Genomic DNA, 144,179 nt, shown 5'->3' on the forward strand with positions numbered 1-144,179 from the left:
AGGATGAGCACATGTAAACCCTGGAACAAGTTTTCCAGAGGGGTGGCAGGTGCCCCATCCCTGGAAGTATTCAAGTTCAGATTGGATAGAACTCTGAGCAACCTGATCTAGTTGAAGATGACTGTGATCACTATGGGCAAGTAGGACTAGATGGCATTTAAAGATCCCTTCCAACTCAAACTATTCTATGATTCTATAACATCCTCATAAAGATCCATTACACATTTTGAAAGATAACACAAAGCCAAGTTCTGTTATGATCCTCATCTGTTTAATTTAAATTCTAAAACATGTTATTTCTACAACAAATTCATTCTTCTGCATAATTAAATAGAACTCCTGGGGAAAAATAGCCTGAACACTGGGAGAAATTTAAAAAGTCCATTTTCTTATTCCTGGGACCTGTCTTCCCTCTCATTTTATAAGATGGACAAAAAGACCTTATCAAATTTTTCAAAACTGCCTTTAAAGATTACAGGAATTAAGAAAACTTCAGTGAGTCATAGACATTTTTAAGGGTCTCCCAGAACAGTATTTCTTAAAAAAATAAATAGAAAATTAATTGACTCTTTAAAATAACAGAGGAAAGTGAACTTCAGTATTCACAACCTAATTTACATTCTCTCTTCTTTCTGGCAACTCTTGTAGTTAACAGATGGTGCAAAGGCAAATATACCTTTTGATTATAGGGAAAAAATGAAAAAAATAGGTGATTCAGGAAATGTGTTATGTTAAGTGTACTGTATGTAAGTATCAGGACTGGTTCATGTGTTCTGCTTATACTTTTATTCATGATATATTGTAACACAACATAAGCAAACTAGAGGACATTGAGTGCCTAATTGTCTTACAGGATTCTAAAAATGCATCCCATTAGCCCTAGTTCAGGAAGCAGCTTGATTCCTAAAATAATGCTGGATTCTAAATATGGACATCAGTGTTATTGACTTCGTTGCTTAACTCCAACCTCTCTATAAAATTCAAGTCAGGCAGGTACCAGTGACATTATATAATTCATCAGCATCAAATAGACATTTAGATGTCCACCTCCTTCACTTCCTGAGCTCTGAGTCAGATACCATAAATATGAGAGGCTGTCAGACATTTCAGTGCTCACCAGAGCACCCACAGTAACAGCTCTCCACAACTCCTTTCACAAGAAAAGACCAGCAAAGTCAGCATCAAAAAAAGGATAATCCTTATAGTCAGACCATTCACTAAATGACCTTTCTGTTTGTTCTGATGGTGCCCTGCATTTCATTGGAGCCCAGATGGTTTTGCTGTTGTTGAGCAGCAGAATGCCAATTAGCTGTGACAGCACCAATTATTAACTCTTATGATACAGCTTCTTCTGCATGAATATCTCATTTATTGCCCCTTTCATACTGAGACCTTTATATTCCATGGCAGATAAGCCTAGCATCTTTTTCAAAATAATAATTGCCATAGTTAGCATGCAAACTTTGCTTTTTAATTTTTTTCTCTCCTTGTTTACATTTTAATATTTATGGAGCCCTGTGGACAATTCATATAAACTATTGAGAAGGTAGGCTCCCTTTTCTGGTCTTCAACTAAGGAAAACTGCAGTGAATGTAAATATAGATTTCATCTATGAAGGCAAGTTATTGCTTAGTTTTCAAGTTTTGGTTTTGTTACAAGCCCCTGAGTAAGAGTTCATCAGACAAAAAGAGGGTTTCATTCCATGTGAAAGCTAAAACGTGAACTTTTCTCAGAGATAAAGTAAGATACCCAAAATTGTGAACTGACCATCAAACTTCACCAGACTTCCTTTCTTGCACTTTTTTTAAAAACACAGCTCTTCCGTGTTTCACTTTGAAGCAGGGAGTATTTCTCATCACAATGTTGTAGAGAGATGTGTGTATTGTGAAGCTTCTCTCTTGTGCAGAAGTCAAAAGAAATATAATAAAAGAACGAATTGCTTCATAATCAGCTAGTACTAGAAAATAAAATTACCTTCCATATGTATTCCTGTTTCCAAGCACTTTTTGCATACATGAAGTATAATGTGGCTGGAATCTCTTGTTCTCTTGTAGCCCATGTTACCAGAAGGCTGCAGCTGAAGCTTTCAGTGCTTGTTTTCTGCCATTTGTCATAGGGGTTGGGTCTTTCAAAATTTTATTTATAACTCAGGTCACTCTGTTAATTGGGTTGTTTTATTTTGATGCTCAGGAACAGTATTATCCAGGCAGTTTCTCTCTCTCTAAACTATTATTTTGGTTTACTGTAAATTTGACTTCAAAACAGATTTCGTCATATCACTATTCATGACCCTGAAACAATCCATGTTCCTGTGCTCATCGCATGCTTTGATTGAGTGTGGGGAGACAAATAAAACTCTCTGTGTTCTTAAAAAATTAGCTGTTCTAGCTTGATAATTCCAGCTGGGAAATGCTTCTTTAGTTTTCACCTGTTTTTCAGGAGAGCATCATGATACTAACCAGTTTTGATGTACCTTTTTTTTTATTTTTTTTCCTCAATTGCTGCAGAAAATTTCTGTTGTGGGAAAAAAAAAAAAAATTCCACTTCAGGAGGCTAAAAATTCATCCTTTTCATGTTTAGAACATCATAAGGAGTTTGTGGGATTTTACCCTTGGCATAGGATGTTTCTGTAGATCAGTGGTAGTAAGATTTCTGGACTTATATCAAAAGTCTCTATTCATATGATTAAACTCTTGGTCTCTGGTTTTTTGCCACTATACCAGGATGTGATATTTATGAAAAATCCTGTGGAACAGTTTTCTCCTCGTGGTGTGTTCTTGTTTTGTTTTTTTAAAAATAGGTATGCACAGGAGAATACAGTGTTATTTGTTGCTCCAAAATTAAGGAACGGACACTTGGAATGAATATCATATGCTTTATGTGGTACTTGTAAAATTCTATATAAAAGTACTGCTTTATTCTGTTGTATATAACTCTTTTGTATCTCTTGTTACCGTAACAACAAATTGAAAAGCAAGACTAAGTTAATATCATAATACAATTTTTGAATGTTTATTCCTTCATCTAAAGATTTTCTTCTTCACTCTGAAGAGGTATACATTATAGTTCATCTGCTGAACTATTATTATAGTAATTATGCAGAGTTTAATATGAGAGATGAAAAGAGCAGGCAGACAGGATTCAGGATTTTAAATGAAAACAGATGATTTCTCCTTGTGGAACAGTATTTGTCCCACAGACAAAAACAATCCAGCAGTCTCAATTCTCTCTATTGTACGTCAGCTCGTGTTTCAATCGCTTGCTGGCTGTGCATCTGTTATGGTGGTTGTGCATTAGCCTAAGGATCAGCATCTTTACTTTTCCTCCTGGTCCGTAAGAGTACAGAGGGATGGTAAATGGTGTGATTATTCCACCACTAAACACGACCAGTAAAAATCCCAAAATGGAAATAATTTGCCATTCAAAATAGAAGTTGATAGAAAATTGTTACTTCTTAGGCTGATTTTCTAATGGACCTAGAAATGGTCTAATACTAGTGAATTTACAATTCTCACAGAAGTTTCTTTCACTTGAATAAGAATCATCTATAAAATGATTGAAGAACATATTTGAAAGATTCCACAAAGTACTTGAGGTCTGTAAAGAAACACAGTGCCCATGTCTTTGCATTATACCACATGCAAAGCAGTCTTTATATTCCCTATGTGCTCTCAGGGGTGAAGACAACAACAGAGGCCAATGCACTGCCACCTTCTCTGTTCTTTCCCTGCTGAGCAAACAGCAGCACTGAGCTTGTTAATCACTGATCAGGGTCACAACAAAGCACTGTAATATCTCTATATTCTAAATTCCTACCACTGTATTTAATTTTGTTGATATTCTACTTCAGGAGAACATTCTTTTCCCTCCTGTCTACAGTATAGGCTACTGAGAGTATGCTAAGTCATTAATAGGTTACAGAGGGTAACATTCCTATGAAATCCTAAGTCATTTCAAGCCAACTTGCAGAATTCAGAAAGCTCAGGTTGAGCAAAGTAGTTCATGATGAAAACTGAAGTTTAATTTGTAGACATTAAACTACACTTTGTTCTACAGTAATAGTTAAAGTAAAAAAAAAAAAAAAAAAAAAAAGTTAGTATTTTCCCTTTCTTGATACTTACTAATTGTCATTTAGCTGTATAATAAATTATTTTTAGGCAATAAATCAAAAAAAGTAGTAAAAAGAAAATTGCGCAGCAACTTTGATCCTGTGTTACTTAAACTCTACACAGTGTTTTAGCTATCAGTGTATTATTTCTTTCTCTTCCCTGTCTTCTTTTCACATCTTTTTGCCCTGAGCACTCTAACTTCTCTGTATTGTCATTTGGGTTCTATTTTTGTTCATTGAATTGCAGATTATCTGAGGGCGTTAAAGTGTTATGATTCATTTACTAGAGAGAAATACAATTTGAGCCACTTTGCAATAATTTGTTTTGCTGTAGTATAATTGCCATATCATGACATTTTTTTTGTAAAGACATCAATGCATTCTGTAATCTGTGCAGTTACCACGTATCATCTCACTCAGTATAATTTATAAAATGTTGAAGTAACCAATCCAAATTTATTCTGTGTTAACTGGGAAGACTGCTGTGCCCAGTGCTTCAGGAAAGAAGCAGGGCACACAGACGGGTGCTCACAGTCGGGCTCATCGCTGTCACGCACTTCTGCAATAACCGCAGTGCCTCAGGGTGGCACGAAACAGTCACTACATGTTGGACAGGCAACAGGAGCAGCTGTGTCCTCCCCATCTTCTGCACCTTGGTCGTTTCTGTAAGGGTGAAGGTCCTTTTCCTGGTTCTTTTTCAGAAGTCATGAGCCATGACTGTGCCTTTCTTGGAGTATCTGCTGATCACAATGTTTTCATCCTCATTTATAAAAGGGAGCATGGAGGGGACTGAATGGCAGTTCATACCCTAGGTAATAACTTATTTTAAAAAACAAAAAAAAAATTGTATAGTGAACCTTTATAGGTTTTGCTTCTTATTTTTCTAATTTTCTAAATAATAATTTAAGATATTATTATTGTTATTATTGTTATTATTGTTATTATTGTTATTATTGTTATTATTATTACTACTGCTGCTGCTGTACGACAGCAACTCGAGTATATCAGAAGGAGTATGGAACCGACACTGGAGGAAGAGTAGTGAGGTTTTATGTGGAACTAAAAGTGAGCAAGTTGGAGAAAGGACAGCTTAGCTTTACCATTGGATAGGCCATCCAGAGCTTCTCTAAGAGCTGGACTTCTACATGGTCCCCCTCCAAATTCTGTAGAAAAATATAAAAATATATCTCAAAAGGAAAACATGAGATTCTTGTTTGAAGAAGCAAGATGATATAGGATACAATGAAATAGTCAGAGTGCCAGAAGATCATGAGCAATGAAAACAGATTGTTAAAGCACAGTGGGAACTTCAAAGTACTCACAGATCCAAATATGTTTATAAAAATAGAGAAGTGAAAAAGGTTGCAAGAGAAAACAGCACAAACATTTTAATCATCAATTGCTTCTTAGATTTCTTTTGTTGTGCAAATGAGATACTCAGGAGGAGATTGTTCTGAACACCAGTTCAGAGGGGTTTTGTACTCTGATTTTACATTTTTACATTTCCCACAGGTTTGGTGCTTGTGGAGAAGCACACAGATCTCACTATCAGAGCTACCCAGCATCACCATTCGCATCTTAGTCACACTTTTGGCAGCCACAGCCGATTTGCCTGCAGCCCTACTGAACATCACAAATCCAGCAGTGTTACTGGATGAACCTAGACCTCCCATTCCTGCTTGTTAGAAGCTGCTGCTTCATCACTGCTGTGTGATTAATGAGCAATTTATTTTTTGCACAGAAAGATCCGTGACTCTTTCTCTGTTTGCAAAATGTGTTCTGGGAATTGAATGTGGGGGGATGAAGTTAGACTTCAAAAATCTCATTTAGCATTGAACTCTGCAAATGCTTTTGTCAGAAATGAGGAGATTTCAAAATGTCAAAACATTTTACTCAGAAAACATGCAAGTAAAATATTTTTGGCATTTTCAAAATTAAGTGCTTCATTAAACAAATGGTGAAATGAAATGTTTTGAGAAACAAACCCTTCTGACTTTGTATTTAGCACTCCCCATACTCCATGCTTAAAAGCTGTCTTTATTAGAACATTAAGGTCAGAAGAAGATTAAATAATTCAGAACTGAAAAAAATGCTTTTTAGTTTGATGTAAGCTGCTGCTTTAATGTTTTTGATCTACTTCATTGAAAACCTTAAAAAAATTTCCCTAGCACCCTTTTTGTTTGCCAGGTTTCTGCGTGTTTTCCCAGACAACCACTGATGTGAAATGCATTACAGATCTACTTTCAAGCTTTCACTTTTCTACTGGTCTTTCTTAGTCTGCTGGTCTTTCTTAGCCCTCTCTGTTCCCCCAGAATAAATGTTTCTTATTTAAAAACTGCTGAAATTTCTCTTTAGCTGAATACTCCCTAGTCACTGTACTTGCCCATTTGCTTACAGTCTTGACAGACAGATGAGGCTTTGGATGTGGACTGCAGTTCACACCAGGACAGTAGTTAAAGAAGCAGGAAGGGCTTTCAGACTTTGATAGTATCTGCATTTCTAGTAGGCTGCAGGGGGGCATCTTATTTTTTTTCTTTTTTTTTCTTTTATTCAAATCTATGCAGAGTATTTAAAAAAAAAAAAAACCAAAAAACAAACAAACAAGCTAATTTCTGGTATTTCTTCATCTTTCATTAGCCAGCCTGTCCAGCTGCAGACTAGTCATGATCCAAGATCCTGATCCACGAATACAGAGCTTATGTTTCCCAGTTTTTCAGACAATAAGAAGTAAATTTCTTTCTGCCTAGGAAAACGCCCATTAAGAATTCTTTATTTTTTGCTATCCTAATGAAAGGTCAGCAGGAATATAAACCACTTTTAATGACTTTTTAAATCAACTGGCAGCATACTTCCTGTGGCACTTGGTACCCTTTAGTCCCCTTAGTCATTGAAGAAAAAAATTTCAATGCCTAGAACTACATTACATGATTCAGAAGGAAGCACCATGGCAGGGCACCAAGGCCACTTTCATTCCAGACTTTCTGTACATATGAACAAGATGACACTACCTTCCACACATGTCAGACAAACACTAGCTGTCACCAGCCACAAACTCACTGTGGAAGACTCACATGAAGAAACAAAACAGACACAAAATACTGAGCTTAAAACACAAAACAAAACAAAACAAAAAATACAATGGAAATGAATTGTTTTAAAAAAGTTTTGAACAAAAATACTTTTGTTAACACATTTTTCACAGAACAACATAGCTTCTATCTACTATGTTCTTTCAGCAACCAATGATGTAACTTCATTTTGTTTTTCTGAAGATGCTGAAAAGCCATTTCTGGGAAAATATTTTGAAAGATAGATAAAATTCTGTGGTCACCAGGAAGTTAAGGGCAGGGACTTTCTAGTTCATATTTTTTCTCAATTCATTTTGGACAGGTACAGTTAATTTGAGCGGTGATCGTAATTTTAACTTATTGGTATCTCACTGTGTCATGGTGCTTGAAGCTGAAGTTTCATTCTCTAAATTTTTTAAATGTACTTTAAATTCTAAATGTGGAAGTTTGCATTGCAGATGCTTTGTTGATTGGGTGAAGTGAAGAGTTTTTAGTTCTGTGAATTTCTGGAAGGCTTAAGGAGCAACTTTTGGGCATGATTTCCAGAAATGTCCCAAAAAAAGTTATTTTTTTAATCTCTGCACACAAATTTTCACACCAATTTAGGCATACATAATGGTTGTCTTTCACCTCCCTCCATTCCAAAGCTGGAAATCTGCCCTTGTGTGTGAGGTAAAAGGTGAAGCCAGCAGAACTGAGCCACAGCTGGCAATTTTAACCTGACCTAACAGATACGCTGCACATGCCTGACCACTCACTACAGTGCAGTTTGCAGGGTAATTAAGCTAAGTCAGAAATGTTAATGAGGCAAGAACACATGAAAGTGTCTGGATTGCAGAATACACCTAGTGTGCACCCTTGGAGGTTACAGACAGCTGTACACACAGCCCTTGCACTCTGGCTGCTGCAGGAGGACGGCTGGACAAAGTGACCTGGCATACCAACAGATGACACCAGCATGCACTCTCCTTCTTCCACCCCTTGCACAGGCCTGGATGTAGATGTGCTTTGCCTGGGAGTTACCCACTCCAGGCATAACAACTGCAAGCTGTCCCAGAGTAACAACCTGAGCAAGGTGGAAATGGCAGATGCCAGCTGAAGCAAACACTGCTGTGAGTTTGTGTCACAAGACTGACAGACCACTGAAATCTATCACAAGGAATGGATTTTTCCAGGGAAGAATCTATCATTGGCAAAGGACATGAATCTATTACAAGTGATGATGTTTACAGAATGGAAATTTTTACAATATCCCAAATCTCAGGCTATCAAGAACAGAAAGACAGCTAAAGAACTGAAGTAGCTCCACATTTTTTCCACTCAGGTAATTATTCATCAATAGCAAACACATTTTCTCCTTACCAACAGTTAATAGCAGCTTGCAATGATTTTACAGGTAGTGTAATCCTAATTCGGATGTGATAGTTCAACAATATTTATTTGTTTATTTATTGACTCCACATTCAAATGAGGAAAATCTTTTGAATCACAACTTTCTGTTCTAAAAGAATGACAGCATTTTAGCCATTTCTTTGCAATTAAATATTTTTCTAAATATTAAGTTTAAAATCACCCATCACAAACTTATTGCCAGACAATTCTGCAAAAAGTGAACAGAAAAATTGTTTTGTACCAGACTCTTAATCAATAGAAGAGAAAACTATTTACCCTACTGATATGTACATTATAGGCTATGCACTACCCCCATTTACCTGTAATGATGCCTTTTAGACAACAAAGGCTTCTTTTAATATGAATTTAAATTTAAATTTCAGCAGTCATTGGTGCTCCTCAAATATAATTCTCCCCATACATGAGGATTATATCCTCATTTTTAACAGGTATTTTCCCTGTATTTTTATTTGTTTCTCTAGAGAATCTGAGTGAGGAGTAAAATGAACAAGAAGAAATCAATAGTCCAACATATGTCAGTGAAAAACAAAATATCAGTCTGAGTAGGTCATAGATACTGGCATGAATTCCTGAAGTCAAAGAGTCACTTTCAAAAGTACAGTTTAAAGACTGCTTCCAAACATAAATCAACTCAATTACGGAGAAGCTGTAAAATACATAAGAGTTCAATATTTTTAGGTGACTTAAGCTCTTAAAAGCCTACGTGTCATTGAAAGTCAGTGGTCTCTAAACACCTAAATCATTTCTATATTTGAAATTTGTGCTAAAAAATCACACAGAAAATTCAAAGAATTTCACTCATTGCCACTTCAGCATCTCCAGAACAATATCTCTTTTGCAGAGTTGGGTCCATAACCACAGGTTTCAAGAGTTTTGTGAGACCTGTGGATTTGTTTGGGGGCTTTTTTTGTAGTTTTGGGGGATATTTTGGTAATTGTTAGCAATTTTCTGAAATCTTTGACATTTATGTCTGAATTCAGAACAATTAGAAGAGAATTAATGCTGCCTTCTCCATCCTGCCCTCTACTTGCACAATAGTTGCAGAAGACACGACCATTGGAGAGAATCTAAATGTTTATCTTTACTTCTGTGTCACCTGTGTCTACAGTTAGAAAATGGAAATATTCTATAACATTGTTTCCACTGTTATTTCATGAGGCTTTTTAAGCAGAATAAAACCACAATAAAAGCCACATACACAGACATATCAGGGGTTGGATAACACGGATTTTTTACTTTACCTTTTATTTCAAATTGTTAGGCTCTGTTCAGTTTCTAATCTTCTTTAAGCTCATGAACTTCTTCAAACCTTTTATTATTGAAGGCCAAGCACACCATGGATAGAATTGGCACAAAAAATGCTCAGAACCATCTAGTATTCTGCATCTGGCCTTCACTGACAAGATACCATAAGGGAAAAGGAGAAAGGGAGAAAACACTTCATGAATTCCACATATTTAGATTTTTACAAGTTTTATCAATCAAAAGTAGTAATTGCAGGCTTCAATTACTCACATGGGCTAGAATACCTCACAGATGCAATAATGACAATAACAATAATTAATAATAGTAATAATGATGGAAATACAAAATATACCTGGAGCAGAAAATTGTTACCTACTTCTTTGTGCTGTAGGGCTGTAGGCAGCTATCTTCCTGACAACACTGCTGAATGAGGATTAGCTGAAGTTTTCTTCTGGTTTTGAAAAACAAACATCATATAAATAGATGCAAGTTCCTCTTTCTTGATGTCCCGATATTTCATGTGACCACAGTGAAAAAGCTTTATGTAGAAGTTCTCAGTTATCAGGGATACAATAGTACCTCTACAGAAAACAGTGCCTCAGGCATGTATGTGTTGGAATATTTGCAAAGCAGTATGTACGGACACAGGAATGGCTAATGTGGGCTACTACCACCAAAAACATTCTGGTGCATTTTTTCTGACCACAAGATGACTTTAAACATTATGCAGTTCTCATAAATTGAGCAGAAATAAAAGAAATAACTTAAACTGACTTTTAACTGTGTAGCCTACAGGTATGCAGAGAATCAAGTATTACAAAGAGTCATAGAGAACACAAATTTATACTTGGGAAAAAAATCATTCAGCCTAAGTAAAAAAGGTTTCTATTACTTGCATCAAACATGTATTATCTCTTTTCATGAAATTAAAGACAAAATGATGAGGAAAAAGAGTCAAAAGGAAAGGGAAGAAGCAAAGAATAAGATGGGGAGTGTTTATTGCAAGAACTTTTTCACATAGTAGTAGTCCAAATTAATTCATTTTAAAAGAGAGAAAGTTTAGGACTGAAAAAAGAAATCAAACCTAAAGAAAATGTATTGAAGAATGATATTCTTGAAATTATGTAAACAAAAGGCTTTGTTCCACATTTCTTCCTGTTCATTTCTGCCATATTCAAAGACTTCTTTGGCACCAATCTCCTGCACCAAGAGAAAATTTTCTGCAGGAAAGTTGCTTTTCTGCAACAAAAGACTGGTGCTTCAGTTAACCGGCAAAGACAAATGACTTTTAGGCACTGATCCATATTTTTGCATTGTTATTTTCAGTTTTAGGTGCAAACTTCCTCTTCTTCTTAAACGGGATTAAATCCAGGTCCCAAGGAATGAGGTATTACATTTTTTTGCAAAACTAAGTGTCTAGTGATCTGGTGATACCTGGTATGAGCTAAGAAAGATTCCCTGCAGAGTTCTGTTCTCTTTATACTGATTCATCCTTGTACAGATACCCGACCTGGGAGCAAATGTCATAATTTTGTTTTGCTTTGTTTTCAGGCAATATCAGGCAATGGGCAGGAGGGAAAACCTCTGGAGGAGCAGTCACTGGGTGGGCATGACCCCTCTCTCTGCGCTTCACACAGCAAATTTACGGGTTGATGTAGGTTGAGTGGAACATGAGTTACAATCATTAGGTGTGACAGCACTCTCTGCTGTATCAGAAACTACACTGGCACCAACAACCCAGAGCTGGAGGAAGCAGCCATGCTTTCATCCCTGAAAAAACAGGTTAGGATTTTAAATGGTTAAATAATTACTTAAGATTTTACAAAGTCTCTTTCAAAAATATAAATTAGTGAATTTCTTTAAAAGTTTATTACAGTCTGACTTAAAATGAAGGATTCATGGTTTATTTACCAGAGAGTAACCTAAAGTTTGAAAAGACTACCATGTTCTTAATAGTTTCCTGTGTCTAAGTGACAGTCCATTACCCCAGTGAAATCTGCCTGACCTCCTCCCCACCAGGAGATTACATCCTCCTAACCACAAAAAAAAAGTTAATAATCTGTGGTCATATTGCTGCAAGCAGTTGACCTAGTGGAGAGGAGAAAGAGGACTGGCATGATGCACGTGTCATCCACTTGCCCATGTTGTCTACATCCCCTCTGCATGCTGTGCTGGGATGTGCTGGATGTGATGCTTCTCCTTGGAATGACTCCTCTGAATGGTTCTCCTTTTGTTCAAATAAGGCACAGGAGGGAGGGATGTTCTTCCCATCTTCCCCTATCTTTTAAACAGATCTCATCATCTGAAGTTTCACAATAGGACCTAAATTAGTGAACACGAATATTGGTGAACATTAGTAACAGTAAAACTGGGGGAGAACCTTGAAGACTTAATAAAGAACAGCAAAGTTTAAAAAAAAATCTTTGAACTTAGTTGCTAGCTTTATTGCTATTCTGGGAAATAAGTCAGAATAATTAACAATTACTTAGTTAAAATATGTTTAAGAAGATTTGCACTTCTTTTGTGCTTTCACAGTTGATGGATAAAGTGTTGTAGCATATCTATTTTCTCTGCGGCATTACGAGATATCAGATTGGGCATGTGAACAACTGAGGCTGATTTATCAAATCTATATATTCTTATGCTGTAAAAATTTGTTTATTTGGAAAAGATGTTTTCTTTTGAGTCAATCCTATAAAATAAAATAAAATAAAATAAAATAAAATAAAATAAAATAAAATAAAATAAAATAAAATAAAATAAAATAAAATAAAATAAAATAAAATAAAATAAAATAAAATAAAATAATAAAATAAAATAAAATAAAATAAAATAAAATAATAAAATAAAATAAAATAAAATAAAATAAAATAAAATAAAATAAAATAAAATAAAATAAAATAAAATAAAATAAAATAAAATAAAATAAAATAAAATAAAACAAAATAAAATAGTAGAATATTATTCAAAATATTTAAAAATCAGTAAAGAGTATCATTATATATGAAGACTGATAAAAAAGAAATATTCAATTTGTTAAAGTAGGTCTATGGGTCTGCTGAAATTCCCCAAGTGCCTCAAATTGCTACTGTAGACAAATTTGTGAGAAATGAAAACAATATATCTGATATTAAATGTTTAATGTTGTGATATAGACAGTGCAAGCTGATGCTTTTCCAGACTGAAAGATTTATTTGTATGACATTGAAGACTAGCAACAGGAAATGCTATCTGATTAAGTTCCCATGACTACAGCTCAGTCTTTATGTGGATGCATGCATTTGGGGCATCATTTAATGATGCGACCTCTGAAACAAGCAGATGGGGACTATGAGACAAAAAGTTCACAGCTGTCGAGCTAGGAGCTGTGAGCAACTGTTCCCTCTGCAGAACAGACACCTCATGGCTATTATGCTCCCTTTCCAAACAAAGAAGCAGTGCCGGCTGAATAATGAAAAACTCACAAGACCCAAGAAACTCTTTATTTGCTGCAAGGAGCCTTGAACAAAGCAGCTGACTTGTGAAGACGGATTAGACTATTAGGACAGCTATTAGGCCTTAACATGAGCTCAGGGAGGTTACAAATCAGACAAACTTGTTCAGAAAAGTGATTATAGAGGAGTTGCTGCAGGGAGTTAGAAATACAATGGATTTAGCATAAGGCACTAAGCTTAGCACATTCTTGTTTATCTCACTTAGATTTTTTGTTTGGCCTAGAGACAGTTAAAATTATATGCTATGAGTTTTCAAAGAGAGATACATAAATATTTGAGCAAAGATAGATCATTCTAATTCTATAGTATTCTTAGAGGGTACATATGATTTTGGTATTACAGTTTTTATTCTGAGGTTTTAATTTAAATCCTTCCATAAAAATCTGGTGTTGGCTAGAACATGATTTTTATCTTAGACTTTTGATACAAAGTAGCACCAATCATTTTCTGATGAGGTGAAGAAAATGGTAGAGAGACACAGGTGATGAAGGCTATGAAAGCCTCTCACCCCTAAGCCTCTTAAACTTTTGAAGCCTATGATTATTGCAGTTGTGTGTGTAGGCATAAGACCATCTTGTAATCATTAGAAACAAACAAACAATCAAACTGCAATAAAAGCAAAGGCAAACCCCTAAGAGGTCTTTTTTTTAAGTGGCTTTAAAGATGACTAGAAGCCAAGGTGACAGTGAATGATGTTGTTTCCTGGAATCATCTGAGACCTCTTGACATTTAGAAAGAGGCATTTAGGAGTCAAGAGGAAAAGACTAGGACATTTATTATGAGTCATAGTGAAGGTAGAAAGGAATTTGGCAATGAGACAGTAATAAATAGAATTCTAGAAGGACCTAAGTCCCTGTTTTATTTTCTTACTACTGATTTTTACAAGTTTTGATGAGATTGTTTTGGTTTGCATCCATTCAAGCATCAATAGAATCAGATGTGTAGAGCACTGATGGAGAAAAGAGCCTTAGGTGTGCAATACTGACCTAGTTTCTGACCAAAGGGTAGTATTACACTAAAATAAGCTTTCTCTGCTAAGATTCTTTTGTTTAAGTACTTTGAAATTGATGCCGTATAAATCTCTCTTTGTTAAAAATTTATTAACTTCATGTGATTACTTCTTTCCAGAAACACCTATTTCTACAAATTAGAATATCCAGTTGTGATACATTTTGATAGAAACAAAAAGCTATAAAAATTGCCTTAGTGTTATGTTAACTCTAGTATCACTTCTCTAATTCCTATCTTTTATAAGCTTAATAAGTGAGTTAATTTTGGAAGTTGGCATAGGATTTGAGTTTTTAGAGCTTTACTCTGGGTGGCTGTTACCTCTATGTTTATTGATGAAATAAATTATTTGATTGAAAATATAACTGTTAGTACAAAATTTCTTTGTGTGAAGAGCTGTGGTATTCACTGAATCAGGTTTATGATACTGCATGAACAGCACACATAATGGTTTAGCAAGATTATAGGCAGCTCTTTTCATCATCATCACCAAGTCAACATTCTGATTCCAATTTTGTCTTAACAATAGCAAAAGTAAACCAGGGAGTTTGTTGGACTAGTTCTACAGAGTCCTCTGAATTTTGAAGATGTAGTCATGTTATCATGATTTCTACATGATGTTTTGCATGCTTTGTGCAATATCTAGCTTCAGTGGCAGCTCTAGCAATTTTTGATTTTGGGGTAATCCTGGAAGCTTGAAGTGGCGTTAGAGATGTTTCCTGTTCTGATGCATTGCGGTGCTGCCCTGAGTGCTGAGCAAGGTTCGACTCAAAACCCCAAACCAATCCTGAATGAAGACTTGGCCTATATAGCCTAAGCAAGGTTTACCACTGGAATAATTTGTTTAGACTTTATGTCTATTTATAAAGTTTCAGTAAAAAGAGTTTGCATGACTTTTCTCCAGGTTAGGGTCAAAGAGGACTTTTTGTGAACAAGCATGTTCGAAAATGAGAAATTCTACCAACTGAATAAATAAAGATCAGCATTCCAAACTAGACTGAAACTTGTGGATATATGAATCTTAATGATTTTATTCTCTAAAAGTTCAACTAAATGTGCTCCTTCAAATGCTTTCCTGAAGAAGATGATGGATGAAAGTCAAGAACTTCTTAGCATCTGTCATAAACTGCAGTTCTTAATGAAATACTGTGCTATTGCAGTCTCCAAAAGCAACACAAGGTCACAAGGAATATTGGATGAAGTACAGGAAGCTAAGGCAGAAGATGTAACACAGCCTAAGCATACTTGAGAGACTTTCTGAAGGACACTGATTTTTTGATGAGTCTGGGAAAATCTCTATCTTCTCTATACTATACACTTTTCAGTAATTGAGTCACTTCTCCTCTACTTCATACTCAGGGTCCATATGTTTATCCTTGCCCATTTTGTATGTCTAAAATGAAGGCCATTATAATTGTATTACTCTAATTTATTTTGAATGAAATATATTATTTATATATCACTTCTACCTGACACAGATAAAAAAAAAATATTAAGTCAACAGGCCTGCTGTCCATGATAGTACTTTTCAATAATTTTTTCTATTTGAAATCCTGTCTCGGGGACTTTTATATTTAATATCAGTATAACATGACTATAATAGAAATAAAAAACAGACTGTCCAAATTCAGGAGTATTTTTTGAAACCTCTGACAGAATCTGTGGGGGAAAGTGGGATTTTAAATGGATAAAAATATTAATGGTGTAACTGAAAATGCTTTAATATGTGTATATATATATATATATATATATATATATATATATACTTTACATGACATAAATGGATGAAATAAAGTTATTTTCATACAATTTTCTTGGAAAGGAAAATCTGACAGTGACAAACTAATTCCTAATACAGCACACAGATCAAGTGTTCAATGAATAAGGGCAAGGTATCAATAAGGTGAATGCAGAACTTTACCCAAATGCCAAATGTCAGATTTCTGAAAAAAGTGTTTTGACATGATATGAAAATCTTGAAATTGTCTCATGTGGACAGCTCAAAAGATACAAATATTGACTAAGGTACAGCCCAAACACCTGGATATTCAATGTCAAATGGGAGCATGGTGCTTGAGACCAGAGAAGTTTAATTGATGTATGATGGAGATCTCATTGCACTTGAAATAATTCATATCAAAGAAGCCAGGGAAAACTTAAGAAAACATAATATTAAGAATCAGCTTGACATATTCCTTCCCAAATTTGGATTAAAAAGGGTTTTCTTTGCATAAGCTGAATTTTGTACACAATAGATAAAGCATTCTGGTATTGCCACCGTAAAACACAAATTTTGGTTCACCAAAGTAGATACAAAACCACTCTCACTAATCATAGTCTAGAAAATGTTTAACATCAGGAGCAGCAACAGGATGGAATATTTTTCTATACACTAGATAAAACGTGAACATAGACATACAGAGAGAATCAAAATGAATTTTACTCCATACTACATTATTTCATTATACAGATTTTGATTGGGTAGTTAGTTGGTTGGTTGGTTGGTTGGTTGGTTTTATTGGGCTTTGGTTTTTGGAGTTTTTTTTAATTTGGTCTGGTTTGGTTTGGGTTTGGTTTTTTTTTGGTTTCTTTGGGTTTTTTTCTTGTTTGTTTTTTAATTTGTTATCAAATTAAAATTTGTGTTTCAAATAAAAATTTTACTGGAGAAAATCAGGGCCTGAACAGCACAGACAAAGTGTTCATTCACAGTAATTTATTATTCAGTAAGATGGGCATGATGCTGTCCTGAGATTTACTAAGAGCAAGTTCAAGGTGCTGTACCTAATTCAGGATAAACCTCAGCATCAACACAGACTGGGGATGAACAGATGGAGAGCAGCCCTGTGAGCAGGACTGGGGGGTGCTGGGGGTGAGAGGCTGGACATGACCCAGCCATGGGCACTCCCAGCCCAGAGAGCCAAACGTGTCCTGGGCTGCATCCAGAGCAGCGTGGGCAGCAGGGGAGGGAGGGGATTCTGCCCCTCTGCTCTGCTCTGCTGAGAGCCCACCTGGAACCTGCATCCAGCTCTGGGGGCCCAGCACAGGAAGGAGATGGAACTGCTGGAGTGAGTCCAGAGGAGGGCTACAAAAGTGATGAGAGGTCTGGGGCACCTCTCCTGTGAGGAAAGACTGAGAGAGTTGGGATTGTCCAGCCTGGTGATAATTAGGCTCCAAAGAGACTTTATTACAACTTCCTGTACCTAAAGGAGGCTTTTAAGAAAAATTAAGTGGGCAGACTTTTTAACAGGGCATGCAACAATAGGAGAATTGCTTATAGTTTTAAACTGAATTCGTCTAGATTCAGGCTGGATATAAGAAAAGTTTTTATGATTATATTGGTGAAATCATGCAATAGGCTTTTCAGAGAATTGGTAGATGCCCCATCCCTGGAAACATTTGAGATCAAGTTGGATGTGGCTCCAAGCAACTTGATCTAGTTGAAGATGTCCCTGCTTATGACAGGGAATTTGGACTAAATGCCCTTTAAAGGTCCCTTCCAACCCCAGCCATCCTGTAAGACTATGCTTCTATGCTTATTGTGAAGTTAGTTTGCTCTGAGCATCATTTTTTCTCCCTTACATACTTACTAAAGACTTAAATCCTTGAGCCAGTACTACTGATGACAACAATTAAGATGTTAAAAGGTTGTTTTACTAGCTAGTTTTGCTATTTGTGTTATACACCAGAAAAGGCCAGTGACAAGACTGATTTCCACTCCAGGAGACTACAAGGTTCTAGAAAGGCAAGGGATTCTTGTATGACAGAAGAATTTTTGAATATTTTAATTTATTGGACCAATATATCTGCCTCCATGTTTTTGTGGTTTGACAAAATAGCATAACTGTTGTTTAAAGTGGTTTAAAACACCATGAGCTCATGTTTCTAAAATTATAGCTGAATAAAAGAAAAGGATCTGAAAATTCTGCAAACCATTTTCTCCCATCCCTGTAAAAAGCCAGCACTTAAATCCAGTGTCTGTGGTAAAATTCTAAAACTGCTGCTGTTCTTTTCAAGAGGTACTGAAAGAACCACAGCTATCAAACTCTTCTCAGAAGTATCTGTAACAAAACAGCTATGTGCCACACTTAACTAGGAACCTTTTCTGGCCATGACAACATGAATTGTTTGTGGAGGACAAGAATAAAGGAAGAATGTTCTCCCTCAGGTGATGGTGACCAGTACAAACTGTAGCTTTGAACAAATGCATCAGTTAATATAAATCCCCAGTACTAGGACTTTCTACATGCATTAAATTTCTTCCTTTTATTGAAGGAATGGCATACACATCCTGCTATTTCTATATATTCCTTTGCTTTCATAAGGGATTCACCTGTTCAAGGACACCAGATATTGGCTTTCTGTGGCTGTCAGATAGCTTATCTTGCCTGAAACACTATCTTGGCTACATATATTCTCTTGTTGTAGCATTGTCAAATAAAACAAAAAGAACAACCTACAGTTACTTAAAACAGAGTAGGTCAGAAGAACAAAAAAAACCAACCTAATACTTTATAGCTTCTTGTAAGTATGGCCTATTTCTCCCTTGTGGCTTCATACATGTTTAGTCAACTGATAATTTCCAAACTCTGTTCTCAGACATAACTGAAAAATGGAGTGTAGTTCTCATATCAGAACATAAAGAAAAGAATTAAATTGTATCACGGTGGTGCTCGCTTTCTTTGATGGCTAACTTTTTGAACTGTCTTACACTACAAATAGATAATCTGTGCTCCCTTACATTATGCAAAAATAGGGCAGAAGGAGCTCTTCAGTCAGTCTATTCCAAATATTCAGCTGCTCTGGTTTCTGTCTCCACTGGCCCTGAATAACTATCTAGTAGCAAAGTAAAAGATTAGGTGGAATAGGCATTTGTAGTTATTCTCATTACTTGTAAGGTGACTCTGTAGAGCCCCTTGGCCTTGGAATTAACAGATGCACAACTTAAAATGTGGTTTTAAACTAAGGCATTGAGAGGCTTGTGCCAACAGTGCTTACTGATGATCAAGACAGGCAAGTGTTGCTGAGATTTCCAGATCATTTCCCATGATCACCGGTGGCTTAGCTGTGGTTAGTCTAGTCTCCCTGTGGCTGATTCCTCGTCACCCAACTTTGTAAAAATCAAAGAAAACTAACTAGGTAAGGTTTTTATTATTTAATTATGTCTATTTGTGACTGAAAGAGGTACATATCTGAACCACAAATAGTTTAATTGTAAACTTCCCCTGTAATGCTCCCTAGTGACTGCAAAAGCCATTAACAGCTGACACCATTGCAAGTCATAGTAAACAACTATGGGCTTGTAATGTGGCATTTGTCTCATATAGTGCTTCCCCAGTTGAAGTAACAAGAGGAACTTAAATGAGCAGAAAAGATACAAAGCAGGTTCATTTTGTCTTTGTTAGACAGTGGCTTCTAGTTAGTATTGTCAGAACGCAAAATATCCACCTGATTTGCTTACTTGAAAGCTAGATGAAAGCTTGATTCAGAAATATTAAAAAAAAAAAAAAAAAGGTGGAAAAAGAGAGAGAAAAAGGCTGCAGGAGATTTCACTAGGACTAAACAACAAAAATATTGAGGGAATATAGAATATTTGTTCCAACCACTACATAAAAAACATCTTTTATGCCTTTAAAATGTCAGCCTGCATTTTTAAGCTAAATTTGAATGTAACTTTTTAAGATTATGAAACGTTTTGTTGCCCCATCTTTTGGTTTTAGTAACTAGGATCACAACCTCAAATAGGAAAATAGAGAAGTTACAGAATATATGACAGAACAATTTTTAAGTCTGACAAACATTCAGATTTTAAATTATCTTTAAATTTCAGGATTGTGCTTTTTTAAAAGAAAACATATGCTTAAACTCTTACCTCAGGCTTTGGAATCAATGACTACTCAGGTTTCAGAGTTATTTATCAACAGCTCACACTTAATTTAATTATCTTAGTGTATGACATAGGTGTGATTCATATGTCTCATCCATTTCCTCACTGAGTAGGAGGTACATATTGCAGGCAGAATTTATGGTTATTTTGGGTTTTGGCTAGTGCTTCCCTCAGATTAAAAGGAATTCATAGCCCAGCTATGTAACTGTAATTTTTTTCTAAAAAAATAAAAATGGGGGAAAAGATAAAACTGAAAATAGCATAGTGCAACAGCAAGGTTGGGATGTAGTACTCTATCAGCATTTTCCAAACACACCCTTCCAACCAGCACCTTACAACCTGACTTCAGCAGTCTTTTCCATTTTGTCTGCAGACCCTGGGTGTGGTAGTTTCTTCTCTCTGCTGCTTTACAACAACTCCATGTTCCAGCTGTTCCAGCGAAAATGCAGGCAGCACATTTCTATGCCATTATAGACAGCATATTTTATAAGCTGTTACTACGGTAAGTCTGAATATTGCATTTTAAACTATTTAGTTTATAGACTGATAAATTATGCATGTATTAACTCAGTTAACTCTATTAACATCTTAACACAAAACTAATGAAACAATTGAATTATTGATAAACCACTTTGACATAATGAAATTATAGCTACGAGCGATGCAACTTTGGGATGCAAATTTATAGTTCTAAATCTTGATTTTCAGTCTACAATAATGTCTCTGCATATGAAAGGGTCCTTAAACATGTGCTTAGCTCTGAGAGAATCTTAAGCACATGCTCAGGTAACTTCCAAAGCTGACAAAATCGTGGTCAGTGCAACAAGGGACAAAAAAGGTTCCTGTGGGAATAGCATTGGTGATTCAGTAGGTGGCACTCTTGTTGACTGAATGACTCAGTTTAGTGCAAAGTATTGAAGGGGTCATTTTTCAGCTGAGATATAAACTAGGGGTTCCAATGACTCCTGTTGTTTACAACTCTCATTACAGTTTGAGGGTATTTCTACTGGGGAAATCATGTATTAGCTGGACTTCCAAGCTGTGCTTTTTGGCTAATATTGTTCCAGTCAGTGGGAGTTCCACAGTGTAGCAGGAACAGTTGTATGGCCCTGAAGAAGTTTCAGCTGTGGATGAAGCAGGTCTCAAGCACAGGCTGTGATTTATTACGGTCCAGAGAGCAGTCCCAGGAAAAACTCTGCATGAAAATATTTTGATCTGGAGAGAAAGCTGCCTGGAGATCGAGTGTGGTCCAGAGGACAAGCCTTCACACTGTTCCATCTGCTGGCTGAGACATAGCTCACCACGACAGGAGTTTTGTAACACAGCTGAATTCAGCACCATGCTCCACACCATGGCTCAGTGCAGGACATTTCAGAGAACAGCTGCAAGCAGCCTCTCCAGAGAAATATAAGAGCAGCTGCTCTGAGAACTGCATTATATCTCACAAGAATATCCCATATATGTCAGGAAAAGATTATTAAACTTGCATTCTACAGATGCCAATTCATCATTCGATTAAATTAATTCGAGGTCTCTGTACAATTGGTGCAATCTCTGTTTAAATTAATTTATGGTATTTCATACCAGGTACAATTACACACTATTTTTCCTGCAAGATGCAAGTTATGTCCTTGCATGAAGGATCCTTCACCTTTCTCTAAGTACCAGCCCAAAATCCAAATTATTTTCTGGTTAATGTGTTTCTTCTTAGAGACCTCCTACCATATAAGTTCAGAATACTGCTGCATTTACATTCTCCATACAGAAACAGATGTTTTCAAGGACATTTTCCTCGTATTTCTATTGAATCAGTGCTAATGCTGTAGCCTTTTTGCTGAATCTCATTATAAAAGGTTGTCTGCAGGACAAGATCTTTTTTCCATCATGAGCCCTTAGAAAAGTTATTGAGTTTGGTTCTTTAAATGTTCTGAATAATTTTAGCAGTTGACAGTGCATGCAGCTATGGGGAGGAGGGGAACAGGAAAGTGAAAAAAACATGCAGATAGTGAATCCTGAAGCAAAAAATCAGATTCTCTTCTGCTCTCTGCTTTACACAGTCATTTTACTGGTGCTGGCCAATACAGACTCAGAAGCTGGTAGTATCTTATGATCACTTTGCAAACCCTGCTCAGAAGAAGTGACCTTGAATAAAGTCAGTATAAGTCACTGAGGATGCAGTTTTACAGCTGTGTTAGGCAGTTGCTAGAGAACCATTAAAAACATGGTACTCCCCTTTTGCTAGAGATGTTGTCTGGATCATGGAGCTGGGCTGCACTAGTGTTCTTCCAGCTTCATGCTGCCTAGTGGCCTTGGCTTTCTAAAAACCGGGAAGCAGCAGAGCAGAGTGAAGATGGAAAGAGAAGTATGACAGTCATGCAGGTGCCAGAATTAAATGGACTTGAAGGTACTATAAAATTACATGTGAACCTACTCTGATGGGGTTATTTCCCTGTCAATACTCTGAAAATACCACTTGTCATTACACCTAATTTGTGTACTGAAAGTTACACATTTGATCTGATGGCAGAGGTCAAGAGCTCATATCCCTGAATGCTAGGAGCACATGTTTGGTGTCATTTCAGGCTGGAGAAGAGGGAAAGTCCTTGTATCTTTGCTTACAGAAAGCCACAGTCCTCCCTGCCTCTGTTGCTAGAGCTGCTAGATTGTCTTCTTCCCTACCTCAGTCTCTCATTTCAACCTTTCAGTCCTTTGCTTCCCTTTCCCCTCCTGGAATAGGTACACTCTTTAAAAAAAAAAAAAGTGTGTCTTCACTCACTTTTACATGTGGTGACAAAGTCCTCAGTCTGAAACACACTAATATTACCACAGGCTGAATTTTTTTCTAACTAAATGTGATACAAAGTTTCCTGTCTAGGAATGTCTTCTGCTCATATTTCCTTTGCCAACATTTTTAATATCTCAGGTGCTGATTGGCAGTGGAAATTCAGCCTTACTGTGACATACTGTTCTCAAATTAATGTTGTTTTTATTAATAAAAAGTAGCAACTGTGACTAATGTTGACACAACAAGAGCAGGATGCGACAAAGTCTTTGCAAGACAAAAGGAGAGCCAGGTAAAATGAAGACAGAAAACAGAACTCCTCATGTACTTCATGCTGAGCTCTTGAGTGTCTCACTGTACAGCAGCTTGTTGCACAAGTGATTGCAATGAGAAATACTATCTCCAGTCCAGTGCACAAAACATGACAGTGTGGGCTGAGAAGTGAATCAAGAGAGCTACAGTCAGCACTCCTTGGTTTTGGGCAGGATGAGGGAAATATTACAAACCTTTCTTGCAACATGACGGTCATGATATAGAAAAGAAACTAATTATAATGCCCATGGTAACCTTAGAAATATTTTTCAATATGAACATTGCACCTCTTTATTGTGCATTTACATTTGTCTCTTTCAGAATCCAATGAAACTTACTTGTGCCTCTGAACATACAATTTCCAAATACAATTTGATTCTGAAAGAGCTTAAGAGGAAAGAGATTTTAGTGCAACCCAGTCAAATGAGCACTGAACTAAAAGGAAGCATATCCAGTACCATTGATTTCCAAGGAAAATAACTAGGAATATAAATGTGATATATATCAAAATATATACTGACACCAGAGAAATATTAATGCCTGGGAAAAGATTACATATTTCACTGTCATTTACCAAAAAATGTATATATCATTCATCTTCATGAATTAACCTACAGTAAATTAACGATGATTCCCAAACTTGATAACCATGACATAAAAGGACATTTTTAAGAAGTATTCTGTATTAGAATTAAGAGAACTTGCAGCAGTGAAATATGAATTATGTCAAACATGCACTGAAGAATGGTGAATGAGGTTACAGGAAAGTCAGATGCAAGGTGATGTTTCTGAAAAGACTGAGTTTTAGACTGAATACTTAAAGTACTCATGTTAACAAGAAGTTTTATTTTCTTTGTACTGACAGGAAATATGCTCTCTAAGGATGAGATTTTCAGAGAAGTTCAGCACTGAGGAGTTCCTGAAGAAATCATTTTGACAACATTCACTGTTAAAGTGAATTGTTAGGCACTGGATATTTAAAGTTACATCTGTTCTCTTCCCTATCAACTCCTTCTTAGAATGAAATAAAACTTACCTTCCTCAGCAAAAAATGAACAAACAAGCAAACAAACAAAACATAAAACAAAAAACCGTACAGAAATCCCTGATGAATTTGCTTTTGCAGAAAGACAGTTGTCAAAAATACTTTGTATAGCTTTTTTTGCTATTTCAAGTCTGTTTTAGTAAGTCACCACTCAGTTCAGTAAGACATAAGGTCAAGTTATTCAGAGTTCAGAAATAAAAGTTCTTTGAATCTGATATACTGTGTTTTCTTGGCACTGAAGGCTCTTGAGGAAGAATACCTACTGTACAGACTCTTCAAAGGCAAGTGTATAACTCTGACCTTATACTAAAGGGTTCTCTTTGACCAGCAGTCACTTCTGCAGCAGTTAACCATTTTTATAAATCCAGTGCCAAGGGTTTTTTTGATCATAAGAATTTATTTTTTAATTGACTAAATTGTTTTTGTACTATTTTCTTCCCTATTAACTTGCATCAAGAAGAAAATTATTTGCATTTCTACTCAAAAAATACAAAGACATTAACAATATCTACCCAAGAACACCGTTTTTGCTTCAGAATTAGGCTGGCGGCACATGAGGATGAGGCCATCTGTATATTCATGAAACAGTTCTCTTAAGTGCCAGGCCCACCAGGAAATGTTGGACAGAAGAGCAAAAGAACAGGAGTCACTTAATAGGTGTAAATACTTGTAAATATACAACTGGCATGATTCACTTTTTTTTTTCTTTTTTCTCAGGATGCAGAGTATTTAAGGCTTCCAAGACACTTTCCAACAGTCTAGATTCTGTACTCAGAATTATAATTGCAGTAATTTAGATACATAATTCCCTCCATTTGTCTGCTGTCTTTGAGGAATTTTTCTCACAGAGAAATAGCAAGACCTCACCTTGTTAGGAAAATGCATAAAAACCTAAACATTTCATTGGGAAATCCCAAATGTAAGAATTTTGTGAAGTTCCAGTAACATTTCTAACAAAAACATGTTACATGTTTTTTTACTAGCAAAAAAGAATATTTCAAGTGCTCTAACTATTCAATTGATAGTGAGCAGCAAGACATTTTGAGAGATTTAGATGCAGAACAACACCATTGCCTGGTGCACAGTGGAGGACCTATAGATCTAGCAAAAGACAACAGAAAGGGAACATCTGTTAAGATAGACTCTGACCTGAAAAAGAGAAGCAAACTTTTCACAACAGCCAGTAAGGAAGAATAAATCTGGAGCTCTTCAAAACATTTGCAGAGATTAACTCTTCTGATCATAAGAGCCCTCTTTAAGAGCAGGAGTCCAACTCTCTGATCTATGACTTCTCTTGCTTTTACTGATGCTTTTCTGAAAAAGCATCAGCTTTTTCAAAAATGATGAAAAGCTCATCTTTGCCATGAGCTATTCCTTCACAATATGGAAATTGCAAAGTTATAACAGAGTTTGATGGAACAATTTGTCTGTTACTGATGCCATTTGGTTTTTGCATTTTTTTTTTCTACATTCTCTGTATTTTTTACACATATATTTGTAGCTCTGTAGCCTATTGCATTAGTAGCTAGTTTTCCCTGTACTTTTCCATGTCATTTCCCTAGGTAGAAAGACAAAACAAGTTCCATAGGTCCAAGCCCCAGGGGGTACAAGGCCCCGGTGCTGCCTTGGTTCCTCCTTGCTACCAAGGTTGAGGAACAGCTCTTCAAAGCACATTTTCAATACAAAGTACAGCCAGTGCCAAGGCGGGGGGGTACTCCAGAGGAGGAGCTTGACTCAGGAGGGAGGTAGAATTACACCACCACTTGTCTTTCTAACTGATGCTTTTTATCAATTATGCTAATTTCCTAAAACTTAAAAAAATGTACTTATCTTTGGGAAGGTGGGCTTTTGTGTACACCTTTCCATAACTTCTCCTGAATGCCTTCAAATAAAAATCAACTTTTATATTACCTCCTTACTAAAATAATGTTGAATTTCATTTCCAGGTTAAGAAAAAGACAACATTGCAAGGTCACTGAAATTTGCTGCTTTATTCTTTATCTTTATTTCTTTTTTAGTAGTATAACAGAATTTAGTAAATATTTTGGCTGATATTTTGAAAGGCATTAAGTGAAATAATATTCTTCTTTTGCTCCTCCTTTTAGGTCAAAGTGAGTATTCTGGATCCGGTAGCAGCTCTTTTCCCTCAAAGGAAAAATATTTTCTTGGATGGGTAACTTTCAAAGAAATAAAAAAAGATATTTCTAACATTTTCCATTTTTTTATAAAATACTGGCATTTCTATGAACATGCTTTGACAACAAGCACAGTTTAACTCCTTGTCTGTACAGCAATATCTTATTGGAAATAACTTTAAATCATATGAGATGTAAATTTACACCTATTCAGCTGTCACAGCAAAGGATTTAATTTACATTTCTCCTTCTCGTAATCCTCAATTATTATGTGCAGCTCAACACACACTTCTGTCACTTAATATTTGGCCCCTAAGAGCACATGGGTGCACCTGGAAATGTTTTCTGACTGCAGCAGTGGTTGTGACATTGGGTTCTGACTTCTTCTCATCTTGCTGCAGATGTTTCCACCTGGGAGAGGAAAGAGTACTTGCTTTCCCAAATGAAAAGAAGCCTGCAAACTCACTGCTGAGCTCCTAGCACTGCAGCTGAACTCACCCCAGAGCTGCAGGGTGGTCCAGCTCCTCCATCTGTGAAGTAAACACAGCCAAGGAGCATTTTTTTCTGCATTTTCCTGAAAAAGTCATTCACATCTTAAAGGGTAGATGTCTTTTTTCTTGTCTGCAGGCCAGATGCCTGATTTTTGATAGAAAACCCTGGAGAACCATTACCGTGACCTGAATCTAAAGTGTGGTATGAGAAACAACTTTATAATCTGAACTCTGAGAATGTACTCCTGCTGCATCTTTTTCACTTGATTAGATTAGAGCCAATAACAAGTCCCATTCTTTTGTAAAATGCCTAAAGAGTTTTGGCAGCTATAGAAGAGGTACAAAAGGTATACATAACATTTTCTTCTGACCCAGGTCCTCTGAAACTGCTGCTTCTAGCACTTACCTAGTATCACCTAGATATGCTTTCACCCCCAAGGCAGTTTTTTCAAGCTCCAGAAATGATGTACAAATTCTGTCTCCTTCTTGTGTTGTTCTGAAACACAAGGCAGTGAGTACAAAAAGATAACGCAGTCCTTGAAAAATGTCGAGCATTCATGTTTTATGAAAAAATGGGGCTTACATGTACTGTCCAAATAAAAATTAAAAAAAAAAAAAAAGTTTATTTTGCTTTTGGCTGGGTTTTGATGGAGCTTGGGAGGTTTGTTGGTTTTTTTTTGCTGGACCTGCGTTTGCTATTTTACAAGCAGCATTTTTGAGCAATGCCAGTATAAGTCTCAAAAGAAGTTAAACAGGGAAATAATAACAAAAATCTCATAACATATTAATAAAGCTGAATAAATGCATGATGATAGATAATCCTAGCTGTTATCACTGTGAGATACTGAGATTCACACCCTGACAAAGCTTGACACTAAATAAACTAAGACATTAAACAAACATTGCCAGATAGCAGAGGAAAGAAGTGTTGTATGAAATTAAATTTCTGAAAAGAGGGGGCAAGACCATTCTTCTTTTATTCTTTCTTTCCAGAGGCCAAAATTTGGATAGAAAACTTGGGAAATTGTTGAGAATTAAGGAAAATTAATGCTGCTATATGTGCTGTCATGACCACCTTTAACTCTCCCTGCTAGGAGAGGGAGCTCTCTAAACATTTCTTCCACAAACTCTTGACAGATCAAATAATGCATAATGCAGAAGTTTCTCTTCTTGGGGGAGTAATGCACAATATGGAAATGAAAATATATTAAGACAATCTAGAAAGTGATGGCATAAAGTAAAATCTTATCCTTATTGGGAAAATAAAATCTTGTGTTTATTTTCCGTTTGTCCTCTTTTTGGTTAGGCTAGAGTTAGTTTTCTTTCTAGTAGCAGGTAGAGTCCTGTGTTTTGGTTTCAGTATGAAAATAATGTTAACATACTGATATTTTAGTTGTTGACAAGCAGTGCTTACTCCAAATGAAGAATTGTTTAATACCCCATGCCCTGCCAACAAGCAGGCACAAGAAGCTGGGGAGCAGGTGACCTGAACTGGTCAAAGCGAGATTCCACATCATGCCCTGGACATAGACTGGGGGGAATTGGCAGGAGCTGTGGATTGTTGCTTGGAGACCAGCTGGCCCAGTGAATGAAGAGTTATGGTATTGCATCACCCATCTATCTTTGGTTTATTCTTTTCTCTCATTTTCTTATGATGATGATGATTAAGCTTTATTTCCGTTCAGTTAGTAAATATTATCTCAACACATGGCTTTTATCTTTTATTTTGATCCTTCTCTCCATCCCACCAGAAGCAAAGAGAATGAGTAAGCAGCTTCATGGGATCTCTAATCTAAACCCCACCCGTGAGCCAGGTGCTCAGCCATCACATGATGCATTTATCCAGCAGTGTGCTGGACACCTTGTCCAGGACATCCTGTGAGACAAAGTATCAAAAGCTTTACTGAAATCCAAAAGATTGCCTGTTAACAGAGAGGGTCTCATGAGTGAAATCCTTGATCAGCTGAGTGGGTTATCTTTTCATAAAAGGAAATTTGATTTGACAAACAGGACTCTCCCCTCTTGAAGCCATGTTGGGTGTGACCAATGCCTTCATTGTCTTTCAATATCTTGTTTGGTTTTTTTCTTTTTCATTGATTTTCAATATCTTCTAGAATAATCTTCACCATAACTTTACCAAGCACTGAAGTGAGACTGACAGGTCTGTAGTTCTTGCCTTTTTTGAAAATCCAGACAACATTAGCCACCTATCAGTCATCTGGGATTTCTCTGGACTCCCAAGAATACTCATAAATCATTAAGTCTTTGGGATGACATTATCCAGCTCATTCAGTGCTCTTGGATAAATACCATCAGGCCCTATAGATTTGTAGGGATCCAGATGGAGCAGCAGGTCCCTCACAACATCAGGGTCTATTGGGATTTCATCACTCTCACAGCCATAGTGCTCCAGTTTAGGGTGCTGGGACCTCCTTAGATCATCATTGGTGTTGAGGACAGAGACAAAGAAAGCATTAAACATCTCTTGTCTGTTTTCCTATTTGTAAGGTGACCATCCTTATCCCCTAATGAGCTGGTCCATTTGTGCATTGTCTTTTGCCATTTATGTATCTAAAGAATCTATTGTTCCCCATAGTCCTGGCCAGCTTCAACTCCAGCCAAGCTTTGGTTGCACAACATTTTCCCTACAATGGAAATAGAAGCTCTGTATTCCTCCCACATCACCTGACCTTACTTCCACTGAGGATACACCTTCATTTTTTGCCTAACGTCAAAAGAAAGATTCCTGCTCATCCAAGCTGGATTTCTGTTTCATCTGCTTGACTTCCAACTTTCTGGAATTGCCTGACCCTGTGCCATTAGGAGGTGGTGCTTGAGAAATGACCTGCATTGCAGAACCCAAACATAATCAAAACCATTTGTCTTACTTTGACCTTACTTGCTAGTTCTCTGATTAGCCTGGAGCCAACTGTCCTCGTGTCCAGGTTTGAAGTCTCTTGGTACGTTTCCTCCTGTCAATGGAGATTTTAAACTTGGTTGCTTCATGGTTGCTGTGGCCAAGACAGACACCAATCATGACTTCACTCATGAGACCCTCTCTGTTAACAGGCAATAAATCAAGTCAGCTTTCTTAGTAACTGCATCATGAAGCAGTCATCTGTGTCTTTTAGGAATCTCTGGACCTGTTTTTTCAAGCTGTATGATGATCCCAGTAAACATCTAGCAAGTTGAAGTCTCCCATAAGAACAAGGGCTGCTGATTTAGAGGTGTGTTTAGCTTCTCAAAGAATATTTTGTCAGTGCCGTCATCCTGGCTGGGTGCTCTAGACTCTCACAATGATATAAACAGTATTTGTTTTGCACTTAATCCTTACCCAGAGGGTCTCAACCATGTCATCCCCAACTATAAGTTCCATACATTCCAGCTTTCCATTATGTACACCTGCCACCCCCTGCCTCACCTGCCCTTCCTATTCCTCCTGAAGAGCCTGTAGCCCTTCAACATTGCGCTCCAGTCACAGGACTCATCCCACAAGATTTCACTTATGCCAGTGATATCAAATTTCTCAGATTGAGAAAAAGCTTCAGACTCCTCTTGTTTATTCCTCATGGCATAGAGACTTTACATGTGTGGTTCATTGTAGTTGACACCTCATGGAGCAGATTGAGTGATCCCAGCAATGCTTGCTTCCTCAAGCTTTGCAACACCATCCCTCTCCTCTCCCTGGTTTTGTCCTTTTCCCCATTTTGTTCCTTTCCACCTTTTGACGCAGCCCAGGATAGAATTTGCTTTCTGTGCTGTGAGTGCACATTGCTGGGTCACATCCAGCCTCTCATCTACCAGCAAACCCAAGCCCTACTCACAGGGCTGCTCTTGATCTGTTCATCCTCCAGGCTATGTCAATATTGGGGTCGCCCCAACACAGGGGCAGCACCCTCTGGACACCATCCCATCCTTCAGGAGTGTAAACACCACTACTCAGCTTGGGGCTGTCTGAAAATTTGTGGAGGGTGCTCTCAATCCCTTCATCTATGTTATTATTAATGAAGATGTGAAATAGCACCAGTCCCACTACAAACTCTGAGGTACACTGCTCAACACTGATGTCCATAGAACATGAGCTGTTGAGCACCAAGCTGCAGAGTACTTTTGTTGAATTTCAGCACGTGAAGCAGATGTGTCTGACATCAACTAATATATCTGCACATATATATACACACAACTAATACCAAGGAAATTCCAAGAGTCAAATATATGCATCAGCAGAATCAAGAATTCTTGTGCTGTCCTTGCAGCTCTGTCTGAAGATGTTGTCTGATCTTCCTGTCAGTGCACAATGATGAAAAACAATCCCTTGAATTTGTGCTGCATAGGTCTGTGTCAGTTTGTAAAACTATAATCCTCCACAAAGACTTCACTTGAACAGTACCCCAGAGACATTCAAATAATGTTACTTTAAACACAATAAAAGAAATTCAAGCATTTTGCTCTAAACACAAATGCATTATCATGTGGACTATCCACCATGCTTAACCCTCAGCTTTTCTGTCTCAGGTATGCAAACAAACCTTAAATTTAAGTTTATAAACCTTAAAACTAATAAATTTAAACCTTATAAGTTTGCTCTGAGGAGTCTGCCAGCAGTCACAAAATGCTCAGATACCATTTCAGAAGCACAATGTATACACAATCATAACAAGATTTCACCAAAAAAAAGCCATATAAATAATTATAAGGAAGCAACAATATATGTACTAAAGAGAAATTAAGCACTTCCTTCTCTACCATCCATAAAATTTTAAAGAGCTTTTTCCAGAAGAAATAAAAAAGAGAGTGAAAGAAAACCAGCAACTTGAATAAGCTACTTCATGTATTCGTCAGATGGCTACCAGCTAGATTGCATGATTATTAAAATATCTAAAAACAATGTATCATCTCAACAAAGGAAGGAAATAAAAACTTGGCTTCTTTTGGGGGCTTTCAAATCTGTTCCCTTCTCCTCTTATGCCTTTTGTTGTGTTCTCTCAACTGCTGGACTCAGCTGGCCTCACTGTCATGGTTAGCAATCCTTAGAGGTACATACATAACATACATACATTCTCCTACATACACAACTAATGCATACTGGATGAAAGCTACAAAAACATGCATTACATTCTGTAATCATCAAACTTGACAATTTTTAGTTAGTTAAACTAAAATCTTTACCCTTAAAAAAAGTGTATTTCTTATCTGTCTAGAAATATCTGGCATCCTGAGCTGAGCTGTTAAACAACTTGAAATGGAAGATGTTTTCAAAAGGAGAGGAATCACCCACGAGGCAACTTGATATGGAAGACTATTTAAGTCACAGCTAGGAACACACCTGTGATAGTTTTCTAGAAACTTTAGAAAAAGTTAGGTGAGCTATATGTAATATTAATTTTTAGGTGAAAAGGATTTTCTTTAAAACTCTTCTCTATGTTATGAGGTAAGACAATAAAAACAAAGACGAAACCAGGTTTCTGGTTTGCTGGTCTTGAAGACAAAGTAGTCATGTATTTGGAGCAGAAACCAGCAGAACAGATTATCTCTCACTTTTGATGGCATTTGTCTTTAAAAATCTTTTCCACAGGGAAGGCATCTCTTAGAAGAAGGGGAAAATGACCTGTCTAGTTTTTCACTGCTGAATATGCAAGGCAGCTTGTGTCTCATTAGGCCATATTACCAGAGCCTCTTGTGTCTCACTCAGCCATGGTACTGTCCCTTCTTGTACCAACAGGTCTACTTCTATTAGTACAAGGCTTTTTGTTCATTCCCCTTGGTAACTGAAGTACACATGCACCAGACCTGAAAACCCTAAGATGTTTTAAAAATACCTTTGGTTATATTAAAAATACCACTGTTGCACTTCTTCAGAAGATGACAGAGTTAAAACAGATCAAAGTTTGCACTACAGGCTTAGGAGTTAATGAGAGAACACAGAAGGCAAAATCCTACTTCAGCTTTCTGCCTCAGCTGTCCACTTTACTCTTTAAAGATATTCTTACTGATGGGTTCATCTGCTATCTCACACATCTTGATGGTTTATCTTTTTTAATCATGATGACTAATTACAATTTGATTTTGTATTTTAACATGCGATGTTTTTGTAATAGTGTACCCATTTACCTCACACACGTTCTGGTTTCCCATGGAGTTTCCTCCCATGTAGTGTTTCAGGAATATCATATTTTTGTATATTGCAGCCTGTTGCCAATGAGACACTCTGAACAAACATTTTCTTCCACTTCACCTGACATGCTGGGCAATGCTATTTTCACCCCAGTTAACAACCATTATAACTGTGCAGTTGATCTTCAACTCTTCATCTCAGAGGTGTGCTGTCACCATGCTCATCCACAGTGCTGTACATTCACTTGTAAACCCTTGTAACAGCACATTGGATATAGCCCTCAAAATATTCCACAATTACATCAATCACCTGCTTACAGATTTTGTTAAAAAGTTTATTAATGGTCCTAGATAATTCAGCATCAGCATCACCATCATGCTTTGGAACCCCAAAGCCACCCCAAAGCCTGGGTCACAACATGAAAACATCTTCCATTTTCCTTGCAGCTCCCCCCATGAAGTTGTAGCCTTCCAGGTTTTACTAATGGAGCCCCAAGATAAGAAAATATGAGACTTGATCAATATTCCACTGAAAAATAAGCCTAAAACTACTATTCTTAATACTATTCATAACGACCAGAAAAATTACATTAACCAAGTGGATCAGTTTTTCTTAAAAGGGAGTTTCACTGTCTATTTAGAAAACAATATTTTTTTTGAAGTAGTTTTTACACTCCTGAACAAATTCTACTGCTTTGCTAGTCTATGTGAGTTAAGTACAAAAGCCTTTCCTAACCTTTCATTAAAATTAACAAAACTGACAAATTGCATTTTTTGAAGTGCTATCCTATCTTGAATGTAATATCTCAAAATAATTCATATCTTCAATGAAACTAGTAAGAGATACTGTCATTTTCCATGAAAAAAAAAACAAACAACCAAACCCATAACCCTTCTTGGCATTTTCAGTATGTTCCATTTCCAGAATATCATTCAAAGACAGGATTATTTTATAATCCCCATGGATTTCTCTAAAAAACCCACTAAAAAACCCACAAAAACTCATAAAAAAACCCAAACCAAACCAAAATCCAGCCAAACAAAAAGCCCCCAGAATTTACTGAAAGTTATAAGACTGCATTATTTACCTGACAAAATTCCAGTATACAGGAGTTTTAATCTCTGTTTATCATTATTAAAGAAGTTTATTTATTGCATACTTATGTAATTTTTAATGCAAATGCAAACAGAATATTCAAAGTGGGCCCTTATAATCTCTTATTACAGTGAGAGAATTACTTCCTGAGAAGTAGAAGATAGCAGAAAAAAAGAAAAACACATTCCATAAACAGGGCAGACCATTTTCAGACAGTGGGAAGATGAGTCTGCTCATAAAAACATCTCTCCTTTCACAAATCCTGAGAATGAGATCGCTCAAGATTACAAATGAAGCTGTCATTAATTTTTAAAAAAATAAATAAATTTTATAAAAGGCATTTTAGAGAGTATTGCTTAACGGTCCTTTTGGATGTGTTTGACCTGGCTGGTCTTGGCAATAACTTGGGGACGCTGGGAGGTTGATACTGAGAGAGAAAGCAGAACTTTACATATGCATGTGTCTGTTTGTTTAACACAAAATACAATATTGACTTGGAGCAGAAGAACATTATCGAAGTCCTGAATGAACAGAAGTAAAATTGAATTCTTTTGTAAGGAAAGACAAAGTAAAAGCAAGTAGCAAAGACCAGAATGTTCATAAAAAGTTTAGCTTGCTGAGGAAGATGGTCAATTGGATCCCAGGGAGGCAGTTTTGAATGGCCACGGAACTCAGAGAAGCTGGCAGGGCTTTAAAGTCAAAATCCTCAGAGGGCAAGAATGAGCTTTCCCATATTCAGGCAACAAGAAGGTTTATCAGGAAATCCCCGTCCCACTATCCTTGAATAGAGTCAAACCCATATGCTGGGTAACCTGGTCTGAGTTTCACCAGGAAATCTGCTATTGCAGTTGAGTGTTGGATGAGCAATATCCTTAGGTTCCTGACAACCTGAACTGTCCAAAGATTTGACAAAGAAAGAAAGAAGTTCACTAAGGAAAAATTCAGGTTTATAGGATAGTCATGTTACTGGAAAAAATTACTGATGTACTAGTTAAAGATATCACTGTATCAATTTTTTTTTTTTTTTTAAATCTGAGATTTATGAGAATCTTTTTTGCATTTTCAGAGGAGAAATATCTGTGCTTCAAATCCAAGTAATACATCCCTCAAGATAAATGGATATCAAACACTCTTAAAAAGAAGATCAATAACAATGCTCCATTAGCCACGATGTAATGATGGAAGGCAGACCTCCAACCCATTCTGCTGAGGAGCTGCCATCTAGTACCAAAGTCAAGCTTTTATTTCCCGAGAGAAAAAAATGTAAAGATGTATGTATCAGCATAAGTATCAGATAAGCTAAGATAGCTTTACTAGATAAGCAGATACTTCATTCCATTTGTATGCATGTGTACATGCAAATTTATGGCCTGTGTCATCAAATGGGAGAATGATGTATCAGTCTTAACCACCATGGTTCTTTGTATTTCTTCTTAACCATTCCTATCAATGAAAGGTTACTTATCCAAAAGCCAAACATTCATAGTACATACTGTGGCCTATTTAAAAATTATATTCTCTTCAGAAAGGAAAATATTATCACTGGTGATCTTGATTGTCCTCTGATTTCCCCAGAGCAAGATCTGCTACAAACTTCACTGGTGTCTGTGGTATAATACCAGACACAGAAAGGAGACATGCTGCTATGTAGTAATTTACACATGAATGTGTACATTTATAATGTTAAAAGTTAAATTGTAAAAAGCATACAATGAGAGAAGTCCAACCTAGACAGCAGAACAAAAGCCTGAGAAGGGGGAAAGCACACTAATTTCAGGAATAGAGTGTGGAGATAGTTGTAATCCAAACTCTGGTTGTACGCTGTTATAAAGCAAGTGCTTGTTTTACAGTACTTTGCATTCAAATGATACAAATACACATTGTCTTGTAAATGCAGGACAGGAAACATTCTACTTTCTTACAGGATAGCAAAATTACTTTAATATTACGAATATTCTGTACAAGATATATAATACCTCCCTGACCTCTCACAGAAGGGTAGCTACTGCTTCTTGCTCTGTTGCCTTGTTACCTCAATCCATCATAAAAAAAATGAAAAGGAATTTGTTCCCCATCTTTCAGTTCACACAGTTTTGTATTTAAGAGCTAGGCTAAAAAAATTACAAGCTACTGGTGTTCAAGTCAGGTCCTCCAATGATGTAAATGAGCTGAGTTAACTTTCCTTTTCTAGAAATTCAACAGTATCAGTCAGATACAGAAAAGAACAGACACAAAACCAAAAGCAATAACAAAAACAAAAATTTGTATGGTTTTTTTAAAGATTAATTTGTTGATGAAGAATGGCTGGAAAATTAATAAATGTTAAGAACATTTCCCCCTGAATATTTAATGGATTTAAACCCTGTTGACTCTTCATGGCAGTCACCAAATCAGACACAGCTGAAGAGCTACACAGAGGGATAATCTATTACATTGTTTTTATGATTCTGAAAAATATTAAAGCAGGGAGAAAAATAAAAGCAGATTAAATATCACTGCTTAGGAACAGGGTAAGCACAGAAAGTTCAGTGTCAATAATCCATCTTATCCTCAAAGTAATGTTTCATTTCTGACAGCCAACTTAATTGCAAGTAAGGAATAACTATTAGACCAAAAAATTGAAAGCTTCAAACTCAGTTCTGCTTTACGTGAGTTGTGTGGATCAGTTTGTCTTCAGTGTGGTGCCTTTCAAAAAGATCCTTTTGAAAAAGTGAATTTTGGTCCCGTTGCTTTTATAAGCAAGATAGTGTGGCCGTAGGACAGGGAAATGGTGAGCTCTTTAGTAGGCAAAATATGATTAAAAGCTAATTCTCAAAGCTCTGAGTTAATAGATTTAACTTTTAGATTTTGATTGTTAATTTGTTAATGGAAAATAAAAAATAAAAAGACAGTGTAAATCTTGACATTAAATTTAGATTTTATTAAGGAACATACATGTGTGTTTTCTTATTCTCCAATAATTCTTTTTTTTTTTTTTTTTTTTCTGTAGTCAGACAAGTTTTCTGAGCAAGCCATACCAACCCACATAGAAAATTATCTTCCTCCCTTGATATATGAGTTCTAGTGAATTTTTATTATTTCTGACTAATCCTAGAATGAGTTTTGGTAGTTAAGCACCCACTCTGCTTTTAAAATTGAGGGTGGTCACCATCACAAAGAAGAAATTTTAAAGGACAAAAGAATGAAAATATGGCCCCCTCATTATTCTTTGGTCAATAACTGGACCATGTGACAGGGACCCTAGATGCTTCACTTCAGTACTGTTTGGAACTGTAGCTTTATCTGCAGCATCCCACAGACAGACTAACTAACTAATTATGGATTCATCAGGTCGTCGAGTGCAATCTTTTCTTAGGTTACAAAGGTCTTTCAGGAAGAAGGGCTCACTAGTGCTTTCTGATTTTTGGTCAATTGCTGGTTTTGAGGGTCCTTTCCCCACATCACTATTATTATTTTTTACTGTTTGATTGGTTTTGGTTTTGAATTTCATGTTTCTTGTGGTAGGAGCAACAGACATTGGCTTAGGCTCACTCTCTGGTTTAGCTGCAGCCTGAGTGACTGGGGTAGCTGCTGATTTATCTGCCTGCCCTACAGTATTTAGCAGCGTGCGATAACCATATGCTAGGGCCCAGCTTATTGCAATGAGATTTTTCTCCTTAGAATCATCATAGCAGTTCTCTTCCAGATATTTCCCTACTTCATCTGGGTTCTGAATTTGTTCCTGTGAAAATTCCTAGGCTGAGGGATCAGAAAATTTCTTTAGAGTCTGCTTTGTTTTCTTCTATTTTCTACACTACTCAGGATTTTTTACACTTGGGTCTACTTCTAGGGCAGGAGTCTCCTTTGTTCCACTGGATATTTCAGCCTTTATTCTAGGGAAGTTGTAGACTATATAGAGGAAGCTTAACAGCTGAACTACCAGGAAAGTGGTATCCTTAACACTCAGGGGAAATTGGATATTTTTAAAAAGAGACATAACTGATTTAAAGGAGAAGAAGGAAAGGCTGAAAAGCCTCATCCCCTGCTCTTCTTCTGACAAACTGGGTGCAATTACCAATAAACTTCCAAAATGTGCTGCTGGGACTGGGAGGCAGGGTTGGGCAAAGAAACCATAAGCCAAACATACTTTGCAGAAATTTCAGCAGTTTTATGAACTTCCTACAAATCACTATCACATAGCTCAGCATAATAATTATTCTAATGTATGCTTCTTTACTGTAAAAGAGGTAAAAGTATTAAAACTTAAAAAAAGTTTAAGGACTAGAACTACAGGAAGGCCTCCACTCCAAGAGACATTATGAATTTAAACAACACGGCTACTGACTGTTTTATTTGAAGTACAACTAAAATACAATTAGTAATCTGTACAGGTTTTTTCTACTTTCTCAAGCCCCATGTTGGGCGCCAAGAACTGTATTTCTCTTTGTTTAGGGCAAATTTGGGAGAGAACCTCTAAATGGGGTTCTCTTAAAAAAGTAAAATTTAAATGGTTTCTTTTTCTAACTGGTCCGGGAAAAAGAGATTTTTTTGGAGAGAAGTGGAAAAAGCTGTTTATTTAATAGAAATCAAATAATATTAAACAATAAAACCCCTCACTGTTTGATGGGATGGCAAGTCCAGGAAGAAAAGTCTTTTTCCTGTGGTGTAGCTTGGCCTGCTCCAGTTCTTATCAGTCCTTTCTGTGCTGGAAAGTGCCAAGGCCCAGGCCCCAGTGGGCCACAGGCCTGAGCTCCTGGGGTTTGTCCGGGTGTTTTTCAGTGCAGAGCAGGTTTGCACAGATTCAAGAAAAAAGGAAAAAAAGTCCAGTGAACTCCTCTGCCTCAGCTAGATAAAACTAACTAACCATAAAAGAGAAGCTCTGTCCCACTGTCTGTCTGTGCTGCAGACACCACAGTCCTCAATGATGTTTCTCCTCAACACAAACTGTGGCTTCTTCTTCCCCCACTTTGCTCTCAGAGCCAGTCTTAAAGGTGCAGAACTTAATATATAACATAAACCAGACGACTGGGGATACAGACATCATAAAGACACCCCTGGACAATCCCATTGCAGCATCAGAACCAGAACTGAAGTAAATGTTAAATTGCATATTTTGGAAATTGAGAGATATGCTAGGAAGAGTGAGATAGAAAATATAACTCCTGAAAGCTCTTTTTCTTTGTTGCCTTGGGGTTCCAGAGCTGGAATGCGCAGCTCAAAAGATCAACAGTTAAGATGCACTTGAATTATGCTAGTCAATCAGGGACTGACTCTGGAAAAAAACAACTTCACAAACAAGATAGAAAAATTTCAAAGCTCCTGTAATGACTTATGCTTCTATTTTTTATTCTAATTTTCAACTCAATATATTACTATTGTGCTACTTTGGATTTAACAAAACAGCCTGAGGTATTGGTAGGATTAAGATGGACACTTTTGCATAGATCAATGTTTGCTTTTATCAAGAAAATCAGGTAGACAGAATTAATTTTGATGAATATAAGTTTAGGGTACAAGCCATTTTATGGAATAAACATATTAATTTTTGTCTATTATGTAGTATTAATTGAAAATTTCATTAAATTGTAAAAGTCAGAGCAAAATATCTCCAAGTGAGAGATGGAGCAAAGGAGGTATTGTCATTCCACCTTTTAAGGAATCGGTTTTCTGTAAATTCCATTTTATTGAAAGAAGACAGAACAGGACAACAACATGAAACTCCTGGACTAGTGAATTTGGTCTTTCAGATTCTTGCAGTAGGGTGAATTCCATACAATTTAACAATCAGAAAATATATTTTCAATATGGACATTAAAAAAAGAAAGCTCCTCCCGATTTGTGTTTTCTGTGAAAAAGGATATTTCAAGATTTCCATAAAGGCAATAGTCTAAAAAAAATCCCCATCATTATTACCCTTCTTTAAAAGTATTGCATTTACTGATTGGTTATTTAACATATATGGTTTCACAGAAGGCAATTTATATCGATGATACTCTGGAAAATTGTATCTTAAATTTCTCAGCCTTAAGGCATACATTCTTCTCCACTGGTAGGATACCTAATTTGGAACTCACAGAAGCTGCTCCATCAAAAGTTTGTAAGATCTGTTTGGATAAAAGTCTGTTAGGAGTCACATCTGATTCTGCTTGGTGGGGACAGTGATAATGCCCCAGATTTTTTTCTTTTCTTTTTCTTTTTTTTCCCCCCTACAGCTTAATGATCTATAATCTTTATCAATTGTTACTTAGCTTATTTAAAACACTGTGCAAGTCTCTCAAATGTCTTTAAAGATAAAGATCAGCTACAAGCTTCAGTTATGAGAGTTTAAGAAGTATAAAAGTAGTCATCTATACACAGAAGAGGTATAAAACTTGCCTTGGGTCACACTTCAGTCATGAAAATAAGGCTAAAATGCAAAAACTAGTGAGTTGTGAAACCCCCAAGCATTTTCCCCTTCCTTCTGTTTCTAAAGTTTGTGAAACATAAATTAGAAAGGAAACACTCCTTAAAAGGAGCAAAATCTGGACTGAGAGATGTAAAATTAGAACTATTTTATAGCAGTGGCATGATTTAGACTCATTTCTACATGACTTAAGGAAAATAAATTTCCCAAATCATAGACTGTTTTGGGTTGGAAAAAAAACCCAAAAAACAATACAATGAATGTTTCAAATATGAAAAAATTCAGATATGTCTAAAAGGGCATTAAATTTTTCTGACCATTTCTTTCATGAAAGGGACAAGGAGAAACACCCTTTTCAGAATGATAAAAATACATATTTCACCTGAGGATGTATTTCTCAAAAAAAGGTAATAGTACTTAGGAGCCATCCTTGATTTGTTTTCTTCTTCTTTGGGTAAATCATGAGCTAAGCTCAGGCAGTCAGCTAAGTTTTTTCCTTATCTCTTATAATTTGCTGACTAGCCTAAAGATATGCTGAGTCACAGGGGAACCCTGGGAGCAGCTGACATCAATAAAAGTCAGTTTTAGGGTGTTTTAAACAGTTGTCTAAATGTGGGCAAAATAGAGTCCAAGCATCGCACAAGTAACTTAAATTAATTTCATCTTGTCATCCACATCTCCTGACTAGTTTATATCTTTAGATAAAATTGAAAGAATAATTTTAATTTCCCCAACATAAGTCCATTAATGAAGTTGTCCTTAAAATATCTTCTGGTAAATCTCCCTAAACTGGATCCTTGAACTCATTCTGTGCAAGCTTGATCTGTGACAAATGCAACCTAAAGCAAATCCTCTGATGAACTCTGAATTTTCTGTCTGTGGTATTTCCTTTATGTTTTAGACATGTTACATGGGAATGTCTAGAAAGACCCAGAAATTAAATTTGAGAGTCATCTAAATGTATAAATAGCTACATTTCCCAACAAACTACACAACCAAAGGCTGACAAAACTCAAAAATACAGCACATGGTTGAATGATTATTTAATTTCTGATATTGTTTTTTTAACATGCATGATATTATTTTAAAATGTTGTTCCATTCAAAGACATCTGGAGACATGGTAAGACAAGAAAAAGGTAAAAACCAAAAATTAGGGGCTGGCTCTAACTGTCAAGTTTAAACATGTATGGGCAAAAAGCACAATTTTCATAAGTATGCTCTTTTATATGAAGTTTTGGTATAGACCTCCACTAGACTTAAACTGTACTTTCTGTCTAAAGGGATACATATGAAATATTGAATTCCACTCAGTTTAAGATTTTCTAAACAAAAAATGGGAGGGAAATTACAAAGGAGAACATGGAGGAGAAAATAATATTCAACATGCACGTGTGAAAAAGAGATATTAAAAATAATCTGAGTTCTTTTGCATAAGGGAAAATTATGCAGCTCTGCTAAAGCCTTCTCAGGAATCTAGAAACAATCAGCAAGCTCACGTGTATAGTTCTTTTTTCTTACTCATGTGAGTTTTCCTTCTCTAGGAAACTGGAATGGTCAGATGTTGATGAAAATTCCAAAACTATTGGCACAAATGCAGCTGCTTTTCCTTTATTGACAGACATTTTCAAAATCACCCTGTTTTGCCTGCCACAAGTAGTTTTAATTTGCTTACTTTCCTTGGTCAGAGATACATAAAATAACATCGTTCATGTTGCCCCTGCTCTCACAGAACTGAATACAAAATTAAAGAGCTGCATAATTGATGCATTTCTGATGCTCGTTTGGTTTTAAAAGGGTGCATTTTTACCACTAGTGATGATAAGTAGTGGTCATTAGCACATTTTAGTTACTTCTCTCATGACTTGAAGAAGAAAAATTTCCTAAATGCTTTTCAATGTTTTCAGTGAAGAGCCACTTAACACTAAACAGAATAAGCTGTTCACTCCTATTTCTTTCTCTTCTGGCATTACAAATTATTTCTCTTCCCTTGCCCCAGTGCTGAAGACATAACAGAAAATTATTAATTTTTAAATTAATAAGTCTAAATCTTAGTGTTTTCTAAGTTTTTTACTCTGAATCTAGTTTTTTAGATTTTGGATATGTGATTCTCTGAACTGCACTGGTATATAACTTTACTGTTTTGTATGCCTTCCCTCCATTTATATTCCTGTGAAGTATATAGCCTCTCATTGCCCATCTGATTTAATTTTGACTGCTTGGATGCCTTTTAGATAAAGGACACCATTCCACGGTGAAATTAGAAACATTCTTCTATTTTGTATTACTTTCCCTATCCTCTCCCCTGAAGCCATATGAGCAAGAGAAAAAACAGAGAAGAGAAACAAAAATTCATGCACATCTAGATGCAACTAATTCTCTCCACTGAGCAATAAGGTTCCATACTCTGCTGGAGAGCACATTAATCTTAATCCATCTAGAAAGAGGTCTATTCACAATATTTCACAATCTAAGTACTTTTGTAACAAATCTATTAATTATGCACTCAAACAAATTATTTTCTGCCTGTGGAGAATTGTTACTGGAATTTTTCTTGTGCCAGAATACTTCCTCTTTCCTTCCTCCTTATAAGTAATTTCTATATCCAATTGCCATCATTATTTTTTCATAGTATTCTCTTATCTCACTCCACAAATTCTTGGAGAAAGGGATCTTTCCCCAAAGATAAACCAAAAGATAAGCAACAATTGCCCTATTAAATGGAAATACAAATCTTTTATTGCCATGCACTTTCCCCTCCCCCTTACTTCTCCTATATTATTGTATAATTCTAACTTTCACTGGTTTTCATTTGTCTTACTTAAACACACAGAATTAAACAAATTTTGCAGTAGTTAAAATCACAACAGAATCACTGGCTGTTTTAAAATTGTGAGGTACTGATCTGCCAACACATTTGGCATGGCAGGTCACTGCCAGCCTCTCTCACCATCCTCACTCACCACCCGCCCAGAACAGGCTCAGCCATGGAGCCAGATCAGGTTGCTCAGGCCTTTATCCCATTTGGTGAATCCATGCTGATCACCTTCTTGTCTTCCATGTGGGTAGAGATGGCTCCAGAATGAGCGCACCCTCTCCTTTCAGACACTGAGCTGAAGTTCCCTGGGTCTTCCTTCTTGCCCTTTTTGAAGACATGGATGACATTTTCTTTCTCTCCTGAGGCACCTTTCCTGGCCACCGTGACCTTTAAAAGATGATCATAAATGGCTTCATGATGGTGTCTGCCAGATCTCTCGGCTCTCATGGATACATCCTGTCAGGGCCCAAGGACTTAGGGATGTCAAGTTTGCTCAGGTGTTCTCTAAGATTGTGTTCATAATCTCTTCTCGAGGTTTTGCTGCCATTTCTTCCCAACTTTTCCAGCAGTGCTGTGCTCATTGCTAAAGGGCAGCAGTTACCTAAAGACAGAGAAGATAGAGAAGTGCTGTGAAATTCTGGGGAGCTGCCTGAGGCTCAGCCTGCTCATGCACTTCAGTGCTCTTCTGCTATAAGCTCCAGGATGTTTCCAGCAACACTGTATGCCTGCATCCTTTCAGTTCTTCCCCCACTCTATTTGAGTAGCACAATTTCTTTCCCTGGCAATTTCTAACATGCTAGGGAGCACATTTTGCTCCCTATATAAAGACATTTAAACAGATCTCAAAAATTTTGAAAGCAGCTGACAGGTGATTTTTCACATAAAGAAACAGAGGTCTTGTGACAGGAAACCCCGCTTATGGAAAAAAATAGATTTTTTTTTCCTGAAAACTTCATCTCTCAATGTGAAATATTCATGAATCTGCAGGTAGCATACAATACATTAGATATCACCAACAACTCTAAGATAGAGTGAAAATTGCTGAAAAGTGTCTTGTTATACAATGACCCTGAACAAACCCATGTAATCTAAATTGCAAAGCACTGTCTTGCACTGTAATATCCTCCCTGCATGTACTAGAGGAAGTCAAGTCCTCATTTGTAATAACATGTCTATCTCAACACAACACACGTGTCAGTAACAAAAATTCCATAGCTCACAGTTATATTTTAGTCATGCCTATTGCCTGTTCTCCAGCAAGCACATTTAAAATAAAAATTCAAATACTGCACTAAGCAAACCCCTGAGAGAAATTAACATACAACTAATACAATTAATTTCCTAACATATTTTTTCCTGAAAAAACTTCCTGGGGCTTTCCATCCTGCAGTTTGTTTAAACTGGGCAGACTTTAGATTTACTGGGAAGTGTGTCCCCAGATTGGTCACTATGGATGGGATATCACACATGAGGGCTTTATGAGAAATGTGTACTGCGTTCAACAGAAAATACAATCCGAGGCAGTGGTTGCCAACAGGAGAGAAAGCATCAAGAAGGGAAAAAGAAGTTGCTTAATTTTGTTTAACACTTAAAAAAAAAATAAATTAAATATTAGTTGTATATGATAGTTATCACTTTTAGTAGAGAAACACTGCTTTCATAAAATTGAGATACTGAGTGAGAGCATTTAAGTTAGAGTATAAATTTAATGAAAAAGCCAAGGATCAATTGCATAATAATTCTTTCTTTGAGTTTACAAGATAAACAATAATTCTGTAGGAAATAGTTGTTGATGAAATCGGTCACTGGTATCATGTTTGCTTCTGCTTGAAATTTTTTTACAGAGGTCTTATTGTTTTTTGTTACTAATGAGGTGTATTTAGTTATGTTTCATAACTGCAGGAAAACTCTTCCATTTTTCACATAAACTCAAACTTGTCTCCAGGCAAGAAGGAGCAGTATTCTGAACCTTCCAAGTCTCTTCAACTTCTTAGATCAATGAATTAAGTGGGATTTAAGCTACACTCTGGCCTCATACCACTTCTTCACCCAAGCATTAAAGTTACCAATGTGTGATTGTCTCAATTACTTGGATAGTGTCCTTACCCTGCTAAGCAAATCCACTAGAGTAACAGATACTTTAGAAATTATTTTGTCCAATCCTGTTATATTATGACCCATGCTGTGTCTACCTCGTCACAATAGGAAGTTAGAGATATTTTATGCTAAGTTTGAAAATATGCACTTCTACCAGCTTGGAGATTTTAGAGGATAAAGTAAAATAATATTTATTATTTTTTCAAAACCAGGTTTTAAAGTGATCTCAGTTGACATTGTTACTGCAAGTAGAGGATATTCCTTCAAACATAGAGATTCATTTGGCAATTCACCTAATTTGAATGGATTGATCTTTCACATCCACAAATCATGTAATAACCACCATTCAATCACTAGTAAGGCTGAGTTCACAAGAAAGTGATTTGTAAGTCTCTTAAACATCAATATATCATCTCTGAATTAGTTTGTATGGACTTTCTAATCCTTACACATGTTCTCCTAACAAATACTGTCTGCCCATGACCCATGAATCTTAACAATTGATGACACTGTAACTGAATGAACCAGACCAGTCAGACTCATGAGGAGTGGCTGAGGTCACTTGGTCTGTTCAGCCTGGAGGAGACTGAGGGGGGACCTCACTGCAGTTACAGCTTCCTTGTGAGGGGAAGAGGAGGGGCAGCACTGATCTTCCCTCTCTGGTGACCAGTGACTTGAAGAAACAGAATCAAACTGAGTTGAGGGAGGCTTAGGTTGGATGTATGGAAAAAGCTCTTGCCCATGTGTGAGATTGGGCTCTGGAACATGTTCCCCAGGGAAGTGGTTATAGCACCAAGCCTGACAGAGCTCAAGAGGCTTCTGTACAATGCTCTCTGACACTCAGTGTGACTCTTGAGGTGTCCTGTGCAGAGCCAGGAACTGGATTTTGATGATACTGATGGACCCCTTACAATTCAGTACATAAATATATCACCTTCTATGACTCCGAGACTATTACAACCATGGATCAATCATGTCTTTTTTCACAAAAGCATTGTGGAACATTATACAATTAAAATATATTTTGTAAATAGGTGGTTAAGGCAACAGAAGTCTGTTCTTTTTTTTCTTCTTTTTCTTTTTTTTTTTTTTTTAATCTTAACTTGAAACATTCAAAAGGACATGGGGCTCAACAAAACCTTGTGGGTCCCTAATGCAGCTGTTTCCAGCTTTCCGCCCCTAGCTGCTACTATTTTACATGGCTTTTCAGAAATTCCTGAACATTTGTTTTCACAAAATACACTAAAGATCCATTATTTTTGAGACAGCTAATGCTCTGTTTATTTTGATGTTGATCTACAGATTAAATGTTATTTGGGTAGAGAAAGGAAGTAGAAAATGGGAAAAAGCTGCACTGTTCCTTATGGCAGATTTATGTATGTATTTGAATACCTCCCACTCAGTTCAAAGTGTTAATTCAACATAATATTGTTTATATAAAATAAAAGAGTAATTAAATTGCTTAAGGGTTTTATCCCTATACAATGAGCACTAAGTGTAGGAATAGAAAGCCCTGCTGGAGACTGGGCCACAGACTTAGAGATAAGTTATTATCTCTACAAACCAGACACAGTGATAGCACTAAAGCAACAATGCACATTCCCTCTGGAACAGATTTAACTTAGAGACATGAGGTGCACAGAAACAAACAGCAAAGAACACACTTTAAAAGTGATGTAACTGCCTTGCAGAGCAGCTCTAGTGTGGAGATAGTATGATTTTACCACACTTTTAAATAAGATCAGGAATATATTTAATGGGGATTATATTTTAATAGGGAATGAACCTTGTGGTAACAGCAATGCAACCATGGTCCACTGACAGCTGACTCACACAAAAATGGTCATGAAACAATCTTGTCCTACAGAGAAAATCAAGTCCCTAGAAAAAGTCATGTCCTGAGAAAAAAATTACTTTTACTGTCTAATTAAGATCTTAACTAACATGATTTATGTATATCCTGATCTAAGTACAGAGAACATAATCATCTATATAATCAGACACTTGAAAACTTCTACCCTAAGTGGGATTCCAGCAAGGTGTCATCAGCCAGAGGTTATTCTAAAAACCATAAAGTTGTAAACAAAACTGCTCAACACATTCAGAATTAATGCAGATTTACAAGATGTTGCACATCATCTCCACATGCATGTCATTAGTGCTGAAAATATACTGCATCTCCTACATCTGGATATGTCAATAGCCGATCTCCACACATGGGTAGAAACATAGCCTTGCTTCAAGTCCTTGGTAACATTACCCAGAACAGAATATTTGGGGGAATCTTTCCCTTCTTTTTGTTTTAAGGCCGTATTAGTTGTCAAAAGAAACTAAAATAATTCTAATAAGTATTTGTATACTCTTATTTCATTGCATTGATTCTTCTTTCTCTCTCTCTCTCTCCCTCCCCACAGGCATAAAAGCCACTTGGAATGTGTTCTCGGTATTTTAATGGTTCCAATCTAATTTAATTCAAAATATGAGGGATATCCCAGGTCTGCAATTATGAGTCTGCAGCAGAAGAAAAAGAAAGAAAAAGGAAGTCCTTTCACTGTGATGACCTATTACAGTTTTAACTTCATCATGAGTTTCCTGTACGAAAGAGCTAATACCCCAAACTGCCAGATGACTGTTGATGTAAAATATGCACAAGATAATTTTTAAAAAATTTTAGGAATTTTCAGACTATAAAACTTCAGTTAAACTCAATTTAAACTGAAAATAAACACTAGTACTAATCCAAATGGAGGAATTAATTGTCTGAAGCAAATAAAAATTTATTTTGAATTACCCTACATGCACTATACTCATTAAAATTATCATACAAAGATTATTGTCCATTGATGAGAAACTGTCTGTTAATTAACTCTTCTGGTTACAAAAAATTCTTCTGTAATGTCTTTTTCTATACAAATGGGGAAATACTTTTGTTGAGTCTCAAGTAAAAACTTTAAGCAGCATATGAAGGAAGGATAATTGAAATAAAACCCATAAATAGATGCTAACTGTGAAAATAATAAGTTACTGATTTCTTTAATTACTAAAAATAGCAATTTGTGAAAATGTCTCTTGGGCACATCAGGACATTAAAGAAACTATCTGGAATTGTGTGTTGCATAGACTCTCACTTTTGAAAACATTTATCTTCTATATTCAGAAAGGTCAGATAAAAATGTTCAGAGATCTCAGCTCAGATGACTTAGCATTTATTTCTAGCATTGAGGTGTCTCACTAAATAAGAACATCCAGGTTGTAAAACAATGTGGCTGAGTATTCCACTTGCTGTGCTCAGAAGTGTACATTCAATCATGAACTGTAGAGGTATCAAATTCATTGCAACCTAGGAAAGATCACAGAATCATAGAATGGCCACTGTTGGAAGGGACCTTAAAGATCATCTCTTTCCTAGTGCCCAGCTGTGGGCAGGGCCACCTTTCACTTGTCTAAGTTTCTCAGAGTTTTATCCAAACTGGTCTTCCAGGGATGGGGCATCCACACCTTCTCTGGATAACCTGTTTCTATGCTTCACCATCTTCACAGAAAACCTTTTTTTTCCCTAATATCTAATATTTTACTAAAAGCCATTTCCTCTTGTCCTGTCACTTCATGTCTTTGTAAATAATCTCCCTTTACCTTTCTTGTAGGCTCCCTTCAGGTCCTGAAAGGATATCTCCAGGTTTATGAAGTAAAACCATTTCTACAGTCCCATTGTCAAGGCTATTGAATTTTCATTCTTCTGATGCCCCAGGTTCATATCCATACATGTCACAAGAACCAGTCATTATGAATGAAAAGTATGATTTCACTTAAAATGTTAAAAGAAAATTGAAAGAAAAACTGTATGTATGGGCAATGTCCTGTACACATAGAGAATTTAGGATTATACAGGATTTGAATTGCAGAATTTTGATATTAAGAATTTTTAAAAAATAAATAAATAGAAGATGTTGGAGATTTCAGTGCTGTTGAGGAAAAAAAGGCATGAATCCAATGTGATTATGTACAAGAAAAGCCCTAAAAAAATGGGTATTTAGTTACTGCTCCTGGAACTCACGTACCTCAACACAACTAGCTGAATGAACTATTCATTAAATTCACTACCATCCTTGGTCTTGTATTAGGGATACACTAACCCCCAAAAAGATCTTTTTTCTGTCTGCTTTTGAGGCAATTTAGCAAACACAGAGAAATATCATGTTAAAAACCATACAAACATCCTTGCCTGAAGAATAAATTTTCAATTATAGACATCTCTTTCACTTCTCAGTGCATTTTTCCAACTCTCCGGGCTTTGTCCTTTGGCCCACCAAGGAAACAGTTAAAACTTCAGGCTATAAGGGAACAGTCAGCTTTCTTACAGAGATGTTTCATTGTGAATGGCATGGCAATATGCAAGCATCATTTTTTTCATAGTGGGCATGTACTACTCTGTCTTTATAGAGACATTTTTTAAATTTGGAACATAAATTAAATTAAATATTTAATTTAAATATTAATTTAAATTAAATATTTGGCAGCCAGAGCTGCCAAAAGAAAGACAAATAGGGCTGGCAAACAATTCTCTTAATGAAGTTCAATCACTGTAATGCACACTGTTGTCAAAGGGTAAGTGCAAGTTAATTTTTCCTTTAAAAGTTTTTCTCTGTTTTTCTTGAAAGTCATGTCAGAAAAAAATGATAGTAGGAAAGGTGATTTATTCAGAGTCTAATCCTGTGCTCAGCTAAAGTGAATATAATTTATTTTCATTTTGGCAACATCAGCAGCTTCTTGGGGCTATTTATTTATGTTTACTAGTTGGTTTAGAGGAAGGTAATTTCATTAATATGTATTTTAAGCACAAACAGATTCACCTACACAAATGAGAGATATATTTTTTCCTTACTTATTTAACTGCAGAAATCCAAACAAATTGGGCAATAACCTAAGCATTGCCAACTATGGTACCTCAATATCCTGTTTATCTTACCCAGGTGTAACTCAGATTTTCAACTATAGAGAAATACTCTAAGAATTTTAAGAACCTGGTTTTTAGCACAGCTAATGTCATTTCTGTCTCTCACATTGCCAGCTTCTCTTCCTCTCAACATCATTTTAATATCTGCTAAGAGAGATTAGTAACATTTGGCAGGACCAAAGCTAAATGGCCTCATGCAATTTCTTGGAAGTATGCAGAAAAATTGCTGAAATACCCAAACTCCTAGGTCAGTGGCAAATTCCTGAAAAGCAGTTTACAGTAGTGCCACAAAACATAATGTTAACAATACTTTATATGTCAAGTCCTCCTTAGCCTTATCAGCTTAGTTTAATGACCTTTTCCAAATATTTTCTCATTGAATTATTCTCAATATTCTCAATATGAATAAGGGTGGATTGTAGGGTTGAAAGCAAAGGGACTGGCCTAGTTTAAAATAAAAAATTGGATAGCTGCATTCCAACTGCATACCTAAAAGGTCTCTGTTTCCTTGATGACCCCTAATTATCTCTACTTTGTGCCTCGATTTCCCCATTTTTAAACATCAGTGTCTTGTTTGACACAGTTGATCAATAATACTGTTTAAAGAACTAGTAGCCTACATTCACTTCTGAAGGTCTTAAAACACCAGTAAAAATATTGAAAAAGAAGTAAAAAGTACTGATCTACATTCCAGTTTCATTGTGAAATCTCCTAGTAACTTTTAGTGCACTCTCTGCAATATTATATGTGTATAACAAAATCTCTTGTGTATGCACAGTGTGATTTTAGACGGTTGTTAATAAAACAATCCCTGAGCTGAGAACATGAGAAATAAAACCAGATATATTAAACCCATGAAGCCAATCACCAACTAGTCTGAATTATCATCACTGAATTCCTTCTTCTGGAAGTCACTGGAATCCAGCTTTTCAACCTGCTGGAATGACTGATTCATCATAATACAATGCCAGTCAGTTATAATTTACAGTTTCAATATTTCTGCAGGTGAAAATCCTGAGTCCTACAGCTCAAATATCAGCTGGAATCTTGAAAACAGTCCATTTTTTTAATGACCACACACATATATTGCAGCATGAATTATTGTCAATTATTATCCATAGAATAACCAATACTACTTTCAAAAGTCAATATAGTTTACAGAATACAACATACTTGCCTTACCAAAAAAAAAGAGAATTTTTCAGCAGGAAAATTCCACATATAGCCTTTTTTCTCAACAACAGAAAAAGTCAGAAACCTCTGAAATCTGTTTAAGAGAATAAGGAAGAGATGCCTTAGGCAAATACTAGTGAAAACATACATGTAATTAGAATGAAGACCATCCACATATTGTTGCCCGCCTCTAAATTTTTCCTTTTAGGTGGAATTCATGAAATCTGCTAACTATAAAAACTCATCATTTTTCAATGCAAAAAACACCCTTTAGGATGATGAGTGAGTGGTGGAGGTTCTGTACTGTACAAATGGTCAATGACTTGTGAAACATACCGAAAGGGTGCTAGGTTTTGGTGAATTACTTCCTTGTGCTGGGCCATTTAAAGCTTATTTAGAAATTAAACCACATATTTCACTGCTGTCTTGAAAATACAAGGTATCATATCCTTCCTAATAAGTTTATATATATGTATACTTATTTAAATTCCTGTAATCTGCATATTTTGCTTTCCATGCTCAACAATACCTTACATAAAAAGGAGGTCTTAGTGATGTCAATGCATTAGAACAGGGCAGGCATCTGAAAGAGAAATTTTGAGCAAATACCTGTACTTTTTTATATATACATATCACACTGCCTGAGAACACATCTGCTAATGATTTAGTAAGTTTCAGTGCTCACCTCATTTGGTATCAGAGGTGAATAAATGAAGGTTTTAGTCAGCTTTGATGTCTTATACCTTCACTGGCAGCACTGATATGCTTGAAGAGATTATAAGTGTCATTTAGATATTCAGTATAATATGAAATAGTGTTGAGGGGTTTCTTTCCCTTCTGGGGCATTGCCTTCTTTGCCAATGCAATGAGATGTGCTTATCTAATCTGATTAATGACTCATGCATCTGCAATCTAGAAGCAACACTAGATCTAGTTTTCAACTTCAGCTTTTCTCTCCTCTTTTTGAATAATACGTAAAACACAGAAATTTAAACTGGCTTTTTTTGTGATCTATTTATCTTCAGACATACTTCCCTTGAGATGGACCAACACCTGTTTTTTATCAGACACAAGGAAGTTTTGAAAATTGGGCTAAAAGAGACAGATGCAAATACCAGCTTTGTGAAGCAAGCATTGTGAGTCCCAGATCTGAGAACTATTGTTTCCCTGGACTAACCTGAATATAGTTTAATTCTCAGTTCTCTGGTAAACATGCTAAGCCAAATCATACAGAACTGAATAGTCACTCACCTGAAAGCCCAATCCTAAGCAATACTTTAGTGCCTGCTTTAGGTTACCCAACTGCACAGCAACTTATAGATTGTAATAAAATCGGCAGAAGGTTATTCAGTTGCCCAACACTGCCAGTAGTTTCTGCCACAACCCTGTTTTCCTTTACTGGGACATAATGGAGTCAATGAGCCCTCTGTTTGCTCACAGAACTTGGCCACCCCTGTTCAGGGTAAAACACAGCACAAGCTTGCAAATTAACCAAAAATTGTTCCCAGAACATGGACCTAAACAAGGTTTATGCACAGCATCTTGAAAGGAGCTGGATGTCTTGAGCTGATGTAAGGATACTGCCACCTTGTCTGGAATGAGGAGAGGACTCTTGTGTGTTTAGTGCACACTCACCTGTATCATCACTGGCCTGCATCTACTGACCTGTCTTTTAAGGAAAGGAAAGTATTTGAGGCTGTTGGTGGAAGCAGTGTCTGACCGCTCTTCTAGCAATTACCTGCCATACATAGAAAAAATGAAGTGGGGGGAGAGAGAGTCTGAAAGCCAAAAGGTCTTTAGAAATACATTTTCAGAGCAGAGGATGGAAGTACCAGCCCTGAAAATGGAGAAAAATAATAATGAGTTTTACGTCCTTGGTCTTTTCAGACACTGAAGGAGTCGACAAGATTTAGTCCACGACAGAATTAAGGTAACAAAAAGCTGGAAGGAACTCTCTTTGATTTTCTTCTTGCTGAATAGAAATCTTTGTTACTCTATGGCCACACTTGTTCTAGAAAGGCTGTTGCAAGCCTGTAAGTAGATTTCCATTTCAAAACAGATATCTAAGCCCTGTTAGGCATGATGTGTGATCAGGGCTAGTACACGGACCCTTAAAATGAGGCCAGGTAAGCTGCACACCTCTACTCCAAAAGCATGAAAAAGCTCCAGTCAGGAATAGGAGATCAGAAAGAGAATAAAATAAACCATATTATGACCTGAACAGAGATTATTTGGATTTGCAGAGGTGGTAGAATTTGACCCAAAATAGCTTAACACTAGTTATATGGAATCATCAATATAGGAATTTATTTCTTTTTTTTAATATTAACATTTGATTAAATGAGAAATTCTTGAACAAAATATTCTCTATCTATCAGTAGGCAGAAGAAGCAATGGAAAATTAAAGGCATAAAAATGTTTTAGCAAGGATTTTTCATATAGCTATACATTCATGTAGAAAGTAACAAGATGGCTTTGAAGGATATGTTAAAAAGCTGTGTCAGTTGCATTCCAGAGAATGAGAGAAAAAGTGATGACAGAATGAAAATGGAGAGAGAAAAAAAGATGATATATCAGTGGCAGAGTATATTTGTTTGGGTTTGAGTTTTTTTGGCAAGATTTGGGGGTTTTATTTAAAAAAAGGTATTTATTTTATTATTATACTGATAACCTACTTTAAATGTTAATGTTTGAGTACATATCTCTTCATGCAAGATATAATTCATTATAATTCCAGCAACAATCATACATAAATGGAAGATCAGCCCTCAAATAAGTAAATCAGTTTTTAGTAAAACAGAGCCATTGTACAAGGCATGAGAGAAATGATTTGCTTAATGGTCAAACACTTTGTTTGCAAATCAGCATTTGATGACTATCACAACATGCAAGTTTTTCCCTAGTTACATTTCATCAGGAGTAGTCATTCAAACTGGAAAAATGTTTACCATTCATATTAATATTATTAGCAAACAATACAAAAGCATGTAAATGCCACGAGAAAAAACAATTTTTATCTTATAAGATTAAACTGTTATGCTTTTTTTACTTCCCCCACTCTGTTTTACCTAAAGTGAGACACATTTCTTGGGCTTGTAGATCTCTGTATTGTATTTTAATAATAAAAGTTTATATCATAATAAAAGTTCAATTTATCATTTTATACCTTAAGAAAGGATTAATTAGTAAAATTCCATATATTGTTTGCTATTCTTTAAAATAAATTCATGTCTCTCTTCTCCAAATTCATTAATACTGTATTTATCATGATAATGACTATGACACAGCCACAGTTGTCATGCCAAAATCAAGACTTATATATTACAATCTAAATCACATTGTGCTACCCATGAAAAAAGAAAAAGAGGGGGGGGAAATTCCATTAATGAAATACTGTAGTAAGTAGAAATAATTTAAAATATTAACTGATCTTGTTTTAATTGCATATCAGAAGATTATTTGGAAGTTAGTGGTTCTCAGCTCAAATGAATCTCAAAACATATAGTTTTGTCTTTATGAGTATTTCAAGTCTTTATGAGTATTTTAGTCCTTTGTTCCAATTCTTGTGGTTGCATACTCACCTTCAGTGGGAGTGTAGATGTGATTGTTGACATCCTGAGGCCTCTCTGAACAGCTGATCTTTAGCCTCAGCAATAATGAAAGAGTGAGATAGCAGAGCCCTGACTTAATGTGTGAGGCAGAAGCAACACAAGCCTCTTCACATGTCAAGACTATTCTTCTCATTACATATAATCTCACTAGCTGTACTTAACAGCCAGGAGAACATAAACTGTTAATGCAATCTTTCATATAATTCTGATTACTTGCTAATAATAAATAATTTAATGAGGTTTGTCTTGAAAGACAGTAACTCTAAAATCACCTCAAAAATACCTGCTCAGCATTAAATCTATGTCAAAATTTCTAGGTCAATCATATCCTGACAGGAGCTACAACCTTTTCTTCTTTTTAGAAGGAGCTATGAGTTGTGATGTTCTGCAACCTTTAATTCATTACCACTAATGCAGAGAATGAGAACATTTTTTTTAATAAAAATTAAGTTAAGCTAGGTTAAGTGCAAAAAACTTTGTTAAGGACTATAGGTATTAGAATATTGCTCTGAAATTTTAATTGTATTTAACTTATAATATTTAACTTATTATTTAATTAATTTGAAATTTAATTTAGTATTTAAAATTGGTGCTAAGAAGCATCATTAAATATCCAAGGATCCATAATCAACAATTCATATGACATAAAAAACTATTTACAGTATTAATAAACAATCCAGAAAGTTAGAAAATCAGTACAGAAGTTTGGTACTTGGCTTATTTTGATGTCATTCAAATTCTCACATATTCAAAATGAGAGGTTACTTCCACTAAGTACAAATATTACCATGTGAGAAAAGGTTTAACTGCTTTAGCAGGCAGCAATTTCACTGAAGTCCACACAGGACCTGTAGGATTGAGTGTCCACAATCAGAATCTCTAAGCCACTGTTAGTGAACAGCTCTTAAGCTATTCACAAAAAATTAATTTGCAGTTCATAGTGAGCATATGCTAATAGCATAAAAATCACACTAAACTGGGCAAATAGATGGCTTGTTTAATGGCCATCTGAGAAGCCATGGTGCGACAGCTACTCAGGAAACATACAATCTACAAAGGTGTAATAAATGCTGAGTAAATAATGACAATCACAACTTTCTTACTTTTACAGTAAAGAGCCCTAGGAAAGAAGAAAATCTTTTGCAGAACTGTGATTGCCAGGACGTGAATACAGCTGCTTTGACAACTGTGGCATGAAGTTTGTGTTCATTACATTTCTGTCAGAATCCAAGCTCTAAATGTAAAAATTACATAGCAATTTTACTTTCCCTTTCTCAACAAATGTATGTGCTTTTCCTGGAACTCAGTAAACAGAGCAATTTTAATCTGCATGTATAGACTGAAAGAGTGCAGTGCAGAGACTAAAATTGATGAATGTTAACTAAACAAAAGAGGCTGGTTAGAAGGCATGCACACAGCAGATAAGGAATTAATGATCTGAGGAAATATGACATTGTTGCTATTAAGGCTTTGAAACATGTTTTTTATTACTCTCTACTCTGCAGACATCTCAGTATGATGCTGGGATGCTTTTGCATCAAGGGGTGATTCAGATTTTATTTGTTAATGAAATAGCACACAGTGCTAGGCACAACTACTGTGCCTAGCTGCCCAGAGCAGTGCCTAAAGAGGTAATGTAAGCTCAGCAGCCCAGAGTCCAAAATTATTAGCCTTCTTTAAAAAGATCAATTAACAGGTAGCTCTTTCATGATCATTTTCACTTAGAACTAAACCTGTGTTTCCTAAGACTATGGAGATTAATCAAATACCCAACTTTCAAAATCAGTTAGATGTTATTTATTGTTAGATTTTCTGTTTCACAAAGGTGAAAAGTTATGAACTTTACACTGAAAAATTATGGTATAGATTATTTACTTTTCAAAATTAAGTAATTACATAAGAATGATAATTTTAAAGAAGAATAATGTTACGTACTGAACCTCTTTCAGCATAGAATAAAAAGTGAGCTCTAAACATATGACACAAATAATCAAATGGGACATTTACCTACTAACTCTGTACTTGGATATATTTTACATAATACAGTGACACATAAGACTGATAGGAAGGAAACTGTGCTGGTAATCAGTAATCTAGAATTGCAGGAGGACTTCCAAGCCCTCCTTGTGATTATGGAAAGTAAGGACAGGATAGATATATATATATCTCCTTATATATTCCTAACTGCTTTTCACATCTGTGTGCTGTCTCTCTCTAGGCAGAATCACATTTAAAAATGGGTATTATTGTGACTGATCCACCTAATTTACCAACATCCCAACTTCAGAACTTGGTGGTGAAGAATATCTCTATCCGTTCCACCAACAAATCACCACTAGGGACACCTTGATGCACAGAACACAGCTAGTGGCCCCTTAATTTCCAAAGTCCACCCCCAAATCTACTGAACCTAATTGCAATTTTTTGCAGCTGATGTGAATGATAGGCCTGAATTGCGACAAAGCAGGGTGAGGACAGAGGTAACTATTTGTACTTATGTGGTTGTTTGTACTAATGGACCTACAATAAGCGCTTTCCTTTACACAATTTCATGAACAACATGACATTTAGAGTACAGAAAAAATGATATTCAGAAGTTGCAAGAATTTAATTTGTCCTCAATTCCATATAAATAATGTCTAAAGATAATTACCAGAAAAAAAGCTGACATTAAACCAAATATCCAAAGGATGAAGATAAGGAAACACAGAAAGTATTAAAAGCATCAAAAATATTTGCAGACCAATATTATAAGGCAGGAGCAGAAAAGGTCAAGGAAAACTGCAAAAAGTCTTTAAAAATACCTTGGCTGGCCTTCAGATTTAACTACAACAATGGAAGAAAGATGGTAAAAGCACAATTGGAAAGGAAAATAGATTATAATATTCAATTTGGGAAAAAAATGCCAAATGCCAGAAAAATAAAATATTTTCATAGGAGACAATGACCAAAGAAAAAGAGGGAAAACTATTATATGGGGGAATCAAAACATTTTCAAAGATCTTTTAATCTCTCAGAAGACACAGGTCCTCAGAACTGAAAGCTTATCTATGATAAGTAGGCATTTTGATTAAAGGTGTCATTAATTACACATTGAATAATGTATGCTCTGTGACACTGTTTTGTCAAAAACACTGCTAACAGCTGTAGGTATAGTATAGAAGGAACAATTGAAAAGATAAAGTTATTTTCTCCAGCACTCTTGAGTAAAATCTTTCAGTTTTGCAGTCTTTCACTCTACAAAGCTTATATATGGAGGGCTCCTCTTTCCCACTCCAATTGGCATGATGCTCAGGGTTTCACTTCATTATCAAAGGCAAGCTCCCCCCCTGTCTAAATTCTACTGCTGTCCTCCCATGGTGCTTGCTGCAGCACCCCTACTGAAACAGTAAGATTGTGCTATAGGCCAGATTAGTCCAGAAACACCAGTTAACTGTACTTCAAATATGTCCGTAACATAGGAATTGTAACCCATGTCTTGCAAAGTAGAATAAATTACACATTTAGTTATTTGCAGTGTTCATATTTACTCCGATGACAGAGGAATAACGTGCAGTTATGAAAACAGCCTGACTATGAAGACCAGCTAAAAAATTGAAGCTGTTCAGTCTGGAGAAAAGAAGACTTTAACATCTTCCAGTATCTAAAGTGGGCTACAAGAAAGCTGGAGAAGGGCTTTTTACAAGGATATGTAGTGGTAGGACAAAAGTGATAGAACAGTCTTCAAACTGAAAGAGCAGTATATTTAGAATGCATATAAGGAAGAAATTCCTTACTGTGAGTGGCAAGGCACTGGCACAGGTTTCCCAGAGAAGTTCTGGATGCCCCATCCTTGGAACTGTTCAAGTACAGGCTGTGTGCAGCTCTCAGCAACCTGACCTAGTGCAAGGTGTCCCTGCCCATGCCCATGTTCCAGGGGTCTGGAACCGGATGACCTTCAAGATCATTTCCAGACTAAGCTCATCTTTGATTCTATGATCTTGAGAGGCTGAAACCTTGAATTTAAAAGTTCAAGATATACATTCAGAAACTTATGTATCAAACCTAAAATTAAAAGTCAATTTTATGTTGCTATATAAAGAGGCCTAAGAAATTTAGTCAGTTTATTTGCTGTTCCCTTCAAAAGTAAAGGATCTCTCACTCTGCTATCCCAAATAGCCAAAACAACTCTATTCATCTGAAGTATAAGAAACTCTAGGTCACTCAACATTCCATTTTGTTTTCATTTTGGTCTTCTTACATCTTTGGACATCTTACACAAAGGTTTTGTGGAAGAAATTGTAACTGTGGTTAAAAAAAATGTGATAAATGTAACACATTATTATGTGTGTATTTATTTAAGAGTGGCAAACCAGATAATTTTCTTTTAAATTTGTGAAAACTGTTATGCATGAGAAATGCTTAATTACCATGAGAACAGGGGTTTACGATTGCAGCTTGAAATCTATATAGGTATTGCAATTGGAGCTTCTGAGGTTCAGAGTCCTGGCAAAGAAATTTACAAACTGCACCTCTCTAAATAGATAGATCATAACTGATATGAAATTGTTGGGATTTCACCCCAGATGTTACCCAAGCCCCAGCAGCTGCACACTCAGTTTCCCACCATTGGGACTGGAGAGAGAATCAGAAGGATAAAAGTCAGAAAACTCATGGGTTGAAATAAAAAGTTTAATAGGAAAAGCAAAAGCCAGACATGTAGGCAAAGCAAAACAAGGAATTCATTCACTGTTTCCCATGGGCAGGCATGTGTTCAGCCATCTCCAGGAGAGCACGGTCCTATCAGCTGCAATGGTGACTTGAGCAGACAAACATCCTCCTCCAAATGTGTTTGCCTTCCTTCTTCTACTTCCCCAATTTGTTTACTGAGCACGACAGCACATGGTCTGGAACATCCCTTTGGTCTGTTGGGGTCACCTGTCCCAGCTGTGCTTCCTCCCTAGCTCCCAAACTCCTTACCACTGTGGCAGGACAAAAAGCAGAAAACACCTTGGCTCTGTGTAAGCCCTGCCCAGCAATATCAAAAATATCTCAGTTGACCCATTTGCCTACTTCAGCCCTACAGAAGTCACCGTGAGGAAATTAACTCTACCCCAGCCAAAACCAGCTCAGGAACACAGACAATGTTTCCTAAGGTGTTCTGCATGACCCATGCAGATGAACCATGAAAATATTGACATATTTTTTCATGTCTTTCTGGTGACTCTTCACAAGATTCAAGTGTTGAACTTCTTATTCCTCCTCCAGATTTTATGCTATAACTCAACAAGTATTCCTCCAACAATTCAAAGCTTATAAAAGAAGTAGGTGATAAATTCCCTAGAATGGAAAATAAGAGATTTAATAAGGTATGCCATTCTCTCTTCTACATTTTTTATCTGATTTCTCATTAACAGTCAAATACGTGTTATAAAAGATTATCTCACACACAGGTGAGGAAAATGTTTCAGGTCTCTGACTGGAAAAAACTTCAGGCATTCAGAGGTGGCACTGAAAACTAAATTATGTAGTTTTCACATATGAATGAAGAAAAATAAATTTAGGCATGTGTCATGGGGTGGCTTTACCTTTAAGGTGGTTTTGAGAGCTAAGGAAGTTGAAACTGCTGGTGGCTGATGGGAGTTTTTTCTCCTGACCAATTATCAGTCATTTCTAAAATTGACGGCAGTTTTGACCATTAAAAAGTGAATTCAACCTGCGAACACCCCCTTAAGAAGTACAGTCAGAGCTCTCTTGTCCTCTTTTGTTTCCGGCTTTTGAGAAGGTAACAAGGCCCTGTGGTAGCCTCCTCCATCCCCCCCCCTCCCTCAGCCGGACAAGGAAAGCAGAGCTGGCAGCCTGGTTTGGTTTTCAGTTTCTGCTGCTGGACTGAAGCCTGACACTATGAACTCTTGCAGCTTTTCTAAAGCTTTTAATTCTTTTACTACCTGGATAAACGTACAGATACGTACGTCTCTATTTTTTCCCAGAAAGATAGAGAGAGAGACAATCAACATGAAGAAGACATCATAAAACCACCAAAAATAGTGAGGAAGAGTTAAGTTTTAAATAGGAGAGAGGGAATAAGGAGATGCTTTACAGCTGAAATATCTTTCTGTTAAAGCTATGGAGATGGGTAATAGTAGTTTAAAAAGACTCCTTTCATTCATGACAGAGTATTGGGAGGAATAGAGTGTTCAAAGTGTGGACTTTTGAGAAAAAGAGAGAGTACTTGTGATACTGTGAGTTGCTGGAACTGGGTAGAGTGAAGATTTTGAAGCCTTAGGGGCAAAGAGAAAACTGCTTTCCAGGACAGCTTACAGAGACAGATGAAGAAGACTTTTGCATTTGAATAACTCATCCTTAAAATGACATCCCTAAACTCAGGGCCCATACACACCTCAGAGTGATGTGAAATGGGAGGAGAAGAACTGATGACAGATTTCTGGGCAGCTGGCATCAGAGCAATAGAAACTATAACAGAAATAGTTTCCTTGTGAAAAACTCCATAAGTTAGCAGAAAGAGACTTCTGTTTCTCTACAAAGACTGATGAAAAGACGGTAGCAAGAATTTGAGACTGTTTTTGACCACCAAAGTTCTAAAGTTTTTTGTCTCTATGTTGTCATGTGTACAAAGAAATGGTCAAGTGGTGAGAGATAAAAGGGTTTTCTGGAAGTTTGTTCTGGTGTTCTTGTTCTTGTAGTTTGTTAATAAACTGTCTTTATTCCTTTTAAGTTTTGAGCCTGTTTTGCTCTTGCTCTAATCCATATTTCACAGCAAGAAATAAGTAATTTTTTTTAGTTACTGGTTTAAAACCACGACAGCATGACAAAATATTCTCTACTACAGACTTTAGGGAGACTGTTTTTAATTGTCATTTTGTGAAAGCAAACTACTAAAATGTAATAGAAAAAAAAAATTAGGTGAAATCAAATAGTAGAGAAAAGAGAAATGATGAGAGAATCACAGAAACCTATGACATAGAAATATTTTGAAAGAGGGGAGAGGCAAATTAGAAGACTTTGGGAGAAAATGAGTACTTCTCCTTCATATGCTTATCTACTTGAACATGCAGAAAATAGAGGTATGGAATGAGTTCTCCAGGTTTTTGCTTTTAGCAAAGGCCATCAGGTTTTAAAGACCTTTGTCACTGAGAAGGAGATTGTAATACTCCATCTAATGCTGATGTCCTTCTCAGATGTGCCAGGACAGAGTGAGGAAGGGAACAAAAGGACACACACACACATAGACATCTGTGGGGTCTGCCCACCTGGCAGCAGAGTGGAGCTGGGACAAACTGTGTGGAGAGGCTGAGAAAGGTCAGACAGATGGGAGATAAAGGGAAGACTTTTCCCCACAAGGGCAGTGGGAATAGGGCTGACTCATTCCTGGTAAGTTTTCCATCCCTCACAGGATAAAGTCCTGAGCCAGGTCTTACCTCATGGTGAGGTATGAGGCATGAGCTTTCTCCAGGCAGAGGTCAGACTGGAGACTTCCCAAGTTATCCAGTGGCACTATGTAGGGGCTACACACCAGCAGGAGGCAGGACTGAGAAACACGTTCTTTGTGCCTCATAAGGAAACATCTAAGGGACTCCCAGCTAGATTATTTCCAAAACCAAAGTTCACTGTCTGAAGATGACAGAGAATGAGCAGTTCAGTTTTTCAGCAATTCTTTATGACCATGACGCAAACTTGAAAAATCAGGAATCCAAGTGAAAATTAACATCTGAAAATTAAGTTGGATGTACATGGGGAGGAAGTACATCTGAAGCAAGGAGTAACGTTTCTCTCAGCAATCAAGGTGAACAAATGTTTGAACATCATCATTAATCTGGACTAGACAGGCATAGGTCAAGTGATTAGAATTTTTCCTCTTTGTAGCTCTACCAACAGTCAGTACTCAGTAACATTATGGGATCAAAAGTTTTGGAGTTTCAGAATTAAAATGTGTTAGGGAAGTGGATAAAGTTCTCTTAATGCTGGAATAGAATTTAGCAAATGGTTTAAGATAAAGAAAGAGAATGTGGAAATAAGCAGAAAACTGGTAGGAGGATTGAAAATATGCTCAAGGAACCTTGCAGCTGGAAATAACTCTTGATAAATCTGTGTGAAAAGCAGACTGGTGATTCTCTAGCAAAGACCAAGTTTAACTGTGTCTGCATCTCCGCTTATGTGTCCCTTACTGACTGCTGCTTCAGAGATCTCCCAGTTATCAAAGTAACAGAAATAAGTTTCCTCTTTGTGTTTTAGCCAGGGGTTTGTGGGTCTCCCAGCTGTCTGCCTGTGTCAGTTCAGAGTCACCAGAGAAGAAAAGCTCTATTATTCGTACTGCACTTCAAATCCAATCTGTGATCTGTTTGAGTTTGTTCTGGCACAGACCTGCTTGCTGACATTCACTAGTTGCTGAAATGAGGACTGATACTCTGGATAAAGGTTTCAGGATTATGAGGTGGTAATTACTGATACATCTTCTCCGGCTTTACAAAGAAGAACCTCAAATGTCTTATGAGTAATCTAATGTAGGTTCAAACTCGTTATTAAAATCTAATTGGTCCTTTAAGGCCCCCCAGGTTACGCTACCCCTGACACTGTAAGACAAGTGAAGAATGTTGAGATGCATTATATTGTGACAGTTTGATTTTACTAACACAAACAAAACCTTTTCTTAATAAATTTTATTGTTTTTGTTTGCTAGTTTAATACCTGACTTTCTAAAGCTGTTTTGTCCCCCTGAGGTATTCAACAGGATAGGTCCTTACAAGGTGGGCTAAAAGTTCTAAAAAAAAATTTCCCTAGCTACTCTATTTATTTAGGCCATTTTTTTTTCTTTCTTGACTCAGAATGAGCATGCTTTTTTAAGGCACCATTTACTATTTTTCCAGGCTAAATTTTATTTATTTCCGTTCTTCAAGAAATGAAACATTTCTTATTCGTACAAATGAACTGGTTTTGGGGGTGGGTTCTGGGTTGGTTTTTTGGTTGTAATTTGATCTTTTTTTTCTGTTGTTGTTTATAGAATTACCTTTTACAGATGGTTATCACGGGGAGTTTTCAACAGTTCAATATCTGGAAATCATTTGACTGCTAACATATTTTAAAATATTTTTATTGGCCATTTCAATGAGGTAGTTGAAGTTGATAATTAAGCTTATTGCTGGGATTACATTGGTGTAAATCCTGAAGTTTTACACAGTTTTCTTTGTTTTTTGTATGGTTTATAGCTGATGTTATTACTGATGTTTAGATGCACTAAAGGGTCTTCATCATTCTGAACTTGATTTTTTGAAGTAGCTTCTTAGATTGGACTCATTTTCACAACTTGTATTTTTTTGTTGTTTTGTTTGGGGTTGGTTTGTTTGTTTGTTTTGTTGGTTTCTTGTGTTTTTGTTTGGTTTGTTTTTTTTGTTCAAACTGCACTTTGTTTTATGTGATTGCCATAGGTACCTTTAGGCTGTAGTCTGGGTGTATTATGGAGACTTCAGCTTCTGAGCTGACATTTGACCAGAATAGTTTCCTCTTTTCAATTCTCTTCTCAACTTTCAAAGTGGTTTTGGATGTGTTTTTGTCACAAATGTGACTTCTGAATTTAGCAACACATAGACCACAGTTAAATACTAAATATAGTACTTTTGGGGATTATTTATTGTAAAAAATTTGTATCCAATGAATCTTCTAAATCCGGGTGCTTTTTCAACTTCTGACAAGCTAAGAAGATATTTTGTTTTTTATTATCTCAAGACATAAGGAGAAGATTAGTCCCAGAATACCCATTGTAAGTAGTCACAGCTATCAAGTAACTCCGCTGATCCTAAGAGGAATTTTGTTATGGCACTCAAGCAGGCAAGTTTAGATGCCTTATTCAAAAGAACAAATATTTGTGGGATGTGTTCTCTAATATTTAATTTTAAAACAATTTTGTTAAAAAAAGGGACATAGAAAGATAAGGAGACTTTGCTGCTCTGTGTGACTTTTTCTGCTGACATTGTAATAATATTGCCTAGAAACACAGCTTGGATTTGAGACTTTGAAGTTCCATGAGGCTGGCTTGCACTCCTTCAATGATACAAAGAATATTGATGACTTTTGCACCTCAACAACTTGTTTTAAGGAGGGAAAACGTGTGGGTGAAGATTTAGCTACATGACTAAGTCCTTGCCACTTTTTGTTGAAAGTCCTTCACTTTCAGGATATATTTCTCATGGCAAGCTTAAAACTTGCTTATTAGCAGCATCATTCTCTGTTAATATTATACCAAAACAAGTTATAGACCAAGTGTTATGGTATATTTTGTTATGGCACTCAAACAGGTTAATTTAGATGGATCTTGAGGTTTCAGGCAATTTCACTGCAGTAAAGGCATTCAGACAGTATGGCAGCACTAGATCATATCCAGATCAGATAGAACCTCTGAAAACAGTCTATATATCATGCAAATATTGTACTTTATTGTTTTATTTTCTTCACTACAATATTTTGGGGGAGTGAGGGGGGCAGAGGGGTGTTGCTATATTCAACCAGCTATCCTTATACCTAACTCCATACCTGCAACAATAGTCTCAATTTTTTGTAAGATGCCCCCGCTGGCTAAACTTACTTTACCATAACCACCTAATCTTAAGCATAAAACAAGGCAAGCTGAACACTTTTATCCTGACATATTTATTAAAGAATACTGTCATGTTTACTATTTTTTTTTTATGAAAATGGTGATACTGAATGCCTGTGTGTAAAAGGAAATAATTTTGTATGATAATTTTGGGAGGAGGGTTCAAACATGTCTGTACATTTCCAGCAGCAAGTTGAATTTTTACTGTTGGAAGGAATTCCTCTTTCATTGTCTCAAATTCTGTGATATAAAAAAAAATTTATTACTTTTTCGTTTTAAATCTTCATTTAAAAGGTATTTATGCTCCCAGCAATAGTGTTAAAAAAGAGAAAGAACAAAAGGAAAGACTTATTTGCAGTATCCTTTTCTGCTCTTTGCCTATGGAAAGGGTACATTGCATAACAATGCACATACTAAATGATAAACTGTTCAGCAAATAAACACTGCCCTCTGTGGGAAAAATAGTCCCTCATCTGCTGCAACTTTCTGCAAGTTTTTCAAAGTGATACCATACTAGTGTCAAAATATTACCTGTGATATGCTAATTTCATAAGATGAAATGAACAGTCTTTTAGTGTAAAATTTGTGGCCTCATCTAATATAACATTCTAATTTTATCTCTAAAACTACACAGCAATGAATTACAAGTAATATCCAGAAGCAAAAGATAAAAGGATAAAGGATTTTCTTTTATTTAAAAGGTATGGTCTAACAGAAGAATACATTGCAGCTCCAGCAAAATAACTCTCTTATTTCCAGCCACAGCAAAATGGGGATTTTCTGAATGTTAGCTCAGCAAGACAGGGATTTTTTTCTAATTTTTTTGTCTTTTCTTTTATCCCCTCCACCCTAAGAAGAAATTTCTATACTGGTCTACACTGCAATATTTTTGTGTCAGCTCTGGTACATTCTTCTCACCAAGAAAAGTAAGACAGAAAAAGGAAAATATAGCAAGAGATAACAGGAGCCAGCTAGGTATCTCCTTAGTTCTCTAGAGGCCATAGGATACATTAAGCAACAACCAGAGAATCTAAAATTACCAATATCTCTGTCCTCTAAACTAGTTTTATTACACATTTTTTCTGAGTAGAAGGATGGAAATCATACACTTTTACCACCAACATCCTATGACAAGGCACATACTTACAGGCTCAGGTTGAGTCAAGGGAAAATATTTCTTACCACCCTGTGACACATGCTTTGGTTTTCAGAAGGCAAGGTCATGGCCTTGCTGTCTCCATGATTCTTGCCTTCAAGGGACCTGAAGCAAATAGGGGCAATAGGTCAGAAGAGCATGCACAGGTCCTGAGATGGCTCAGAGGGAATGGCATCAATTAATGCCATATGGCACCACTGCCTTCTTCACCAGGGAACGTCAGTCAGTGGTGTTTCACCCTTTGGGGAAGAATAAAAGGGTGAAATTCTGCATTGCTCATCACCAGAGGGGTTCCTATGGAGAAATTAGTAAGGAACTTCCCAACTAAATTAACAAATTACATTGTTAGACTGCAGGAGGAAAATTGCCATATCACCTGGCTTGCTGCAATTGAACTAGAATCTAGCAGGTTGTTAAATTTCCTTCTCAATTTGAGCAAATTTTAGTTTTCTAATTTATGTCTGAAAGGATAAGAAAGCGATGAATTTAATGATAAACTATAGTTTATCCATTGCAATCAGTAAGTCCTCTTGACTGACTTACTGCAATCAGTAAGTCCTCTGGCCTTTATTATGTCAAATTTTGTATCTCAGTTAAGTCAAGAAAATAGTTTCTTTGTTCATGGATCCTCTAGGTTGATTACACTAAAAAAAGACCTCCTATCTCAAGATTCAGGAGCTAACCTAAGGGAAGATTTCTCTATTAATCTCTTTTGCATTTGTTCTTCTGGTCTACTTAAAGTTATGTAGAAAAGCTGTGACATAGTATTTGTAGTTGTTTGTTTCCTTAATCTCATCTGTAAGAGATGGTGTTGATCAGTAGAACAACAAAAGATGTGAAACAATTGCCAAGGGCAGCTCCTGTAGATGTGTGGTGTTATGTCTCTCACTCAGTTAAATAAACAGCATAAACAGTTTCTATACAGGTTTTCCTATTTTAAGGCAAAAATTGCACAAAAAATTTAATCTAGAAGGGGCACAAAATGTTCAACAATAAAAATATCAGCCTGTGTACTTACATAGCCTTTAAAACAAAAAAATTTTGTGTAGTCCCTTCACTTCTACTGAGCTGCATAGCTAATAAATCCTTATCTCTAATTCAGGGAAAATTATTACTTTATGAATTTTATGGCATTTTTCAGAGGATGTCAAATTGCTAAATATTCAGTAAGACATTAAATGGGTTGTTTATTATTTTTTCAGTATGGATGTAAAACCATTCATTATAAAGGTTTATAAAGTTTTTCAGGAGATTCTTTGAGTTTGCATTCGATACTTATCTGCCCTGAGAACTGCCCCCTGTCTTTACTACTTTGTAAAGTGAATGAGGCAAAGAAGGGGGCACCTTCACATTGAGAAATTTAAATTCCTGTTTCCATGGTAACACTGCTGCATGTTAGGAACCTTTTCTGAATATTTTGACTTTTTTTTCCTCTATCTCTGTCTTTGCTTAGTAGAGCTTTAGTACTCACATGTTTAATTCACCCAACAAAAGCTTTTTTCTTTTTTAATAAAGCCCTGGTGGTTTTGTTACTTTTAATATTAATATTATGTGGCAGTTTTGCTAGATATTATTATCAACTTCAAAGTGTTTCCTTGCACAGACAGGGACATCCCCTGTAAGAAAATGCTTCATGGTAACTTTCTTCCCTGTCTTGGACGGGAGCAACAGAGTCCCAGCAGGTCTTAATCTCATCTTTTTCATGCAACTATCCTGCTTGTTCACAGTTTTTCCTCTTGCACCCATCATGACTCATATATAAGAAAGATTTGGACAAAAAAAAAGGGCCAGAAGTATCTGTCACAGTCACAGGCCAGTGCTTGCTGGGGAGGAGTTTGGGGCTGAGATTCCAGTACTGTAAATCCTGATTGCAATTTCCAAAAGTAAACCTGACACTTTCACTTTCTATCTTAATTTCCTCCTGGGTCAGCCAAAAGTGAGAGCTGATTTAAGCAAGCATAGTGACCACTATTTCACTTTTAGAAATTACAACCATCTTATGGGATAATATGTACATTTTTAACGTGAACCCAGCCAAAACTTAGGACTTCTGTAGTGTAACAACTTACAATCCATTCACAGATCTTTAGTACTCAGAACCAAAACATAAGAACCCCTAAGTTTAACTATTTTAAGTACATTTGAAATACCTCAGGTTTTAGGGATTATTTTTTCCATAAAGTGAGTAGAGTTGTACCAACCGTGTAACATCTGTCTCTGTAATCCCTCTGTGCTTCATTTTCCCCGTCTACAAAACAGAGATTCTTCTGCATCCTTGACATCTGTGTTCAAATGTCTAGGCAGGCAGTAACAGAGAAAAAGAAGCAAGACAAGGCTAATAAGGAGACAGACATTTTTTATTTTACAAATTGAAGTGGTTTGGAAATAGCAGATATGAAACTAAACAATTAAGCCTTCATTCAAATCCCCTTACAGAATCATTGTAATTTCTTCTGAATGCATGTTACTTTTGTTCTTTCCCTTTTTGGCACAAATCTCATTATTGAAATATTTCTGAAACATAAAATAGCATACATCTACTGTGATTGTTGTGGTATATTTTGAATGTATTTCTATTCTTCTATTCTTAGCTTGTTTATAAATAGCCATGGAAATAAAACTTTCCAATAACTAACAAAAGTGCTAATCATAACCATCCTCAAAAACCATTTTTATAGAGAATTAAACACCAAGATTTCAAAAGTATTAAAGGATTGGAGAGAAAATTTAAGGTTCTACCTAGAACTCCAGTATTGTCGTACGGGTAACTGCCTTTAAGTTTAGCAGTGTAATGTTTCCTGCCACGACAAAAGGAGAAGATGGTGTGTGTATTTTTCAGCCCTGCAAAAATTTATTGATCATATTTCTTTTCATTACTCCAAGAGCTCTAGACGGACATTACTTTTTTATTTAAATGTAAATGAAAAAGTAAAAATACTGATTGATATAAATGCCATTATGTTATTTTCTAGTGTACTTTTCTAATATAGCATGCATTTTATTTTCTTCCTAAACTGAAGCAGAGACATCAGAAACCTCTCAAAAATTACTAGACAGTCTCCAGATTATCCAAGTTAACCAGAGACGGCCTGCACTGCACATGATTGTCTTTCCTACCATTGCAGGCCCAGTCACTATATTCAAATTCAACACTAGTTAGAAACAATTTCAGGTCCCTTCTGTGTATTCTACAGGAGGACAGCCCCATCAATCTCAAAGAAATGAGTTCTGCCATCCTCTGTATCATCTGTTTCTTCAAAGAGACACGTGCTGGGAAGGTTCTTTACAGTAACAGGGCAACCTGGTCCTGAGCAGAGTTGAAGAACAAAAGAGAGTTCACATCCTGTTTGATTAATTAACTGCCAAATGAAACACACACAGAACAATAATTTACAAGGAAGAAAAGATGGAGACACTCTAATTAATGTTTAGAGTTCTCTTTACCTCATGTTTAATTTACACTTTCCATGACTGCAATCTCTGACCAGGGCAAACCAATAGTCTAATCACTTTCTGCTCATGAAGGTAATTCCAGAACTATCAAAGATCCCTGGTAACAGCACTGTTGCTTTTTTTTTGATTGTGTTTTGGGGGTGGGGGAGGTGGTTTTTTTTCATCTTGCAGATGGAAGCAACATTTCTCAGTCCCTGATATTGAAACTTCGCTTCTACAATAGAGCAGCTGGGGGTTTGCAAGTGGTACTGCAATTACATGACAAAACACACAGATCATATAAACTTATGTACACTTACCCCACCTTTAAATTAATTCAAATGCAGTTTATTTGTCTATGCAACAGTTAATTTAATAAGTAATGCATCATCTCCCTATGCCATTCTTTTGCAATCTGATAACCTGTCCTCCTAGACAATGCAAAAAGCCAAAATAAACGTTGTATTGGGTATTCCTGGTGATCTAAATGAAAATAAAGCATGTCTGTGCACAAGATCATGAGCCAGTGCTGATGATCTATCTAGGCATAGAACTAATGGAAAGGATTGGCAATATAAGGTGATATTTCACAGCTCTAGAGGCATTTTGTTCAATATTTTCATCAGTGATCTGGATGCAGGGGATATGCAGGCAATTTGGCTGACGACGCCAAACTGGGAGGTGTTGACTTTCCCAAGAGACCTTGAAGGATATCTAGATAGATTGGAGCATTTGACAGTCACCAGTGGCATGAAATTTAGCAAGGCCAAATGTGAGATTCTGTCTTGGGGTGGAATAACTGTGGACACAGGTATAAACTGGGAGAGGAGTGGTTGTAGATCAGCCCTGCAGAACAGGATCTGGAGTTGCTGGTCAGCAACAGGCTCACTGTGAGCCAGCAGTGTATCCGGGCAGCCAAGTGAACAAATTTCATCCTGGAGACATCTAACACGGCACAGCCAGGGGATCAGAGAGATTATCCTGCTGTATTCATCACCGGTGTGGCCTGAGCTGCGCTGGGCTGCTCCATTTGAGGAGGACGTGCTGGTCCCTGCTTGTGTCCAGAAGAGGCCAACAAAGCTGATGAAAGGGCTGGCCAGCATGTCCTGTAAGGAGTGGCTGAGGACCCTGGACTGCCCTCATTTGCAGAAAAGGAGGCTGAGGCTGAGCTCTTTGCTCTCTACAGAATCCTGAGGAAGTGGAGTGCAGAGGGAGATGCTGAGCTCTTTTCCCTGGGATCCAGTGATGGGGCATATAGAAATGGTTCAAAGCTGCATCAGGGGTGGTTTAGAACTAATTTTACTAGAAGTGGTCCAACACTGGAACATACTATCTAGCAAGGTGTTTGAAGCCCTATTTCTATTGGTGCTCAATACCTATTTGGACAATGCCCTTAATAACATGCTTTCACTTTTGGTTGTCTCTGAAGTGGCTGGACAATTGGACTGCATAATTATTGCAGGCCCCTTCCAAACTGAATATTCTGTTTGTGGCGACTCGACACTGGATGGATGTCCTGTGACCAGCAAAGCCATGTGTGCTGGTTTTGCATTGATTGGCATTTGGGGAAGAAGTAAGAAACCAGCCACGGAAGTGATTTCTCCAAGAGAAGCTGCTGGGAGCTTCCTCTGTGCCTGGAAAACACCAATAGCTGGCCAGTTCTGAGAACTTACAACCTTGTGCACCATTTAGAAATTAGATCCCTCCCAAACCTCTTGTTTTTTTGTCTTCCCAAAACTAGAGACTTTGAAATATCTACTTGACATGCATTTATGTCCTTTTTCACACAGTTGTCACACTAAGAAAGTTATATTAAACACCTGTGACCTGTATCTGTGATCCTAAGACATTGTCAACCACTGAGTAGATTACAGGATCTGCATCTGAAGTTTCAGTGCTCCCATTTTATTAACAAGGAGACTTTCTTCTTCTTTTTAATTCCTAGAAAAAGATATGTGGATACCTTGGTGGTTTTTCAAGACCAAGCAGAAACAGTCCAAGTTAGACAAAAACATCTATGAAGTAAAGTAAAAAACATCTATCAGTAAGTAAAAAACATCTATCAGTAGGTAAAAAACTCTTGTTTCTTTTATGTTATCAAAATCACACTACAGAATAATCTGCATAGCTGCAGTTGAGACCATTCTGTTGGATCACAGAACCAACTCCTAATGGAAAAACCTCAATTTTTATAAAGAGCACACTCACTAGCTTCTTTATACCTTTTCACTGTAATGTTGGATTAGGGAAAAAAGCTATTATTCCAGGGATTTCGTATTACAGTTGGTCCCAATGCAAAGGTACAGTGCATAGCACAGGAGGGCTAGATTTTATCTGAAGCTTAACTGACAAAAATTTAAGTCAGAAGAAGGACTAGAAGGACTAGAAAGCCTGCTTTTCACACTCCAGTGTTTAAATTGTTCAAACCGATCAGTGAAGAATCATCCTCTTCATATACAGAATTTTGGTATGTTGCTTTGAGATCTAAAGCTCCCTGAAACTAGCATTGCAGGGAAAATTGTTCACTAGAAAAATGCAGATTTGGCTATTGTAAAAAATCTTTGAAAAAGGAAAACAATATGCCTCTTAGCTTTATAGATTATCTACTCAGACTGAGCACTCATTGAGCTGTACAAGAGGTTGCCTATAAATGTCTCTTTTTACAAAATGTCATGTAGTCAATTAACTTCAGTTTACAAGACTATTCCCCTCTGCCTGCATTATGTTTATTCCATATCCCTATGGTAAACCAAAAATTTCACAACTATCCATTCATTATCAGGTATTCTGAGAGAATCATTTAGCTGCAACAGTTATGGCTTCAGTGCTTCCTGCTTCCTTTGCTTGAAACAATTAAACTTCCTTTTCTCCTGTACTTGAACTTCAGTCTGCATCATTTTTTATTCTGATGGATATTTTTTTTTCTGGCCTACAGGCTGGAAAATAATTTTCTTCATTATTCTGTGTGACCTTGATGCAGAATTTTATCACCAAATTACTAGATTTTCTAGAATTAATAATTACTGAATTACTACCTTGATTGCTAAACATTCTTTTTTCATAAAAATGTGGAGGAACACCTTAAATGGACTTACTGCTTATACTCATGGATTTTATAATAGCAATTTTAAAATAATGAAGTCACAGAAGGAATATATTTATGAATGTCAAAAATCTTCCTAAACAGTTGTCCTACTTTTCACACAGATGTACTCAAGATGTTTCCACAAATCATGCAAAAGTCCTGGTAAACCAGTTGTCAAGGACTTTTCTACACTGAGAACAAGTCTTACAACAATGTTTAAAAGTTACCTCAAATCCTCATCTGTGGTGTTAGGGAAGAGCTGGCACTGTCAGCAATGTACCCTGACACCTCACTGATATCTAAGATCATTTTAGTGCCACATTTTAAAAGTGTTTGAAGATATGCAGGTAGGCATCGTGTGGGATTTTCACTAGATGAAAATCCATATGTCTTTGAAATCAAGGGGCATGATACACCCACACTCTGCTGAGCTGGAAACATCTCTATATACCTCCTTGCCATTGCAAATGTTACAACACATTTAAATTCTGACTCCCTGACAACTGAAGATGAGCCATTATTCTCAATTTTTGATCTTCTAGTTCTGAATAAATTGTAAAAATTAGTCAGAATTATGTCTTTCTTGCCTTATCTGCGTATCTGTGTCTGCAGGCAAAAGTCAAATATGATGCTTCAGTATACACAACGTATCCTTTTCCTTATTGCAAGGCCATGGAGCTCAGCCATATGAGAATGTTTCTATGCTTTTACCACCAGACAGAGTAGGAAACAGTTCATGCCTTGAAGGTAATCAAATTATGTAAACCAGATGATAATGCTTTAATACCAAATCTGAAGTAGGATTACAGTTTCACAGAGAAGGAAAGGAGAGACCACAAAATTTTTGCAAGGTGGCAGCGGAGATCGAAATCTCAGACCAAAGTTTTGGCCATAAACAAAGGACAGAGAATGTCCAAGGAACAGTCTGCTTTTACCACTACTCAGATTTTTAAAATTTATTTATTTCTTTATTTAAAAATATTTTTGAGATAGCTTCTGTCTTTGATTTATTCAGGTAGTAAGATGAAAGAAGAAAATTAGGAAGTTGGAAAGCTTGAGCAAAGTATCCACCTAGATGTCAGGACTGAGTACTCACTTGAACAGTCTTCAGTGTTAAATTCAGTTATTCTTATCATGTCTGATTCCTAAATAAGATACCTGAAGAATGTCTTCATGAGTTTGCTAGATGCACTTAAGGAGAATCTAGCCAGATTGGCAATTTTTTTTTATTCATAGGACTATTCAGCACCATGGAAAAACTGTTGGGAAATAGTTCTTGTTTGTTCCTTCAGAGTATTTAGCTAAGAAAGCAAAAGGAAAATGCAAAAGAACATATGAGAAGAGCAGAATGAAAAATAAGCAATCTATCTATATTCATCTGTAGTGAAATACAGACATAATCTTTATAATCACAGAAGCATGTTCACAGACACAGAGGATCCATTATCAGCTCAGTGCTTCATACTTGAGAGCGGATGGAGTCTAAACTGAAAAATCCAGACACTTGCTAAGACCTTATGAACACAAATCTGTGGTTTCAGCCTGGCAGCAGTCTTCACTATTACACAGCTGAAGGCATAAAAATACATTCTGCTTGGAGCAGAAAAGGGGCTATGTGCACTGAAAATCAAATAATGTTCCCTCCAGCTGTAGTGTAAAACAGAGATTCCTTTAAAGAGAACTTGTCAGTTAATGTCCAGACTTGGCTTAATAAAGAATTTGTAAAACAGAACATTAAGAGCAGTCTGTTCTTAACATATCTTCAGTCATTAAGAAATGTATATAGTATTTCAGAAAAAAACAGCAGTATGCTATTCTGTGAAAATTAGTGAGTAAAAATGGCTGTAATTAATGACTCTAATGTCATAGTTTTGAGCGGGGGGGAGGTGTGGGTGGGTAAATGCATATGCTACTGGATCTACACCTCACATATGAGATAATAACATATATCATACCTGAGACAGAAGACCCCTGAAGCTAGAATTTTATTCCTTTTCACCTAGCTCAAAAGCAAGCCAGCAGAGGACTCAATGTTTCCGGATTTGACACCTAAGTTTTATTCCATTCGTTTTTTTACAGTTTTAGAAAATTCTGTGCTATGTTTATAACACTCATATTAATATATCCTAAGAGGAATCTGGATCTAGAGCTATTAAAAAGAAATGTTTTACATGTCTTTTGGGTTTTTTTGAGGAAAATGTCCCATCATGCAAATCAATTAGGATTACTGAAACTATTCAGTCCTCACCAAGGATAGTCATCATTTATCTTTCACAGTTCTAAGAATGGTTTAAATTTGACCAAAGAAAACACTAACATTTTTTAAATTACAAGGATACATATACTTAGTTGTATTCCCATGCGAAACTGAATTAAATGGGGGGAGAAAATGCAACACTTAACCATATTAGTATCAGAGCACTGAGCTTACCATCACACTTAGCACTTCCAAATAAAAACAAACAAAAAAAAATCAACTGCTGAGGAGCAGAAGCAACTTTTACAAACAGAAGCTATGGTCCCAACATGAGAGGCAAGCAAGGTAGATCACATTGGCTGTGGATGTTCAACTGACTTGAAGGAGCCACATGTGACAGCAGCTGCTACAGCATCTGCAATTCTTTGAAGTCAAGTACCAATTTTTTATTTGTAAATGCGTATCTATAGGTTTCATCTTGAAAAGACAGGTCTGTCAAGATCTATGGAGAAAACTCAGTTTATTTCTTTTGCTGTCTCTACAACAGTAGTGAATTATTAAATGCTCAGGAAAACTAAAAGTATTAACATAAACTACAATTAGGAAGAGAAATAAAGTTAGGTTACACAAATGAAAATAAGTTTTTAGGCTACAAGTCCTTGTTTCCCAGCCTCTAAGGAAATGTCATCAACAAAACAGAGCAAACACCAAAACCTTGGATATTTTCTAAATACTCACAACTGTGCCTTTAAAGGGAGCTGAAATATGTTGCCATAAAATTTTAAGGATGCTTCCTTAAGTAAGGACAAGATCTGTATTTCCTTTAGCTGGGGTTGTGCCAGCTCTTTGTGTGATTACATTACTAAATGTTGGGATAAAATAATTTTAGGGAAATGCAATGCATCAAAGTTTATAGGAAACACTAGAAGGATAAAGTATATAAAAGTTTGTTTATTATTTGCACACATATCTGAAATTAATAGTTATCAACACAAGTCATCCTTTATAACTAAATAAAGGTTTAATGTGTATATTTGTATTTTAGAAGACGCATTCATGTAGCAAACCTGCATAAGCTGATAAAATAAGTCTTGGGGCTTTCTTAAAAATGAAACAATAAATGTTTTTTCCAATTAAATGTTGAAGCCTGGTTCAGCACTGATTATTTCTGTCACACACACTGGGAAGTCATAAAAAATGAAGTATTGGTTACAAATGTTCTAGAAAAGGGAAATGAAAAGAGGCATAAATTTTGTTTACTTGTGAAACAAATTTCTAAAGTGACTTGAAGAATCTCAGTTTCCTCTTTAAGCTTTCACTTCATATTTTTATGTGAAAAGAATATTAAAAGCTTCAAAGGAAATATATCTTTGTAAATTTAGAGTGAGTTAAGTTCTTGCATATGACATTCACATTTAAGTTGGTAAATTTTATACATACAGCTAGGAAAGACATACAAAAATATATAAAAGAAACAAGTATCAATTCACACTGTGCACAATATTTGCTGCATCACCTAAATTGTAGTAAAATTACTCAAATGGCAAGGAGACCAATCATCTGTTTCCTGTAAATATCTAGAAGAGCCTGTTCCTTAAAAAAAAAAAAATCTAAGTCTGGAGAAGAGAGGAAAAAGGTAGATTTCAGAATAAGGATATGTTAAAAGCCTACAAAAGGTCTAAAGAACATAGAAAGTTCAGGAGAACTAAGAAAATCAAGGCTGCCAGATGAAAAAAGTACAATAAATATTTCCATGTCCTTTAGAGTAGAAAGGACAGAATTTGATAAAAATGGATGTGTGATGGTGTAGTGGGTTGACCCTGTCTGGGTGCCTGGTGCCCACTCAGTCCCTCTATCGCTCCCTTTTCCACTGCGACAGGGGAATAAGATGGAGAATTACCAGCAGGGTGAGATAAGGCAGCCTTACTGCAGCAAAAAGAAAGAAATAAGTGCAGATCGATGCATGCAAAGAGAACAAAGATCAGTCTCTACTTCCCAACAGCAATGTTCAGATACTTCCTGGGACACAGGGCTTCGACACACATAATTGTTCTTCTGGAAGGCAAACACTGAAAACTCACAAATGCGCCCCCTTCCTCCCCTCTCCCTTAGCTTATATCTCTGAGCTGGCATCATAAGGTATGGAATATCCCTTTGGCTAATTTGGCTGGCCTGGTTGTGTCCCCTCCAGGATCTTTCCCACTCCCAACCCCTTTGGTGGGGGAAGGAATATCAGAGGGACAGTGCTGCTCAGCTGTAGCCAAAGCACTGTTCTTTATCAGCACCCCTTCAGCTACTAATGCAAAGCATATCACTGTAAGGGCTGTGAGCTTTACTTCAGTCAGACCCAATACAGATGGTTCACTAAAAATTTAATATTGTTGTGCAAAAATTACTCACAAAATCTCTGTAATATAATAAAAAATTATATTTATATATTATGTAGAATCTAGTTGCTATCTTAAAAATGTATCCAAAATCAGGGACAGAATTATACAGTTATGAACTTATACATTTCATAACAGTTATATAAGCTGGTATTTTTTTATTCATTTTTTTCATGAAGAGCATTATCTTAATTCTAAAGGTGAGATGTCAAGGTACAAACATATTAAAATTGAAATTACCATGAGTAGCATTAAAGAACCCCCTGAAATTAGTCAACTGGAACAGCTAAAAAAACAGGTGTTTAATTCAGCAACAGAGAGCTTGTACAATTTGATCTCAAGCAAATAGATGAAAATATCACTGAAAATTCCTATTTGCTGGGGGACTGAGGCGGGGCAATTATCTAGGAAAATAAACAGTTGACTAAAAGACGTATGTTGGAATCCCAGGAATGCCATGGTCTGCTCCCCGACTTCTAACGAAGTTTCTACTGTGGATTTGATTTGCTTCATCAAAAAAAAGAAAAACGTGTTGGATGGCTGATATCTGAAAAAGAAACATCAGTCTCCTGAGTCAGCATCCTCCTGCTGGGTGTTATATTCTACAAAGGAGTTAGATCATCTGTGCCAGAAAGATTTTCTCCAGCCAAATGTTAAATGTTAATCCTACAGAGATCAAGTCAAGTAAAAAGTTTTACCAGATGTCAGGCTCAAGTCATTGATTCTTTCTGGAAGAAACCAAGACTCATTAAGATTGTGGGAATAATTTCCAGAATGACAAGGAGTTGTATTTCAAAAGACTAACTCATATAAGAAATGGTTTGCTCCTAGTTCAAAGACACAGCACAGAAAAGCTGCTTAGCTTAAAGATAGATAGATAGATAGATAGATAGATAGATAGATAGATAGATAGATCCTTTATTTGTACTTACAGGCTGATGGCTAACACATGAATTTTCAAACAAGGACCTTCCTTATATTAACAGTGAAATTCACATCTGAAGAGTGGTTGTTAAACTGTGAGGGAGAAAAATATAGGAATGACATACTTTTCTAGGAGTGAAAACTTTCCAGTTTGCCATGACAGCTGATTCACAGATTCAAGCTTTTACAGTACTATTTTTAGGTAACTTGTTATTACTAACTCACTCCAACATTTTCGTATCCCAGCAGAGCATCGTTATTACAGTAAGTTGTGGATAAAAGTGGTAATAGCCCATGATGATGGACTACAATGTTTTTTAGCTTCAGACAAACAAGTAAGAAACAATTTATATCCTGTAAATCAACTATTGCTTCCAGACTTTTGAGAAAACAGATATGCATTTCAGCAGAGTGTTTTTTGCCTGTTACCTTCCACACATTTATCCATTCTTTGCAGCAAACTAAGCAAAAGCACAGAAGAAGAGTGTCTTTTTTTCTTCCATTCATAGTTTTTCAATATTTTTTCCTAATTAATTGATAATTAATTAATAAATAAGACTTATACGGTATCTCTCTGTCTCTCCCAGAGGAAATTTTTAAGTTTTTGTGTGGTGCTGCAAAGGCAGAATGTGCAGTTTTGCTTCACCAGTACTGTCTTCAACATGTAAGACAACAGGAACTATCATTCCTAACTTTTCTTTTTGCATGCTCAGATGATCAGTAGTCTTCTGGAAACATTAAATTATATCAGTTGCATCCCAAAGCAACCCCTAGCCTAGACCTCTTTCAGGCTTACTGTGCAGCTAGCTGCCCCTTTTTTAGTCACCTAGAAAGTGCATGATATGTTGTTCTTGAACTACACTCATCAGAAAGGGGCCTGAAGAAGAGACAGACATGATCCAAAGAAAAGTACAAAGGGATATACTTGAACTTTTGTGAGCGTTTCATGACAAAACTTGAGTTTGAGTACTCAGGCATGATGAAAAGTTTGCTTGTTAGGTAGTGATGATGTAAATCTGGGTAAAATATTTAGCTATGTAAAAGCCAGCATCCCGTTCACAACACATACTCACAGACAGGGATATATAGAAAATGCTCCTTCACACTTTTAAATTACAACTTTGACGGCCAACATCAAAAGTATGACACTCTCCTGTATGGACCAGCTCAGAAAATAAGGCCCCTATGTGTTTGCTTCCATATTCCTACAGCTTTTGTATGCAGCTTTCTTTCAGAGGGATACCTTTTCATTGCACTAGTGGTATTGTTGCAGCACATTTTATCAGACAGACTTTCTTAGCCTCAGAATCAAAAAGGTAATGAAAAGGTTTGGATTAGTAAACACATAACACTTTAAACCTCTCAGTGGCAGCCTGCCTACTGATTTTTATTCTGTTGCAGTCGATGGCATGAAATATGTAGAATTTGCTAGAGCTGTAGTAAAAAGGCTTTTATTCCTGCAAGAGCGAATATAACCAGGAGCTGCCTGCTGGCCATGCACTCTGGGATGCTCCTCTTGTTGTGGGCTATGGCTTCCCTTTCCCTGTACTTCTGACAAGCTGTCATACATCAGCCCTCCCCTGAAAGTACCTCTGATGTCTAGCAAAAGTAGAATCATAATTGTCTTTCATCTGGGCACTAAAGCAATTGGAAAAGGTTTTTGAAGTGCCTGGGACATGGCATTCTGTGTATATCACTAGCATGGTAGCAGGGTAGTTGCAAACAGGTAGGAGAAAAGAGCAGGAAAAAGTAAACAAATGAAAAATTCTGATGGACTTATGTAGCTGCTGTCTTGTCTTCTGTCGTGACATTCAGTTTAGTCTGTGACTTCTTTTTTTGAATCTGTCAGGGTAGATCTTGTGATATGTCAGGAAGAAAACCCCAATGATATTTTCTATTTCTTCTGAGCCAGATTGGAATGGTAAGACAGTGTTATAATGTTCCTCTGAAGCAAGAACACAACCAGCTACAAGTAGGATGCTGAGAAAATCATGCAAAATAGATGTAAAATTCCAGTAACTTCTGTACTCAGTTAGAAAACATCAATCTCAAACAAATTGATTGCATCTTTCTAGAGTCTTCTACCTTTGTAATGCTCATTGCTTCAGCAAAGAAGGGAACATTGCTATCAATATAAACATGTTAGCAGGTGACATTTTAAAAATATTTATCACTTTGGGGATCAACTACAAAAACATCAGATGTCCTCAGTACTTCCAGCAAAATATGTAAGAACACCTTTTGCACTTATATGTAAGCATGGGCTTATCTTGCAGGAGAATATAACCAAAAATTGCCTAGTTTCCCATGGCAGAAGGGGCCTGGTTTGAAAGAAGAGATAAAAGGTATAAAAGAAAAAATGTTGGATTAATTTCTGTTTTCTTTGGAAAATCTGTATGCTTTCCAAACTTTCCAACAATGAAAAAGCATTTCAGTAACACACTTGGGAAATGCAGAATTATCCTTGGCTAATTAATGTCTTCTTCTGTGTAATGCCAGTTCAAATATCTTCCTCTTGCATGTCCTTCTTAAAAGAATCTGTACAAAATACATGTCTGTAACTCAAAATCAGAACAACTTTAACTGTGATTTTACAGTTGCAATTTATATAACTCCAAGACTAGCTGAGCTTGTATTTCTAATCTTGGCATTTAAATAAGTAACAGCATTTTTTGCACCAATACCTGAATATACATCAGACAGCAGCAAAGCCCATCCTAAGGTCTAGTTCACGTTGCAAATTGGTTAGTTAATGGTAGCATTACAGAAGACCTTGCGTGAGATCCAACTATTGAAAAAAAATCACAAACCACAAAAACCTCAGAAAACCATGGATTCTTAAACCCTTCAGGTTCAGGAACATGGGCTGTTAAGGAGACAGAACACCCTGATCACAGTTTCCATAATTTATCCAACAGGCCAAGAAGGAGGGTCAAGTTAGCAGTTGACAAAAAAATGTGGAAGTGCCCATTTAATTTTATTAACTAATGTATTTAAAGAGGTAATGTATTAATGAGATATAGCTTCCTACAGAATTCCTACAGAATCCTTGACAGGATTTCACTAGAGTTTTCTCAAACACAAGTTATCTTATGAATATTTGAAATATTTTGAAAATCATAATTAGAGAAAACATTACATTGTGACTTTTTTCACTCAGTTTTCCAGGATGTTCTCAACTACAGGTTGCCTGAGACACCCATAGAAAGAAAGATCAAAGCCAAAAGAAGTGAAGTTTTTTCTTTTTTGGAAATACCAGGTTTTTACTATGTCTAAATAAAGTGTTAACATTTTGACTATTTTATACCAAAAATGCATTTAAAGGCAAAGAAATCATTATCCAACCAATATTTCTCAAGATTATTTGGACTTGCTTGAATATTTGCTCAGGAGATGTTTCTTGTGTATTGCCCTTTAATGAGTTACCTCATGTGAAATGAGAGCAATCAGACACCTGGCACATCCCTCAAACTGTGATGAGGTTAGCTGTTTTGCTAGCTTTAAAAATTTGCTTCAGAACCCCAGAGAAGCATTCAGATTGTTAATGAGAATTTATTTGACACAGATAAAAATCCCCAAAGTGGCCATGACCTAGCTCCAGCAAATGTGCTGATCCATTCTCAGAAAAAATTCCTCTAGATAGGAGGTTTGTAGTTGTGTCATGTTATGCAGATCATTGTATACTCAGTGGCCTGGGAGGAGAAGGGTGAAGCTTTGCCACTGCAGAGGTCAGATTTTTGGCTTCTTTTTTTGCTTTCTCCCTCTCAAATTCTTGCAATAAGAAGATGACTAAGAGAAGAGGTTAAGGTTGCTGACAACCAGTGATCATTTGGAAGGATGATTTCAGCTGTGTCCTAGAGCCACCACACATTTTTTCCACTGACGTATTTTGTCACAGCTGTCAAGCTTCTCCTACCTTCCTGAGTAAATAGTCTGAATGATTTGTAGAAACTAGCTGTAACTCCTACTCAGCAATGCAATATGTGAGGGAAGGTTCTTAAAAAATAGAGAATTTAACTGATGGATTGCTTGATTAGAAAACTGTCAGAGCCCTTCCTGGAGTAGTTCTGCTCAAAGCAGATGAACTTGGCCTGCTGTTGCTCAGCATACTGATTGTTGACTTGGGAGTGTGGGCCAGGGGATAAAAACACAGTTCAAACATCTGATGACAGTCCTGAGCTCAGTCAGAATTGGACAGGACTGTACCCACTAGTGATTTTCATGCGAACTTCCTAAATTTACATATTTGAAGAAAAGAATTTGGCCTACCATGCAAAGAGAAACACAGGAGCTAATAGTATAGCCAGGTAGTTCTAATTCAACATAGAGAAGGACTAGCCATTTATTTGATATGCAAAATTTTAGCTGCTAAGACCCAGAGATAATTTGCAGAGAAAGGGTCCTGGATTTAGGCAGCTGTTACCAGAACAGTCTGGTAAAGTTGTAATGAATTATCTAGCCCTGATCTTCCAATTTCCTGGATCACGTGAGCTTTCCCAGCCCCTCTTCTGCATTTGTCACAAAAAATGTGTAAGAGCTATCAAAGTGTACCATTAACTGCTTTTGCAGTAAACAAAAAAAAAAATTAAAAAACCCAACTAACAAAAAAAAAAGCCGAAAAGAAACGAAGAGCAAACCTCTAACCAAACAAAAAACCCAAAATAAAACAAAACAAAACAAATCAACAAAAAGCCAGAAACAAAACAAAAAAATCTAAACCAAAACAAACTAAATCCCCACAACAAAAAAACAAACAAAACCAACAAAAATATAAGCTGACCTCATCTCCACAGAACTAAAGAGAACATTTCTCTGTAACAGATTTTCTTTTGGTGAGCCTAGAAACAAGCCCATGGCACATTTCTCCCTCTACTTTCTTAATTTCCTCTGTCTTTTGAATGCAATCTTCTTCTCTCAAAACAAGCTACCCATTTCCTCCATGGCCACACAACTCACCTTTTTCTGTTCTTATTCTCCCCAGGTAACTGCAGCTCCTTTGTCTGCCAAAAAATATTTTTGGTCCATCCTCTTCTCTGATGGAGGACTGAGGACAATCCCCTCCTTGAATTCCTGTATATTATCTGGGGATAAAAAAAAGAATTAAATATTAGAGAGAGTACTGGTTTAAAGCAAACTAATGATGCATATCCCCATTTCCAGCTACCACTATTTCTAGAGCTTCTTGATTCACAGCAGAACCTCCACAGGGCATTTTGCCAACTAGAAGCAGCAAGAAATATCAGTCAGAAAACAACATGCTGAAGTTCCCTATAGTCAAAGTTCTCTTTTAATAGAATGTTCATCTTCATTATCATTTCGTATTTCTGACAAAGCTGCTTGTCACTCACACGAATCCAACCATGCTGAATCCTTTGGTTTAATTTGGTTTCAGTTTAGGTGAAAAACAAAACAACTGCCTGATGTTTGCTTTTCTCTGCCAGTGGCTGGTAAATGCAAGAAAAAAGTTAATTCAAAAATGTTTATCAAATCTCAATGCTTAACTTAGCTTGACTTTGCATTCTCTGAATGCAATTTCACTTATTTATATGATTCACTTATTTATATAATTAGTAATGTATGAGAATATTTCTCTCCCAGTTTTTCCCCCTCTCATATGGCCTCCACACTAAGCCAGGGACATTTTGAAACTGTGCTTTTTTTCCCTCTTAAGCAAGGGCAGTGTCTGAGATCACACTATCCAATGCTAAATCAGAGCAGTGAGGTAATAACTCCTGTCCAAAATCCTTTTCTTGCTTTGTTTTCTGTCCAGTTTGCTGCTAGTTCTTGCTTGGTAAACTAGTATGTTGGATTCCAACCAAGTTCCATAATTTCACAGTCAGCAAGCTTCTCTAGCTTGGGTTTTAAAAACATAACTAAAACCTTTGAATTATGATATTTCAAAAAGAAAATGCCCTGAGTATAATGGCAAACAACCACAGCAAACCAATATCACTGTATATATTGGGCGACAGATTTTGTGCTGGCTGAGAACCTGATGGAACAAATCTTTTTTACATGAAGAAGAAGAGGCAAATGCTGTCTCAATAGCATTTTCTGCAGCTTTGCCTGCAATCCCCAAGAAACACTTCATTTGGGATTTCTTGAAAAGGAAATTGGGAAATGGAAATTGAATAAAAATACAGAAAATATATTCCTCCTCTTTAGTGTTTCAGCATCACATATAACTATAAAATCATAGCTTCTCTTTTAAAGGGTCCCTTTCCACAAGGACTATCAAGTCCAAATCCCTGCTCCAGCCAGACTACCTAAAACTAAATCTAAGGTAACAAGAATATGATGACCCTTGAAATCTGATTGGTGCTCTCACCACTCCTCTAGGGAGCCCTTCTCCAGTGATGAACCACCACTTCAAAGAACCCTTTCCTACTGTCTAACCTGAACTACCTCTGAAGCACCTTTATTCAGCTTCCTCATGTCCCACTGCTTTGTGGGATGTGATGCACTGCATGTCATAGTTGGCATTTTTGGATAAGAGGGTACACAGGACATACATTCTAGCCCTTTCAACAGCTTTGTTACACCTCTTTGGACACATTTTACTACATTCACATCATCTTTCTAAGATGGTGGGGTCCAGAGCTGCACTCAACTCACCAAGTGAGCATTCAGCATTCAAATGCTGACTACAACAGATGCATCACCTCTTTTGACCATTGGTTGTGCTGTGTTTGATGCCCTCAAGATGCAGTTTGCCCTCTTGGCTGCCTGGGCACTGCTGGCTCAAAGTGAGCCTGCCACAGCCAAGAACAAAAGATCCTGTTCTGCAGGGCTGATCTCCAGCCACTCTTCTCCCAGTTCATACTTGTGTCCAACTTACTCTGTCCTAAGAGCAGAATCACATAATAGGGACCCATCAGGATCATCAAATCCAATGCCTGCCTCTACATGGGATACTCCAAGAATCACACCATATGCCTGATAGCATTGTCCAGTGCACAACCACCCCTGGGTGAAAAACTTCTTCCTGATATCCAGCCTAAACTCTCCTGACTCAACTTCATGCCATTCTCTTGGATCCTGTCACAGGTCACCACAGAAAATATACCAGTGCCTCCCCCTCCTCTTCCTCTCATAAGGAATTTGTAAACTGCAATGAAGTCTTCCCTCAGTCTTTTCTTCTCCCAGCTGAACAGACCAAGTGATCTCAGCCACCCTTCAGACAGATTCTCCTCAAGGCCCTTCACCAATTTTATTGCCCTTCTTTGGACACTCTCTAAGAGCTTTATATCTTTTTCATGACACCCAGAATTGCCCCAGCACTCGAGGTGAGGCTGCCCCAGCTCAGAGCAGAGCAGACAATCCCCTCTCTTGCCCGGCTGTGATGCTGTGCCTGATGCACCCCAAGACACAGGTGACCCTCCTGGCTGCCAGGGCACTGCTGAACCATGTTCAACTTATCGTTGATCAGGACTCCCAGGTCCCTTCTTGTGGTGCTGCTCTCCATCATCTCATTCTCTAGCATATGCACACAACCATGCTTGTCCCATCCTAGGTGCAGAATCTGGCACTTTGATTTATTAAATTTCATGCCACGGATGATTGCCAATGCTCCAATCTATCCTCATCCCTTTGCTAGGCCTCTCCTACCTCAAGAGGGTGAGCAGCCCATTCCAGATTGGCATCATCATTATAATTGCTATTAAGGCGTTCAGCTCCTGCATCCTGATCATTGATGAAAATATTGAACAGAACCAGTCCTAGGATCAAGCCCTGAGGAACACCACTGATAACAGGTCAGCAACCACATGTGGTCTCATTAACTCCAACTTTTTCTTTTAATCAGTTTTTCATCCAGCTAATGGCAGACCTTGTCATTTCATAGTTGGACAGTTTTTTCCAGGAGGATGCTGTGAGAGGCAGCATCAAAAACGTTACCAAAAGACAGAAAAACCACAGCCACCATCTTCATCCATGTGGCAGGTGACCTTGATGTAGAAGAATGTCAAAACAGTTAAACAGAACTTACCCCTGGTGAACCTGAATTGACTGTGCTTGATTCTTGCACTGTTTTCTCAGTAGTACCCAGCATGATCTTCATAATTTTTCCAGGAACCAAGGACAGACTGACAGGGCTGTAGTCATCTAATGTATCCTGGACTAGCTGTTTTCTGGACATTTTTTCCGGAAGATTACTGTGAAAGACAGTATCAAAACCTCCTGAAATTCACAAAACCCCCACATCTACTAACTTCTTTTAGTCAGCTAGATGGCTGGCCTTGTCTTAAAAGGAAATCAAGGAGGATTTTCCCTTTGTGAGCTGTCCAAGCTATGACCAATAACAGAGTTGTGTCTCAAGTGCTTTTCAGTAATTTCCAGAGCAACCTTCTCCGTAATTTTATCAAATACTGAAGTGGGACTGGTAGGCCTATAATTAACAGGGGATTCCTTATTTCCCTATTTGAAAACTGGGACAATTTATGTTAATTTATTATCTACAGGGATCTCTCCAGACTACCAGACTGTTGAAAAGTAATGGAGGCAGGCCCCATGTTGGCATCTGCCATCTCTTTCAGTAGCCTGGTGTCATGAGGTGACTTTACCTTTAAGGTAGTTGTGAGAGCTAAGGAAGTTAAAGTTGCTGGGGACTGAAAGGAGTCTCTTCTCCTGACCAATTATTAGTCATTACTGGGGATTGACAGCAATTTTAACCATTGAAAAGGGAGATCAACTTGTGAACCCTACCTTAAGATGTAAAGTCAGGGCACTTAGGTTCTCTTTGTTTCCTGGCTGTGACGGGTGGCGGAGCTCCAGGCCTCCTGTTCCCTGCCCAGGCCATGCGGCCGGGCGGGGATGGGGCCGGGCCTGCCGCGTCTCCCGGCCGGGAGATGGGGGGGCCTGGGGAAGGTTTTCCTCGGGCCCGGGCCAGGCCAAGCCAGGCCCAATCTCTGGCTCGGCTGCAGGTTTTGCTGTAACTACATTCACTAGAAACTGCCCAGTGAAGGAGAGAGTCTCTGAACCTGCAGCAAGCAGAGACAGCGACCACACTCTCCAGAGCAGCTATGAAGAACTTTCCATCGCAGACGGCTCCAGCTCCTGTTCGGCAGAGATCACCGAACCACCTACAAAAAAGCCTGGGCAAGATTTTAACTCTTTCATTACCCAGATGAGACTTGCAGATTAATCTTTTTATCCAGAGAGAGAAAAAGAGAGTGATCAACATGAAAAGAGACTTTATAAACTACCAGTGACAGGAAAGAAAAGAAACTTCAAAAAAGGTACAGAATAAGGAGATGCTTTAATTAAGCTGAAATATCTTTCTGTTAAAACTATGGAGATGGACAATGAAGTCCTGAAAAAAACTCCTTTAATTCATGATACAGTATATAGGGAGGAATAAAGTGTTCAAAGTGAAAATTTTGAGTAAAAAGTAGGGTGATTGTGATATAGTGAAGTGCTAGAAACAGTAAAGCAAAAATTTGAAGCCTTGGGGGGGCAATGAGAAAAACTGTTTTCTGGTAAAGCTCACAGAAACAGATGAAGAAGACTTTTGCTTTTGAATAACTCATCCTTAAAATGACATCCCTAGACTCATGGCCCATACACACCTCAGAGTGATGTGAAAATGAGAGGAGTGAGCTCCAATAACGGCAGTTCAGGGAAACTAACATCAGAGCAATGGAAAACTATAACAAAAATAGTTTTCTTGTGAGAAACTCCATAAATTAACAAGAAGAAACTTCTGTTTCTCTACAAAGACTGGTGAAAATACTGTAGCAGGAACTGAGACTGTTTTAATCGCCAAAGTTCCAAGTTTGTTTGTCTCTGTTATCATGTGAACAAGGGAATAGTGGGTAAATCAGAGATGAAAAAGTTTTGCTGGAAGTTTATTCTGGTGTTCTTACTATTGTAGTTTGTCAATAAACTTTCTTTATTTGTGTTAAGTTTTATGCCTGTTTTGCTCTTGTTCTAATCCATATCTCACAGCAAGAAATAAGTGATTTTTTTTTTTTTTTTTGGTTACTGGTTCAAAACCACGACACCTGGGATGAATGCCTTTGGGCTCCAGAGGTCTGTGAATATCCAAATAAAGCAAAAAGTCTCTAACATATTCTGGGTTGGCTGAGAAGTCAACTGAACTGGTGCATTGTCTTGAAGGGACAAGACCTGCATCTGTGGGGATAGAAATTCTGTGGCTGCTGTAAAGGATAGGATAGGAAAAACAGAGCAGACATCTTCCACAGGATTGAAGTGTGTTCCCCAGATTCATTCTGACAATCTTCATAGCTACAAACCTTGCATTTAATTTAAATCTTTGAAGTCTCTGTAAAACAGATACTTCCACCAAAAAAAAAATAATCTAATGATTTTATGATTTTCAAAAAGCAGAATTTCATGAAAAGCATAGAAACAATTCATCTACTTATATTCAAGATCACACTAGTAAGATCAATAGTGATTGCTCTTTAAATAGACCTTAAGAAGTTTTCTCTAAAATTAACTACTTCTGGTGACCCACATAAAATATCATTGCATTGGAATTCATGATCCAATTCTCATGACTTAAAGCGGAGGAAAAAAAAAAAGGAAAAAGGACAAATGTGAGTTTCATAACTGTTTCTTTTCCAGAATTTAGAATATTCATTCTATTCGTAAATAAATGACAAACAAAAATGAGAAAATTTGTTTACAATTCTGAGAAAAAAATAACATTAAAAATGAGAAACAAAACTGAGAAAAAGTGTTTAAAATTCTGAGGAAAAAAATAACATTAAAAATAAAATTATTTTAACTAAGTCTTCCCCATATTCAATACTCTATTTACAAATTTGTATAAGGCCATTACCACTAAAATAAAGCTTTACATGTAATGAACAGAATACCCAGTAAAATGTAATTTCATACATTATAGCTACAATAATGTAGGGGAAAGTTTCACACAAGATTCTGAATTTACCTAAAGTAACACCATTACTTTACCCATAATTACTATTAAATTGACTTTTAGTCACAATGCAATTGATGTACATAAAAAAGAGGCACTTTTCCACTAACCAGCTTCAGAAATAATTTTACTTATTTCTCAGATACATTTTTGTTTATATCTCAGAAATGCCAAAATTCCATCCTCAACTTCATATAACAACTTAAATAAAAAAAGCATATATGTAAGAAATTATTTGTTCTGTTTCAAGTTGGACAGGGAAAAAATAGGTGATATTTGAATTTTAAAATGGTTCTACTTCAGCATCTACTATCCTTCCTGAAACTGGCCTTTGATAGCACTTGCAAACAAATTAACAAGATTTTTATGAAGTCTAGGATTTGTATAATGGTTACTTCTACCTATTGACACAGGTGATACCAGTTTGCAGAGAGCATCAGAGCACTTCCAAGTGGTGACATTCTGCTGTCAGCTGTGATAGCACTGACTGCAGCAGCCGGAAGGTTTCTCCACATGCAGAAACCCCACAATAGATATTCTTGTTTGGAGTCCGCTGTTTCCCTTGCAGACTGCATTGTTCCCTCTTTGCTTCCTTCTGGCTCTAACATGAGCCAATGACATCCTTTACAGAAATACTTCCAGAAGTCTTGCATGAATATGATCAGGACTTGTAAATATACTGCAGTCTTTTTATTCCAGTTTCACTTCCTTTCACTTCAGCCACTTCAGTTCTAGGGTTTTCTGCCAGGTCATGTTTTTCTTGCACTTCTACAGCTATAATATCTGTTAAAAAGCATAATGTTGGCAAATTTGCAAAGAGTACACTGGGAAATTTGACATAATTATGATGGTGATGGTGTTCATGCTCATATTTACATTATCAGACCTTGCTGGTGAAAATCACTTGTTAATTTAGTTAAATCCAAAATTCTGCTTAGTAAATAAGATAGATGGACAGTCCTCAACACAAAGTTCTCTCTACTGAAGCCACTGCCTACCAGCATCCCTGGGACCACTCACTCAAAAGGGCATCTTAGTAAGAAAAGTCTGCATGTCAACCAGTTGTCAAGACTCTTGCAGCATGCAGGAAGTAAATGGCACTTTTACAGCATGTTTCATCCTACTCAATGTTCACAGTAGGTCAGATTACTCTCATAGAAGTATTTTTTTTACATCAAATATAAAGTGAATTGGGGCAGTAACTCAGACTATGAGAATGGTTTTCCTTCATAGATCAAGGTCTATTACAGTGTCACTCTATGAGTGACCAGTAAAGGATTTAACTGTAGGGAACAGCTCAGGGGAACTGTGTTGGCTGTTAGAGAAGGTCTGTTTTTATCATAAGATGAAGTATGTTTTTAAGGACATGTTCTGTCCTAGGGCAAATCTGTGAGAAAAATTCTGAATGGAGTCCCTCCAGAAATCAAATTTAAGTGGCCCCTCCCCAAGCTGGTTCGGAAAAAAGATTTCCTTGGAGAAAAGTGGTAAAAAACTATTAATTTAACAAGCAAAGTGTCTACAAGCGTAAAAATTATGAATAATACTAAACGATACAACCTCTCGCTGTTCAAAGAGATGACAAATCCAGGAAATCCCTTTTGTGGGGTGTAGCTGGGCTTGCTCAGTCTCTTATCAGTCCCACCAGTGCTGGGAAGTGCCAAGGCCCAGGTCCCAGTGGGCCACAGGCTCTCAGTGTTTTTCTGTGTTTTCAATCCAGAATAGGTTTGAACAGATCCAAGGAAAAAAAGAAAAAAAGCAGTCCAGGGAACTTCTCTGCCTCAGCTAGCTAAAACTAACTAAAAGTTAAAGAGAAGCTCTGTCCTGCAGTCTGTCCATGCTGCAGACACCACAGTCCAGGAGCAGCTTGTGGTGCAGTGAGTGCAGTTTCTGAAAACAAACCGTGGCTTCTTCTTTTCCCCCCTTTGCTCTCAAAACCATTCTTAAAGGTGCAGAATTTAACATCCAGCATAAACAGAACAGACAACTGAGGATACAAGTATCATAAAATCAGCCGAGGACATTCCACTCCTTATCCCCATGCTGCCAGTTTATTACCAAAACTAATATATATTCTAACTCTACAAAACACATGCATTATATACAGACAATGGCAGTGATATTCAGCAGTAGTATTTACTCATGGTTCTCACTCAACAATCACATCTTCCTGAGGTACACATCATGTTGTTCCATCTTTCTGTACTATCCACCATGTGCAACCTGGTCCTTGAGTAAAGACAACCCCACAAATGGGTTTGTCTGTACTCAAGGTAGAATTGATCCAAATGGTTTTCCCTAGCAAACCTCTGACATGTACCACTGGGACTTTGTCTCCATCTACTGTATGCAGGGGCTCAGATTGGGCAGGGCCTGCTCAGCTGGTGAAACCTCTGCTGTTGACTAACCAGGTGGCCTTTGCTAGATGCTGCTCTCAATTTTTGAAAGATTCTCCCATCCAATGCTTTCAAGGTAGTTTTTAATAGTCCATTGTACCTCTCCACTTTCCCAGCAGCTGGTGCATGGTTGGGATATGGTACACACACTCAATGCCATGTTCTCTAGCCCAGGTTAAATAAGGCTCTTCTAGCCCCGGTAGATAAGGCTATTCTTGGAATGAGTCCCATTGTCTGACTCAATCCTCTCAGGGGTACCATGCCTCCAAAGGACCTGCTTTTCAAGTCCCAGGATGGTGTTCCAGGCAGTGGCATGAGGCACAGGGTAGGTTTCCAGCCATCCAGTGGCGGCTTCTACCATTGTGAGCACGTAGCGCTTACCTTGGTGGGTTTGGGGCAGTGTGATGTAGTCAATCTGCCAGGCCTCCCCAACCTGTATCTGGACCATCGCCCACCGTACCAGAGGGGCTTCAGCCGCTTGGCCTGCTTGATCGTGGCACATGTCTCACAGTCATGGATAACCTGGGAAATACTGTTCATGGTTAGATCCACCCCTCAGTCTCGTGCCCACTTATAGGTGGCATCTCTCCCCTGATGACCTGAGGCATCATGGGCTCATTGAGCTTGAAACCTGCCCTTATGTTGCCAATCTAAGTCTGTCTTTGCCACCTCTATCTTTGCAGCCTTATCCACCTGCTCATTGTTTCGGTGCTCTTCATTAGTTCGACTCCTGGGCCAGTCTACATGATGGGCTTTCACATAGGGTAGCTTCCCTACCTGAGTGACAGTGTCTTTCCACTCATTAGCAGCCCAGATTCGTTTTCCTCTGCACTGCCAATTAGCCTTTTTCCACTTCTCTAGCCATCCCCACATAGCATTGGCTACCATCCATGAATCCGTGTAGAGGATTTGGCCACTTCTCTCTTTCAGCAATGTCCAGGGCCAGTTGAACAGCTTTGAGTTCAGCAAGTTGGCTTGATCCGCCTTCTCCTTCAGTACCTTCTGCAATCTGTTGTGTTGGGCTCCATACATCTGCTTTCCACTTCTGGTTCATCCTTAGGATGCAACAGGAACCATCAGTGAACAGAGCACAGCGTGTTTCTTCTGCTGGCAGCCGGTGGAGCTTCTTCAGCCCTTGTCATTTTTTCCGGCTCCTCTTCATCAGTGAGACCAAAGTTTTTACCTTCAGGCCAATATGTAATTATTTCCAAAATCCCAGGGTGATTCAGTTTTCCAATATGGGAGTGCTGTATGATTAGAGCAATCCACTTGTTCCAATGTGGCACTGGTGGCATGGTGGGTAGCAGGAACTTTTCCATTAAACATCCACCTCAGCACCAGTAGTTGGGGTGCCAGGAGGAGTTGTTTTTTTTTGTGCCAATCACTTCTGAGATAGCTTGAACTCCTTGACAGACTGCTAAAATTTCCTCTCTGTTGGAGTGTAGTTGGCTTCAGACCCTCTGACTTACATCATGCTGTTTGATTCCAGCACAATTTACTGCTAGTGCTGCATGGACAGCCTGTATATCAGGAAGATGGAAAACCCTCCACAATTTGTAAAGTGCAGATAATAAACAGATATAGCTGACATCCAAACTTACTACAATTTCTTTCTCACATGTTCTGCAACTCTACTAGCTAAGGAACTCAAGACTTAAGAGGACACAGTAATAGAGAGTTTAGAAAGGGATAAAAATTGCTTAAGCAATTTTTTTTTTTGTATCAATCATAAAGTTTTGGCAAAGGCTTTAGCACAAGATCTCTGTGACTGGAGAAATAATACTGTATTATAATAATGTCTTTGACAACATTAAGACTGTGTTCGAAGGCAAATTTAAGGGAGAAAAATTAACATTCATCAGGTTTATATTGTAGATAAAATCTTCAGTGAAGTTAAATTTAATCAAAGTTAAAACTTGTAATAACTTTTAACTTTCTCAGAGATTTTTTTCTGACTGTAACTGAAGACATAGACTCTTCACTCAAATAATCATGTGTAAGATGAACATTTCAGACAATAGGATATCTCTTTATGTTTCAAAAAAATAAACCAAACCAAACCAACAAAAAATATACAGCAAAAATCACAATAGTCTACAGAAAACCGCAATGGTCAAATATGGAAATTTGATCAAATATTAATTTTTTAACAGAATTGTAAAAGATGGCAAGTACATCAGTCTGGGGGATGTACAACAAAAGTCTTCAGCCATCCTTTTGTTGTTCCCACAGCCAAGCCTCTGGCATCTTGGTGACAGGTCATGAAGTGTCACTTGGAAGAAGGCTGACATGATTTCCTCCCCTCTGCACAGGATGTTCAGGTCATATCAGGCTCTTCAAGCACCCAAGCTGATCTTCAAGAACCTGTGCCTTTCTTCGCACATCACAGATGTGGTTGGTGACTCCTTTCTGAGGGGAACTTCTGCTGCCTCCATGAGGCCTGAGTGTGGAATATTACCAGGAGACTCACTGAATTAATTAAACGCTCTGATTATTACCCACTGCTGGTTGTCAAGGCTGGCAGTGATCAGACTGGAAAGAAGGGTAATTAAAGGCTCTGGGTCCATTCATTGATGGGACAAGAGCACACAAGGTGGTGTGCTGCTCAGTTCCTTCAGTGCACAGGTGAAGGACGAAATGAACAGGAAAACCCATGCTAGCAAAAAGTGGCTTAAGGACTGATACCATCAGCAGAATTTTGGTTTTTCCCTGTGGTACTTCCCACTGATAAGGCCCCACCTTGAATTCTGGGCCTACAATTCAAAAATAATACTGAGGTACCGGAGCAGGCCCAGAGAAGGGCAACAAGGCTGGTGAGGGGTCTGAAGCACAAGTCCTGTGAGGAGCAGCTGAAGGAGCAGGAGTTATTTAGCCTGGAACAAAGGAGGCTCAGAGGAGACGTTTTCACTCTCTACAACTCCCTGAAAGAAGGGCGTAGCCAGGTGGGGATTGATCTCTCCCAGGCAACCAGTGACAGGAGAAGAGGCCGAAGTCTTAGGCTGTACCATGTGAGGTTTAGGCTGGACATTAGGAAGAAGTTCTTCACAGAAAGAGTGAAGGGATGTTTAAGGAAAGACTAGACATGGCCCTCAGTGCCATGGTCTGATTGACAAGGCCATGTTAGGTAATAGATTGAACTATTACCTAACCTTAAAGATCTTTTCCAACGTAGCTGATGCTGTGATTCTGTGGTATAAAGGCTAATAAATAAAGCCGTAAAAGATAAACATGAGAGACACTTCCCACTAGCTACTATGGCATTTGTCTGGGGAATTTTGTTTTTCTGTCTTGTTGCAGAGTAGTTAGATCATTTTCTGTACTTCTAGAAAAAAAGGCAAATCAAATATACTTTTGCATGTTATCAGATGATAAATGGTTGTTCTCCAAAACTACTGGCCTATGGAAAGTTCAAAATGCCCATTGTGTAAGACGGAGAGCTGGAAGTTCACCAGCTTTAACTCAGTCCTGCCAACTCAGCCAGGTCACCTGGAACATTGGGGTCCACAACTAGGGACCACAGAGAGACCCCCAGGATAGAAGAACACATGTGTAAAGGGGAAGAGAAATATGTTCATGATTTTGGGAAAATTATTATCATATGTATACTTAGTCTGGGATAATCAGTGAATATGTATGCAAAATTCAGTGTATAAACAGAAACTTTCTTGTACTCAGGACGCATATCTTTGGGAGGAGCTATCCTATTGTGCATCCAGCTGAATAAAGAATATATGCTTCTCAATATTACGTTGTTTTTTTTTATTTTACTGAATTTTTGGTAACATTCAAGGCCTTTAAAACTATGAAGAATATTGATCTAAGTATACAGACCTAATTCCCAGCATGACAAGTGCAGGATGCTATCAGTGGGATATGAAGGGAACAAGAGAGTTGTTTTGTTTTGACTTTGAGGACTCAAAATCTTCCTGCTTGTTTTTAGTGACAGATAGCAAAAAACAAAAAACAAAAATAATCACAAAAAACCCACAAAAAACAAAAAAAAATCCTCACCTCACTAAATTTGGTTATTATATAGCTGTTATTTATAATTCTTACCTAACTGCACTGTCATGTTATGGGTGCAGTGATGCTATTCAAGGCCAGAATTTAACTTTAGGCAGGTAGATAAAACATTGCAGTAGGAAATAGTCAGCTGTCCTAGTGCATAAACTGTATTCACTGGAGGGAGAGAGATCTGAGAAAAGAAATATAACCATAAAAAGAGAACTTAGTACCTGCCCAGTCAAAGGTAACAGGAAAACTTTATAATAACTAGAGTAAAATCTAAATAGTTTTGAAAGCATGAGGCCTTAAATCTCAGGAATTTTCACAGAGAAAATGTCTACCCAGCAGATAAACAAATTCATATTTCAGTTTCAGTCCCTCTTACAGACACACATTCACCATACAATTTTACTCTCTTGATCCACCTACTCCATCCAGATTTCTGTTTATTATTATGAGGGTGTTTATTTTCTGCCACTCCTGGCTGAGATGCTCATGAGCCCTAGTTTATATTGTACTCTGTCTATGAGTTAGTACAATTATACTAAGTACTAGAAAATTATCCTGAATGAAAGGAACATATAACTCGGTTAACTGCGTCACATTACAGTACACTGGCATTTAGAACCAGTTTATTTTTTTTTTCTTGTAACAGCATGGAGATAAATAATCAATTTTCATTACCAAAAAAAAATAAAAAATAAAAAATTCAGATTTTCACTCATAGTCTTGTGACTAGTAGTACAGAGTCCCTGTATGTAATACACCTGCCCTTGTAAGCACCATTTTATTAGTCCACTCATTTAGGTGTGAAATATACTCAGCATGTGGCTTACTTAACAATCAGGGGGAAAAATAGGTAAATAAAATGGTATATAGGAAGAAAGGTTGAAATACTCTGCTTGGATCAACATAACAGTTGAGAAGGATCAAAAACAATCCCTGTGTTTTTATCTCAGGTTATATCAATCTCAAAAGATTTAAAAGAACATCACATTACTCTAGAAAATATATTTTCTATTCCTAGTTTATTAATGAACAGAAAACCAGACTGAAAAAATAAAATCGATTCTATCAACAAAGGGTGTCATAATCCACTGCAAAACCACAACTTATTCAAATAATTCATTGAAAGAGATCATTATTTTGATGAAGGTTAAGTGCTGTTTAATATGCACATTTACCTTTATCTACTCTGTAGGTCTGAACTAAACCTGAAATAGGGGTTCTTCAGTAAGATTTTGCCTTCAAATTCCAGTCCCACTGTGCTTGTTTTTGCTGTCTTGTTTTCTTCCTTTTTTTAATACCTCGTCCATTAATGACTTTCACATGGGCCTCAAAATAAAAAATTCTGCTGCTAAGCATTGATACAAGTTTTTTGCTGTCCAATGACACATGCAAAATATATTTTTTAATTATTAATTATTTCAATTATATTTTTTAATTAAAATCAGAATATCAGAAGTCCTGAACAAGTTGTTTGTGCTTGCAGGAAAAAAAACAAAAAACTCTCCAAATCCTTACTTAGTAAGATCTTTAAGCAGGAACATACTCAGTCTTAACTGTTGCCAGATTTTTTGTCCCCATGTAGTTTTGTACATGCAGTAACTGCTGAACAAAAAAGCATACAGGAAGAAATTAAAGAACCGACCAGAAATAGAGTAAAAATAAGAGAAGCTTTAGTCCCATTGAAATAAGCATTAGGCACAGGTATTAGAGTGTAATAGAAAAGAAATTAAAATATACTAAGGAAACAAACTGAATATATGAGACATGCAGACATATTTAGAGCAGTATTTAAGAAACAAAATTGATGACTTCATTGAACGTAATTCCATGTTTAATGGAACAGATGCTTATAAAAATCTGTTCTATTTCCTCACTATTTTTATTTCTCTTATTTCTATATACTAGTAAATTATTTATTTGTCTGTGTCCTCACTAAAATATTTGTTTTTACCTTCAAGACTGGTGACTGAGCCAGATCATCTTCATATTCAATTTCTATGTATTTTTCACTGGTACATGAGTCTTGGTATGAATTTTATCTTAGCAACTGCCTAATCAGTCAGTATGTAGACTGCTTTGTCCACTTTGCCAAGCACATAATATCTGCTTCTAACCTGCTGTATTTTACAAATGACAAGTCACTGTTCACAACAGCTTTGAGTCAAGTTTTCCTTTTACTGATCCAAAGGAAAAAAGAATGATGGAAGACATAGAGGGTACTTGCTAAACTGTGCATCTACTTGCAAATTTTGGAGCCATGATGGCTAAACCTGCTGATTAAGGAAGGAGAAAATGCTTTAAAGGGTTGCCTTTCTGAGACTGGCATTTTGCTCAGTAGAAATTAGACAGAAGTGGTTGCTTAACTTTGCATTTGAGTAAATAATGAAAAAGTGAAAAAATCTCTGCATTGTATTGCTTACTCTGCAGAACAGAAATACCATATATAACAATTGTTTTCATTTCTTCTCCCCCTCTTTTTATGCCTTTTAGCTATCCATAATTTGTTGGGATTTTGGGGTTTTTTTTCCCTCTTTCCTGTCACATGGTGTCATTTAAGTTTTCTCTGGTAATTGTTACCTTAGATCCAAATGAAAAGTTTCAGAAATAAAGCATACTGACATTATGGAACACTTTTTGAAATATGGGTCATGCTGATGGAGCTGGTGAAGGTGAGATTCTCACAACTTGGGAAACCTGGGAAACTTTTTTTACCCTTTTTTTACCTTGACAGCCATTGTCAAGCTGTTAGTACTCAACAAAAGTTACTTTAGAGAGAAACAAAAGAGGGTTGTGGCTTCATGCTTCCTTTAGCAGGATTCACCATGGTTATTGCTTTTCTACCGCATTAGGAATCAGATGCACTACAGCTGTGCAGAAGTCTTCATGTATACAAGCAGCCAAATTCACAAGACAATTTCTCAGATCAGTTTTCTCAAACGTAAAATAGAGATAATAATATGTTACTGCTCGATAAGAGCAAAAAACAAACAAGTAAACAAAAACAAAACAAAAAATAAACAAAAAATCCACTAAAACCACAAAAAAACACATACAAACAAACAAAAAACACATAAACACACCAACACACAATAAAATATTGAATTGACAGATCCAGAAAAAATGCAGAGACATTACCCCCATAAATTAGACTATTACAAACTATGAGCATACCTTCTTATCACCTAAAGGTTTATTTTCCGAGGAGAATTCTGATTTTTTTTTAAATGCCTTTCCTCTCATTAAACATAAGATTTTGTTTTTAGTATTAAGTCATTAATAATTTTAATTTTCTGTGGACAGAATAAGCTATTTCTGCTCTTACAAATTCTTGGCAATTTATTTTTCTGCTGTTTCCAGACATGCAGCTTCTGCAAGGTGAATCAACACTATGACTAACCAATTTCCAAACTCTTTGCACTGTAGGAATGCTAATTCTTTTCTCTACAGATCACATCTTTTTAACAGGTGCTAAAACTTCAATATAAACTTTATAATTATTTCCAAAATACTGGTTATTTTTCCATGTCACCTCATGTAGGATGCAAAAAGTAACATGAAACAATAGTGAGCAATAGAAAACAATGAACCCATAATATGTCATAAAATTTATTTATCATGTTGCTGCATGAAGTCATTTTGTATAATCAAGGACTGGAAAATAAAGCATGCTTGGACCCATCACCACATGAAAATGTCTTCTTAAGGTTTTTATTCAGTTTCTCCAGAAGCTGAAAAAAAGCTGCTTAAAAAAAAAAAAAATGAAAAAAATATTTTTTTACTTCAAGAAGCTACAAAACACTGTCCCTAAACCTACACAAATCTTTTTTGTCTGTTTCTTGTTTCTGGAAAATTGTTAGCTGAAAGTATATAAAACCGTCTTGTCAATCATTCCTCTCATACTGTGTCTATGAAAAATCCACAGCATGTAACCACTAACAACAAACTACAGCTTCCAAAAGGACACTGTCTTTTTGTCCAAGACTACATGGAAAAAATCCAGCTTTTAAATCTTTTCCAGTTATCAACGAGATCTGATAACCTTTTCTGATGGTCTGCCATCAGAAAATGGAACAAACAATATATTTATCCAATAGCAATAATCCCAATAATCCAAATGCAATGCCTATCCAGTATTGAAATCCTTATGGGCTAAACCCAGAAAATAAATATTTAGACTGTCTCTTAACATCTCTGTTTTATTACAACTTCTCATGTGTGCTTGTAGCTACCTTGAATTCCATTGTGTATTTTCTGCAGCTAAAAAAAAACAAACTGTATTTGGGCAAACATAAAAGAAGGGAAAAAGACAGAACTTGAATACCACTGCTAGGAAATCAGCACATGCTTGTGCTTAAACAGAAAAGCCTTAGTGCACATTGATTAGGTAGAGTTCCACTTTAATACAGAATCCACAGAGGTGTGACAAGAGCAGAATCCTTAGGCATATCTGGCATTGAATCTATTCCCCAACCAGGCTCTGCTGCCCAAAGGTGGCCTCTGAGCACTCATGCCCATGACCAATTGTTAAAAGACAGCACTGCAACATGCCTCATTCCCAAGAGAAACTTCACTTCTATACAGGGAGTCCCTCTCTCCTGTCATTCTTGTGTCCAGCCAGTTCAACCCATTTTGCAGGTGAATGTACTTTCAGCTTTTAATATTTTTTTTTTAGATTTTAAAAAGATTCAAGCAAAAAAATACATACAATTTAAGAAAATATGAAAGTATAATTCTAATATAGAAAGGAAAATATATATTTAAGCCATATTTTAATTAAGCTGAATACATGTTAAATATATTACAAACTTTCTCATCTCACAAAAAGCAGACTTAAACAACTTCAGTTCAGACTGCATATGCTTTTTAAAGAACAATGGAAACATATCTATTGTAGATAGAGGTAGACAGAGTTTTATAAATTAATTAGTAAGTACACATTTTTGCACTGTAAAGGAATTTGGCAGGAACATAAAACCCTCATAGGCTCTTGTATAGGAAGCCAACAAACTAAAGAACATCTTCTGAAAAATCTGAAGAATATAAAGGCTAACATTTTTTTTCTGCTACTTCTCAGCTTAAGGAATACAGCATCATTCTGTCAAACAATGAAAAGCTTAAAAAATAGAGGTCACTGCATTGTTATTCAGAAGCACACAATAAATGGGTAAATTTTTTAAATTTTTTTTAAATTTTTCTGAATTTGTAAAAGAAACTTAGCACAGAATATCAGTCTTAAATGTTGAAATATAAAAGTATTCAAAGAATTTGTTTAAGTAGGAAAACAGGATGAAAGAACTGATAATTAAGCTGACACCTCTTGATAATCTAAAGCTGAGCTAAGACAAGTATTATGTAAAAATAGTAGAAAGTAGAGACTGTGATGGCATTTTTCATATTTTCAGATAAACAAAGTCTAAGAAAAAACAATTTTGGAGCAACAGATTAAATGTAGTCTTCCTGGATAAAATCCTAAATATTAACCCAAATAATCAATTTTTTTCTTGTTTGCACAGAAGACATGAAAATCAATATGCTGTATTGTTTATTTGAAAAGAGCTGCTTCAATGTTGTTTTTTTTCAAGAAGAAGGGGACTCCTATCACAAAGTAAGTTGTGGGTCTTCAGATTGTAACTGATGCTTGTTTTCAATCACACCATCATATATTATTGCCTGAAGACCTTCATGTCCATCCTTCCTCAGGATTGTTCTGCTGACCGCCATCATTTTCCCCCAGTATGGAATCTGAAGGAGAATGTGAGGTAAGGGAAGAGAGTAAGCAAGAGGTTTGGTTAAGAGGTCTCTGTGAGACAAAACAAGATACTTTGAAGATTTAACCTTATCACATCTCTACAAGCAGAAGTGTCAATGAGGTTTAGCTTTACTGGCAAGTGCCTTTGGCTTTACAGATTAGACCCACACAACCCTATCTCTATCTCAGAGCCCTGTATGGACAGGCAAAATCTTAAGAGGTAAAATACAGGACAAATAAAAGTGAAAGCTCCCATAAGACAGAAAATAGAGTATCAATATGCAATTTTCCATCAAGATATGGCATTTGATTTCCTTTAGTGACAAGGTAACTCAGCTAGTTGATCAAAGGAAGTCAGCTAATGTAATCTTTTTGGATTTCAGTAATGCTTTCCTTTTTACTGTCTCTCCTGGTATCATTCTGGACAAATATGCACTACACAACTGGATAAAAACATCATAGGATGGGTGAGCAACTGTTTCATGGGTCAGGCCCGGAGGGTTACAGTGAATGGGGTGACATCACACTGATGATATCTTACTAGTAGGGCTCCACAGGCCTCCACAGAGCTCAGCCCTGTGCTCTTCAACATCAGAAGTGACCTGGACACAGAACTCAAAGGGATACTAATAAGTTTGCTGATGATACAAAATGGGTGTCTTGAAGGCAGGGAGACCCTTCAGAGAGATCTCAACAAATTAGGAGTCTAGGCAACCACCAACAGCATGAACTTCAACAAGGGACAGTGCCGCGTTCTTCACCTGGGATGCAGCGAGCCTGGATGTGCAGACAGACTGGGAATGAGATGCTGGAAAGAAATACCAGAGAAAGAGACCTGAGAGTCCTGGTCAATGGCAAGTTGAACATGAGTCAGTAGTGTCTTGACAGCCAGGAGGGCCACCCATGTCTTGGTGGGCATCAGACCCAGCATTGCCAGCTGTGCTGCTCTTCTCTGCACAGGGTAGCATCACCTCAAGTACTGGGGGCAGTTTTGAATGCCAAAATATAAGATATTAGGCTATTAGTGTCCAGATGAGGTCAATGAATATGTAGAAGTGTTTTGAGGGGAAGCCATATGAGGAGTGGCTGAGGTCACTTGGTCTGTTCATCCTGGAGGAGACTGAGGGGAGACCTCTCTGCAGTTACAGCTTCCTTGTGAGGGGAAGAGAAGGGGCAGCACTGATCTTTTCTCTGTGGTGACAGTGACAGGACCCGAGGGGATGGCCTGAAGTTGTGTCAGGGGAGGTTTAGGTTGGATGTCAGTTCACCCCAGAGGATGGCTGGGTGCTGGAACAGGCTCCCCAGGGAAGTGGTCACAGCAGCAGGCCTGACAGAGCTCAAGAAGTGTTTGGAAAACACTCTCAGGGACACCATGTGATTCTTGGGGATGGTGCTGTGCAGAACCAGGAGTTGGACTCAATGATCCTTGCGGGTCCCTTCCACCTTGGCTTTTTCTGTGATTCTGTGATTAATATTTTTAGTGGATTTAGTGCAATACTTGAGGTAACTAAGTTGAAAGAGGAGTTCTGTTGTTCTTGCATTCCACACTACATTTTCAGAAGCAAGAATTCAATATTATAAAAACACAAAACTGATTTCATAGTCTTACTATATCATAAATATATATTTTTCCCTACCTCTTAGACTCATATCATTTTGTTGTTTTCCCAAAGGTCCAGGCACATTCACTGCTTCAGGATTTTAGGAATGCATTTCTTTTTGAATTTCTTACATGTCTGATTTCTTACATGAAAGGTGGTCCAAATTTAACATTTGTTTCAATGAGCACAAAATTCAACTTAATTTAAGAAATTATTCACCTTATATTTTCCAATATTACTCAATCTACCTTGATCAAGTCCCAGAAATACAGACCCTTAAAAGCTACTTAAGCCTATAACAGTCCCTGAAATCAGCTTGGGACCAGCTTATCAGCTGGAATCAAGCTCTTAAATTGTTAGTCACTCTTATTTAATTTTTAAGGAAATTGTGCCAGGTTGTGGAAGAGGTATCAATAATTACAGAATATAGGAAGGTGGATCATATATGACTATATAGGAATATAAATTGACATTTAAAAAGATAAAGCACATATTTTGAAAATATTTTTGGGGATGTAACCTGTTTTAAATCAATGGAACTAAATCACATTAATAAACTGAGATAGAAGCTTACACAATTCCTGAATTAGTCTTGCAGGAGTGGCTTTTCTCTTTGACAAATTAAACTTTATTTAATTCCTCCAGTATCAAAGCTCTGTGAAATTATACTGGCAGGTAATCTGAAGAGAGGGAAGAAATAATTTGTCACTAGTTATTTTTGCTTATCTTCATCAACATATTAAAGACAGGTATGCTTTCACACAATTTCATTATAACAAGTTGTCTTACTCCTAACACAAACACTAACAAGAAATATTGATTTTATTATCAGTATACCACAGCCACACAAGAATAGTTCACACCAAAGATGACATAGAACATAATCAACTGCAGTCTGCAGGCAGCCAGTGAGGGGGGAAAAAACACAACATATCTTAGAATATCTCCCAGAGTAAAAAATATGGATCAGCCTTCTCCAACCAGATAATTCTGTTCGTTACCTAGACAAAAGCTTTGTCAGGCCAACCACTTGCTGTATTTTTAGTGTTGCTTTTCAAAGCTTCTTATGAGGGAGAAAAAATTGATACAGTATGTAAAAATAAACGAAATTTTATAAAACAGACTTTTTGTTTGTTATAGGAAAACTGCAGACCATAGAGCCATATTTTTAAAGGCAACTCAGTTCTAAACTCTGCTGAAAGTTATCTTCTTGAAAAGTCTTAAAAATCAATGGGAACAAGGTCCCCTCACATCCTTATAGAAGCTCTTCCTCTTTTTATTCAACTGCTTTTTCAGAATATTTTTCTTATTCCTGTATTTCTCTTTATTTTTCAATTTACTTTCATTGTCTCTGTTATGGTTTACAGAGGTTACTCTGTTACACTATGGTTAAGCCCCTTGTTCTAGCCGCTACTGTGTGCTCTGTTTGTGAATAAACTGTAAAAACACAGTTCTTAAATGATCATTGATAATGACACTTTCAATGAACATGTATTAAGTATTTCAAAAGCCACAGAATCCCATGACAAATACTTATTTATGCTATTCCTGATGGGCTCCAGTCCTAGGAGACTTAGAAACTTAAAAACTTAGAAACAGGACATACTTCTAAATGTATGTGCTACTATTTTAAATCAGGAGGTAGCTGCTTACAGAGTAGCAGACAGCAGCTATCAGAACAATTACTTTGGTCATTAAAATATTCCATTCTATTGTGAGGTTTTACATCACAATAGCACTAAAAAATAAAAACAGATGGAATAAAGAGCCTATCACAGCTACCGTGGTATTCTTACCTGTCCATGTTAACATTTTGGTTTAGGGTAACTCTTGTCTACCTATCTTTCATGGTGCAGGTCACTGGATATTTTAAAAGCTGCTTTTTTTTCCAGGAGCTAATTGAACTTTGTCTACATGAGTGAACTGACACTGACAGCCTGCAGAAGACAATTTCTCCAATTGCTTGAGAAGACTAAGGAGTCAGACATGACAAACTGCAGCCTGGAATATCTGGCAGCAAGCCAATTAGTACTGAAAAGATGCACAAATAGGTTATTTATATAATATACATTCTCTTCATTTCTGTCATGAAACTCACTGTCCTGAAACGAAAGTTAAGTTTTACTTTTTTCCCCCTACACAACTTGTCAGAGGTTTTTAAAAGTTAAATGCATCATTTATTCTACATGAGATACAATTAACTAGTTATCCTACTGCTTCTTGAAGTAAGCTTCCTTTTCATTCATTAATTTCCTCAGCATGGGACTTCAGACCCTCATTAGACACACTTCATCTCAGTTGCACATTTCATGCACAAGATTGTGAAGAATGGGGAAAACAGTTATATTTCTTTATTTTTTCTTTAGTTAAATTTTTGTCTCTGGATATATACAGGTCTTTAGTGACACAGATGAGTCTAGACTTCTATTCAAAACCACCATAAACTGGCTCAGGATACAAAAAAATCAAGTCATGCTTTTCTCAGCAGCAGCTGACAACCTACCAGTGTATTCAAATTATTGATAGGGAAGAGTACAACACAAACTGTATCCCAATGGCAGTACGGTGGCTTCATTAAAGAAGAGCTAAGGCATTTACAAGACACACTGAGTGTTGTTCATGTTCTAAAATTAGATTCTCCCATGCCTAAATTATAAATCTGTAAAGTTCCATTGAATTAAGGATCACTTCTGGATTTATAAGAATAACGAAACCTTAAAGTACTGACTGATTTGGAACACAGCCTTATTCAGTACAGTATTTAAATAAAGGATCAGTTCCTGCTGAATTATTTCTAGGGCCTTATAGCTTTGTTGAGGTAAGGCTGAAGAGCACTTTAAGAGCCCTCAAAGATTTATGCAAAACATCAGATAAATCTCAGAATGTAACAAGAAGCTTAGTTACATATGAAGTATTTATAGACTATTTTGCAAGCTTTAAAACTTTCACCTCTAACTTGTCAGTCCAGCACTTCAAAGATGTGTTCCAAGATCCTTCACAAAGCTGAAGTAAAGACTAGATAATGATTACATAATCCACCTGAAATATGTATGCCTGCAGGGGAAATAGATGGGGATTTTTTGAAATATGAATATGTAATGTTATGAAATATTAAATATGTAACTTTGTGTACCCATTGCTTTTTCTAAAGAGAGAGAATGAAAAATCAAGGATTCCTCTTCCACCCTCTTCTGTGGGGAATATTGAGAGGGGAAATACTAGAAAGACTTAAAAACACATTCAAATGAATTCTGTAGCATCACATTCTACTATAAATTCTTTGAAGATCCATGTCCATGTTTACACCACCCTGACACAATATTTGTAATCTTAAATAATTCATCTGTCAGATTTTTACTCCAAATCTGATAGTTAGCTGGATTCAGTAACCAGACAAAAATTTTTGCTATTGCACAACCACATTAGTATGCTATAAACTTTTGAATGTCAGATTAAACCAGAAACACAGTTTTATTTTTTTTTTTTTGTGCTGAAGGGCATTAGAGAGAACTGGAAAGGCTGCTATATACATGGGTATGAAATAAAATGCTGTGCCTGCACTGGAATGCAAAGTAGAACATTTACTGAAACAAACTTGCTCAGAGTAAAATCCCAATGACATCAATAAGTTTATGTCCAGGTAAAACAGGAGGAAGATCTGGGGATAGATATTCTTATTTTCCCAATTTACCTATATAAAAAGAAAATAAACTTAAGTAGTTCTGGAGTAAGAGCCTATGCACTGTACCATACAGGCCCACAGACTATGCCTGACCCCATACAGGTCCAATACAAAGAAGTGTTCCAGCTCTTCTATGCCTAATGAAAGTGCAGGGCTTACCACAGCATAATTAGTTGTCAGGTTATTCACCCACCTGCAAGGAAGTCAGTCTGACAAGGGAACAAGCAGCTGTCTCACTGACAGCTGGAGTCACATCACAGCAAGAGATGCAGTTCGTCTCCAGGGGCTCTATTTCACAGTCAGATCAGAGATAAGGAAGCTTCAGAGTCATATACAAAGGATATGTCAGTCTCTGTTAGCAGTACACTCAGCTATCACACTTCCATTCATGCATGAACTTTTCAGAGTTAAGAATAAAGTGGGAATGTTGTGGTTAACCTGAGCTGGTAACTAAGCATCATACAGCTGCTCAATCACACCCCTCAGTTGGGATGGGTGAGAGAATCGGAGGCGTAAAACTGAAAAAACTCATGGATTGAGATAAAACAATTTAAAAGGGAGAGCAAAAGCTGCACACAAAAGCAAAGCAAGATAAGGAATTAATTCACTGCTTCCCATGGGCAGGCAAGAGTTCACCTTCAGGAGAGCAGGGCCTCATCACACATAACAGTCACTTTAGAAGTCAAATGCCATAACTCCCAGTGTTCCCCCTTCCTTCTTTTTCCCCAGCTTTATTCGTTGAACATGATGCCACATGGTATGTAACACCCCTTGGATCAGTTTGGGTCAGCTGTCCCAGCTGTCTGTTCTCAAAAGCAGCAGAGATTTACTGCTTCTGTTGGTGTGATGGGCATGACCTCTGGGGAACAGTGAGTCAGGCAAGAAAGAAAGAGAGGTAGAAAGAGAAACTGAAAAGCAAAGAAGGTAACCTTCCAAAGTCAGAGTGACAAGCATCTGGGTTAGATGAACCACAAAGACCTGCAAAGGCTGGGACCTGTGTGGCTGGGGGGCAGCCTTGCTGCCAGGTGCCTGGGGATCCTGGTGGACAACGAGCTGGGGGTTCAGGAGTCCATAAGGGCTGGTTAGTTTTTAAGAAATTACTTTGAGAATCTCAGGAGGAGAGAATTCCCCTGTCTAGCAGGTGAATCAAGCAGGCTAGATGACCAGCTTTGCCAAACAGGGTAGTCCTTGAAGAGCTCCAGAGGAAAAGAAAATGTGTACGATCTCTGGAAGCAAGGCTGGCTTTTGCAGAAATATGACAAAACTGTGGATCACATACGTGGGGAAGACACACAAAACACCAAAGCTCAACTAGCGTTGTAAGTGGCCAACGTTTTGTCTGACGACAGGAAGGGTTTCTTCAGTATGGTAATAGCTAAAGAAACTCTAAAGAAAAGATTGGATCAATGCTTTTTGATAATTGTTATGTGACAGAGATAAAACTTCATAGAATCATATATTCATAGGTGTCTTGGGTTGGAAGGGATCTAAAAGATCATCTAGTTCCAAGTCTTCTGCCACCTTTCAGATTGCTCAGAGCCTGCTTGGCCTTGAACACTTTCAGGGATGTGGCATCCATATCTTCTCTGGGAAATTTTTCAAGTGCTTCGCCATACTCACAGTGGAGAATTACTTCCTAATATCTAAACCCACTCTTTCAATTTAATGCTGCTCCTTTTTGTCTGATTTGCCCTAGTCAAAAGTCCTTTCCAGACCTCTTGTAGGCCCCCTTTTAGGCAGATGTTACAAGATATCACTGGAGCCTTCTCTTCTCCAGGCCTGTCTTCATAAGAGTGATGTTCAAAAAACAAACAAACAGACAAAAATAGAAACAAAAAAGCAAACAAAAAAGCAAACAACAAACCCACAACAAACAAACAAAAAACCCCAGAAGTCTAGTGATTTAGAGATTTTCTTGGCTCAGTGTTTGATAATGTTGATGGACAGTGGACTAGATGATCTTTAAGGTCTCTGCAACCTAAACTATTCTACAGTCCTAGTTGTCAGTCTATAATTTAATATTCAACTTATAGAGTGATTTCAATAAACTAATGGACTTCTTAGAATAGATTATGATTCATTTTAAAGCTAAAAGTCAAGTGGGAATTAGAAAATAAAACTGGTTAAAAAAAAAAGGAAACTGTTAAACATTATAGCATTCATAAAACTAATTCTTGTTTTTTCACTAGATACTCTACAGTTTTCCAATTTACTTTTTAATTGCATTCTTCTACTTGTAAGATTTAACACCATCTTAAAAACAGTATTATCTTAGGCTCCTACAATTGGTTTGTATTTTGATTTATTATTTCCTTTCTAAGTAGGCATCAGTAGACTTTTGATCAGCATAAAACATGGAATGCCATGTATAAAACATACATTGAATGATGTTTTCATTGCAACAGATTCATTTTATATTTAATTAGATGCAGTTAGGAGTCACCATTGTCAAAGGGCAGGCAAGTTACACTGAAAGCCAGCTGCCAAACAGACTATAGAGGATATTGGTTCACAAAAACTAGTCAGTGTTACACCAGCATTTTAGAAAGTAAAAATTTGCAAGATGTCAGGGATTAGCCTGCTAAAATAAACTGCATGGTATCTTTCTAGTCATTTGCCCTTCTGCAGCCTCATAAAGAAATAACCTAGTATTTTTTAATTAAATCCTTGATTAATTAGGATAATTTGAAATTTTGTGGTGCAATTGCTTTGTATGTCAAAGAATGTGATGAATGCAGTTAAATGCAGCTGATGGCCAGTCCCTTGAGGTGTTGCCCATGGCTCAGTCTTGGGGTCAGACCTGTTTAATATATATATAATATCCTAGACAATGGGATTAAGCATCTCCTCAGCTAGTTTGCAAATGATACCTAGATGGGTGGGAGTACTGATCTGCTGGAGGGTAGATAGACTCTATAGAGGGATCTGGACAGGCTGGATTCATGGGCCAAGGCCAACTCTGTGAGATTCAACAGGGCCAAGTACCAGGTCCTTCCCCTGGGCCATAACAAGTCCATGCAGTGCTGTAGGCTGGGGGAAAAAGTCCAGTAGAAAAGGACTTGGGGGTGCTGGTTGGCAGCGGCTGAACCAGACCCACTGTGTGTCCAGGTGGACAAGAAGGCCAATGGCATCCTGGCCTGTATCAGCAACAGTGTGGCCAGCAGGAGTAGGGCAGTGACTGTCCCTGTGTACAGGGCACTGGTGAGGTCACACCTTGAGTCCTGGGTCTGGTTCTCAGCCCCTCACTAGAAGACATAAATTGAGGTACTGGAGTCCATAGAAGGAAAAGAGAGCTGGGGGAGGGTCTGGAGCACATATTTTGTGAGAAGCAGAAAAGGGAGCTAGAGTTCAGCCTGGAGAAAAGGCTCAGGGGAGACATCATCACTGAAAGGTGAAGTTGAGGGTCAGTCTTTTCGCTCGAGTAACAAGTGATAGGACAATAGGTACATGGTTTCAGGTAGCACCAGAGAAGGTTTTTATATCCTGGATATTAGGAAAAATTTCTTCACCAGAAGGATGATAAAACATTGGAGCATGTTGCCCGGGGAGGTGGTTGAGTCACCATCCCTGATAGTATTTAAAAGACATGTAGATGTGGTACTTAGGCATATGTTTTAGTATTGGACTTCTCAGTGCTAGGTTTGGTTCAATGATCTTAAATGTATTTTGCAACTCAAATAATTATCTGATTCTTCAATGCCAGAATACACTTCTGGAACTGAATAGGGTAGGGATAAATTAAATCAACCATGTCCCCTTTTCAAATTGCACTTGTCAAGCAAAGGTAATTGACCAACTTTAAATACAAAGTTTTTTAACCTTTTATGTCTTCACATTTGTCTACACCACACAGCATTTTCAAGAAGTATTTGGTTTGCCCCCTAAATAAAGAAAATTTTGCCAATGTATGAAATACAATTGAAACATTTATATTCTGGCAATTTCCTAAATGTTTGTTTAATGTAAATATAAGATAAAAAATCCTACCTAATGAGCATCAGGTAGATGTGTCATCCTGCCCTTTAAAATCCCAGAAAGCAAACATCTAGCCTAAAATCCATGTTGTTTTGACTTTAAACTCATTTTAACTTCTGAAACACAGCTGTCTTGAAGTTATCTATAGTGACTGATCAAGTCACACCTTTTTTCAGTCTTCTGTTCAGAAAAAGCTTAACAGTATAAATCAGGTTATGAGAAGAATTTCAAAGTAGGGCGAGAAGCCTATTAAATATCAAACACTAACACATTTTTTCAGATCATAGGAATTCAAAGCCAAATCTCATCTGGTGAAGATGTGATTTTCCCATTAATACCCATTCCCTCATCCTCTTCCACCAAAATCATATGAATGAGATTTAAAAAGTTGTGATCTGATCTGAAGTTAATGCTGTTGGGATTTTTCCTAATTGTATGAAGAAAAATATAGGTGAATATTTCAGTTAGGATCTCTTCAAAAAGTATTCTAACTATTCATTAGGAATTTAATTTTTCTTTCTGGCATGCTATCCAACACCATAATTATTTTTTTTTCCTCATTTGTATAATTGGACAATAAATATCAAATCAGAAAGAAGCTCATATGTCAGTCAGGCAGCATAACATATTTGGCTAACTTGTTGCAAATTTACTATATTTCTGAATATCTTGTTATGTGGAAACTGAGGTCAGTGGATCCAGGCAAATTCAGCATCAATGCCATTGTTACAGTATCACGGTATTAAACATATGTGCCAACAGTAACAATTCTTTCCTGAAATTTAATGGTTAAATGGTCATAAGCTCCCTTCAGTATAGTTAGTATTGTAAAAACTGACTAACTGACTGAAAAAATTCAGCTTTTTAGAGCAATAAACCACATTGTTTCTGTTGCAAAATCCACTGTTCTTGGCAAGCTAAATCAAAATGCAATTTTTAAGAAGGTATTTGTTTTCAAAGAACATATTAAGCTTAAAACTGTATTGGTATTTCCTTGGAGACTTTTTATTACAGTGTGAGTTCATATAGTAAAAAAAAAAATTTAAAAACTGCAAGAAAAAAAATAAACATGCAATGCTACTCTTAGCTGTCCAGAGACATTTTGCAGGGCAGTAAAAAAAACCAGTGTTACTAAAAGAGTAATTAAAGTGTTACTTATATTTACAGCAAACTGTCCACTGTAAAAAAAAAATAGAAAATCTCAAAAAAAAATATAAAAAGGAAACTATTATTCATATATTTTTAATATCTGGTAGGCAGATTTTAAAGGTATCCATACAATTCAAAAGATGCAAAATGGCACATAGTGAAATTTTAATTGTATTGAAGATACCCAGATGATTTTAAAAAGCTATGCCTAAATACTGCTAATAATTGACTCAGCATGATTATTATGAGAGCTATGATATATGTCTAAACTGCTATACATCTGACTGAAATTAGTGAGAATTTTTTTTTGCAAGAAACTTTTCTGTCATTATCACTCTTACTATCCTTAAACTTATTTTAATTTTTTTTTTTTTTTAATATCCAAAGTCAATTTCCATCAAATATTCCCAGTCAGACCAGGTCTCACTGTAGTTTCTGGGGTGTCTGCCCCTTTGTAAAACTAGGAGACACTGGAACCCTTTGATAGGCAGCTTCCAGAAAAGGGATGAGGATGAAGCAGCTGCTGAGGACAAGCAATGATGGTGACCATATGGCCATGGAAGAGAAAGGACAGCTGGTAATTTGGTGTCATTTCTCTGGAAAATATTTAACTCAGCCTCCTGAAAACCTTGTGGCCATGTATCTATGATGGGAGAACTACTAAGGGAAAGAATTGACATCAGATAAAGCCCATGATGAAGGGAGAATAAACACAGCTACATCAACATTAGCTCTGTTTAGGAGATGTAGAATTGGCAGACCTATTTTGGGGACCTGAGAAAGACGAGTTCATGTAAATTATAAGAGTTAGGGGTATGAAACAAATTGGGGAAAATAAACTCCACTACCACAGAAGAATTAAATGGCAATCAGTAGGAAAAGAAGTGAAGCATAAAAGAATTACAGCTTAGACCCAGAGCAAGCAGCACAGCAGACCAGCAGCAGCAGCAGTGTTTGAGATAGAGCAGCACAGCACAAGGACAGTGGAAACACTGGAGAATGAACCAGAAAATTCAGAGCTACCTTATCCATGACATGAAGCATTATCAAGGCTACAGTCAGGAACAGAGTACATGATAGACAGGAAAGGGAAAATAGCTCAAGGCTGGTGCCATGCAGAACTCTGCAGGAGAAGAGAGAGAGAAAACAGCATTACTTTTATTAATCATGAAAACCAAATGGTGGGAAAAGAATGTTAAGCCTCAAGACAGCAGCAAGGGAGACCACAACTCCTTGCTGTAGGCACTTAGATGAGAGTGATCACAGCATGACTAACACTGAGATAAAATGAGATGAATTCCAACTTTTAAACAAGCTAAGAAAGCACTGGAGATACTCTTTTCTTGCTCTGGGGTCACAAGAAGAATGGAATGCTTGACAGGATCAATTCTAGCACTGAGTTCATGTGAGAACAACAGCAGTGGAATAGCATGATAAGTAGCACTTTATACAGCTTCACTTGCCTTGTTTTCATTGATACATTTAATAAAGTAGTGCAAATTTCAATTAATGAGTCAGATCAACAGCTCCTATCTGAGCAAAACATTTGTATCCTCTCTGTGTCTGTAAAGTCAAAGCCACTTCCAGGGACTGTGTTTCCATGGCACTTTTAACACCACTGAAAAGTACATTGTGCAGTTAATATAATAGATGATATTGCATAGCTCAGCAGATAATTTTTTAAATTATTGGTTTTTTAGAGTCAGTATCATGTGTGAAAGGAAGGCAAAAAAATAATAATGGTAAATAAAGTAGTCTCCTGAAATAAAAATATCAATGAATATCAAATAGCCACTAAGGCAATTTATTCTGAACTGATAAAAAAAAAGTATCTGTGGGTAAATTTATTCCTGCAAACAGAAACAGACCCTTCCCTTCCCTTCCCTTCCCTTCCCTTCCCTTCCCTTCCCTTCCCTTCCCTTCCCTTCCCTTCCCTTCCCTTCCCTTCCCTTCCCTTCCCTTCCCTTCCCTTCCCTTCCCTTCCCTTCCCTTCCCTTCCCTTCCCTTCCCTTCCCTTCCCTTCCCTTCCCTTCCCTTCCCTTCCCTTCCCTTCCCTTCCCTTCCCTTCCCTTCCCTTCCCTTCCCTTCCCTTCCCTTCCCTTCCCTTCCCTTCCCTTCCCTTCCCTTCCCTTCCCTTCCCTTCCCTTCCCTTCCCTTCCCTTCCCTTCCCTTCCCTTCCCTTCCCTTCCCTTCCCTTCCCTTCCCTTCCCTTCCCTTCCCTTCCCTTCCCTTCCCTTCCCTTCCCTTCCCTTCCCTTCCCTTCCCTTCCCTTCCCTTCCCTTCCCTTCCCTTCCCTTCCCTTCCCTCCCCTCCCCTCCCCTCCCCTCCCCTCCCCTCCCCTCCCCTCCCCTCCCCTCCCCTCCCCTCCCCTCCCCTCCCCTCCCCGCACCTTCCCGCACCTTCCCTCAAGCTTCAAAAGCTGCATTTAGAAGCCTGTCTAAATATTTTGCATACCAGAATTGCCTATTTCATCAAGCCATCATAGAAGTTTTATGGAACACATTTTAAAAATTATATTAAAATTTTAGTGTGACTTTCACACAAGCTGATCCAGATATAGCATTCAAAACAATCCACTAGCCTTCATTTTCATCAATGTGATAAGGCAATCCAGGGGCTCCCCTTCTAACACAAATTTTCAGAGTGGTATGACTAGAAAAGTATCGCTGTATATAACAAGACTTGCCATTCTGCCTTTGAAATCCACCACAGTATTTACCTGAATGATGCAGTTTATGGTGTTCTATCAACACATGTATGGTCAGGGAGTCAGCAGAAGTGGACTCTCTTAACTTTTAAAAAAATTCCCTGCTAGTTTTGGAGAAAGAGAGAAAACTTACTCTTTTACATTACCGTGTTCTCAGCAGTCATCATATATTCAGATTATATTTAAAAATTTATTATTAATCTTAATCTTCACACCATTGGGATTACTGACCTTGTGGAGGAAGCCCAACAGGCACTCAATAGGCAGAAACTCAATATTAGTTGACTGAACTTTAATTTATGTTCTTTGTTCTTCCAGAGAGTAAGACTCTATTTCTTTTGGTTTCAAATACAAGTACCTAGATATGGACTACTTCTATTGATTAAATAATACTTGGATTAGTCTTTTCATCAAAATGCTAAATGTAGTCATTCTTACAATTTAATGCAAAGAGGTGCATGGAAAGACCAGTGTCATTAAATTGCAGAATTTTGAGCCAGACAAAATGAAACTGTCAAGTAGTTTTGGTGTTTGGTGTGGCACAATTTCAGTTTTGTAGGGAACTAGATACTTCTGAATGCCAAAAAGTATTGGGAAAAATATTCTTCTTCTCATGTGTGTTATCCCTTAACCATATTCTCAGTGCAAAAACAAAACAAAATTCCCTTGAAGGATTTCTTTACGGAAATAAAGCCTTTTTTGTGTTTATTTCCAAAGGCATTTTGGCTCACATTTCACAACATTTTGTGTAATTTCTCTCTGACTCTGACAAATGTTTCCTTCATTGTTGAAAATAATTCCAGTTAACAAAGCAACCAATATGTTGCAAATGCACGTATCTCTATAAAGCTGGGTTTAATCACTTATTGATTCATCCAGGTTCCCCTACACTTCCTTCCTAAGCAGTTTTAATACTGAAAAGGAAAAAAAAATACCAGATTTGTGGTCTTAATGGCAAAGTCATTTGCAATGATCAACTACCACTCATGCAGGTTTGATGACAAATGACTTATTATAAAAGGTGATTTTGTCAAGAAGATAAAGTACTCATAGCTACATTTTGACACACATAAAAAATTGCAGTATGATTGTGGTTTCCATAATGCTTACCCAAGTTTCTGAAGTAGACTTATAGATTCCTCTTCTGCACAATTTCCTTCACATTCTAGGTCCATTTCGCTTCTTTTAGAAATATGTTATCTTTATCTCCTATCTAATGAAAGTGTTTCTGTCAAGCAAAGCAATGAAACTGCACAATGTGTCTCATTCTTGTTTAGTCCCTAAAAAAGCAAAACTACTCACCAAAGTACTGGGTAGCCATATGCATTTAAACATTGAGGAAGGAGGTAAATTTGGCTTACTTCTACATCAGGCTCTAAGCTCTTAGCAATTCAGCTATCGGAGTTACACTCATTTACCTGAGAAGTGAGCCTGCCTGAAACATTAAGGGATTAAAGGATTAATCTTCCTTGATTCTGCGTACTCTGCAGCCAGGAGAGATATATGAATGCAGCACTCTGCAGGATCAGACTTCTCAATCAGTCTGTAAACAAATGCTGTAGGTGTGAAGGAAAGGAAAATAACGCAAGTTGTTTATCTTCAGCTGAATGGGCTTCAAGTATAAAAAATTACTATCTCTTGCAGAATATTTGTAATCTGAAACAACACACAACTTTTTCATCCATTTAATAAACTCCGTGAAAAAGATCTGGTCACTTGCTACACCCTTTTAGTAAAAAATTACATCTGGTAAGCATACCATGATCCTGTAAGCTATGGTGAATAAAATTATATAGACAGGTAAAAGGGAGGGGAGTACTAAGGACAGAATTATGTGATGGATGTGTGCAGCACACAAAGGCACAGTGAATTCTTTAAGAACTTTGCTTGTAGGTAAAGTCAGTTCCAACACTTTCAATATTTTGCACATAAGGAAAGGTCAGTCTGCACCCAAACAAGCAAATGTATTAGGAAATTATGTTCACTCAGCAAAAACTCCAAAGAGAGTAGGCCTGGCAACAAAAACTTCATGTTTCATGGAGGTGTATAATGTTGTTAATAAGTTATCAAGGAAAGGCAGCAGGATAAAGCTATTACATGGTGCAACTTTGTCGGTCACTTTATTTCTTCCTATTGTGATTAAGAAAGAGAGCATGATTTTTCTACAAGTTATGCATCACAGGGTTAAGGAAGCTATACATCAAGTCCCAGTTTCATGACAGGCTTCCTGAATGAACCTCAAGCTATTAAAAACCTTCACAGTTTATTCCCTAATTAGGAGGATGATTAGTATTTTCATTGTTTGCACCATTTAAATACAATGAAGGTATTTGAATCTATGTAGAGCTATTAATTTGTTTGGTGTTACCACAGCACAGTGATTGATTGGCATCACCCCTTCAAGCTGGAATCAAGACAATTTGTGTGTGTGTGTGAGTGCCATCATTTCCCAAATCAGACTTTCATTAAAAGGTGTGAGAAAAAATGAGGGGGGGAAAAGGGTGGGGAGATAGTGTGAGAAAAGAAATAAAGAAGAAAGAAGAAGAAAGAGGAAGAAGGAAAAAGGAAGAAGGAAGAACAAAGAACAAAGAACAAAGAAAGAAGAGATAAAAAGATGGAAAGAAGGAGATGGAGAAGGAGAAGGAGAAGGAAAAGGAGAACAAGAACGAGAACGAGAACGAGGACGAGAAAGAAGGCATGAATTGTTTGCTGAGTGCATTATGAAATTAAACCATCAGCTAGTGAGATTTAGTTCACTAAAAATAAAGAAATAAATGAGAGAAAACTTCACAGAGGTTGTACCTGGACCACAGACTGTAAGGAAACTTTTTTTGCCTACCTCCAGAAGCAGCAGATAAATCACAAATGTGCAAGTATTTTGATGATAATTTAGAGGATACTGTCTGGTACAGTTGTCACAGCTCAGTCTGTCAGAGATTGGTTTGTAAAAGATGTGACGCACCTTTGATGCACCTTACTTAACCTAAATATGATAATATTTTGTCCTGATTTTCAAGTCTTGACAGTATAAAACTGTCCTGGTTTCAGCTGGGATAGAATTAATTTCTTTCCAGTAGCTGTTATAGTGCTGAGTTTTGGATTGGAATCAGAATGGTGTTGGCATCACTGATGTTTTTGTGGTTTTGTTAAGTCATGTTTATCTTAAGTAAAAGATAATTTTTATTTTTTGTCCTATGTTCCTCCAGTGCAAAAGTATACAGAAGAAGTTGCGAGAGGTGACCTGAACTAACCAAAGGGATATTCCACACTACAGAATGTCCAGCCCAGAGTATAAAACTGGGGGAGTTACCCAGAAGCATGGCCTATCTGGTTTTGGGAGGGGGAGTCTGTCATTGGTCAGTGAGCAATGAACAGTTGTGAATTGCTTGTTTTCCCTTCTTATATCATTATTATTATTATTTACCCCTATTATTGTATTTTACTTTATTTTCAATTATTAAGAAGTTCTTATCTCAACATACAAGTTTTGCTCAGATTCTCCTCCCAGTTCTACCAGTGTGGGAACAGGAGGGTTGAGTGAGAGGCTGCATGGTGTTTAATATTCAGCCTTTATGAAACCACAAAACAAACTTTCCTTCTTTTTGGTAGAAATACATTTTGCATTGAAAGAAATGCAAGAAATTTGTGGGAAATTTCTAACTGATATGGCAGTAAGTCAGGCGAGAATTAGTGGTTTGCTTTTTTTTAATGTTTAGGGGTTGGGATTTTTTTGGTACAGAATTAGAATATAATTAAATTATTTCTCTACATGAGTATCTAATTCTTTTCAATCAATTGCAGTCTTCCATTCCCCATACACATAAGCATCTATGTCATTTCATCATCCCCCTGAAACTACAGCCACCTTCCTCTGCAGGACTGAGCTACCAGTATTGTTAAATGATTTAATACAGTTGCTCAAATTACATTGTAAACGTTCTCTGGTGTGGCATTAAGCCACACGACTAGATTAGTCATTTTCAGAATTTCCATCAAATCCCTTTGCACGAGTATTTTATGACAATTTCAGCTTCCAACACTGATAAATGGCATAAAATAAAATACAATATAATAATGTAAAATAAATAAAATAATAAAAACAGGCAATGAAGGAGGAAGCTAAGTTATAGACAATAGTAAAAGGAGTGATTAACAGGAGCGGTGATCCATAATGCTATGTTTTAGTGGTTTTACTGTGTAGAAGAAAAAGACCATAATTACATTGGCAGCAAGCTAAAAATATTTTAGAATCTTTCAGAATGCAATATTCAAACACCAAAAACACATAATGCTGCTCATCTTAAAGCACTTCCGAGTATAGATTAAGAAAAAAGACCAGGAGGCTGCAAGAATTGTCGTGTGTCCTTCATCAGAACAACCTGGTCCCTCTAAGTAGTAACCAAGACTACCACTCGACAACAGGCAGCCAATAAAAAAACACAGGAACTCCCTGAAACCACAGCTGTGTAGGACTGTGTCATTGGCACTGTTAAGAAGCAATTATAATTTTTAAAGGATATCATCACTATTGTTACCCTTATTTCAGCATCCTCCCCTGATTCCCCAAGGGCATCAAGGACTATTATGATGCTTGCAATTTAATGCTTGTAACAAACTGCTTACAGGCATAAGATATTAGAATACACTGTGCTTACTCCCACCAGGGCTGCTGGAGAAAGGTACAACTTGACCAGAAATAGGTACTTCTTAACATTAAAAATGGTTGGAAATAAAAAAAAAAATCATATAGGAAAGTACTGTAGAACAGATACTGTTCATCCTGCAGAAGTTTTTGTCACTCTTTAAAGCTCAAGGATCATCTATTGCTGGAGACAGAACACCAAGCTCGTGTGAAAATGAAGAGATCTTATTTGTCAGCACTGAGGCTCATTTACAATTCCACCCTTGTGTACTGCTGACATTATCATATTACTTGGGCTGTGTGCTTGTATCCTATGTCACTGAAACGTCCCAACTGAATTAGAGCTTTACAAGATATGCTTGGATGAACAGGATTCTAAATGCAGCAGATACATACTTATTACTTAATTTTTAAGCCTTTTAGCAACTGATGCTTAAATCATATTCAAGTGTTTGCCTAACTCAATCAAAATTGAATTATATTTGAAGACTTTTAAACCTTTTCCTTGACCTGGATTTGTTTTGATTTTTATAGTTTAAGTCATTCTCACATTTATTTCATTCCTCATTAAGCTTGTACCTTCTTCTCCTGCAACATAGGGAAAGTGTCACAACAGCAGACTTCACTATTTCTTGCCTTGTTTTCCAACAAAAGATAAAATCAGTAGTTCCAGTTCCACAGTTTGCTATAAGCTATATACACTGCCACCAAAACAGATCAGGAAAGGGAGTGTAACTATGCCTGGGTATCTATGTTTTTAGAGACTTGTGCCTTGTGTCAAAGCATCAGAGCTGTTCTTAAATTCCCTCAGCTGTGGTGCCAACCAGCAGCAGTAGCCTGGACTTTGAGATGGTTGAGTTGTTCCTCTTCCACAGTTAGGCCACCATTTTGCATCTGAACTAGGCAGTATGGCTGTCCTTACTCAATGCTCATTTCAGATACAAGCATCACAGGATTACTTCTGGCCCTACTTGATTTTGGGTTTCTATGGGAACAAGTTTAGTCTGACTTCAAACTCACTTCTCATAGTCTTTTTCTGGAGATACCTTAGTTGGGGAGTTGGAAGCCAATGGCAATGAAGAGTGGTGTCAAAAGTCATTCAAAATGTGGGACTCCTTTATCCACCCTGCTCTCTGCAATTTTAATAGCCTGCATTTTGATGTAACAAAAGTGAAATCAGTCCTCACTTCACTTGAAAGGGCAGCAGACTCCTGAACAGAAGACACTGAAAGTTTTGTATATATTATTTTTTTCAGATCATAAAAGCTTCTGAGTACCAACACATGCACGTGATAGCAAGTATATGTTCTCTTTGAGCAGAAGTACTGGGTTCAAGCATGCTTCATCTGGGGAGCTCAGAGGCACCTCCAGATGAGAGTGCAGTGAGGTACATCCAGCCAGGCTTTCAGGAAGAACACTCAGGTCTGACTGCCTGAGCCACACTCTTACCCTACATCTTGATAATGGTGATCCCCTACGTACCCCTTCCTGAAGGGATTTGTCATGGGAGCCCAGCCACACAGGTTTGAGAGGTGGTTCTAAAGAACAGCAAAAGTTTTCATGACTCAAAGAACACATGTATTATTCTATTGCAAACTAAGAAAGGAAACATTACTTTTTTAAAAACAAAATTGAACTACTTAATTCAGCAGGGCTAAAGCAACATATTGGTTTATAAACCACCCCACTGACAATGCCAATCAGATGCTTGGTCTAAGCATTGCACCCAGGCACATCAGTGGCATGCAACCCTTTGCATCATGGTCTGTACCTTTCCTGATCAGTGTATTTATCTTACCCCGAAAACCCTGGCTTGACAGCTGTTTTCTCCCTGTAGTCTGTGTAGAAGCAACAGGCTTCTATCTCCTCACTGGAAATTCACCTGCTTGCCTCTCAGTAAAACCATCTCAGCTGCTCACAGTAGCTCTTCTTAGTCTGCCCAACAGCAGCAGTTGCTCTTCCTCTGATGGAGCTTAGCTGAGCTGCTCTTTTTGTAAAGTCACACAGCATGTTGCAAAGGATGAACAAAGAAGAGAAAAATGAACTATGCCAGAGATAGCTAGGTACCACAGAGACAGTCACCTCACCTAACTGAGGTGGATTGAGCACAGCAGATCCCAGTAAAATATCACATTATTGCATATAAATATCTTAAATACAGGTATCAAGAGGAACTTGCCAAACTGTGTTTACTGGTGCCCAGTAACAGGACAAGAAGCAGTGGACACAACCTAAGACAGAATAAGCTCCAACTCAACATGAGGAAGAACTTCTTTACACTAAGAGTGGCAGACCACTGGAACAGGCTGCTCAGAAAAGTCATGGAGTCTCCCTGTCTTGAGGCATTCAAAATCTTTGTGGATTCCCATGTAACCTGCTCTAGATGATCAACCCTGCCTTGGTGGTGGTGTTGGACTGTATGATCTCCAGAGGTCCCTTCCAAAAGTAATACTGTGATTCTGTGAATATTTGGGCAAATGGAAGTGCTCTACAACCTCAACAAAATTGCAGGTGATATCAGCTCAAGGGGTGCAACTGTCACACCCGAGGGACAGGATGTCATCCAGAGGGATGGCATACCATCCAGAAGGACCTGGACAAGCTGGAGAAGTGGGTCCATGTGAATCTCATGACATTCAACAATGCCAAGGTGCTGCATCTGCAACAGAGCAACCCCTGGTATCAGCACAGGCTGGGGATGAACAGATGAGGGATGAGCAGCCCTGTGAGCAGGGGGTGAGAGGCTGGACATGACCCAGCCATGGGCACTCCCAGCCCAGAAATCCAAACATGTCCTGGGCTGCATCCAAAGCAGCGTGGGCAGCAGGGGAGGGAGGGGATTCTGCCCCTCTGCTCTGCTCTGGTGAGACCCCACCTGGAACCCTTCCTCCAGCTCTGGGGGCCCAGCACAGGAAGGACATCTACCCATTGCAGTGAATTAAGAAGAGTGGCACAAAAATTCTGAGACATCTGGAGCACCTCTCTTATGAAGACATGCTGAGGGAATTAGAATTTGTTGGCCTGAAGAAGAGAAAGCTCCAGGAACATCTTATTACAGCCTTTAAGTACAAATAGAGGGCTGATAAGAAAGATGGGGACAAACTCTTAATAGGACCTGTAGCAATAAGGCAAATGGTAATTGTAATAGTTTTTTTTAAAAAATAGGGTAATTTCAGACTAGAAATAAGGAAGAAATGTTTTCCAATAAGTGTGGTGACACAAAGAATGTGTTGTCCAGAAAGGTGGTGAATGTTCCATCCCTGAAAAGATTTAAGGTCAGGTAGGATGGTGCTCCGAACAATATGATCTAGTGGAAGATGTCCCTGCTCATTTAATTGGTATTGGGCTAGATGACCTTTAATGCCCCTTCTAACTGAAGCCATTTTATGATTCTATGTTTCTGTGGAATTAGGCTCCTAATCATTCATCAGAAAGGACAATTTTTTCAATGGCTGTCAAAAAAAAGCATAGACATCTTCTCTCTAGCTATGACAAGAAGGCATATTTTCACTGTGGAAGAGAGCAGTAGCACATGCTAGTCTGTTGTTTGGGGCATTTGAGTTGAATGTGTAAAGTTCAAAAGCTGAATTCATTCCACTGTGTGATTGTTCCATATTCCCTTTTGAATACAGAATTAAAATTTGCATAAATAAAATCAGAGAAAGCAAAGTTCTAACTCCCACCAATGACAATGTTTGCTCATGAACTCCTTTTGCCTTTAAAGGCTTTCCTTTGCATAATGTAGAAAATAGGTTCTACATTACTATTGATATACTACTTTCTGTTCAAAAAGCTAGAAGTTGCACAAAGTCTCTCAAAATTATCATTAAAATACAGAGCACTTCAAATTAGTTTGGAGGTTAACAGAGGTTCATTAACAGTTTGGGTGAACTAGAGACATTTTAACAGTAGCAAATAAATTCACTGATTTTAAAATGAGCTTTGGTGATTAAGCAAAGGAAATTTCTTGTCTGATTCTGAAGATTTCTATAAAACAAAGCTATTTGTTTGAAGGAAACCCATAGTCTCCGTACTAAAAATTATAAATACTAACTTAGATAAATCCCACCAAGTGGAATCACTGAAAGTCTCTGTATTTTTGTGCTATCATTTCAGTGCCATTTTGTGAGACTAATCTCAGAGATGGAAAGAATCTTTTTTAGAAAGGGACAAGATAAAATTTCTTTAACCAGGAAGTATTAAATCTTTAGTCTTTATTCTGGAGCTTCATCTAGGTGTATTTGCAGGAAAAACCCCAAGGTTTTGGAGCGCATTTTATGGGCCATATCCCTAAGCCCACCAGGTTCAGGAAAGCTCATATATTTCTGCCATTAACTTGGTGCTGTCCAGGCTTTCAATCTTACCTCTTTCTGTTGTAGGGCTTCCTATTTCATGTGGTGCCAAATTTTATGACTTCAAGCTTTATTTCATCATCCCTTTTCACTCAGATGAAGGAACAGGCTCCTGTGTTGCCTTTTCCCTAGGGGATCAGCTACCTGCATCTCTGGGATCAGCAGCCAAGTGCAGAAATGGCCACGCCCAGAGGAGAGACATCACTGCAGAGAAAAGCCAGTGTGGTCTTTGCATGTGCAGCATCCCTCTGCTTTCTCTCCATTGCCTCTGATGTTTCTCACTGAAACAAAAGAGAACAACTGCACAGCACAAAGAGCTGATCATTTTGGCCTTGCTTTCCAGGGTAATAAAATGAGTACTAGCCATAATGAAAAACTACGTCTCTAAAGCTTGTTGGAGTTGAGTTACTTTCCAGTAACCTGGACAGATTGTGAGTCAGAGCTTTTACTGCCCAGTGCACAATATAATGGACCTAGAAACCAATCTGACTACAGACATGAAACTGCTTAGAGAAATTACACAATCTAGAGCAATGGAATGATCACATTTTTCAAATACAGAAGTATGTAGAGTGAAAGAAGGGAACAAAATAACTGTTAGGGCTTTTTTGTTTCTAAATTAATTTTATTGACTTTTTCAAATGTTATCCTCTTACCATTGCAACTTTTTCCTCCTCTCTGTCCTTTATCCATTAAATTGTTCATTTTGATATTATGACACTGATTTACAGTTGATAATTATCTTGGTTTAACAGGTCTAACATCTCTTGGTTTAGTGTTTGTCACTAACAGGGTGTGTCTGTACAACATGCCTTTGGCTGAAAAGAAGTTTATCAACACATAAAAATCTCCTCAGCAAAATAAAAAATAAATTCACTTCCTCCCATTCTCTTATGATTTCAGTTTGATATATTTGGGGTGAATATTTATCTTCCAGAAAGAAGAGAGGTTGCTGTCACAAAACCTTTAGGTCTCCCTGTAGAAACTATATAATCATTTATAAAACATATTTGCCCTCAGTGACTCACTAGTGACCTAGTACAACTTATGATTAAAGCCAAGATTGTTGGTTGAGTTTGCCTCTTGAGATGAAAATTAAGGTCCCATTCTTGTCAAGGTTATCTAAAAGTACAGAACAAACACAATATTCATCCCTAAAGAGAAGAAGAAGGAATACAGATGCATGGATATGTTTGAGTCACCGTGTATATAAGAACATTGTTTGCATTATAAAAAAGCTTAGTCCTTTATTTTTCCTCCTAACACCTCACTACAAAATGCAATCCAAATTTATACTGCAAGATGGCACAGCTTGATCTAAAAACAATGTCAGTAAAAGAAATAATCTGAGCCAGATAATCAGCTCATTCTAAACTCCATCCTGCCTGTACTGTCACGTCTTTGGACTAACTTGGGTGAGCTACAGATAAGACCAAATTGGCTTCTGCAGGACTGAAAGCCAACTTCTTCAAGGCTCTGAAAAAATAAACAAAGACTACAATCATTCCATAAAATTAAGACTTTATACTCACCTCTATCTAATTTCCATAATCTTTAGATTTTTTTTTTTTATCACAGTATGGTGCCATAGCACCTGTAGGATATCCCAAGATTCTCCAGCCTCCTGGCAGTCATTGTGAGCTGAGGCTGTCAGATAAAGTAAATCACTACATGTAGGAACTTTGTCTACATGCTCATACTGATGCAGCTGCTGTAGTGCATAACCTGCTTAATAGATCAGCTTTTCCCTCTTTCCTACAAGGACTGAACAAAAAAAAATTCTATACATTGCTTGCTCGGTCAGGGATGCCCTGGGTAAATCAAATGTGTTTCAGGTGAGAACAGTCTTCCTCTCTACAGACTTCTAGGAAAAATATCTGTAAGAGTGTCTTTGGAGTATTTACACAAAAAACAGCATAAACATAGACTGAGATTTTCCCTTTGAGCTCATTAAAAAAAAAACCCTGCTATAGTAGATGAAGTTTTTAAAGGAATTATGAGAAATTAATTTATGAAATAAAACCATGACTACCTGTGAACAATTCAAACGGAAACATGCAATATAATTAATATATAAAGTTTTTCTGGAGTTTATTGGCTTTTTGTTTAGCTTCAGCCCATTGCAGGAAATACAGAACACAGTACAGAAACCATAACCTCTAGTTTCTATAGTCCCAGCCTGTGTGACACAAGAAAGAGGTTGTTTCATAAAGCTCAGTATGTTACCATCCTTAAGAGCTAATTTACTGCCTCCTGATGGATTTACAGAATTTCTTTACACACTTTGAACAATAACAACACAAACTTCCTCATCAGGACAGCTAGAGCAACATACTTGTCTGTTCTGTTTCTTTCATTCAAAATCAACTAAAATTTCATATTTCAGGGAAAAAAATAATTATTTTACAAGAAAAGACAGAAAAAAAAATAAACCTATTTCTTTCAGAACTATTTCTAGTTCAGAAAGTATTAAATATTCTTGGGTTCCAATACCATATTTTTATCAAAGAAAAGCAAATGCTTGGCTTTTTTCAAGTTTATATTACTATTGTCAACACATATATTTATGTCAACCACATAACCTTTCTCATACAGCAAACAAAAATTCACCAAGATATATGTTCCGAATAATTTTATAATAATTCCTTAAAAACTTGGGTTGACTTTACAGTTAAGTGAACTGACCTGAACATAGGTTTCTCACAAAATTTCATTTTTAACATGGAGTGGGAGATGGCTTGACACATCATGAGGTCCTTGCACACTGAAAATTTGTCTACAGACCAGACAAATACGTATAAGCCAATCAAGCATAATTTTTGCCAGCTCCCAGTATAAAGTATGATTAACAGCTGCTTTAAAAAAACAATGTGCAAGGAAATTAAACTATGTACATGTTGCTTACACAGAGAACAGGGCACAGCACATTTCATGACATGCAGCACGCCTACCAGTGTATGGAAAAACTGCTCAAATATGGTATTGTCCAATGGGACATGACAGACCAACACAAAGGGACGCCTCAGACCATCACAGTTTTTAGTTCAACAGTATATCAGGGCAAGCCAATCCTTCCTTACAATGAGGAAATAAATACATACTCAGAGGTCTAGAATTGAACATAAACTATTCAAATTTTAGAACAGGACAATCTATCTAATGGCCATAAAAGAACTTTCTTCTGTATTGAGCCCTGGGACGACACAAATTTTTCTGTGTTTTCTATTTTTTCACAATGCAGTGACCATGTGCAAATTATTAACATCTTTGATTTACTTAAACAGACATCATTCAGTCATAGTTCATATGCATGACTTAATCCTGCATCCCATGAAGCCAGAAAAATTCTCACAAGTAGTATTTTCTCCCTCCTCCCCAACAATCCTACTAGTCTTGACCTTCAGAAGAATGGACAAATGTGTAACACGCAGATGATGCATTAATTTTAAAACAATTATTAGAAATATAGTGCAAATTTAGTTAAAACTCATATCATTTTTTTTTTATCTTGATGCCCATTCCAGCTTTGCCATAGTGTAGGTAGCTATCACAGAAAACACAACTAAAAAGCCTAATATTGCAACATTATGACATAGTGCTAAACTTAGCCAAAAAACAAAAAGCAAACTGTGGTGTCATTATATTTACTGTAATTTCAAAAGCACTGAGATGATATTTTAATGATTAAAAAAGGACAATTTTTTCCCTACCAATTTACTGTGCTAATAGGAATATTAAAATTGTGGAGGAGATAAGAATTGAATAGAAGAAAAACAAATTATTCACTCTGCTAAGCTTTTTGCGCTGGCCTGCAGGAGCCCCTGATTTTAATTCTGTTTCTGCTACCAGTAGTAAACAATCCTGATTGTTTTCACATTTGCATCAAAGAGAAAGTAATATACTTATAAGTAAAAATTGCAAATAAGTAAAATTATAAAGATATACTTATCAAAGTAATTATTTAATTAATATTAAAATCACTTTATTTAAAAATATTTAATGAAACAACTCCCTTATGTTTCCTTTGGGTGCCATACGCTGGTATCAAAAATGTTTTCAATTGTATATTCATGGAAAAAAAATCTTCCCTTCAACTATTTTCTTAGGTAAACTTCTCACTGAAATCAACAAGCTATGCTTATTTGTGTTTTAGTTCAGTTGCACTAGATTTTGCTTACCCCATCTCATATAACACAAATCATAGGATGCTTAACCTCTTTCTTTAGACTGAGGGGCATTGAAATGTCATATTACGGGTCAAGAATTAAGAAAGTTTTGTGCATTGACTTATTTTTGGGTTATTTGTCTGGACCTGATATAACCTAGAAATTCTGGCTTTAAATAAATTTAAGAGAACTATTGTTAGGTGAAAACAAAGAAATTAATGCTTTAAAAGTGATATATTTTTTTACAACATATTCCAGTTCAGTATCATGAACATATACATCTTCAATATTTTTTAATAAATTTCACCAAGCAGTTTGCACCACAGGAATGTTGCTGAGTGAATATTTTGCCTATGTTTCTTGAACTGTGCACCCTGCTCATTGCATATTCTGGGAAGGTTTTGATGCCCTGAAGTGATATGTTTTTCAGTGTCACACCAGCAGGTCAGTGCATACACCACAGAATATCTGTGAAAACTCTGTCAGACTCTTCAATATGGCAGATGCCACCTACCCTGCATTCATGTTCTCTGATTGTCTAAAGCAATCCAAGAAATATAACAAATACAGTTGAGGCATTTTTTCTAAAGGGCCTGTAAAGTCTATTCAGAAAACATGGACAGTTTTTGAATGAACCAGGAGAAGATGTTTTATGAAGTAATCTTTTACTTTTACAATACATCCGTAATTTCTGCATAAAATACTGTTACTTAGACTGAAGAAAATAGTGTACATCAGCTAAAATCTGATTCTAAAGAGGCCAGGAAAGACCTGTAATGGGATTCTGTTCATCTGGAAGGAGTATATTCTTCAAGGTGAGCTTAGACCTCAAAACAAGGTATTGAATATAACTGTACTTAATGAATAGTTTCCTATCAAAATTGATAAATTTTTGGAACTCTGCCTTAGTTTCTAAATACAGATTTGTTGAGGATTTAGGTGATAACAGAAGATTAATGTATGCTGCATAGATCATCTAGAATTTAGTTCTTTAGTATGATATAAACCTATTTATATTTTCTATCACAGCCAAAAGGCATAATCTGTTTTTCGCTTGAACTGAGATATTAGTCATCATTCAGAGAATGTGCTTTGCTTACAGATGTCCAGAATTCTTGTATGACAATTTGTGCTTACGATAACATATTATGAATCATTAGATGAGTTACAGGTCATCAAAAACAGAATTCACAGACACCACAGGCTGAAATATTAATGTGGGTTTGATGGTTTTCACTGGTGTAGACTTAATTTTCTCCACAGTGGTTGGTATGGGGATGTGTTTCAGATTTAGCCTGAACATGGGGTTGAGAATATGGAGATGGTTTTGTTAATGCTGGGCAGGGCCTATACAAAGGTCTTTCCTGTTTTTCATATTGCCATGGTGGTAAAAAGGTTGAGGGTGCATGTGAGGTTGGGAGGACATGCAGCAGGGACATGGTGCTCAGAACACAAAGTGGGGGGCAGAAGAGGGAAGGGGTGCACATTTGGAGTGAGGAGTTTGTCTGTCTAGGTCACTGTCATACATGATGGGGCCCAGCTCTCCTGGAGAAGGCCGAACACTTGCCCGCCCAAGGGATATGGTGAATTAATTCCTCTGTTTGTGTTGATTGTTAGGGTAACACTAATATCTTTTTTATATCAGCTTGCAAGTCTTCTGGCTTTTACCCTTCTCATTCTGTCCATGATCCCACTGGTGCAGGAATGAGTGAGTGGCTGTGGGGGGCGTGGCTGCTGGATGTGGTGCAACCAACACCATGGGGGAATTTCATTTATGTTTTAAACATAAAATAAATCTCTACAGTTGCGTATAGAATACACTGGAGATTCTAGTTATTTTTAACAGAGTCTCTTACCGTTCCAGACAATAAGCTGTACTTACTCTTTCATTCTTAATTCCCATTCTCTTCATCTGCTATGCCATTAGGATGGACAATACAAAACTGACTTCAATGGCAAAGTAGATTATTTGTATCATAGTTTCTTTTGTTGTTCAGCAAACCTGAACTCTTTTCTTCCTCCATGAAAACCTCTACAAACACTGATGGTTTTTTAACACCTGAATTTCATTTCTTAAGTTACATTCTCACTTTTAAATTCAGTGAATTTTTCCTGTGTAAATCAGTCTGAGAACTTAGCCCTTTTTATAAAAGGCAGCATTTATGTGTACACCACATACCAGAAAATGTTGTAAGAGGATTCACTTTACAAATTATTAACTATTGTTTGTCTACAGAAATTTGAATAGCAGTAGAAAATATCTAAATACAGATCTTCAGCACTCCCTGAAAAATAGGCTTGTTCTGGACTTATTTTTATATCCAAAGACTTGGAGGACTTTCAGTTTGCTTGTTAAACATGAAAACTCTGAGGAATTCATATGACCAGTATAGAGTCTCATGAAGCCAACCAAGCAAGAACTAAGCAGCATTTTACCATGATCGTACTACACAGATTGGTTTTTGCATATTAGACAACTTTTCTTGCACAACAGGCAATCCTCAGAAACAAGACATATTTTCAAATTGTTCTCCGATTTGTATATAACATTGGACCTTATTTTTCTGCCACTAATACTTAGGTCTCAAAGAAGAAGTTTAGGCTTTCAACACTTTCTTTGGAGGAAAGAGCTGAGAAGTAAGTCTTATCACCAAGACTAGCAGATTCAAAAGAGGAATTATTTGAATGGGACACGTTTATTTTACTTTGCATTTTGTACTTTATAATTACTCCAACTTACAATTTTTTCAAATTTATTTGTTCCTGGATTGTGTGGCTCTGCAGCTGCCAACAATGAAAGCTTTCACTTTTCAACAATCACAAAACAAGGTTTCTGTTAAAACCTCCTAGTAAAGGAAGAAAAATCTTTCATGTACAAAAGCTTCATGTGTTTTGTCAGATAACTCTTTCTTACCAAAACAAGGCAAGGTTGAGAGGAAAGTGCAGGATCCTTACAATCACATGTTAATGGTTCTGCTGAGCTGTGGTTCTGGTGTTGTGATTCACAATAACTGTGAATTACCTGTTGTTCTGTACTTCCATTTTCACTCTAGTTTTTCTCACCTCTTCTCTATTATTCTACTTTGATTGTGTGTAATTCCCATACTGTCATCCATCTAGCTCTAGATTTCTATCTTTCTTTTCTTTATTTATTTTCCAAACCTGATAAGTGGTTTGGTAAACAAAGTCAACTGAAACAATGCTATCTGCACTATGAAAATGAGCAATGTATTTTAAATCAATTGTGGGTTCTCACTGGCTGTTATAAAGCTTCAAAACCTAAAGAATATTGTGTAAAACTTATCAATAGAAAATAAGAAAATGTGACCAAATATTTTCCATGGCTTTAGTACTTGAAAGTCTTGAATACTCATTGTCTTCCACTATCTGCAATTTTTTCTAAAGAGTTTTTTTCATCCAGACCAAAAAAGTTAGCCACAACTTCCAGTTTTTCCATAAATTTCCTCCAGTTTTAGTATCTGTATGACTCTTTCAAAGTAACTTGATCTCACTCTAACATTCTCCTTTGCTTTACGAATGGCATTTCTGAATTCTGCTTATATTGCAGATTTATGTGCAACTGATACACTGACGAGCACAGAAATCTTCCTGTCAGTTATTTTAGAAAGATTTATGGCCTTGAAACAGGAACTGAGCAAAATATAAAAGGCAGAGAATTCCTCTGCTTTGCCTTTCCTAAAACAGAAACAATACGTTTCAGCTTTAGCATATACATGTCTTTGCCATTTACCTTAATCCACCTAAAACATATTTAATTTCTTACCAACCTCTTAGTTTTTGGCACAATATTTTTACACATTTAATAAAATCATGAAGATATATTTTCAGTCCCAACTAAGAACCCAGTTGTCCTTTTGCCAACAAATTATCTCCCAGTACTAACAATTTGGTCACTTACTAATATGCCTTTCCTGAGGCTTGTTATAGCATATCCTCGCATGTTGTCTCAAGGCAAATTTGCTCCACCTTTATGAGAATTTGTTAGAATTGCAGAAAGTTCTACACAGGACCATCAGGTGAGACTGTAATGTGAAAACTGAAGTGACTGAGACACCAATATATATATAATTTCAACACTTTGCTGCAAAACTCTACAAAGTCAGGGTGGCTGAGGACAAGCACACAAAATTTTAAACCCATTATGCACATGAAAATCCAGAATATCAAATAAAGAAAGAGCACTAATTTTTGAAATAATATTAATATTATTTTTGAAGTAATATTAATATTTGAAGTCCACAAGAAATATTCTGCCATCAAGTGGAGTATTTTGATCTTGTCAACTCCAGCTTTCATGTGTACCAAAGTTTGTGGCAGTACACAGTAAAAGCCATAGTCCTGAAGAGAAAATCAGCTCTCATATCACAGTCTAATTGTTCCATTGTAATCTTCTCTGTTGTTAACCTGACTTGTCAGTGTGGTAAGTATATTCTTGGAATGAGCAGCCTATCTATTTAGGAAAAAAATCACCCTGGGATCTTAAACAATGTCATAGTTTAAATTGGAAGGAGTTCTGGTGCTTCATAACGTCAACAATCTAACAGGCTTAACAAAGAAGACAAGAAGATTTTAGCTCTGTGTGGTCAGCTCAAAGAATAACAGATTATTTTAGAAACTGACTCTGGGAAAAAATCTAATTCAACTCTGGACTTAAAACAGGATTGACTTTAAAGTGAGATCTGACACTGGATTGTTCAGCTGAGCCCTGTGATTCTCCAGTCTCCCTGTGAATCCCCAGTAACCCAGCAGAAGAATCCAAATAGCTGCTAAATGGGTTTGGACTACCCAAAAAAGCCCCCAAAACAGTGGAGGTCTCTGAGGACAGGAGAAACAAAATAAGCATCCTTGAATGTTGTGAGGTTTCTGATAGCTTATTTAACCCTAATGAAACTGTAAGTACTGACAGAGCATTTTAAAATTCAAACTAGATATGGTCATGGTTAGAGTTTTTCTGCTCATTTCTATTCACCTGTATTTGTGGACTTCACAAAATTCAAGACAGACAGCCCATTTAAAAGCACATAACTGTCACTTTTTTTCTGCTTAATCTGGTTTGTTTAAAAAGAAATTTGAAGTACTCTGAATCCTGAGTAATTTTATTAATTTGATATGGCAAATCTCAAAACAAGTCTAATATCTTCCCTTGAAAGGACCAACCCTTTTGGGTATGCCCCACAGGTTACCTATGAATTCATTATCATAGATGTATAAAACTGTTTTAATTAATGTATAAAAACTGGTTTAATTTCTGTCTTAAAGGGCTACAATACAATACTCTTAAAGTAAAATGAAGAAAAAAGAGTTATCATTCGTTAACATTCATTCATGTTCTGAACTTTAGTGAATCTATGGGGAGCACACCAAACCTTAACACTGTTGAGAAGATCTACTTCAATGGGTTGAAAAGACATCTTGAAGAATAATTATTTCCAGGAAGGCAGAGAATATAGCTAACAATGTTAAAATCAGTAATTTTTGCAGTATCTCTTAGGAATAAATTGCAGCTATTATTAGGACATTTAATTAGTGCCATTACACCTGACCAACATAGATTTTGCCTTGCTGAATATGAGACATGAATCACATTTCTATTTTACCTTTTCTTTAATCTTAAACATAATTAAATTTTATCTTAATGTCTTGTCCGAAGGCAAAATTGAGTCAGAAAACCCAACAACTGTCCATTCTTACATGAATGATGACAAGAATGGTGATAGCTGCAATGACAGAATAGTTCATTGTCACCATAAAAGTAGTTCCAGGCCCTTCCAGAGATTCAAAAGTAACTTGTTTTTTTGCCACTGTAGTCTCATGTGCTCCTTGAAATCTGGGGACATAATGTCCTAAAAGAAAGTAAACACTTCTATTGGTTTATGCCAGCTACAAATGCTTTCAAACATTGAAAAAGGCATTGTAAAACAATGCTAAACTTGGATTATAACAGATGGATATTAGGATCTAAGACAATGGATATGGAAAAGGAATATTGAGTTATCTCACACTGTAATTCTCCTCTGATTGTACATAACATATTTTGTTCATGAAGACCAAATATTGTTCCACTATTTCCAAGGTCTCCCAATTATTATTAATTGTAATACATCTCTATTACTAAGTATATAAACTTCTTGCCATTATATGAATGGGAGAAATATTTCTAGTGGTAAGATTCATTCAAAGATTCTAAAAGAAAGCAAAGAACTTTATTTACTTAGAGAAATTCAAAAAGAACAAGACATTTTCTCTCTATGCATCCAAAGAATAAATTTGCTACTTCACTGTTTCATGTCTGTGTTTAAACTGGCTATGTCTCTTCATTTGTTTATCAGATTTGACTGAAATGTTTGTTTTAAAAATCAATTTGAGTCAAAAGCAAATAGGAATGGGTAATGAAGCATAAGCAAGATAAATGGAAACATAATATTTTTCATTATGAAACAATGGAAAAAAACATAATCTTGTTTGGTAAACAGACAGACAAATGTGTATGAAACTGTAGAAAAACAGTAAAAAAATATCAGCATAAAATGGATAAAGGAAGCTGCAAAACTCAGAAGATCTCACTGAAGTTTCAGGGGAAAAAAATGTTTAATTTTATTGTCTCCAAAGGCTGAATTTGTCTGCACCATTTATGAAATACTGAAAGATAAGAAAGAAAGCAATATGGATAGGAATCCTGTGGCTTGTCTTATTTGCCCTTGAAAAAGCTGCCATAAATCTTGCATGAACCCAAATAAGTCTGATGATTTTGATATTAATTCTTTCCTATCATTCAAAATATACATGATCCTAATGGAATTAGAGCTAAACAGAATGGCTTTTTTGTGTGATCCTCATATCCAATGATCTATAGATTTACACTGCCAAAGTTAAACCCTCCTGTTCCAAAGAACCTGTTTGAGTTTGTGTGTGTGCATGTGTCCATGTGTGTGCCCACCCTCACACTTGAATAACTAATTGAAATTTTAGGAGAAAGTTGAAAAAATGGAAAAAGTTGAAATGGGAAAGGGAAAGGGAAAGGGAAAGGGAAAGGGAAAGGGAAAGGGAAAGGGAAAGGGAAAGGGAAAGGGAAAGGGAAAGGGAAAGGGAAAGGGAAAGGGAAAGCATAACCTATCAGTATACCCCCTTCTTTTTTTTTCTGTGTAAGTCACACTGGAAACTAGCAGACTAATATTGATAGCAAGTTGCAGCCAGAAGAAAAGCAGAAGAGTTCATCTGGACAATTTTTTTTTTTTCCCCATAACAGCCTTGCAGAGTTTTTGGCAATTAAGGAATCTCTTTTGGCATGGTTGCAGCTTTTACATCACAGAACAAATGAAATCATACACAGCATTTCTACAAATAGCTGGATCTGAAATAAAACTGACTAAAGAACCACATGTAAGAGATGCTGCAGAGTGTCACATGGAATGTTGGGCACTGTCAACAAGACAAAATACTGAATCTGTTAGCTGATTGCCTACTTTGTCAGGAAAAAGTGTTAAATACACAGGAGGATTTTTGAAACAACATTTCCTTAACAGAAAACTGTATTCTATATAGCTGTTATGTTGTCATTGAAACATTTTAATTGCACCAAGATGAAAGGAAGATATTCAAAATAATTCTAGACAGAGCATATGGCAGCTTATGTCTTTTGAAATTTACATTTTATGTTTTATTCCAGTGTTCTATTTAATGTATCTTATTAAACAGCATCATCAATGTTTTATACTAAAAGTGACAATACAAGGAAAACAAAAATATATAAAATTAGATATTTCATTGAAATCACAGTTATTCCATGATTTTTGTACACTCTGCTCTCTTGCCTCCTTGTTCTTGGTTTTTAGATGCAATAGATAGTGGCAATGAACTTTTATATGCTTGAATTTACTGCAGGAATGAAAATTCATTTGATAAAAGGGTTTTGTAAATTATTCACTCAATAGTTCAATAATTATTTTTAATAATTAATACTGTCCACAAATGTCTCTAACTGCTCAGAACTCATTTAACTGCTCAGAGTTCATTTTAATTGGTCAGAGATGTTACTTAGTGGAATTTTTGCTTCCTGACTATAACTGAATATATATCTTAAAATTATGTCCACAGGTAAATAACTACATCCCATTAATTCCTCCGTAAAATTCCATCATTATTTTAATTGTAAATATTGCTGTTTACTTCTTGAATAAATATCCATGACAGTTTTAGTATTCCTCAAATAAAAGCATGGAATATTTTTTGTGAAATATTGCTGGGTTGTTTTTTTCTCTTATCTGTGTCAATGTAATGTTTATTATAAATATTTTTCAACTATTTTATTAAAAGCTATTAATTAGAAAAGGAAATGTACTCTGCTTCAGAAGAAATAATTTCTTTAACTAAGTATAAAAGTGTTAAAATTGTAAACATATAAAAGCACTTTTTTCTCTTCTATTCCACAACAATTTTTTAAATTATCTTGGAGGAAGGTGGTGGTGTTATTTCTTTATGTGACCTTTATACTCCCTTAAGAATAGAAGCCATTTGTTCCAGCTTTTGTAGCCCATTTGAATTTAGTAATTTATCATGGAATTGTACAATGGTTTGGATTAGAACTGACCATAAAGGACATCTTCTTCCAAAACCCCTGCCATGGGCACCAACATTCTCCACTGGACCAGTTTTCTCAGACCCCCATCCAGCCTGGCCTGGAACACTTCCCAGAATGGGGCATCAACAACATCTCCAGGCAACCTTGTCCAGCACCTCACCACCCTCACAGCAAAAAATTTCTTCCCAATAGCCAATTTAAATCTACCCTCTTTCAGCTTAAGACTATTTTCCTTTGGACTGTCATGCTTGATGATGCAGCAAATCCCTCTCCCAGCTCTCTTGAAGGCCCCTTTCAGGTACTGTGAAGTTGCAATGAAGTCTTCCTGGAGCCTTTTCTTTTACAGGCTGACCAGCACCAATTCTCTCAGCCTGTCTTAATAGGAGAGATGCTACAGACCTCAGATCATTTTAGTGCCTCTCCTCCAGACCCACTGGAATGCTGAGTACTCCAAGTGGGGTCTCATAAGAGCAGAGCATAGCAGAAGAATCCACTCACTAGACCTCCTGGCAGCATTTATTTTGATACAACCCCAGACACAAATAACTTTCTTGGCTACAAGTGCACCTTGTCAAGATGTGTTGAGCTTCTTGTCCATCAACACCTCCGAGCCTTTCTTCCCAGATCTTCACTTTATTCATTCTTCCCCCAGTCTGTATTTGTGTTTGGGATTGCTCCAGCCCAGGTGCAGAACCTGGCCTTGTTGAAATTCACAAGGCTCTCACAGGCCCTCCTCTCAAGCCTGTCAAAATTCCTCTGGATGGCATCCCTTTCCTCAGTGTGTCAACTGCATCACACAGCTCTTTCTTTTTCTTCTTAATTCCCACTTCTCAGCATTTTTGAGTAACTTAAAAGCAAGTGGGCTTAGAGTTTGCAAAGTTGAATGAGTTAATGCTTTGAGAAGGAAGGATTTTATGTTTGTTCAATGTTGCACTAAACCTTTTGCCAAAGTTCTCAGATTTTCTAAAGTTACCAGATAAGTCTATTTTGTTTTTTTGACCTCTGGAGAATATCTTGTTGGTATTTCTCCTCTAACTCAGATTAAATGAACAAACAAAAGCTGTTTTAAAAGAAGTCTCATCAAGCAAGTTTTTTGGGGCCTTACAGCACATAAGATCTCAGTCCATCAGCAAGTGCAATTCCATACACTCCAAATTATTACCGACGTAGAAGGCAACACTGCCTCCTCATCTCCCTTGTCAGTCCTTCCTAAGGATCCTGTATCCTTCAGCTTCAACACTCCAGTCATAAGAGCCATCACACCACATCTCTGTGATGCCAATAAGATCATAACCTTGCAGGTATCCACACATTTCTAACTCTTGTTTATTCCCTATGCTGTCTGGGTTTGCATAGAGATATTTAAGTTCAGCCCCCAATGAAACTGAATTACTGCTGAAATGGCTGAAATTAATTTTTGTTCCACTTCATAGGCAGAAACCAATTCACAGGCAGTTCCTTCCAAATATGAGAAAGAACTTCTTTCTACTTCTTTTACTTTTTTTTTAATAAAACCTTCCTGGGAAGAAAAATAAAAGGCTTTAATTCTCTGATCTTTAAATGAAATGTTCAGACATCTCTGGAAACAATAAGTCATAAAGAAGGCACAGTAATTCAAACAGTAATCTATGGGCATATATATCATCCTGCAATGGTACATTAATCATTACCCTTGAAGACAGCACAAGAGTGATGAAGTTTTTTCAATTGTGTCTACTGCAACTCAGCTATATTCAGGTGCTTTTAATCTGTGCTATTACATCAAAAACTAGCAACAGCATTTTAATCTAGAACTCTTTTATATACCCTTTGCAATATGATTGGAAAAGAATCATAAGGGGAGGTGACTTGAATTCAACCTTCATCTGCATACACAAATACTGGCATGCACAAAGAGTTATCTACAGAATATAAAATTAACATTTCTTCTGAAGGAGAAATTCAATCAGGTCCCTGAAAATAGCACTTCCTATGAAAAAGAAAGATTGCAGGAGGGAAGGATGCTGAAATTTATATTATGTTTTGTCACTAGCCTGCAACTGGTTCAATAGATTTCAGTAAAAAAAGGTCTGTGAGAGAGGTGAGAATTTAACTCTAGTTAGAGAGACAGATTTAAAAAATAACAGTATAGCAGATTTAAAAAACAAATATAGCAGACAAAACATAGATGGTAAAACACCTCTCATGTTCAAAGACAAACAAGATCATTTCAAAAATTAGACTATTTATATAAACAAAAATAAAACATATCAGACATTCCATATTCATGGAAAATTCTATACTTCTTTGAAACTTGGATTCATCTTAAGAAAAAAAGTATCAGTCCTGACAAAAAGATTTTCCCAAAATTCTTTCAAGGAGTTTAAAGCCAAAAAGAGAATGTGTGTTAAGGTTTCAATTGAAGAACACCATCTCTAAATGGATATTTGATATTATTTTTAAAGTGTCCTATTAGTTGTGGTCGTGAGCCAGTTGAAATCTACAGGATACACCAATACAGTTTTCTAGTCCAAAGAAAGACAAAAATATTTTTCATGATTGTGATGAAAAATAAGAGATGTTGACTGAAGTTTATTTTTTTTTAGTGCATCCCTTTCAGGTCAGACACAGAGGTGATTCTCACTTTACACAACACAGCACAGACACCTTCTGCTGAGGTTCAATCATTAAACCAGCTGAGAATCTCATGACAGGCTCCGCAGGGAAATCTCCAAAATTTGGCCCTGATAAAAAACAAGCTTGAGTTACCCACACAATCTGAGTGGTGGGAACTGGATAGCTGCCAGTGGAAGTGCATTCCAGCAAAATACTACTCTAAATTCAGTGTACAAAGACAGTGAGGTCATTAAACCCATACCTGAGTGACATAGGCACCTGTCAGAACATGTGCTTAGAAGACGTTATCATTATCAGGCACTTCACATCTTCTTGGATTGCAAAAATGGATCTTGTAGTCCCCAAAAGAAAATCATAGTTTCAAGTACAGTCAGAAAGCAGCATGCTCTAAGTGTTTATATTTCACTTTCCACAAGTATTAGACTTCTTGGAAACTGGCCTATTATTTTATACCTAACAAACATAAGTTTATGGAAATCATACTGCTACACCAAACTTCCTTCTCTTCTAACACCTTGAGATCTTATCAAGCCCTACAATTACCTGAAAGAAGGCTGCAGAGTGGGGGTAGTCAGACTCTTCTACCAGGTAACAAATGATAGAAGAGGAAATGGACTCAAGTTTCATCATGAGAGGCTTAGGTTAGATATTGGAAAACATTTGTCACTGAAAATGTGTTCAAACACTGGAACAAACTTCCCAGGAAATAATTTGAGTCACTACCCCTGGAGGCATTTAAAAGATGTATAGATGAAGCACTAAAGGATGTGGTTTGATGGTGGATGGAGGAATGCTGCATTTACTGGTGGATTAAATTACTTAAATTCCTTCTCCAACTTAAATGATTCTATGAATCTATGATTCTATTCTATCTAATTTGTGATTCAGGCCAATATTATTTGACAACCAAATTCAGTATTCTTTACAAGCATTTATACACAGAAATTAAAAAAAAAAAATGTCTACAAATAGTTCTATGCACTATAATCTGATAGTAACTTTAAGATCCTTAAGTTTATTTCTCTTATAAAATCTTTTAAAATATCACAACTGTGCTACTCTAAAGTTTGATCTTTTTCCTCTTTTTAATTTTACTCCTCTTTCTCAGCTACTGAGGTATAGATCTTTTTACTAAAAATTAAAATTTATTCTCTTGTGGTAAGAGCAATGTGGTCAAGAGAATTGTCCACTTAAAATAAAATTAGAAGTACAGTTTACTAGACCACATCATGAAATTATAGGCAATGCTTATTATAAAGACAAGAACCACTGATCTTTAAACATACCCTTTCAGACATACAGCTCCAGAAGAATTGGGAGTTAAAGATTATTACCTTTATTTAGTGTTAATATTAGTATTAGTATTAGTATTATATTGTTTCTTATTAAAGTTTATTATTTATCAGCTCAAATCAAACACCTGACAAAGGGGTGAGTAACATGAAGAATAGTATTTCATGGGCAAAGAAGTCTTTTCTGAAATCAAGCTTGTTTAATCCCTTTCACTTTCTCTGACAATGACAGTAAACTACCAGCAGAAGTCACTCTGAAAATAAACATATTTTTCAGTATCTAAAATTACTTAAAGCGGAAGATAATCAGGACATGACATAGACTGAACAAACAAAAGTAAAGAAGGATTATTAGCCGTGGCAACTAGACTTCAGTCAGGGGAAGCTAGTCAGCATCTCTGAATTTAGTTTGGTCTATCCTTTGCTTCATCAGAGAACTCTTGAAGCTCCCATGAGGCATTTCTCTATCTGTGTATCTTTATCTTTTTGTGCATCCTAAAATGAAAATCGTCAGTGCTTTTCTGTCCTGACTAAACCAGAACAGTTTCTTCAGACTGAAAACCCTGACTCTTTAAAGAGTGAAAATAGAATACAGAAAATTATTTCCTTCTATGCAGACATTGCAGCCTTGCCTCAGTTCCCCCCTCCCTCTTTCTCCAGTAAGAGATTCCCAGACCTTTTCTTTCAGCTACTCCTGAGCTCAGGTGAACAGGAGAGAACAGGAGGATGGTGGCTTTGATGTCATTCTGAAGGAGTATTGCTCCACCAGACAAAATATCTGGTGAGTAATCTTATCCATAAGGCCTTTTCCACCTGCAGAGTCCCCTTTCCCACTCACAGGAACCGGCAGCTCCCCACATGGTTGGCAATCATAGCCAAGTACCATAGGAAAAGGCATTCTCTGGAGTATGGAGGACCCAGGACTTTTGTAGATCACAGATATATGGTTCTGAGGAAATAAGCCCCGTTTTATTTATCAGGTGGTCAATAAATTCTGTACAAGTTGCAGCTTCTGAAGAGATTTAAGATCATGGTAGCTTGACCTTGGCTGGGCACAAAGTGTCCACCAAAGCTGCTTTATCACCACCCTCCTCTGCTGGTCAGAGGAAAGAAATTATGAAAAACTGTGGGTCAAGGTAAGGACAGGAAGGTTGCTCACCAATTACCATCACAGACAAAACAGACTGGACTCAGGAAAAGATTTCTTTTAAAAACTTCTACTCAGAACAAGAGCTCTTACAACCTAGAAGCACAACTTTACACTTCCTTCAACCCAAATACATCTTTCCTCTGAGATGAAACAGCCTCTCATGCACATGGCTCACCAGATTACATGTACCTATTCTGATGGCATAGGGACAGAACAATAAAAAGTCTGAAAGTGTTTGCAATCTGGAGTCATTTAAAGCACTCATTTGCATCAAAACTAATGACTGTGCAAAGCTTGTGGGGCTCTGTATTTTGTCACAAACACTGAATTTTTCCACAGCCCTGATTCTTCAAAAGGTAAAAATGAACAACCAAAGAAAACTACAAAGCATACAATGAAAACCAGCCTTTTTGAGTAGAGGGAAGCAGAAGGAGAAAACAAAGAAAAAAAAAAAAAAAAAAAAAAAAAAAAAAAAAAAAAAACCCACTCGGGATATTTTCTTTCCCACTGAAACCAGTAAAAAAATTGCCAAAATATGCAATGATCTCACTTTAATGACATTCCTCCTTTTTTATACTTTACCAGAGAGTTTATGTAGGTAATTTATGAGTAATTTTCTGTGTTCATTTCATGTAAAGTTTTATTAATTATGATCTTCTCACTTGAATAATCACTCAAATATTCACCTCTGGTTGCACAAAGCAAATGCAAAAATGCACCAAAAAACCAATTTAGAATATACATAGTAGAACTGTGAAATTGCCCTAGAGTATATTGCTATAGTTAGCATTGTAAGACAGGCAAAAATCAAATTTTATTTACAGACCTTAGTGAAACAAGTAATCACTCAAAGCTGCCTTATTTTTTCATGTATGACAAAGTTGTAATTCCCAGTTGGTAACAAATGCATTCTATCTGTCAAGTAATTTCTCTATTCTTTAAATATCTATATATATTTTTTCAAAATTTCCTCTCTTAGCTTTCCTCACTTGTTACAGGGGAATTTCAATAATTCCTCTTCCACTCACATATGCCTAATTAACTTAGACTATACATATTTGCTGAAATTTTGTATATTGGATCTGTTTGACTGAAGTCCATGATGGTAACCAAAATTTTGGCAATAGCTATCACACTTGCAAGAGCAATGAACTCCTTTATTGTCACACACACAAATTATTTTGATGTGTTATCCCTGAGGGGGAAAATAGCACAAGAGTGCAAAACAGCACAAGAGCACAAAGCAGAAAAGTGGAAAAGCACCAACCAAACAGTAGCCATGTCATTTATCTTCCCTTTTGACTTCTGCATATGTATTCATATAAAAGAAAGAGAATTAGATAGAATATTATCATGATGTCCTACTTTGATTCATTCCATCGACAATGTCCACAAACTGCTCCCATCCCTTCTCTTCTGCTTCATAATTCATACTCCCACTGTAAACCCCTGAATGGAAGAACAGTGTTGTAATCAATCATCTCCCACAATTACATCCTTTCTCCTTCACCATTATTATTTTTTATCTCCCCTAAATCATTTACAGACAAGACTGTAATACAGAAATTTGTGAGTTTTAGATGAAATTATTTACACAGGAATATAAAAAGTATATTAACAATGCTCTTGTCCCCTGGATATTTAGTCATGCAGCCAGATTGAAATTCTTTACAAAGTTTGTCCAGTACAATTCTACAATAAGAAACAGGTCCTCAGGAAATAAATATTTAAACTCTACAACAACCTTTCAAGCACATAAAGCTCCTTTGCAGCAGTTTTCTACTTCATATCTCCTCCCAAAAACAGATAGATAACAGGGAATCTGAGCCCATATTCTTCAAAAGCTTTGTTCTTAGCAGTTCTTATTAAACTGTTGAATAAAATATTACTGAATAAAAATATTCTTCCACTGTCTCTCTGACACTTTATCCAAATTAGTCTTTTTGCCCTACCCAGAAGATAAGGAGAGCAGTGATACAATGGGTTTAGATCAAGAGTCACACTGTCAATTACAAAAAAGCCAAAAACCTTTTCCTCCCTAAAATGAGAAAAAGTCATATAGCACTGAAAGTGTCCTACACAACACTATGTTAAAAAGTTAATTTTAAAAATATAATGGAAATAATGAATCAGTTAAGCAACTTACCCAAAATACAAACATCTAAAAAATCCTAATTATATGAGGTTTTAG

General features: G+C 36.8%; 1 protein-coding gene across 5 annotated transcripts; it reads right to left on the minus strand.

Moving 5' to 3' along the window:
• Positions 1 to 41,605: 41,605 nt before the first annotated feature.
• LOC147648295 (uncharacterized) lies at positions 41,606 to 88,113 on the minus strand. 5 transcript variants are annotated; one of them, XR_015280487.1, is made up of 5 exons: positions 87,702 to 88,113; positions 86,986 to 87,151; positions 83,955 to 84,079; positions 79,007 to 79,091; positions 41,606 to 43,995 (listed from the first exon to the last, which is right to left on the minus strand). XR_015280487.1 is itself a non-coding variant. In XM_086867998.1 (5 exons), exons 2-5 carry the CDS (start codon positions 87,133 to 87,135, stop codon positions 43,978 to 43,980), a joined length of 372 nt encoding a protein of 123 aa, XP_086724124.1. In that variant the 5' UTR covers positions 87,136 to 87,151; positions 87,702 to 88,113; the 3' UTR covers positions 41,606 to 43,977. The 5 variants fall into 5 exon arrangements, 2 of the variants coding, with proteins under 2 accessions (XP_086724124.1, XP_086724123.1); XM_086867998.1 differs by lacking the exon at positions 79,007 to 79,091 and adding an exon at positions 67,000 to 67,078; XR_015280486.1 differs by lacking the exon at positions 41,606 to 43,995 and adding an exon at positions 71,182 to 74,791.
• Between the last annotated feature and the right edge of the window lie 56,066 nt (positions 88,114 to 144,179).

The sequence above is a fragment of the Cyanistes caeruleus genome, chromosome Z (genome assembly GCF_971803275.1).
Source record: "Cyanistes caeruleus chromosome Z, bCyaCae1.hap1.1, whole genome shotgun sequence".
Taxonomy (NCBI): Eukaryota; Metazoa; Chordata; class Aves; order Passeriformes; family Paridae; genus Cyanistes; species Cyanistes caeruleus.

Coding starts and splice junctions, on each gene's coding strand:
- LOC147648295 (XM_086867997.1), bottom strand. CDS start 87,135: ATGTCCAGAAAACAGCTAGTCCAGGATACATTAGATGACTACAGCCCT. Junction 84,080..86,985: donor TCAATTCAGGTTCACCAGGG/GTAAGTTCTGTT, acceptor TTTTATCCCCAG/ATAATATACAGGAATTCAAG. Junction 67,079..83,954: donor GAGAATAAGAACAGAAAAAG/GTGAGTTGTGTG, acceptor TATTTGCTTCAG/GTCCCTTGAAGGCAAGAATC.